This window comes from Mustela erminea, chromosome 4 (assembly GCF_009829155.1).
Source record: "Mustela erminea isolate mMusErm1 chromosome 4, mMusErm1.Pri, whole genome shotgun sequence".
NCBI classification, from domain to species: Eukaryota; Metazoa; Chordata; class Mammalia; order Carnivora; family Mustelidae; genus Mustela; species Mustela erminea.
In genome coordinates, this window is record NC_045617.1 from 150,052,008 (window position 1) to 150,177,319 (window position 125,312).

The 125,312-nt window shown below is 49.0% G+C and overlaps 1 protein-coding gene, 1 long non-coding RNA gene and 21 other non-coding genes across 23 annotated transcripts; 8 read left to right on the forward strand and 15 right to left on the reverse strand.

The window, feature by feature from the left end:
* Nucleotides 1–2,990: 2,990 nt before the first annotated feature.
* TRNAA-CGC lies at nt 2,991–3,062 on the reverse strand. The gene has a single exon. It is a non-coding gene; the product is annotated as a tRNA-Ala (tRNA).
* A 20,450-nt stretch (nt 3,063–23,512) lies between these two features.
* On the reverse strand, nt 23,513–23,585 carry TRNAK-UUU. Its single transcript has one exon. It is a non-coding gene; the product is annotated as a tRNA-Lys (tRNA).
* Nucleotides 23,586–28,046: 4,461 nt separating this feature from the next.
* On the reverse strand, nt 28,047–28,118 carry TRNAA-CGC. Its single transcript has one exon. It is a non-coding gene; the product is annotated as a tRNA-Ala (tRNA).
* A 6,510-nt stretch (nt 28,119–34,628) lies between these two features.
* On the forward strand, nt 34,629–34,700 carry TRNAA-AGC. Its single transcript has one exon. It is a non-coding gene; the product is annotated as a tRNA-Ala (tRNA).
* A 441-nt stretch (nt 34,701–35,141) lies between these two features.
* On the reverse strand, nt 35,142–35,213 carry TRNAA-AGC. Its single transcript has one exon. It is a non-coding gene; the product is annotated as a tRNA-Ala (tRNA).
* Nucleotides 35,214–36,361: 1,148 nt separating this feature from the next.
* On the forward strand, nt 36,362–36,433 carry TRNAA-AGC. Its single transcript has one exon. It is a non-coding gene; the product is annotated as a tRNA-Ala (tRNA).
* Nucleotides 36,434–46,906: 10,473 nt separating this feature from the next.
* Nucleotides 46,907–46,979, forward strand: TRNAF-GAA. Its single transcript has one exon. It is a non-coding gene; the product is annotated as a tRNA-Phe (tRNA).
* A 549-nt stretch (nt 46,980–47,528) lies between these two features.
* TRNAF-GAA lies at nt 47,529–47,601 on the reverse strand. Its single transcript has one exon. It is a non-coding gene; the product is annotated as a tRNA-Phe (tRNA).
* Nucleotides 47,602–48,798: 1,197 nt separating this feature from the next.
* Nucleotides 48,799–48,872, forward strand: TRNAT-AGU. Its single transcript has one exon. It is a non-coding gene; the product is annotated as a tRNA-Thr (tRNA).
* Nucleotides 48,873–50,140: 1,268 nt separating this feature from the next.
* On the reverse strand, nt 50,141–50,213 carry TRNAF-GAA. Its single transcript has one exon. It is a non-coding gene; the product is annotated as a tRNA-Phe (tRNA).
* A 2,245-nt stretch (nt 50,214–52,458) lies between these two features.
* On the forward strand, nt 52,459–52,530 carry TRNAA-UGC. Its single transcript has one exon. It is a non-coding gene; the product is annotated as a tRNA-Ala (tRNA).
* Nucleotides 52,531–55,080: 2,550 nt separating this feature from the next.
* On the forward strand, nt 55,081–55,152 carry TRNAA-CGC. Its single transcript has one exon. It is a non-coding gene; the product is annotated as a tRNA-Ala (tRNA).
* A 3,113-nt stretch (nt 55,153–58,265) lies between these two features.
* TRNAA-AGC lies at nt 58,266–58,337 on the reverse strand. Its single transcript has one exon. It is a non-coding gene; the product is annotated as a tRNA-Ala (tRNA).
* A 14,315-nt stretch (nt 58,338–72,652) lies between these two features.
* On the reverse strand, nt 72,653–72,725 carry TRNAR-CCG. The gene has a single exon. It is a non-coding gene; the product is annotated as a tRNA-Arg (tRNA).
* A 2,609-nt stretch (nt 72,726–75,334) lies between these two features.
* Nucleotides 75,335–75,407, forward strand: TRNAK-UUU. The gene has a single exon. It is a non-coding gene; the product is annotated as a tRNA-Lys (tRNA).
* A 6,775-nt stretch (nt 75,408–82,182) lies between these two features.
* Nucleotides 82,183–82,254, reverse strand: TRNAA-UGC. The gene has a single exon. It is a non-coding gene; the product is annotated as a tRNA-Ala (tRNA).
* A 6,767-nt stretch (nt 82,255–89,021) lies between these two features.
* TRNAA-AGC lies at nt 89,022–89,093 on the reverse strand. Its single transcript has one exon. It is a non-coding gene; the product is annotated as a tRNA-Ala (tRNA).
* A 1,176-nt stretch (nt 89,094–90,269) lies between these two features.
* Nucleotides 90,270–90,341, reverse strand: TRNAA-AGC. Its single transcript has one exon. It is a non-coding gene; the product is annotated as a tRNA-Ala (tRNA).
* Nucleotides 90,342–95,291: 4,950 nt separating this feature from the next.
* TRNAA-AGC lies at nt 95,292–95,363 on the reverse strand. The gene has a single exon. It is a non-coding gene; the product is annotated as a tRNA-Ala (tRNA).
* A 4,050-nt stretch (nt 95,364–99,413) lies between these two features.
* Nucleotides 99,414–110,706, reverse strand: LOC116589461. The gene is made up of 4 exons (XM_032341396.1): nt 110,686–110,706; nt 102,679–102,875; nt 100,733–101,048; nt 99,414–100,175 (listed from the first exon to the last, which is right to left on the reverse strand). Exons 1-4 carry the CDS (start codon nt 110,704–110,706, stop codon nt 99,930–99,932), a joined length of 780 nt encoding a protein of 259 aa, XP_032197287.1. The 3' UTR covers nt 99,414–99,929.
* Nucleotides 101,162–101,233, reverse strand: TRNAA-AGC. Its single transcript has one exon. It is a non-coding gene; the product is annotated as a tRNA-Ala (tRNA).
* A 565-nt stretch (nt 110,707–111,271) lies between the features above and the next one.
* Nucleotides 111,272–111,344, forward strand: TRNAR-CCG. Its single transcript has one exon. It is a non-coding gene; the product is annotated as a tRNA-Arg (tRNA).
* On the reverse strand, nt 111,274–120,202 carry LOC116587688. The gene is made up of 3 exons (XR_004284570.1): nt 120,192–120,202; nt 115,066–115,069; nt 111,274–111,344 (listed from the first exon to the last, which is right to left on the reverse strand). It is a non-coding gene; the product is annotated as an uncharacterized LOC116587688 (long non-coding RNA).
* Between the last annotated feature and the right edge of the window lie 5,110 nt (nt 120,203–125,312).

Sequence of the window (125,312 nt, forward strand, 5' to 3'; positions counted from 1 at the left end):
GGGCGCTTGGGTGGCTCAGTGGGTTAAAGCCTCTGCCTTTGGCTCAGGTCATGATCCCAGGGTCCTGGGATCGAGCCCCACATCGGGCTCTCTGCTCAGCGGGGAGCCTGCTTCCTCCTCTCTTTCTCTGCCTGCCTCTCTGCCTACTTGTGATCTCTGTCAAATAAATAAATAAAATCTTAAAAAAAAATTTTAATTGCTGTATATCGCATGGACTTAATATTTCAGCATAAGACAGATTCATGCTAATATGGAGAAGATGGCCATGGATGTGAGCAGCTAAACCAGCATGGAAGTTAGGGTTTTGGGGGAAACAGAGATTGGAGCAGCCAGAGGCTGAGGTCCTCAGTGACCTGTCTACACGGGTGCTGATGCCACCAAACTGGGTGCAAGAAGAGAGACACCAGTCTCCATTCATCTAGGACGAAGCCTCTTTCTTTCCTTTCTTTTCTTTCTTTCTTTCTTTTTAAGATTGATTTTATTTATTTATTTATTTATTTATTTATTTTTGACGAGGGGAGATCACAAGTAGGCAGAGCAGCAAGCAGAGGGAAAGGGAGAAGTGGGCTCCGTCCTAAGCAGAGAGCCCGATGCTGGACCTCATCCCAGGACTCAGAGATCATGACCTGAGCCAAAGGCAGTTGCTAAACCAGCTGAGCCACCCAGGCGCCCCTCATATATATTTTTTTAATGCAGATACAAATTAATGGTTTGGAAATTGGAATGTGGTCTCACGAAGGTGCCTCCTGACTCCAAGACTGAAGACTGAAACAGGCATGTCATTGGGAAGAGGCAGTTGAAGTTAAACCAAGAGAGTTCATCTAGGAGGCCTGTCCAACAAGGAACCGTGAATTACAGAGAGCAGAGCTGAAGCACCCAGGTGAGATGGAATGCACCTCTAAGGTCTCAAAATGGAAGGATGGAGGGCGTGTACATTGTGCAAGGTACCAGACAGGGTAGAGCACTGGAGGGCTCACGTCTGCAGTGGTGAACTGGGATAGTAAGAAAGAAACAGAGGGCTTAGCTGGTCAAACGGTTTCCAAGTAAATTAACCATCCTCTGTAGCCCAAAAGATCTCAATGGAAGTGGAAAAATGGGTGAGAAGGAGTGATTAAGAAATTAAGACTGAAATGCTCTAAAAATTTAGCTATATTCCAGAGATGGATCCTCTGTTGGACCTTAATCTCTTCCAGAAAAAAAAAAAAAAAGAAAAGAAAAAAAGAGCTCTGCCTACTGTCCAGGTCCTTAGGAGCATTCAAGCCTCTGACTCCCTTACTCTGGGGTTCATAAGGAATGGTCTTAGCACAGGTCTTGATGTCCTGACGCTCACTCCTCAGAGGAGGTCCCCAACACAGCTCTTGGGACTCCTGCAGTAATGACCGAATACATCTTGTTTTCATCTTCTTTTACCACCATTCCTAATCCATTTCTCACACTGTTTACAGAATAATCTGACTATAGCAATGTCTTGTCTATAATGTTTCAGTGTCTCCTCACTGCTGACTGGGTCCTCTGGGAAAGCAGCCACAGGGATATTGTCATGGGAAATGTGTGTGTGTGTGTGTGTGTGTGTTTCTTTATTACGTTTAGGGAATCTGACAGTTTCAGAGTCAGACACTTACTGTCAAGGCTACTAGCATTGATCTAAACCTGGCCAAGTAGATATTCTTTCCCACTTAAGTTAACCATACTCAGTGTTTGCTTTTTGCAACCAAGAACACTGATAAAGCCCAAAATCCTTGATAAGTCATACAGTCCTCCATCTCCTACATTTCCCTATAGCATCCTGTGATTCAGGCATGTGTAACTATCTAAATTTTCCAATGTTCTGTGTCATGTCTTCATGCCATGTCCATGATTATTATGGCCAGAATCACACCATGATCCTCATTTCCAGCTGCAAACCTCCCACTTACTCACTGGTATCTTAGTTGGTGAGGATTTTCCTGAGCTGCCTCCTCAAGAACTGATCCTACCCTCTGCTCTGTCCCAGCGTATCTCCTACAAACCTCCAAAATGCTAATTATAACAGAGATGCAAATATGGTTTATAAATTGCCTCTCCTCCTTTCAATTGTTAACTCCTGATTTAGCAGCTACACAGGAATACTGAAAAACCACCCAACAAAGGTTTATTAATTACTGGATTTCCTTTAAATAAAGGCAGACAAATACATGGTGCCATTTTACTGTATTTTTAAATGTGAATAGAAACAGTAAATTATTGTTATTACATTATCACTATTTCAAAGCGCTCATTTGGATCAAGGCATGAATGTATGTGCCATTAGAAACCATCTGATGAGAGATGGCCAGAATGCTGCCTCATTAGGATCTCCAGTGTTGTCCCACAGTCACCTGCGGGTTTCTAACCGACTCCACTTTACGCTATTTCTAACCTTTTCCCAGACCTTCTGCGCTGGACAGGACCAGCTCTCCTGCACAGAATCCTAAGTAAAGCCAAAGCGGCAGTGAGAAATGAAATGGTAACCAGGTTAGTAACTATGGTCTAGGAAGAAATTCCCCTAATCGTCTTTGGGTGGACTCCTGAATATTGATATGCAACTACTACCTCAATACCCAAAACCCTATCCTACCAGCCCCTAAAAAATTACTAAAATGTATTTTACCGTCACTGATTATTTTCCAGCAGAACGTGAGAACGGATGGAACCTCATGTAACTGAGCTAAATCATTCTGTGCTACCAGCTGTTCTGCCCCTTCCTGGATGCTTTCACGGGAGGAATTTCTTCCCGACTGTCCCTCTGGCTTTGTACCTCTCACTGCATGATAAAACACCCCAGGGAGATTTCCAGAGAGCAGGGAATATGCGGTGATTAATGAAATGCCAGAGAGGGAAACATACCGACGGGAAATAGCTCTATTTAACGGGGACGAGAACGGTTAAAGGTGAGAAAGGGCTAAAACGTTTCATCTAGAACTTCTAGAGCAGAGGCCGAGCCGTCGGCAAAGGGAATAAAAGAGCCGGCGTGGAGATGCCGGGGATCGAACCCGGGGCCTCATACATGCGAAGCATGCGCTCTACCACTGAGCTACATCCCCTGGCGAGGGGCGCCGGCTGGGCAGCCTTCCTGTCCTGTTAAATGCGCGCGACGCTTCGGCGCTGGTTGGTCTCCGACCTGAGCGTGGCGGTGCGGGAGGGACAACCCCGCAGCCTCGCCCGTCGCGTCCGCGCCGCCCCCGGCCCGAGCCGGCCACGGCCCCCGGCGCCCGCGGACGCGCAGGGCAGAGCCGCCACGGCCGTCCCGCAGCCCCGGGCCCGAGCCGGCGCCCGCAGGAAGCGCGCAGGGGAGTTCCAGGATGCTCGGACGCACGTCCTGCCGCCAGAGGCTCCCGGAAAACGCCCGCCCAGGCCGGCCGCCGAGTCGGCTGAGAGCCGCGCGGATGTCGCGGGCGCCCGGCGCGACCCCGCTCGGGAACAACCTGCGCGGACCCGCGGACCCGCGCAAATCCTGCCGGCTCGTGCGTCCCCGAGGCACCGGCTCGGACGCACTGACCTCCGCGCGCGGACCCTGCAGCGCCCACCCGGGAACCCGGGCTCCGGGAGGGATCAAGAAGCCCGAGACCAAGAAGCCCGCTTTCCTCCAGCCACGCGCCGGCTTCTCTTCGCTCGCGACCGCCCGAGCCCCCGCGAGGCCGCCCCCCGGGGAGCCCGCACCGCCCACCCGAGCCCCCCCGACAGCCGCCATCCACTAAAAGACCCCTGGGACCCCTCCCCGTTCCTCGTTTTCTCTCACTTACGAAGTCATACAGGAGAGAAAAGCGGCTGTTCAAAAGTAAAAATGACATTTTTAAAAAGTCGTTGGTAAGTGGGACTTCATTAAAATTAAAAAACTTCTGCTCTGAGAAACACACTCTCAAGACAAGAAGACGACAAGCCATAGACTGGGAGAAATACTTGAAAGACACAGACTTGGTACCAGAATGGTATCCAAAGTATAAAAAGAACTCTTAAAACTCAACAATAAGGAAACAACTGATTTTGAAAACAGACAGAATACCTTACCAGATTCTCACCAAAGATACACAGATGCCAAACAGGCATACGGAAAGATGGACCGCACCAAAAGTCATCAGGGAAATGCAAATTAAAACAATAATGAGGTACCAGGACACACCTATTGGGACGGCCAAACCACACCAAGAGCACCAAGTAGTGGGGAGAGTGTGGAAAGATGGAAAATCTGGTTTGTTGCTGGCGATAAGCCACAAGCTGTGATACTGTTACTGGTGGACCCATGCCTTGATACATTTGTCGGAACCCACAAAACGTGCAACACTGAAGCGAACGTGAGGTAGCCCATGACCTCTGCGTGATAATGTGCTATCCATGCAGGTGTTCATTCTTCCTGTGTACCCTGGATCTCTCTCTTGTCTTATTACATCAGCTAGTACTTCCAATGATGTGGAGAAAGTAATGCGAGGGGACAGCCTTGCTTTACTCCTGGTCTTCGCTAGAAGCTTTCCATTTCTCACCACTAGCTGTCAGCTACAGGATTTTTGTAGATACGTATTCTTTATCAAGCTGAGGACATTCCCTTTTATTCTGAGTTTGCTGAGAGTTTTCATCAAAAACGAGAGTTGGATTTTGTCAAATGCTTTTCTGCATCTACTGATATGGTCATATGATTTCTCGTTAGCCTGTTGATATGATGGATCACATCAACTGAGTTTCAAATGTTGAACTAGCCTCGCATACCTGCAGTAAATCCTACTTGGGCATGATGTAGAATTTTTTTTATATACATTGTTGGATTTGATTTGCTATTTTTTGAGAATTTTTTGCATTTATGTTCATGAGAGATACTGGTCTCTAGTTTCCTTTATTGGGAATGACTTTGATTTTGGTGTTAGGCTAAAGCTGGCCTCATACAATGATTAAGTAAGTATTCCTGATGTTTCTTTCTACTGGAAAAGACTGTTGAGAATTGGTATAATTTCTTCCTTAAATGTTCGGTAGATTCCCCAGTGAATGCATCTGGTCTTGGAGCTTTCTGTTTCAGAAGGTTATTGCTTATTGATTCAATTTCTTTAACATGTGTAGATTTATTCAGATTTTTATTTCTTTTTGTGTGAATTAGTCAGTGTAATTTTCCCTTTTCTTTTTTATTACAGAACATCTTAACATACATGAGAACAAAAAAGAATATTGTAATGAATTTCCACATATCTATTCTTAGTTTTAGTATCAACTCATAACCAATTTGCCTCATAATCAGAAAAGCTTTGATGTTCAATTCTGTTCCTATGAATGAGTTCCAGCATCTTTTCATATATTTCATATATTCAAGACCCATTTTTTAAGGACCCATTTCTATTTTCCTTCTGTGAACAATCTTTTCATATTCTTTGCCAAAATTTTCTGGTAAATATTCGATATTTTTCTGATTGATTTGTTAGCTCCTTTTATATGTAGAGGAGCACAGTAACTGGTATTTTCCCAAATATATACATGTTCTGAACATGCTTTTCTGCTCCCTTGAAGTTAGGTGTGACCATTTTTTTCCACCCCAAAGGCATGTGGCTTCTCACTTAAACTTTAAAAGGCGAATGAGAAACAGATGCAAAAATGAAGCTTTCCCAAAACTTCCTCTAAGTAAAAGCAGAAACTTCTGAGAAATGAGGGCTGTCACAGATTCCCTCTCCTGGGAGCTTTTATGGCCATGAAAAAGTGGAAAGTTGGTGCTGAGATGGATTCCCCCAGGTAAGACTTATTCCATTGGTTTCCCCCCTAGATTTGCCTTCCCACAGTTTGCTGCCCTTGAAAGTCCAAAGCCCTTGTCCTTTATTTTGTGACTTCTCTACAAATGTATTGTTCTTTGCTAAGATGCTCTATAAGCCCAAGTTTGAGCTACCCCTCTTAGTTACTCAGCATGAAGAACTCCCATGTGACACAGGCTGCATGTATCAGGAAACCTGTGTTCAGTTTCTGCCTGTTAATCTGGTTTTTGTCAGTTTAATTTGCAGGGCCCCAGGCAATGAATTTAAACTGGGTAGAAGAACTAGATTTTTTTCCTCCCCTACACTACTTTATCATCATAAATCCCAGATTGAGCACACTGGGGAGGAAAGTCATCAACCAACCAAAGAGGGAAAAAAAATATCATATGCTAAGAATAAGCTTTTATTATTAAGTCGCTGAGATCTTGTGGCTAGTTTCCTCTTACTCTCCAATCAAGCCTATGCTGAGTGACAAGGGGAATCCTTTTGGTGATAGGAATAGCAATTCTCTTTTCCTAGCCCAAGATTTCTCTTTGAATTTGCTTGTGGAATTTTACTCTGTCATACAGGATGTTTTGTTTTGTTTTACTCCATGATTATTCTAATAATACATATTTATTGCACAAAATTTGGAAAGTAGGGGAAGGGTAAATATACTAAGGAAAAATTCACTATACTCTTACCACTCTTTCAGAAGCTCTCTTGAAATAAAATTTGTCAGTATTTTCCTTCAAATAATCATCAGTTTTAAAAAAGATTTTATTTATTAGAGAGAGAGAGAATGAATGCGCAAGCAGGGGGAGGACCAGTGTGAGAGGGAAAATCCCAAGTAGAGTTTGGAGTCCTATCATGGGGCTCGATCCCAAGACCCTGAGATCATTATCTGAACTAAAATCAAGAGTCAGATTCTTGCTGGAGAGAGCTACCCCAGCACCCCTAGTCTTGAATTTTTTAATCACAGTTGGAAACACCATCTGGCATTCATCTTGCTTTATATTGTGGAATATGGAATCATTTTTTTCTTCCTAGATAACTACCCAGATTTTGCTACTTCAATTATTAAACAGCCTATCTTTACCCAGAATGGAAGACTGTAACTCACTAGGCTTGTAGTTATAAATCTAGCAGACAGAAATAAAGTATGGATATAGAAGAGCTGAGCCTAGATAACTAGTTAACGACAATTAGCTTGTTTGACTGAACAGATATATACAGAACTCCTGAGAAAAGAAGTTCTCTCATGATCAAAATAACATTATACCAACTGCAGAGTCTAAAACCCAACTAAAAATTATTTGTTTTACTTCCTTACCTCATTTTCTTCCCCTGAAAGATACTGTGACTTGCTATCTTTTCAAATGTATACCTGGAGTTTCCTTTCAGATGTGAATTTTAGCTTGTTTATGATAATTTCCTTTGTTGCAAATATGTATATCTGAATCTCTTTTCAAATATGTATCTTAGCTTTTTACTGTTACACATTCTGTTTTTAAAGAATATACATACTGGAATAGCTTTACAAGTATATTATCAACATTTTAAAGATGATTTTTGTGTGTGTGAGCACAAGAATTTCTCTCCCCAGTGGATCACAAAGTAATTTCTGGAACATTAAGGGATTCAGAGCGCTTTGGAAAAAGTACCACAGACTTGGAAAATTTAAATATGGCTTTCTGCCTGCAGGAAGTGATGGAGGGAATATCCACCGACAGAGAGTCAGATGGCTCTTTTGTTTCAGATCCATTCATTTTCTGAATCCATTTTGTGAATGGATGATCTGGTTAAAAGATAAGTCTTCTGTCACTCACAGAAAAAATACCTTAGTTTTTAGGTACTAGAAAGAAAGAAGATGGTAAAAGAATATGAAATATGAAGCACTTTATCAGGAAGAATTCAGATAACTCTTCCCCCCCTCCAAGATTTTGTCCACATATGTCCAAAATCTTTTCCAAGATTTTGTTCCAGATAACTCTCAACAATGGCAATTTACCAGTGCGTCGGGACTGCCTCACAAAACGAATGAGAGTCTGCATACAAACACACAAATGGGGTTTGCATACAGATCTTGAATGTGAGCTACGGGCTGCCTTCATGCGTGAGCACTCTCACTTTTATCGATTTTCTTCTGCCTGTTCCAATGCGTTCGTTCTCAGAACTGTGCTGTCCACTATGATAGCCCGGCACGGGGAACTTCTGCCCCTTGAGTTGTGACCAGGCTGCCTCCAGATGTGTTGTCAGCAGAAAATATACACCAGTTTCAGAGTCTGTATGAAAAAAGGAATGTAAAACCAACACCGAGACAATGTGTTTATATGGATTACTCATTGAAAAGATATTTTGTATACCCTGAACTAAATAAAATGTTATTCATTTCAGCTGTTTTTTATCTTTTCAGTGTGACGACTAGAAAATTTTAAATTCTAGGGGAAGGGGTCCAGATGGCGGAGGCGCAGCGCCAGAGATGAGCTCAGGGCGCAGGCGTCCAGCGAGAAGTCATCAAACCATCCGAACCCCTGCGAACCCCGCAGGAGATGGAGGAGGAGAGCGGCAGTTCTAGAGCAGGAAAGCGACCGCTCTCGGGAAGGCGGGATGCGGGGAGGCGAGAACCCGAAGCCACGGGAGACGGAGGCTGGGGGGAGGGGCCGGCCCCGCCAGCAGCGGAGCCGCCGAGCGCGCAAGGGGAACTTGTCCAGTCGGCTCCACGGAGGACGTCGCTCCAGAAGCTCAGTGGGGGCGGCCCTCGCGGGGGCACTGTGGTCTCAGGTCCCCGCGGTCGCAGAAGGATCTGGGTGCCTGAGTGTCGCAGCGCTCGCAGGTACTAGAGCGGGAAGCCGGCTACAGAGGCGGAGCTGAGGCGTGAGCTCTCAGCTTGGGGTTACCTTCAACAGAGGTCCACGGCACAGTGAGGCACAGTGAGGCCACTGCTCCCGGAGCGCGGACCCCACAAGTGGCAGGTCTGGGGACAGCCCCCTGGAAGAGCGGCAGGGATCTGCTGGGTTTGGAGACTCCAAACAGGGCGTGTGTCCCCCATGGAAACGCTCCTCACAGGCGGCGCGAGCCCAGAGCGCAGCGGGAGACCAGGGGACAGGAGGGATTCCGCGCTCTCACGCAAGGGCGCACTGAGCAGCGGGGCCGAGCTCTCGCTCCTCCCGGCGGGAGGAAAGCGCTCAGGGACAAATGCTCCCAACCACAGCGGCGTACTTAGCCCGGCCCCTGGCAAGGGCGGTGCAGTTCTGCCTCCGACAAGACACGTGAGAATCACGACAACAGGCCCCTCCCCCAGAAGGTCAGCAAGAACATCCAACCAAGACCGAGCTCATTGATCATGGAGAGCAGCAGAATTCCAGAGGAGAAACCAAAGCAGGGAATTCATGGCTTTCTCCCCATGATTCTTTAGTCTTGCAAAGTTAATTAATTTTTTTTATTTTCTTTTTTTTATTATTCTAATTTTTTTTAACTTTTGCTTTCTTCCTTTAATGTTTTTTAATTAGTTTATCTTAACAATACCTTTCATAAAAAAAATCTTTTTGAACCTTCATTATTATAGTCATATTTTCCCTTTCATTGTATCTAACTTTATTTCTTGTATACACATAGGGTTTTTTCCTTCTAAAAAATTTTGGGATACAACATCTTCTAATAGATCAAAATACACCCTAAATCTAGCACAGGGCTTTGTTCTAGTCTCCAGTCTGAGCAAATTCTCTCCACTTTCTTTTTCTTTCTTTTCCCCACCAATTATCAACAACGTTTTTAGAATTTTTTTTAAATTTTTCATCTTTACAGTCATATTCTATCCCTTCATTGTGTTTATCCTTACTTGTGTGTGTGTGTGTGTGTGTGTGTGTGTGTGTGTGTATATATATATATAGAGAGAGAGAGAGAGAGAGAGAGAGAAGTTTTTCTGTCTTTAAAATTTTGGGAGGTAGTTTCTTCTAAGAGACCAAAATACTCCCGAAATTAAGTAACTGGCTCTGTTCTATTCACCAGTGTGTGCGTGTGTGTGTGCGTGTGCGTGTGTATATATATATATATATATATATATATATATATATATATATATATATTCTTTTTTTCTTTAAAAAATTTTTTTAAGATTTTATTTATTAATTTGACAGACAGAGATCCCATGTAGGCAGAGAGGCAGGAGGAGAGAGAGAGGAAGGTCTCCTGCTGAGCAGAGAGCCCAATGCTGGGCTCCATCCCAGGACCCCATCCCAGGATCCTGGGATCACGACCTGAGTTGAAGGCAGAGGCTTTAACCCACTGAGCCACCCAGGTGCCCCTTAAAAAAATTTTTTTTAACTTCTTTTTACCTCTCTTCTTCCCCCCAACGATTTGGGGTCTCTTCAGATTTGGTTAATGCACATTTTTCTGGGGTCTTTGCCACCCTTTTAGTATTTTCTTTAGTATTTAGTATTTTAGTATTTTCTTCTCTCCTTCATATTCTTATCTGGATAAAATGACAAGGTGGAAAAACTCAACACAAAAAAAAAGAACAAGAGGCAGTACCGAAGGCTAGGGACCTAATCAATACAGACATTTGTAGTATGTCAGATCTAGAGTTCAGAATGATTCTCAAGGTGCTAGCTGGGCTCGAAAAAGGCATGGAAGATATTAGAGAAATGCTGTCTGGGGAACTAAAAGCCCTTTCTGGAGAAATAAAAGAACTAAAATTTAACCAAGCTGAAATTTAAAAAGCTATTAATGAGGTGCAATAAAAAATGGAGGCTTTGGGGTGCCTGGGTGGCTTAGTGGGTTAAGACTCTGCCTTCAGCGCAGGCCATGATCCCAGGGTCCTGGGATCAAGCCCCACATCCGGGCTCTCTGCTCAGTAGGGAGCCTGCTTCCCTTCCTCTCTCTCTGCCTGCCTCTCTGCCTACTTGTGATCTCTGTCAAATAAATAAATAAAATCTTTTTTTTTTAAATGGAGGCTCTTACTGCTAGGATAAATGAGGCAGAAGAGAGAATTAGTGATATAGAAGACCAAATGACAGAGAATAAAGAAGGTGAGCAAAATAGAGACAAACAACTACTGGACCACGAGGGGAGAATTCAAGAGAGAAGTGATACCATAACATGAAACATTAGAATAATTGGAATTCCAGAATAAGAAGAAAGAGAGAGGGGAGCAGAAGGTATATTGGAGCGAATTATTGTAGAGAATTTCCCTAATATGGTAAAGGGAACAAGCATCAACATCCGGGAGGCACAGAGAACCCACCTGAGTAATAAGAATAGGTCCCGACCCCGTCACCTAACAAAGTCCTAGTGACAAAGAGAAAATCCTGAAAGCAGCCTGGGACAAGAAGTCTGTAACATACAATAGTAAAAATATTAGACTGGCAGCAGACTTATCCACAGAGACCTGGCAGGCCAGAAAGAACTGGCATGCTATATTCAGAACACTAAACAAGAACATGCAGCCAAGAATACTATATCCAGCTAGGCTATCACTGAAAATAGAAAAAGAGATAAAAAGCTTCCAGGACAGGGGCACCTCAGTGGCTCAGTGGGGTAAAGCCTCTGCCTTTGGCTCAGGCCATGATCCCAGGGTCCTGGGATTGAGCCCCGCATTGGGCTCTCTGCTCAGTACAGAGTCTGCTTCCCCCTCTCTCTCTGCCTGCCTCTCTGCCTACTTGTGATCTCTCTCTGTCAAATAAATAAATAAAATCTTTGAAAAAAAAATAAAAGATTCCAGGACAAACAAAAACTAAAAGAATTTGTAAACACCAAACCAGCTCTACAGGAAATATTGAAAAGGGTCTTCTAAGCAAAGAGAGAGCCTAAAAGTAGTAGACCAGAAAGGTACAGTAACAGTCACCTTATAGGAAATACAATGGCACTAAATTCATATCTCTCAATAGTTACCCTGAATGTAAACGGAATAAATGCCCCAATCAAAAGACACAGGGTATCAGAATGGATAAAAAAACAAAACCCATCAATATGCTGTCTACAAGAAACTCATTTTAGACCCAAAGACACCTCCAGATTTAAAGTGAAGGGGTGGAAAACCATTTACCATGCTAATGGACATCAAAAGAAAGCTGGGGTGGCAATCCTTATATCAGATCACTTAGATTTTAAGCCAAAGACTATAATAAGAGATGAGGAAAGACACTGTATCAGCCTCTAAGGGTCTGTCTAACAACAAGATCTAACAGTTTTAAATATCTATGCCCTTAACATGGAGGAGCCAATTATATAAACTAATTCATAACAAAATCAAAGAAACACATCGACGATAATACAGTAATAGTAGGGGACTTTAACACCCCCCTCACTGAAATGGACAGATCATCCAAGCAAAAGATCAACAAGGAAATAAAGGCCTTAAATGACACACTGGACATCACAGATATATTCAGAACATTCCATCCCAAAGCAACAGAATACACATTCTTCTCTAGTGCATATGGAACATTCTTCAGAATAGATCACATCCTGGGTCACGTATCAGGTCTCAACTGGTACCAAAAGATTAGGATCATTCCCTACATATTTTCAGACCACAATACTCTGAAGCTAGAACCCAATCACAAGAGGAAATCTGGAAGGAACCCAAATATATGGAGGCTACAGAGCATCCTAGTAAAGAATGAATGGGTCAATGCAACTGCCCCTCAGAACAATGTATTACTTAAAATATAACCCATGGGAAATTTTACTAGTTACCAAGCACATTTAGATATAGCCTTAAGAAAAACACATACTGGCAACAGGTCTTTGGGGGAGAGGATGACATACGGCTTTGAAGCTGAGCAGCGGGGATGCCCGGCTAATTCAGGGTGGAACGCCGCCTGCTTCATTTTTCCGTTATCTTCCCCTTCTCCCCCCAAAAGCACCTGTGGCTAGTTAGATAAGTCCTTTGAATGTTCTTGTTCAACTATAAACTTTATATTGCTTGTACAGACATATTTTGCCCACCTTCTTGTTTATCTACAAGGCCTATGACTAATGTTTGGCCTTCTTTGGCTCTTCTGTTGGTTACTGTTTCTATCTAAGAAAAGCAAGACTGAGGAGTTGTTCGGGGCAACAGTCTTTTCTACTGTTGTCCCCTGCTCCCTTTCTCTTGCAGCTGACTTGTTCGTGCCTCATTCTTCTCCTGTTTGCCTACAGGAAGTGGCAGGCCAACCAGGAAATTAAAAAAGAATTGAAAAAATTCATGGAAACAAATGATAATGAAAACACAATGGTTCAAAATCTGTGGGACACAGCAAAGGCAGTCCTGAGAGGAAAATATATCATGATATAGCCTTTCTCAAGAAACACGAAAGGTCTCAAATACACAACGAACGCTACACCTAAAGGAGCTGGAGAAAGAACAACAAAGAAAGCCTACACCCAGCAGAAGAAGAGAAATAATAAAGATCAGAGCAGAAATCAATGAAACAGAAACCAAACCAAACCAAACAAAACAAAACCCAACCAAAAAAAAAAACAAAAAACAAAAAACAAAAAACAAAAAACAAAACCAGAACAAATCAATAAAACTAGGAGCTGGTTCTTTGAAAGAATTAGTAAGATTGATAAATCCCTGGCCAGACTTATCAAAAAGAAGAGAAAGGACCCAAATAAGTAAAATCATGAATGAAAGAGGAGATATCACAACCAACACCAAAGAAATACAAACAATTATAAGAACATATTATGAGCAACTATATGCCAGCAAATTTGGCAATCTGGAAGAAATTGATGCATTCCTAGAGACATATAAACCACAACTGAACTAAGAAGAAAGAGAAAACCTGAACAGACCCATAACCAGTAAGGAGATTGAAGCAGTCATCAAAAATCTCCAAACAAGAGCCCAGGGCGAGATGGCTTCCCGGAGGAATTCTACCAAACATTTAAAAAAGTATTAATTCCTATTCTTCTGAAACTGTTCCAAAAAATAGAAATGGAAGGACAATTTCCAAACTCGTTTTATGAGGGCAGCATTACCTTGATCCCCAAACCAGACAAAGATCCCATCAATAAAGAGAATTATAGACCAATATCCTTGATGAACACAAATACAAAAATTCTCACCAAAATACTAGCCAATAGTATCCAACAGTACATTAAAAGGATTATTCACTACAACCAAGTGGGATTTATTTCAGGGCTGCAAGGTTGATTCAACATCCACAAATCAATGTGATACAATACATTAATAAAAGAAAGAACAAGAAGCATATCATACTCTCAATAGATGCTGAAAAAGCATTTGACAAAGTAAAACATCCTTTCTTGATCAAAACTCTCCAAAGTGTAGGGATAGAGGGTACATACCGCAATATCACCAAAGCCATCTATGGGAAACCCACAGCAAATACCGTTCTCAATGGGGAAAAACTGAGAGCTTTTCTCCTAAGGTCAGGAACATGGCAGGGCTGTCCACTATCACGACTGCTATTCAACATAGTAGTAGAAGTCCTAGCCTCAGCAATCAGACAACAAAAAGAAATTAAATGCATCAAAATTTGCAAAGAAGAATTAAAACTATCACTCTTTGCAGATGATATGATACTATATGTGGAAAACCCAAAAGACTCCACTCCAAATCTGCTAGAACTTGTACAGGAATTCAGTAAAGTGTCAGGATATAAAATCAATGCAAAGAAATCAGTTGCATTTCTTTACACCAACAAGAAGACAGAAGAAAGAGAAATTAAGGAGTAAATCCCATTTACAATTGCACCCAAAACCGTAAGATACCTAGGAATAAACCTAACCAAAGAGGCAGAGAATCTATACTCAGAAAACTATAAAGTACTCATGAAAGAAATTGAGGAAGACACAAAGAAATGGAAAAATGTTCCATGCTCGTGGGTTGGAAATTCCATTGTGAAAATGTTTACGCTACCTAAAGCAATCTACATATTTAATGCAATCCCTATCAAAATCCCATCCAATTTTTTCAAATAAATGGAACAAATAATCCTAAAATTTGTTTGGAACCAGAAAAGACCTCGAATAGCCAAAGGAATGTTGAAAAAGAAAGCCAAAGTTGGTGGCATCACAATTCCAGACTTCAAGCTCTATTACAAAGTTGTCATCATTAAGACAGTATGGTACTGGCACAAAAACAGACACGTAGATCAATGGAACAGAACAGAGAGCCCAGAAATGGACTCTCAACTCTATGGTCAACTAATCTTTGACAAAGCAGGAAAGAATGTCCAATGGAAAAAAGACAGTCTCTTCAGCAAGTGGTGGGGGAAAATTGGCCAGCCACGTGCAGAAGAATGAAACTGGACCATTTCCTTACACCATACACAAAAATAGACTCAAAATGGATGAAAGACCTCAATGTGAGAAAGGAATCCATCAAAATTCTTGAGGAGAACACAGGCAGCAACCTCTTCGACCTCAGCCGCAGCAACTTCTTCCTAGGAACCTCTCCAAAGGCAAGGGAAGCAAGGGCGAAAATGAACTACTGGGACTTCATCAAGATCAAAAGCTTCTGCACAGCAAAGGAAACAGTCAACAAAACCAAAATACAACTGACAGAATGGGAGAAGATATTTGCAAACAAACATCAGATAAAGGGCTAGTATACAAAATCTATAAGGAACTTATCAAATTTAACACCCAAAGAACAAATAATCCAATCAAGAAATGGACAGAAGGGGCGCCTGGGTGGCTCAGTGGTTTTGGCTGCTGCCTTCGGCTCGGGTCATGATCTCAGGGTCCTGGGATCGAGCCCCACATCGGGCTCTCTGCTCCGCAGGGAGCCGCTTCCCTCTCTCTCTCTCTCTCTCTCTCTCTGCCTGCCTCTCTGCCTACTTATGATCTCTGTCTGTCAAATAAATAAATAAAATCTTTAAAAAAAAGAAAAAGAAATGGACAGAAGGCATAAACAGACATTTCTGCAAAGAAGACATCCAGATGGCCAACAGACACATAAAAAAGTGCTCCATATCACTCGGCATCACGGAAATACAAATCAAACCACAGTGAAATACCAACTCACACCAGTCAGAATGGCTAAAATTAACAAGTCAGGAAACCACAGATGTTGGCAAGGATGCAGAGACAGGGGAACCCTCCTACACTGTTGGTGGGAATGCAAGTTGGTGCAGCCACTTTGGAAAAGAGCATGGAAGTTCCTCAAAAAGTTGAAAATATAGCTACCCTATGACCCAGCAATCAAACTACTGGGTATTTACTCTAAAGATACCAATGTAGGGATCTGAAGAGGCACATGCACCTGAATGTTTATAGCAGCAATGTCCACAATAGCCAAACTATGGAAAGAACCTAGATGTCCATCAACAGATGAATGGATAAAGAAGATGTGATATATATATATATATATGTGTATATATATATATATACATTCTTTGTGCAGCCATCAAAAGAAATGAAATCTTGCCATTTGCAACGACATGGATGGAATTAGAGAGTATTATGCTTAGCAAAGTAAGTCAATCAGAGAAAGATCATTACATATGATCTCTCTGATATGAGGAAATTGAGAGGCAACGGTGGGGGGTTTGGGAGGCAGGAAAGGATTAAATGAAACAAGATAGGATCGGGAGGGAGATAAACCATAAGAGACTCTTAATCTCACAAAACAAACTGAGGGTTGCTGGGGGGAATGGGGTTGGGAGAGGGTGGTGGGGTTATGGACATTGGGGAAGGTATGTGCTATGGTGAGTGCTGTGAAGTGTGTAAGCCTGGCGATTCATAGACCTGTACCCCTGGGGCTAATAATACATCATATGTTACTTAAAAAATTAAAAATTTTTAAAAAAAAGAAAAAAAATTTAAATTCTATATATGGTTGGCATTTGTGGCCCATTGTATTGGGCAGTGCCTCCCAAGAACACTGCCATGCTTTGGCTTAATGTGTTGTCCAAGGTGACAGAGCAAGGTATGTTTTATAATCTTTAACATTCAATTTTGTAAATCAGTGATTAATCACATGAGCTCTAGGAGATACCATATTCTCCAGACTGCTCCCTCTTAGCCCTGCTCTGGGCCTGTCACACTGTGCTGTGAGACTTCGTTTCCTGTTGCTTTCCTTTCAGAAGACTAACTCCTTGTAGTGACTGGCAAGGGACCAAACAAACTTTGTGAGTTCTAGAAAGATTTGATTTCAGGATAACCTTTACAGTTTTTATTCCCCCTTATTTTAGAAGAAATACATGTTCTTTGCAAAAAAAATATGGCAAAATACAGATAAGCAAGAAGGTTGAAATAAAAATCAGGACAGATTCTACTACTTCAAATTCAAATCTGTTAACATTTTGTTTATGTGATTCCAGTATTTTCCCATTCTCTTTAGTTTTTGTAATAAGCTGGAAATATACTGTCATATATATTTTCAAATGTATCTAGGTAGGGCGCCTGGGTGGCTTAGTTGGTTAAGGGACTGCCTTTGGCTCAGATCAGGATCAAGTCCCGCATCTGGTTCCCTGCTTAGTGGGGCGTCTGCTTCTCCCTCTGACCTTCCCCTCTCTCCTGCTCTCTCTCTCTCTCAAATACATAAAATCTTTAAAAATATATATCTAGGTACAGCCCCACAAACCTGTGGGTTCCTTCATGCTGGGAACTGTATCTTATTCACCTCTGTATCTTCGATGTCTAGAATGTCATTTTCAGTAGTTGTATAATATTATATTAATGTACTAAAATTTATCTCTCCTGCAGTAAACAAATACAGTAGGAGTATAATACAGCAAAATAAAAGCAAGAGGTTTAAATGATTTAAATGACTGGGGGAAAAAACCCAAAATAGTCATTGTTTACAGACAAAAACAGCCAAGGAGAATAAACTCAAAAAAGACCCCCAGTGAACACGGAAAACAATGTGAATGATCGCTATCACTGGAAAATCTTTTTTTTTTAATTTTGTTTATTTATTTGACAGAGAGATCACAAGTAAGCAGAGAGGCAGGCAGAGAGAGAGGAGGAAGCAGGCTCCCTGCTGAGCAGAGAGCCAGATGTGGGGCTTGATCCCAGGATCCTGGCTTGATCCCAGGACCCTGGGATCACGACCCGAGCCGAAGGCAGAGGCTTTAACCCACTGAGCCACCCAGGTGCCCCTGGAAAATCTTTGAATAGGAATTTTCTTTAAGTAACACAACTGAATGGCTTCTCAACCATCCCTGCTGCCTGAGCGTTCCTGTTTCACAGTGCAAGCTGGTGCGCATATCCTTGCCACAAGGACTACACTGCCTCCCCAAAATTAAAAATTTTCATTTGAAACACTCGGCACTACAGAACTTGCACAGTGACAACTGCTCACTATCTCTTCGTACTGATCAATAAACGACTGTGATGGAAGTACTCACAGGCCGCACAGCTGCCGGGACCAACAGTGTGAGGATGGAAGACCTCACGGTCTGGTAGAGAGCTGCCCAGAGTCGGTCAGCTACGTCCAGTAAGAGAGTTTGGTGGTGGGTCTTCAAACTTTCATAGTTCCAACTCATGATGGATGTAAACCACATCTGTGATTTCTCTTGATGAAAAACCACAGATGCTACCCACACTTCTGAGGCCTGCTGCCTATACTCATCAAAGTAATAATAAATTATGGTTAGAGATTAGTAAATGTAAATTTGTAATTTTTCCCCTTCCAAGTTCTTTTTTTTTTTTTTAAAGATTTTTATTTATTTGTGGGGCGCCTGGGTGGCTCAGTGGGTTAAAGCCTCTGCCTTCGGCTCGGGTCGTGATCCCAGGGTCCTGGGATCGAGCCCCGCATCGGGCTTTCTGCTCAGCAGGGAGCCTGCTTTCTCCTCTCTCTCTGCCTGCCTCTCTGTCTGCTTGTGATCTCTGTCAAATAAATAATTAAAATCTTAAAAAAAAAAAAACAAAGAAAAGATTTTTATTCATTTGACAGAGAGAGAGAGAGAAGCAGGCTCCCCACTGAGCAAAGAGCCCGATGCAGGGATTGATCCTAGGACACTGAGATCATGACCTGAACCAAAGGCAGCAGCTTAATCCACTGAGCCACCCAGGCACCCCTCTGTTTCCAAGTTCTTAAACCCCTGAAATCTACCCATAGACTCCATGGGGATCATTGGGCTCTGGGTTTAGAATCTTTGTATTATTTTATCCTTATATTATCTTATTTAGCCTTCATAAAGATCTTATGCAGTACAGTAGATAGCTATTATTATCCTCATTTAAAATGAGAGATCAAATATTTCCTCTGAAGTCATATGACTAGTAAATGACAGAGCTGGGATTTGAACCCAAGATAATGGACTCCAGCATGTACGTCTTATTTTTTTATTTTATATTTTTAAAAATATTTTATTTATTTGAGAGAGAGCAGAGCGAGAGAGAGCGTGAGTGGGGGGGGGAGAACGAGAAGGAGAAGCAGGCTCCCCACTGAGCAGGGAGACCCTTGCTGGCACCCCTTATTTTTTATTTTAAACCTCTTAAGAGTTTATGTATATTTAGTCTCATTACTTTTAGCAATATCACTGATCTTTCTGTCTATTCCTGACTCATTTCCATTTTGGTTTAATTACTATAGATTTATAGTATGTTTTATATCTACTAAGACAAACTTCTCTTACCATTCTGAGATTTTTTTCAATATCGAAACTAATATACATCTGAATTTTAAGGAAATTTTTTTTCATTTATATGCTAATACGGGGAGAACTGATATTTGAAAATACTAAGCATTCTGAACTAGGAACAGGATATTCTCCCCATGCACTAGAATAGATATATAAGCCCCTCATTAAGATAATGTTGCTTTGGGGGGCACCTGGGTGGCTCAGTCAGTTAAGCATCTTTTCTTTTTTTTAAAAGATTATTTATTTATTTATTTGACACACACAGAGAGAGAGAGAGAGAGAGAGAGAGAGTGCCACAGAGGGAACACAAGCCAGGGGAGAGGGAGGAGGAGAAGCAGGCTTCCCACCCAGCAGGGAGGCCAATGCGGGGCTGGATCCCAGGACTGTGGGATCATGACCTGAGCTGAAGGCAGACACTTAACGACTGAGCCACCCAGGAGCCCCTAAGCTTCTGACTCTTGATTTCAGCTCAGGTTGTGATCTCAGGGTCCTGGGATGGAGCCCCACTGGTTGTGGAGCCTGCTTAAGATTCTATCTGCCCCTCCCCTCCTTCCCCCACTTAAAAAAAAAAAAAGATTTTTTTCTTTACATAATTGGTGTACTTTTAGCTTAATTTGTTATGAGTTTATATTTTATTATGATTACAAATATCTATTTGTCCTATATTTCCTTCTAATTGATTATTGCCTGTCATGGTGTTTTAAGAATGTATACAAAATAGGGGCATCTGGGTGGCTCAGTGGGTTAAGGCCTCTGCCTTCAGGTCAGGTCATGATCCCAGGGTCCTGGGATCTAGCCCTGCTTGGAGGGGGTGGGGGGGGGCTCTCTGCTTAGCAGGGAGCCTGCTTCCTCCTCTCTCTCTGCCTGCCTCTCTGCCTACTTGTGATCTCTATCTGATAACTTCTCTCTTTAAGAAGAGGAAACTAATTTCCCTTCCCTTGAATATAGACTGGACTTAATGATTCTCTTATAATTATTAGAATGAGGCAGAAGAATTGCACAATTTGAGGGACCAATCATAAAAGATGGGGTAATTTCTTATGCAACAACAGGTAACTAATACACTGGTAGATATTTATTTCCTGCTTAGCCTTTGTATAAACTTTCTCTTACATGGGTTTTTAGCTGCTTCTATCTTTTGATAGAGCAAATTGTATCATCAGAACATAAATGTAACATAAATGTAATTGTACTATCAGAACACAATGTAATGTATTTTTTTAAGATTTTATTTATTTATTTGACAGACAGAAATCACGAGTAGGAAGAGAGGCAGGCAGAGAGAGAGGAGGAAGCAGGTTCCCTGCTGAGCAGAGAGCCTGATGTGGGACTCGATCCCAGGACCCTGAGATCATGACCTGAGCCAAAGGCAGAGGCTTAACCCACTGAACCACCCAGATGCCCCACAATGTAATATTTTTTGATATGCTGCCTCTTTTTTCTTCTTACGTCATTCCTGTTGCTCCTGACTTTAGCCAGACAAATGATTCTTTGAAGTAAGAATAACTATGGCTTTTTTTTATGGCTATAGTTTTTAATGCATATACTTTACCTCACTAAACATTTTTCCTCCCTTGCTATTTTTCTATGATGGCATGTGTAACAACGGCAATGAAGCTCAATTTTAAGAAGTGAATTTTAGCTTCCAGGATAGCATTATAAAGTACTAGATCATATAGTCTGTAAAGTAAAACAATCTTATTTCAATCGTGAGTTCAGCATTTACTCCTGACCACTGTGAAAATCAGGTACTCCGGGGCGCCTGGGTGGCTCAGTGGGCTAAAGCCTCTGCCTTCGGTCAGGTCATGATCTCAGGGTCCTGAGATCCAGCCCCCACATCAGGCTCTCTGCTCAGCAGGGAGCCTGTTTCTCCCTCTCTCTCTGCCTGCCTCTCTGCCTACTTGTGATCTCTGTCTGTAATAAAAAAAAATCAGGTACTCCACGGAGAGGCAGCCTGCGAATGAACGAAGGGTGACCAGGCATGCGCATGTGTGTGCAGACCCCTCTTCCTGTAACATGTGCTGTGATATATGTCCTCTCCTCTAACTGGGAAGTAAGGAGGAGCAGATTCTTAAATATTTTCCTAAATAAGGCCATTGAGAAAGTAATCCTTGAGTTAATGCCCACGAGGAAGACAAACAAATATGACTTCTCATGAGGCATTAGTTCCTCCCTCAGGTTTCCCCACCCGCAGCCTCATCTTCACAACCACCGATTTAGGCAACAGCAACCTGAAGAACCGTATCACCTCTGTCCTCTCCCAGGTCGCTATGTATGAACTAGTTTCCAGGTTTCCCTGTATGTCCTTCTAACTATTGAAGCGTTTTATTTCAGGGCACCTGGATGGCTCAGTAGGTTGGGCCTCTTGCCTTCCGCTCAGGTCATGATCATGATCTCAGGGTCATGGGAAGGAGCGAGCCTGGAGTCTGCTTCCCCTTCTCTCTCTGCCTGCTGCTCCGTATACTTGTGATCTCTCTCTACCAAATAAATAAATAAAAATCTTTAAAGTGTTTTAGTTCTTCCTTTAATATTGAAAATGTTTTGTATCTTCCCTTTAATATTGCTGTATTATAAGGGATCCCTGAGAAACTGGGTTGGATAGGCAAGTAACAGAGTTCTTCCATTCCCCTGCTGTAAAAGGGACAGGACGACCACATGTCGTAACTGAAAAGGCCTTGTGTTCCTCTACTTCAGTCCCTCATGATTACTCTGTTCTGTTCTTTCTGGTGCATCCTTACTCCAAATTGCAGACATGAAAAAAATCACTTGATTTAACTTCTGACAACTGACCTGTGATGTCAGAGTGGGGATTTGCCAAAGATCCTAATGGAAAGTGGGAGCATCATTAAATGAACATTTGAATGCCTTCAATGGGCCTGGAGTCCTTCCAAAAAGGCACAGAAGGCTTCTGTTTTCCCTCACGGCATAGATGGGTTAGACATACACTTCATGTTTGGGGGTTTTCTTTATGAAGACTTTATTTATTTATTTTAGAGAGAGACAGCAAGAACAGGAGGGGCAGAAGGAGACGGAGACAGACGAGCTCAAGGAGACTCCATGCTGAGCACAGAGCCCAGTGTGGGGCTCAATGCCAAGACCGTAGGATCATGACCAGAGCTGAAACCAAGGCTTAGACACTTCATTGTTTCCCCACCTCAGTGGCCCACATTTGGGCATTTTCTGAAGAGAGTATGTTGATCATGGGTGTGTTCTGTCTACTGATTAAAATGAGTTCCTCAGTTTCTCAAAAAATTCTGTAACTAAAGAATTAATCCCACAGCCTTCCTTTGGAGACAGACGTTTCGGTAACATTGGCAAAGAATGACTGGCCACAAAAATTCAGGGAAAATTTTGGAGGTATAGCTGGAAGTAAATGGAAAAGAACTCCTCTATGTCAGGAATGTACAACAGCCCACGTGGGGACCAGCCTGCTCCAGCTGCGGTGCAGAGTGATGACTTAGAGGAGTGCTGGGCAGAAGCCTCGCTGCTCTCTGTGCCAGGACACAGAACCAAGTGGAAGCAGCCCGTTTCCCAAGCTCACACACCTCTCTTCCTCAGAGTCTGGCAGCGGGATGACACAACTGAGAGACAGACAAAACAAGATCCTGGGAAGTTCACAATTGATTGCAGGGGATTTCTGGGAACAGGAACAAGGGTCTCTTGCAGAAGGCAAAGAAGAGATAGCAATAACCTCGCCTCAATTTCTAAGCACTTCCTGGGGTTTCTAAGGAAGTTCCAGAAGCCTTATGCTATCTGGAATGAATGCAGAGCCCAAGATCACTCTGGCTCTCTATGTGGTTTTCCATGAATACCATCAATGCGTTCCCAATCTTCAAGTCACTATGAACCCTTCTCAATTCTCACTCTATGTATGGTCCTCCTCCTCTGTAGCTACATAATAATAATTTTTAAAGAAAATCTTAGAGATTTCTACAGAATAGCAGTTTTCAGGGATTGCTGTGGTTGTCAAATATTTTCACAAGACTGTATCTTAAATATGTAGATATCTTAAAATAATCAGGTTCAAATCCAAGTTCCTCTCCCCTTCTGGAGGAAACAGAGCGACCTTATCAATAACCAGGACAGCGCTCTTTTCATATAGCTTGATAAAGGCTCCTCCCCCTACACAAGCGAAGACCGAGTACCCACTCCCCAAGCCAGGATCCAATCCCCTCGACCAGGGACAGAAGGACCGCTAACACTTCTTCGGAGGTGAGCATACAAGGGAAAGAAAAATAACTTTCCCGCCCGAACAGGGACTTGAACCCTGGACCCTCAGATTAAAAGTCTGATGCTCTGCCAACTGAGCTATCCGGGCTCATGTGCCCAGGCTTCTTTGCCAGCCCAGTAAAGGGAAGTGTGTTGGGCGACCGGGGACTTTGGTCCACCTGCTCGGACGCGCTGACAGCAACCCTGAGTGCCCGGAGCTCACACTCTCGGAGTAGCCGGCGCCCCCGCGCCCCCGCACCCCCGCACTAAGCGCCCAGCACAGCGGGCTCCGGCCGGGAACAACCCGTCTTTCCCCCAGAAACGCAGGCAGAGGTCGTGCTCCGAAGGGCTCGAGTCTGCAGAGCTCCCGCGACGCTCTCGAGTGCCGCCGCTTGGGTCAAAGTGAGTGGGACCCTCCCGCGGGACAGAGGTCTTGGTCTCACCGCCCCGAAAACACGCGGGACTCCGGTGCTTCCCGGCCCGTAGAGGCCGCAGAGAACAGGCGCGGGCGGACGCGTCCTGCCCACCCACCCACCCACACCCTCGCCGCGTTTAAAGACCCACGTCCAGCCCTCGTCTCCCTACGTTGTTAGTCGGGTCGGAGCAGGCACTTACCGCGGCTCTCGCGGCAGGCCCGGAGGCCAGCCAGGAGGAGGCGCGGCCGGCCGTGGGGAAGGTCGGGGCCGTCCGGGCAGCGTCCGCGGGAAGCCGGATCCCACCGGGGAGGCCCAAGATGGCGGCGCCACGACCCGAAACCCCCGGGCCGGTGGGGGGACCCTGCTTCAGGCCCCGAGTAGTGACGACCCCGCCGTAAGCAAACAGCTGTCGGTCAGAGGCAGAAGCCGAACCCCCAGGGCCGCGTCTCCGCGTGTCTCCCTGCGCTCGGGGGACGAGGTGTCCTGCCCCGCTCGCGTCGCTCACCCCGGCGCGGCGCGTCTGCTCCGGAATGCCTTCTCCGAGACCCAGACTCTACCCGACATCTCCGCGTCGGGCTGGGGGAGGCCCTGGCTCTGGGCCCGGCGGCAGCCCCAGCGGGCCACCTCGCTCGCCCCATCCGCCCACGCCTCACCCCCCCTTCCCTCCCTCCGCCTCCTCCTACAGGAGGCCTTCCCAGCTACGCGGTCCAAATCACCAGGTTCTGCGTTCCCAGCTCTCGAGGTCTGGGCTTCCGGGACCTGCCCGATTTTCAACCCGGGGAGCCTCTCGGCGCTATAAATTTCCGTGCGGCCCCGCGTGAGTGCGACGCAAGGTGGCCTGAGGCGGAGCGCGTGGCCGTCGGCGCCCCGGGTCTGGCTGCCCACGCGCTCCGGACGCGCCCCCGGCGGCGGACGGGAACCGGGCGCAGGACGCATCCGAATGCGGCCGCGGTACCGGCCCGCCCGGCGTCCTCGCGCGCTCCTCACTCGGGCAGTCCCCTCCGAAAGCCGTTCCCGGTCCGACGGGAGCGCTCTCCTCCACCGCCCCCCTCCGTCCGCCCGAACAGACGCGCCGCCGGTCGGGGTCAGCGGGGGCACTCACCGTCGCGCCGTCCGTCCCGCCGGGTCCCGCGACGTCCGCCGCGCCGCCGCCTCCGCGGAAGGACCCGAGGCCGGACCCGAGGCCGGACCCGAGGCCGGACCCGAGGCCGGCCCCGCACAGGCCTGGTCCCGGTATCCTTCCGCAGGACCCCCGCGGGCCTTTCCGAGGCTCAAAGGCAGAGAAGTCCGGGGAGAGGAGGAATTCGAAGACGCAGGGAAACGTCCCGGTGCTGAGACTTGTCCCCGGTGGGATGGAAATGCTTTCCCGAGAATTAGGAGAGGACCTTGGAGCAAGCTGAGGAGCAGGAAGATCCCTGAAGCACAGAGCACGAAGCCCAGGGTCCAAAATCAGTCTCAAGGCAGCCTTTCGTTTGTTTTCCAGAAATACGAACCAAGGATTCCTAACTCTCCTTTTCCAACGGGTCTCTCTGGGCCCTCAGAAAGTCACAAGACCGTCTTCTCTTTGATGACCACGTGAAATTCCAGCTTCCGGAGGCAAGCTCTCTGCAGAGTTCCGCTCGGGGTGACCGAGCTGGCCAGACGTTGTCACCGTCCTCAGGAAGATGCTTCATTGATGTTCAGATTCATTCTGTCCGGACAGTGCCAGAACAGGGATCGGAGCGGACTCTTCCCCTTTTCCTTGAGTAGCTGAAGATTTTCTGTCTTCTCTTTCCGTCTGGCCCTAGATTTCCAGAGACAACTTTCTGAGTGTTGTCTTTTCTTTGTGCCCACTCCTCTGCATTTGCCCACAGGTCTCTGGTACCGAGGAGCAGTGGAACCTGCGGTGATGCTGTGGAAAACCCATGCCACCACGGAGACTGGCCAGACAAGGACAGATCTGCAGGTCCGAGCTCAGGGCCACTTGACCCCTGTGGCCATGTGGGGCCAAAGGTGAGGTTTTGGTGCTCTAGGTATAGTAGCTGTTTCCCTTCCCTGGAAAGGGTGCCCAGCATCTGGATTCCCCTGGAGACCACAGCAGCCAGACTCCCACTGTGCTCTCCAGACTTTCTTCCGTGGTTCTGCCCCACTGCTGTACTTGAGGCCATGGAGAGGCTTCATATTTAATCCAGTGAGAATAAGAAGAGGAAGACGAAAAGGACACTCTGGTGCTCCTGGAAGGGAAAACTATCAAGCACAACCTTTTGTTCTCTGCCTAGAGTTACCAGAAGGAAAATTCGAGAGAACAGCTAATTCACCCAAAAAGGAATTTAAAAGCAGTGTTTACTTGGCATCTGCCCTGAAATAGCCACAGATTCCTAAAAGCAGTTCTCAGCCTGGAGAGTCTAAAAGCAACACCCCGGACGCGGGTGCCTTGGGTGGTCACAGCACAGGCTGTATAAATGGCATACTGCGTGGAGCCTGGAGACTTTGTTCCATTTTCCTGCGTGAATGGCCGATCCCACCCTTTCTGGCCCAATTACCTTTGAGGAGGGAGCTCTTCTGTGTGCACACATGACTCAAGCCTTGCTCTGTCTCTTGAAACTCAGCATTTACAGTCTCTGCACCGTTGACAGACAAACGGGCATCCAAAAGGAAATGAAAATAGAACTCGTTTCGATAGATCCACCAAGCCTAGACTCATCTTTAGAAAAAAGCAGTCCTATAGTGTTCTGGCTCCTTCTGTGTAAGACAGTGTTTGTTTTAGGAAACACAAGAAACTCACACATCTGTCTACCCTTACCCTTCCTCCTACCCCCACAACCAACCATACACACACACACACACACACACACACATACACAGCCCCTTTGGGTTGCATCTCTCTCTGGGATCTCTGGTCTGGCGATAACTCATGGATTCCACTTTACGACTTTCCTTAGAATTCCAAAAACAAGTGTTAAAAATGATTGCAGAAGACAGCTGAGGTGATGCAGACTTCCTTTAACACTTCATGATGTGGACAGTCAGAGAACTGCAAAATGGGGTAGAAGGCAGGAATCTTTTATAGGAGAAAGAATTAAAAAAAAAAGAATAAAGAACAAGGAAGTGACAAACAGAAGATTTCTGATTCAGTCTTGTTCGGGGCAGGGAGGCCCCAGTTGGCCAGGCGTTTGGGGGATGGGCGGATATTTTGCAGGTCTGGCCAAGCTGGTCATCCGCAGGGACGTGGAAACCTAACTCTAGGTTTGCTGACGTGGCACCCGCCCCCACCCCCCAGAAGCTGCTCCGTCTTGGCCCTGGAAAATATTTCAAACACAAGAAACTAGAATTCAGTGCACAGAAGTCAGACGTGTGGGAAGGAAAGAACTGTGCTCCTCGCTCGCCGGTAACACCCTCGCGATCTTATTTCAGTGGCGTGTGTGCACAGATTTGGATGCTTTCTATCACGTGGCATGTGGAACTCTCCAGTGAGACCCAATTTGCCATCTACAAGAACAACTGTTCTCCCCAAATCCGGCGTCGAGCAAAATGCCTTTAATACCTTACGCCTAATTTCCCAAAACAAGCTTTTCCTGAGGTCTGAGAGCGTCCAACCTCAAAGCTTCCAATTGTCTTTTCAACGTTCGCGCTGGCAGTGTCCATGTCCCGAAGCGCCGCTGTTTGGGGTGGAACAGTCGCTGATGTGCACAGTCGCTCCGGGGAAGGCTTAGGACCCCCCTGCTCCCCGCCCCGGCACCCCAGCTGCGCGCCGGCGGTGATTGGCGGTGGTTGCGCGCACAGGGGACGCGCGCGGGGCGAGCGGAGAGGGGACCAGACCCCCAGGCCTTGGGGGAGCAGCTGTCCTCCTCCAGCCAGACACCCAGGTCGGATGAGCACAGCTGACCGCTCAGAGAGCTGACACGGAGGGAGGGCGTCGATTTCTGTTTCCCTCCAGTCTGTCCGGTTTCTGTCCCGCCCTGTCTGGTTAGACCCAATAACACCCGCTTAGAACGTGCGGGCTGGAGTGGCTTCGGAAGGAGGAACTTCCTGGGGGCTTGGTCCCTTCTTTCGAGCCTCCTCCCCTTTGTCTTCCTTGTGCAGCTGCGGAAGCCGGAGCCGTAAAGCGCAGGGGAGAAACGCGAAAACAATAAAAGTAATCCCGTAGGTTTTCTAATCCTGGAGAAAATGGACCGTGGAGGTGCCGGGGATTGAACCCGGGGCCTCGTACATGCGAAGCACGCGCTCTCCCACTGAGCTACACCCCCCCGCTTCCCTGGGTCTCTCCTGTTTGGTAAAATATTATTTGTTTTCCCATTTTTCAAACTATTAGAATTGGTCTGCAGAATGTCTACCGGGTGAAATTCCTACACTGGGTAGTAAGTACAGGCTTCGCAGGGTAACCAGATTGTAAACCGAATCTCAGCCTCCGCACTCGGGTGACCTGCTCCAGGGCCCGCTCACCGGCGGAGTGCTGAGGGACAGCTACTTGCCTCCACCAGGAAAGTTCAAGAACGTCTCCTGCACAGACCACAGCGGTAACGGTTCAGCTCCACGCGCCTCTGGACCCCAGACAGCCAGCCGGGCCTCAGGGGGACCAGTCACTAAACTTGGCACCTGCTGGCTCTGGCGTCCCCCTCTCAGCGCTGGGCCTCAGTCCGCTTCCACTCTCCCTCTCTGTCCCTCTCTGGACGATTATGTCCACAAAGGGTTTTACAAACAAGACTCTCTGGAAGTGACTCCTCCCCTTCCCCCGCCCGGCCGACAGACCGGAGGAATGAACGGGCACGGGCGAGGGGGCAGGTACAGGGCAGCGAGCAAAGCTGGGGGACCCAGCGAGGCCGGCAAACTCCCTTCGCTCTGAACCCACTGACACAGCGAGAAGCCACGATCAATGCGTGTATTTGCAAGAATGAAGTGGAAGAGCCTGGCCGCCTCCACGTGGTGTCGTCGGTGGCTGGAAAACTCGGGGAGTCCTGGACACCTCAAAACAAGCAGGAATGGCTGGTCTAGGAAAGACAGAGGAAAGGCCATTTGTTCTGGAAAGCTGGCTTTCAGCTTAGCGCGTCCATCAAACATCTCACTGACTTCAAGACCTAAGGCTCTTCATCTAAGAGTCTCCCATAATACTGACGAACGTGTTTCTGGCGGGTGTTCATTTGGAGACTAAAAAACGTTGAGCGTTTGCTAGTGAGGGCAGGGAAGACGGAAGGCGGCCAGCTCTGATTCTCCTCCCTGGGTCCTCTGGCAGATTTACTGGGGACCGTGATCGCAGAGGAGGTCTGCCATCAGCTGACACGCCGTGGGAAGAATTCCTTGTTGGCACGTGTGAACCTTCCAAACTGGGGATCTGGGGCTGGTGGACCTTTTAGTCTACAGCTTTCCTGAGTGGTTTCCACCACACCTGGGACTTCCGACACTAATCGTTTCCCCAGCATCCGGGGCGGGAAGCACTGCATTCCTGCGGGCTTGGTCTCTTTCCCTTGCTTCCTCACTCGGAAGTCGGTATTGACATCCTGCCGCAGCTGGCGATTATTCTGGCTTACTGAAGTGTCTGTCTGTCTGTCTCTCCCTCTCCGTGTGTGTGTGTGTGTGTGTGTGTGTGTGTGCATAAGGACAGTGAGGGCAGAGGAAAATCAATGGTTTTCTGCTCCTCAGCCTTCACGCAGGTTCTACTAAGGAAACAAAAAAGAACATCTAACAGACATTGCACAACGGCCCTGCTTTTCTTTCCTCTGCCCTTTCTTTTCTTCCTTTTTAAAAAAGATACTATTTTTAAGTAATGTGTCCCCCCATGGGGCTGGAACACACAACTCCAAGAGCAGGACCTGCACAGTCCACAGACAGAGCCAGCCAGCTGCCCCTCCTCTCTCCTTCCCGTTCCTGTCCCTTGGTGAACTGTGACGCCGAGGAAAGCAGCAGGAGCTGACTCATGGGGCCATAACACGCTCATTGGTCTCCTTCCCCGAGATCCTACGTGAGCACGACCTTTCGTTCTCTCACTCCTTCTTGTCTTCCTTGTGCTGATGAAACTTAGATACAGCTTGGAATGGGAGGGAGAAAGGCTGTCCTGAAGGAATCCAGGCCTAAACGGGGTCTCCCTGCACACCTGCATAGACCCTAGAATACAGGAAATCCCAACAAGAGAGGCTTGAGCTGCTTTCTGCACTGTTACAGGATCAAGCAGTCGGTAGAACAAGGATTACTGCATTTAACGTCCTGATTCCACAAAATCCTAGCCCAAAACTTTTTTTATGTCATAAGAAGGGTATCTGAATGCTAGACCAGAGAGCGTTTCTGCCACTAAGAGCCCCCCAGTCTGCTCACCAGAAGTCTACCAGAGCACGGGCTCCAGTTCTGCACCACGGAGCATCCCAGCTGGGAAGTGCACATCTGACTCCAATTTCCTTTTCGCGCAACTTCTGTGTGACTACAAGGCAAGGAAGACCCTGTTAAAATTAAGTACAAAACCCAGACCACACCGGAAAATTGCCTGAGCAGACAAAACAATCTCAGCCGCATAAGCCAAACTAAATCTAGCTTATCTCACAGACACAAAGGAAACTTAGGTTACTTTATGTAAACGCCTCTGATAAAAGAAACAAGCCATCTTCCTAAAACCGGTGTAAAACAACCACTCTTAAGCAATCCCTTGCCATCCTGAACCCCCCACTGCAAGAACCATGACCATAAGAACCAGACAGGTTCCTCCTTTTCACATTATAAGCCAATCCCATGATGTCATGCCCTGAGCTTCACATCGGCTTTAAATGTGAAAGCTCCCAGTTCATGAGCCGTTATTATATACACAATAAATGCTGACTAGCTACTCTTTTATTGATTACGTGGTTTTAATTTTGCTATTCTGATTTTCGATAACCCATAAGATCATGCAGATATATAGAAGGTTCACAGCGCGTCACCTCGGGGAACTTCAGTCCACCTGGGAGAAAAAGGAAAGAAGTGGAATAAAGTAATAATGTTGGTGAGAAAGAACACACGGTCAGGTCGGTGACACGGTGCTGGTCTCGAAATTTAGGCTAAGGGAGGGAGGATTCGACAGAAGAGGAGTGAACTGATCGCAAAGCTTGGTCATGCATGAAGAATGGGGTGTTTTACCATCACTGCTCTGGTAATCCCCGGTGTAGCCCCAGCTAGCGGATGCTTCGGCTCTGGGCTCCGAAAACCGCTTACAGAGAAGAGGGAAGAGAAAAGGAAGGAAAAGCTACAGTTCATTACAGAGCTTTGTTCGGACAGAATCCTCCCCTAAAGAAAGCAAGCTCAAAGAGGCAATACGTGAGCTGGGACACTAGGTTTTGTAAAGCCTTCGCAAAGTTCTAAGATCTTATAAAACCTCTGTAGGCCTAGAGAAGTCCTCAACTGCATCACGTAAGATGCTAAGAATAGCTCTGAGTTTGGCCAACGTTTTGTGGGACCCACAACTCCCACAGGAACCTTGTTATTGTTGTTGTTTTTAAGGTTTATTTTGAGAAGAAAGGGAGTGGCGAAGTGGGGATTGAGGGAGGGACAGAGACTGCAGGAGACTCGCTACTGAGTGCCGAGCCCAACATGGGGGGGTTGCTCAAGACAGGGCTCCCAGCGGGGGCCCCCAACCCCTGACCTTGAGATCATGACCTGAGCTGAAATCTGGAGAAGAATCAGTCAATAATTTCTATGAATTTAAAGTCTCCCAGGTGGTTCTGTTAATCAACCAGTCTGAGAGCCACTAGCCTGGAAAAACCAAGCACCCCGAGACTGCAGTGATTTATCGGCAGGATTTCACCCAAAAGGAGATATCTCTACAGGTGGTCCACTGTATCCTTCTCCCCATCATCTGAACACACACACACACACAATGGACAAGGTCCCCCTTCTTGAGAAAGAGAAGGCCCCGAAGACCTTTGTCCCACAGGAAGATCAGACGTGCCTGGTCCGCAGCTGCCCCGGCGGCTCTCTGTGCTGCTAGTGCACAAGGCGAACACGTGCGGGGGTGTCTGGGGCGCCCTGTTAACAGGCAGCTACCACACGAACGCGGGAAGCCAACTCTTCTGAAACCCTGTGTGTAGTTATGTGGGGAGCAGTGTTGCGTACTTGATTCCAGCTTGACCATCTCGGGTATAGTGGGAGCAAAGTCGGTGTGGAAACCTGGAATAAGGAGAAAGTACGAGGCAAAACTCCACTCGGTTAGATGTCCACGATGTCCTTGCCTATGGAGCGGCAGAGCCCAGTCGGTGATGGTTTCATGTCCCAGCGTGAGTTCAGAACTCCAGCTGCTGTTAAAGCCAGGCTTCCCTTTCCCCTACTATTTCTCGTTCTTAGTCAGAGGCTAATCAAGCCGGGCTTTCTCTTACAGGTGCGCCTCCTCCCGCACAGTTTCCCAGTTTGTCATCTGGCCCCTGAAACCAAGACTCTTGCGGGAGCGAGACCAGAGACACAGCGAGCGAGAGAATCCTTGGTGGAACACGGGCAGCCCAGCGAGTCTTGTATCCAGCCTCCACTGCAGGCGGGAAGGCAACTTCAGGGACCCTTGGGAGGCTGAGGGCGGTGAACACATGAAAACGGAAAAACAGATTTGAGGATACAAGAAAAATGCAAACTGAGGATTTCTTCTGAATTTTTGTTGTTTTTAGGTCAATTTACTTGAGAAAGAGAAGGCCCCGAAAATTCCTGCCACCATTATGTGGTTTTAGGCTCTGTGTTAGTATTGAGACATGAATTAACAATGAAGGTTAATACAGTAACAATAAAACATCTCATTCCCAGCCAGAAGATTAAGAGCTCACAATTGAACACCCTAAAACCTCCTTATCTTCTGATATCAATGGGCAATTTTTAAATTTTATTTATTTATTTGACAGACGGAGATCACAAGTAGGCAGAGAGGCAGGCAGAGAGAGAGGAGGAAGCAGGCTCCCTGCTGAGCAGAGAGCCCGATGCGGGACTCGATCCCAGGACCCTGAGATCATGACCTGAGCCGAAGGCAGAGGCTTAACCCTCTGAGCTACCCAAGTGCCCCTAATGGGCAATTTTGAGCCTTTCCCACTACCCATTCTCCAAGCCTGTCCTCTTCATAGCCTCATGAAAATGCAAAACTGAGGATAATGCTTCCTGACTCAGAGTCTGGAGCTTTCTGAAACCTCCCTACATTGTTTCTTAGATGTCATAGACTAAAACGAAAGGAAGCTTCATGGTTCTTGCTGGTAATGCCCACCTCGGTCACGAATAATGACGACTGGACTTGGGGTAGAGAAAAAGTCTGCAACGAAGGTCGCACAGACTAAAACAGAGACTAACAGCAAGGACAGAAAGGGACTTCAGAAGTGGGCAGCATATGTCTTTGCATGGGCTTCTTTTTTTCCTTTTCTCATTTTCATCTTCCTTTCTCTTCAATAATTGCAAAATGGTAGCTCGGGTGAAAAAGCTGATTAATCCAGTGGCTACTTGTGGCTCATTTCTCTCTTAGGCGGTCCCAGTCACCCTGGGTAGGGCAATCCACTGTTGTCAAGGAGCAGGAAATAGCACGAGGAAAGGAGGTGAAGCGAGACAATTCCGCATCTCCAGAGTCATGGGAAGACCAAGGAACCCAGCCGTCTTGCACAGCCTCCAGCACCACAATAACGTCCGTTGCTAGCACCGTCGTAATCAAGAATGCCATAGACCACTGCGCCCCTTAACTGATTAACTAGACCCCGCGGGCCAGGCAGAAACCTCGGGGTCAGCTTCTGGACCAGAGTCCGCCTTCTCCCCTGGGGCCAGCCTCCTGAATAAAGGTCATATCTCTTTCCAGTCACAACTCCTCTGTTGAGGAGACCTTTCAGAGACCGGCAGCTGCACTTGGTTTTCAGCCATGCTCTCCCGGAAACTTCCCTGTACTTTAATCTCTGTGACCCTCCCACACTGACGCTGAAGGGGGGTTTGTTTGGGTTTTGTTCTGTTTTGGTATCATTACGTTTTGATGAAGGTCAGCCCTGTTTCTTAAATAATGTTGCAGCTTATTTGACACCTCACATGCCTCTTTAAATCGTATTTAACTTGCCCTGTTACTCAAATCCCAAGACAGAGAAAGAACTGCAAGGAACACATCTCACGCTGTAGGGTAGCTGCGCTGGGTGGATGGTGCCCTCCCTCCAAATGTATGAGCTTCCTGGAACCTCAGGATGTCACTTGATTTGGAAATAGGGTCTTTGCAGATGTCATCCAGCGCAGATGAGGCCCTGAGGGCAGGTCCTAATGCCGGCTGACTGGCGTCCTTGCGGGGAGAGGGAATCTGGGCAGACACACACAGGGAGACGGCGCGCGAACACAGCAGCAGGGTTTGGAGTCGCGCAGCTGCAAACCCAGGAAGCTGGGAGAGGCGGGCGTCCCGCTCTCACAGAGCCTGAGTCTGCCCGGACCGGCCTCTCCAGCGCCCCGCCCGACCCGCGTTCCACATCCCCGTCCCACCATCAAGCCCTGCGGCCGGCGGGTTCTTACCTGGCCGGGGGAGTCAGACCTTCCCTGCCGAGAGTTTGGTTGCCGAGCGGGTCGTTATCCTTCTCATTGACTTTCATGGCAAACCCGAGACTGTGAAAGGCGTCCCCCCCACCCCCGGGAATCTCCGTGGCTTCCGCGCGTATTTCTTTGTAACCCCCTCGCGCGGGGATGCAACGTCTCTTCTCTGGGGGGTTTCCCAACAGCAGAGTTGCACCGGGCGGACCCTGACCCTTTCGCTCCGATCTCGTGCACCTGGAGACGATCCCCGCAACCAGCAGGGTGGGGCCCGCAGGCACCTCAGCGGAGGGGGTGTAGCTCAGTGGTAGAGCGCGTGCTTAGCATGCACGAGGCCCCGGGTTCAATCCCCGGCACCTCCAGTTGGGGGGCCCCTGGGGGCTTCTCTATTTTTACGGGAACTCGGTGGCTTGGACTCCTTTCGCCCTGGCAGGACCCGGCTGTCTGGGCGCAAGCGAGTCGGGAGGAGATCTGAATGCCTCGGGGACTATCGCTGCGGGGTTGGAGGAACCGAGGCCCTGGGAATTGCAATGAATGAGCGTTAAGTTTGCAGGAACAGGAAAGACAAAGAGCAATGGAAAGACAAAAAAGACTGAGAAGCCCTCGGACAAAATCCGCTGGACTTCTTCCTTTTTCTGCACGCCATTCTGTCAACAGAGAAGGAAACTTGCAGTTTCTTTCCCTAGTCTCTGCTCTGCCCTGTCCGCCCACACATGCCCGGCACGAAAAGAGAACACCGTGTTGAAGCAACCACGTCGGGAAGAGCCGAGGCCACAGAACCCACAGGGAGCCCCGGACTCGCGTGGAGGAGCCGGGGATCGAACCCGGGGCCCCGTGCATGCTAAGCACGCGCTCTACCACTGAGCTACACCCCCTCCCGCGCACGGCCTGCGGGGCCCCACCCTGCTGGCTGCCGCGAGCGTCCGCAGGTGCGGGACTCGGCGGAGGGGCCAGGGTCCGCTCGGCGCGACGCTCCTGCTTCGGCAACGCGCCCGGGAAGACACGGGCGTTCCGAGCTGCCGCCGCGGCGCTCCCTGCTCGCCGCCCGCCGCCTGCCCCCCTAGGGCGGTCTCAGGACCGAGTGTCCTCCTGGTCCTCCGCGTCCTTCTCCGATCTGCGGCGCGCTTAGAAATCTGTGAGAGGCGGCGCCGGGCGTGCAAAGACCCGCACCTGCACCGGACCAAGAGGAAAAGGGGGGGGCGCTGAAGGGGGAGGGAGGGAGGCGGACACCACCCGCGGTGCCCAGGACGTCCCGGTCCAGGTGCGGAGAGGAGGCCGCGGTGAACTACTCCACAGCACCCGTGTGAAATGGCAAGGAGGGCGTCAGCCCCTCCTCTCCGAAACCGCTGCGCCCCACGTCCTTGGAGAGGGCGTCCTCACCGTCCCGCGCGCGCTCCTCGGGTCCTGAGAGCCGGAGGCGGGGAGGGGATTAGGAAACAAGCTCCTGTGGACAGTGCACCTCTTCCAGAGGCGCCCCTGTCTTTGGTTAATGTTAATCCTCAGTGCCTCCAAGATTTGTCTAGTGGTTCGTGTGTCCTAAGCTAACCTTCACCTGTAGAGCACTTGCTTATCTTCTGGCAGGGAGAGACGGTCCAGGCTCCTCTTGTGATTTCCCTGCCCAACCCGGGGGACCGCAAGTTCTTCCTGCAGCCTTGGTTCCTTGTGGGGATCGGTATTAGGAAATTAAGGAGGGGACTAGCTGTCCCACACTGTTTCCACGCTGCTCCAGCAGACAGAGCTGGGACCAGGATCTTCTCTTAAAACTTTGTGTGGCCCCGGCTTCAGGGTGGGCTGACCGGCATGAATCGGTCTCCGGCAGGTGCCTTTCTGCCCAGCGTCATTGCCTTTCTCTTCATGCGGCTGGGAAGAGAATGCATTCTAGGGCCTTCCTGAATAAGGGAGCTGTATATAAAGAGTCTTTTTGTTAGCAGCTTCAGGTCCTCGGGACTCTGGGGGAGGTAGAGGACTGTGATTAAAACACTTCTAAAAAAAGAAAAAAACAGAAAACTAGAGACAGCGCGTTGGGGGTGTAGCTCAGTGGTAGAGCGCGTGCTTAGCATGCACGAGGCCCTGGGTTCAATCCCCAGCACCTCCATTTCCCGGTTTCCGAGGCATCTCCTGGTGCAGGCACACCTTTTGATCTTCGAGTAAAAAAAACTCCAGGTTTCTGTCTGCAGTGCTCCTGTTGTTGGGAGGGACATGCTCTCTCTGTGAACTCCCTAGATAAACGTTTTGGAATACAAAGTGGTAGTTGATGCTCATTTGCTCAAAGTCGGTGTTTTTATTTTCCATCCACCCGCAGCAACCGCTGCTGTGTTCTATAAAGTCTCACACTCCACAAAAACTGCGCTGTGGGGGAAAATGTGTGTTAGGAGAGCCAGAACCTCTCTGACCTGGAAGGGCAGCTCCTGACACAGTCGACCCACACCCACCTCACCCTCCGGGCACCCCAAACTCGCATCTGGAACCAGGTCAAGAGGGTCTCTCCTGGAGGTGAAGGAAAGTTTAAAATTAAAGGCCTAGGAAATCTGAAAAAGTCAGCCTGCTCGAGTGCTTCCTGGAAAGACGGTTTCTCCTCTGGAACGGAGAACACAGGATTGCCCAGCAAGGAGCAGTGGCACTAGCGGGCTGCATAATTTGCTGGTCCTGAGCCCTGCGAACCGCGCAGGTGACCGTCCCCTCGTGACAGGTCTCGAGACAGGTGTGACAGGTCGGGGACAGTCCATCCCGGGCAAAGAAGCAGGCCGCCCTCTGTTCCCTCGCCATCTCCGGGAAGACGGAGAGGTGCTCATGGACGTGGGTGTGAGCTGAGAAGGCAGACGCTGCTCCCTGCCACACAGCCCTGTTTGGATTCCAAAATTAAAGAAGTGACCAGAGTGCAGGGAAAGTTCCCCATCCCACTGACCCTGAGCCCAGATTCTGGTGTTGTTGTCAAAACACTGCCTCTTGGAAAGGCCAGAAAAGATGCAGAGCAGGTGTTCTAGGAACTTAGGGGAGCATCAAAGAACGAAGATGCACCTTGTCCCCGACGTGGACAATCGCTTTGTGCTTGTGGGACAATCCTACCTTCTTCCCCAGGGAGTTTTAAATCCACAGTCCCCATAAAAATGATAACTTTGATGAGTCCTCGTGAATTTGATCATGCCACCCAGTTCGTCAGGTAAAACAGTTTTGATGGCTGACCTAAACCAGAAGAAAATATTGCACAGGGAGGCCTGAGGGCAAAGCAAGAGATCTGAGCGAAGGAGAATGGCTATTGTCGCTCACAAAAGAGGTGACTTGTCTGGTTTGTGTTAATTCAGTGTTTGTGGCAAATAATGCGCCCCTTTCAGGAAACCAGACCGCCGCGTTAATCAAGAGGCTCTGTGAAGGCTTTGCTTCAGGAGTTTCGGAACCGTGCTTCTCTCCCACCCCGTAAATGTGGGCGACGTTGCAAGTCATGCCCAATCACTGGTTGTCCCAGGAATTAACTTACAAACTCTAGGGGGTGCGCTCCTCCCAAAGTAAATGTTCGTTTCCAAGCAGTTCCGTGCCTCTGGGTTTCACGCAGCGACTGGCCCAGGAAGACACACCTTCCACTCTCCCCTCTCCCCTGGTGATTCCACCAAACATGTTCCAAGAAGATCACACTCTTTCATTTTCCTCCAAATATCTTCACTCCTTAATTAAATTCTGTACGTTTTGTAAATACGTAGTTATTCATAAGAGAGAAACGTTTTTATGTCACACCTGTAAACAGTGTGGGTTTTTCGATTTGTTAGGAGTGTTAGGAGGAATCCTAAAGAAAATTCTACATCACTTAATGTCTGTACCTATTGCAGAGTCCCGAGAAGATAATTTCCTGAGGGTAGTGATTCCTCAACTTAGTAAGATAATGTTCTTGAAATCCACACTACACCTGGGTTGTAGGAAAGACGGTTTTCTCTTCTAACGGGGATGTCGGTTGGTCAGTTACCACGTGTAGGTTCTTCCAGGAGCATCGTTCCTCAGACCTTCACGTCTTCCCAGTATCCCACGCCTGGCTCTCTCCCCCATCTTGTCCTCTCTTTTGGCATTTTCTCCACCTTCATGGCAGAAGTCAGCCTCCGGCTCAGGCTTCTCCAACCCAGACGCTTGAACGTGTACTACACACGTAACCATAATCGCGGGAGTACCTCAAAACCAACTGGTCCTTCAGACTTTGTAATCTATCCCCCTTTCGGATAAAGAGCTCGGTACCCAAACTGCACCATCCAAACGGGGCTATCACACATCCATCAACTGCGCTAGCTGATCTGTTTGTGAGTCCATTTAAAAATGTTTTTAAAAGATTTTATTTATTTAACAGAGAGAGATGACAAGTAGGCACAGAGAGAGAAAGAGAGAGGAGAGAGAGAGAGAGAGAGAGAGGAGGAAGCAGGCTCCCTGCCGAGCAAGGAGCCCAATGTGGGACTCCATCCCAGGACGCTGGGATCATGACCTGAGCCGAAGGCAGCTGCTCAACCCACTGAGCCACCCAGGCGTCCCCAGTGTTTAACATTCTTAAATGAGGGCGCCTGGGTGGCTCAGTGGGTTGGGCCTCTGCCTTCGGCTCAGGTCATGATCTCAGAGTTCTGGGATCGAGTCCCGCATCAGGCTCTCTGCTTGGCAGGGAGCCTGCTTCCTCCTCTCTCTCTCTCTCTCTCTCTCCTCTCTCTTTCTCTCTCTGTGCCTACTTGTCATCTCTCTCTGTTAAATAAATAAAATCTTAAAAAAAAATTCTTAAATGAAGGGTAAGTCCACTACCGAGATTAGAATACTAAAAACTGAAAGCAGACAAAAACTAAGGTCATAAAAATTCAGCTATGAAAACCCAGCTTCATCAATAACTTCTTTCTTGGTATCCTTTGGTATGGATACTAAATCACTTTGTTTTATTTTATTTTGCCATATGTTCATTCACCACTTCTAGGACATCTTTGATGCAACCTTTGGCTAATGTCTTGGCAATCACAGTTTTTAATAAAGTACGATTTTTTAACAGCCTGCATCACTAAATGTTATTATGTAAAATATTGTAAAACAATGTTATTATGTAAAATTATTATGTAAAATGTAAAAACTATGTAAAATTTTAAAAGTTATGTAAAATAAAATATTATGGGGGTGCCTGGGTGGCTCATTGGGTTAAGCCTCTGCCTTCAGCTCAGGTCATGATTTCAGGGTCCTGGGATCAAGCCCTGCATCAGGCTCTCTGCTCAGCAGGGAGCCTGCTTCCCCCCCACCCCCCACTTGAGATCTCTGTCAAATAAATAAAGAAAATCTTTTTAAAAGTAATAATAAATAAAATATTATGTAAATAGTAAATATCTGATCTTAGATTCAATCTTCCTTTCAAAATATTCCATTAGTTTTGAATATATTTCATGTTTTGGTGTTAACGTAACTTATTTTAATGACTTTGTTGCTTGATTAGCCAACGCTTTTCTGCAAATACCCCCGAGTGCACTTCAATGAATGCACATCAATGAAGACTGGAAAGCCCAATTTAACCTATGAAAGACCACATTTCCACCTAAAACCAGCAGGCCCAATTTTGGTCTTCATTTTTTGCAATCATTTCTATTCTCATCATATTGAGATACTACTGCTTTTTGACCAAAAAAAAAAAAAAAAAAAGTCAAAAAGAATTTAGTTTAGCCTTCAATAAACTAGGTTGAAAAATAAATTACATAGGGGTGCCTGGATGTCTCAGTCAGTTAAGCATCTAATTTCCACTCAGGTCATGATGCTGGGGTCCTGAGATCCAGCCCTGAGTTCGGCTCCCTGCTGAGTGGGGAGCTGCTTCTCCCTCTCTCTCTGGGGTCCCCCTGCTTGTGCTCTCTTCCTCCCTCTCTCTCTCAAGCAAAATAAATAAAATCCTTAATAAATACATTCTTTAATAAATAAATGATGTAAGTTTTTGAATTTTCTTTTTTAAAATCTAAATTCAGGGCGTCTGGGTGGCTCAGCAGGTTAAAGCCTCTGTCTTCAGCTCCGGTCACGATCCCAGGATCCTGGGATCAAGCCCCACATTGGGCTCTCTGCTCAGCAGGGAGCCTGCTCCCTCCCCCATCCCTGCCTGCTTGTCTGTCTGGCAAATAAATAAAATCTTTTTAAAAAATAAAATCTAAATTCAATTAACATATAATGTATGATCAGTCTCAGAGGTAGAGTTCTGTGATTCATCAGTTGCATGTAACACCCGGTGCTCATTACATAAAGTGCCCTCCCTAATGTCCATCACCCGGTTACCCCGTCCCAACAACCACCTCCCCTCCGGCAACCCTCAGTTTGTTTCCTGAGATTAAAAGTCTCTTACTGTTTGTCTCCCTCTGTGGTTTTGTCTTGTTTTATTTTTTCCTCTCTTCCCCTATGATCCTCTGTTTTGTTTCTTAAATTCCACGTATGAGTGAAACCGTACAATAATTGTCTTTCTCTGATGGACTTATTTCGCTCAGCATAATGCCCTCTAGTTCCATCCACATCGTTGCAGTTGGCAAGATTTCATTTTCTGATGGCTGCCTAGTATTCCATTGTAAATACACACCACATCTTCTTTATCCATTCATCTGTTGATCTAGGTTCTTTCCATAGTTTGGCTATTGTGGACATTGCTGCTATAAACATTCGGGTGCACGTGCCCCTTTGGATCCCTACATTTGTATCTTTAGGGTAAATACCCAGTAGTGAGATTGCTGGGTCATAGGGCAGCTCTATTTTCAACTTCTTGAAGAACCTCCATGCTGTTTTCCAGAGTGGCTGCACCAGCTTGCATTCCCACCAACAGTGTAGGAGGGTTCCCCTTTCTCCGCATCCTCGCCAGCATCTGTCGTTTCCTGACTTATTTTAGCCATTCTGACTGGGGTGAGGTGGGATCTCATTGTGGTTTTGATTTGTATTTCCCTGATGCCGAGTGATGTGGAGCACTTTTTCATGTGTCTGTTGGCCATCTGGATGTCTTCTTTGCAGAAATGTCTGTTTGTGTCCTCTGCCCATTTCCTGATTGGATTATTTGTTCATTGGGTGTTGAATTTGGTAAGTTCTATACCCAAAATGGGTACTAGGGCTTTATCTGATATGTCATTCGCAATTATCGTCTCCCAATCTGTAGGTTCTCTTTTGGTTTTGTTGACTGTTTCCTTTGCTGTGCAAAAGCTTTTTATCTTGATGAAGTCCCAAAAGTTCATTTTTGCTTTTGTTTCCCTTGCTTTTAGAGACATGTCTTGCAAGAAGTTGCTACAGCTGATGTGGAAGAGGTTGTTGCCTGTGTTCTCTAGGATTTGGATGGATTCCTGTCTCACATTGAGGTCTTTCATCCAGTTTGAGTTTATCCTTGTGTATGGACTCAGTGAATGGTCCAGTTTCATTTTTCTGCATGTGGCTGTACAATGTTCCCAGCACCATTTATTGAAGAGACGGTCTTTTTTCCATTGGTTAGTCTTTCCTGCTTTGATAAATGACATAATTCTAAAATTCTAATTTAGCTACCAATGTTAAACTGTAAATTTGTAAAATGGACTTAATTAAAAGCATTTAAGTATAACAAGACACAAAAAGACATGGGACACTGGGTGGCTCAGTCATTAAGCGACTGCCATTGGCTCAGGTCGTGATCCCAGAACCCCACATCGGGCTCCCTGCTGTGCTCCCTCTCTCGCTGTGTCTCTCTGTGTCAAATAAACAAATAAAGTCTTTTTTAAAAAAAGATACAAAAAGCACACTTGTAACTTCTTAGGTCTTCATATGCTTTTGGGTTAGTTGACAAATTAACCCTAAAATACCACCTGCCATAAAATGGTCCCATTAGATAAGACAAGGGAAGGGAAGGAAACCAAAATTTGCCACCCAAAATATCGCATTCTGACATAAAAATTACTTTGAACAGAAAGCAGTTAAGAAGTAGCAAACACAAGAAAAGGTCTGTCTATCTCCCATTTCTGACTCAAGTCAGGACATAAATTCTCCTCTTACAGGAGACTGAGACTCATCAGCCCAGAGAGGCCCCAGAGGAATCTGCAAACAAACCTTCCTCCATTACTTTCCTCCGGTGGATCTACCTTCCCAGTTCTCTACCCTTAGAGCCTCAAACGGCTTCCCTCTGGCCTGTCATTTCTCTGCAAATGTACTGTTCTTTGTAGGAGATGCTGAGACGACCAAGCCGCCGCTTTCAGTCAGTGTTCCCCTAGGTCAATCCTGGGGGATACTCACCGCACACAGTCTGCCCTTCTGTTAGAGTCCCGGCTGCAAACCGAGCTGCGCCTCCCTCCGCCGGCCTGCGGCTCTGCATGCGCTCTCCTCCTCTCCTCGCTGCGCCGGCGGCCCGACAGCCACACACGGCGGGACGCTCCCGCTCCCCGGGTCGTGCACTTGGGGCTCAAAGCTAGTAAGAGAGTCTGCATTTGTCAAGCCCTTTTCTCCACTTTTATACTCATTCCACGGAGACCAGCAGCAAATACGGAAGTCAGCTGGGACAGTATTTTTCTGAACTCTCGGATCATCAGAGAGCACAGCTCGGTGGTCGGTGGTCGGGAGCAGGACGGGAAGAGCCCCCGCCTGGCCCCGCCATCCCTGCCCTTCCCTTCAGTCTCTCAAACCAGCTCAGACAAACCTTTCTCACTTCCCCCTCTCCCTATCAGTTTACTCACTTTCCCCTGCTCCTATCAAAGCTAGATCCATGCCCTCCGTGGACTGCCTCTGCCCCGGACCCATTTCAACGCCACGGGCCCCATCATTACCGGCGAGGCCCGTCCTCCGAGGAACATCTGAGTGAAGGAAACGGAACAGGGAGCTCTGGTTCGTGCAGGGTCTCCTGAACCCGAGGCCACAGGCACGGCAGCGTTAGATCACGCCTGAGGACACTCGTCCACTGGCGATATACGGAGGCCACGAAAGGAAAAGAGCAGGGGGAGGAAGAAACAGGAAGAGTCTCAGTCCGTCGTCTCTGAAACCGGTTTGCTTTTGCAACTGCACCGGCTCAGTGCCACAGCTGCAGACCGAGAAGCAAACCCGCCTGGTGTCGGTCCCCACCCTACCCCCCACCCCACCCCCACCCCCGTCCAGTCACCAGACAGAGTGAGACATGCACGGGCTCTTCCTGAGCAAGGTGACCGGGTGCCCCACAGGAAAGAACTAATCACTCCTTCTATCGACTCGGTGCTTCCCAGGTTGAGAAACGGGCAGTGAACCCACAACAGGTCCCCCAGCCTCACCCGATGCGGGAAAGGTACTCAGCATTCCTCATAAAGAACTGCCATCCCTCCATGACAGGCCACATCCTCCCCACCAGCTCCTGCACGGCGTAAGGAATGCAGGGATTTCATGGCTTCAAGTCGGCCCTGGCACCCCGTCGGACGCAGGCTCCCCGGCTGCATGAAACTGTGCTGTCACAGCAGCTCTGATCACAGAGAGCACTGGAGGACACACGTAAAGGCTTTGGAGTCCAGCGAAGGTTAGCAGGGCCACCGACCAAGAGCATGATGTTCCCGAGGCCATCAGTTCCACAGCAGGACTGAGGCCCATTTCCTCCCTCTGATTCCTGCACCCCTGAGTCCTGATGACAGAGTTACAGCGCCATAAACCGGTCCCTGGTTCAGAGCAGTTCCCACCTCTCCGATGTCTTACCCTCGCTCGCGGGGAGGCTGTCTGTGCACTGGTACCACACCCTGTGTTTGAAAGGTTGTTCCCGCGTCCCGTCCGGCCAGTTGCTCGCTTATGAGTGATGGCAACATGGCAAGACCAGCAAACTCCGGAATATTAGTGCACTGCCACACTTCCTTTGCTGTAAAATGGTTTTATTATCTCAGAAGCAATGCCGTGGGATGCCGTGGAACAGAAGACATTCTGTAAACTCGTGGGTGGTGGTTTTGAGGGAGCATCGCAAGGGGTAGAGGCAAATCGATACCAGGGCAAGTATCTATTTGGGTGAAAATACACACGGTCTGACCCTCTGAAATGGTCGTGGCCAAACGTCGTGAACCTGACGCGGGGGTGTCGCCGGCTCCCTGTGGAATGATGGCATATGCAGACTCGGGGTTTGTGACAGTTGCACGGAATGCTGGACAGAATGTTGTCGTGGGCTCCAGAAATCTGCCATCTCGCATCTCACAAGCTTTTAGAGAATGTGTACACGTGTTCAGAATGTGTTTCCCCCACAGCTCTGGTGCTTTCCGACTTGGGACTTGGTCTTCCCGGCCTGAGAATCCGGCGAGGTGGCCAGTTCCAATTCTGGACCATCCTCGAGGATGGCCGTGTTGCGTTGTTGACTGGAGACCTTCCACAGAGACAGCTGCTCAGATTTCCGATTTCTGCCCCGTGACGAGTGCTGCTCAGCATGGCCCGCGTTACGGCTCGGATTAGGCAAGACCGAGCCACGCCTGGAAGCCCGACGCTAATTGTAACTTGGCGACTTGTGCTCTCCCACAGCCAGCAACAAGCTAGAAACTAGTTTTTAAAGAGCATAATAATTTGCAGAGGACGCCATAGTTCGCCCCCGAATCCCAAGGGTCTGTCTTGTGATTCACTTACAGAAGAATGCTAGAACTCCAAATACTTCCTGGCCCTGCTGACCAAAGACAAGCCCTGTGTGATGCCTGTGTGGCTCTGCTACCACGACTGCCGGAGCAAAACACCAGACATTCCACGGCTTAACCAACAGAAGTCATTTTCTCACAGTTCTACAGGCTCCAAGTCCAAGATCAGGATGTCAGCAGGTCTGGTTTCTCCAGGCCTCTCTCCTTGAGGCAACCTTGCTGTGCCGTCAAGTCTCTCCTCGGTGGGCACGTTGTCTGTGCCCTTGCCTCCCTTCCTACAGGGATGAAGCCCTTGCAGGAGTCACCCTGGATTCGGGCCCACCCATATGACCTCATTTTTACCTTAATCATCTCTTTAAAGGTCCCATCTCTAAATACAGTCCCAGGCTGAGATCCTGTGGGTTGGGACCTCAATATACAATTTTGGAGAGACAGAATTCAGCCCCAAACAGTGCCCAGTTTCTAGCTGTATAAAGAGCGAACTATGTTTTACAGCAAAAGCTGTGCCTGAAGCAGCAGCGACCCACCGATTTGTCCCAGTGATGGAACTGTCGCTGGGACGGCAGCCGGAACCAAAATCCCTGCTTCCTTAAATTCACAATGACTCTCTGCCACGCTCCGTGACGCTCTGTCTTCTGCACAGACCGGCAGGCAAGCTGAGTGGACATGTGGTAAGAACCACGTCCCTGTCCAGCTTTCATGTCTTTGCTGATGGCACTTGTCTTGAGAATTCTTCCAGAACCGCAATGTCCTTTGTATCTATTATTTTGGCACCTAGAGGACTCATGGCTTCCAGCTGGCCTTTCCCCACTTCATACCTCGCGTGCAGGAATCCAGTCCAGGCCTCCTTGAATGAAGAGGAGCCTGGCTCCATGTGAGAAGGGAACTTGGTACACAATGAAAAACGTATACGGCGAACACTTCTGCTCCAGCCTTCCCCAAAGAAAGTCCACTCACCAAGGCAACTGCTGGAGACAGAATGTGTGGAGAATACTGAACACGACTCTGAGCTGACATTAATCCTGGAACACAGGATGCCACTGTGGTCTCCCGGTCGGAGAGGTGGTTTATACACGTTGTGTGACGGATAGAATCAGGCTTACCTTACTGCACATCTATTTGAATCCCTGAATCTGCCCCATAGGTACTTCCCAGGACCCAGGACCCCCGGTTGGAATAGATACACCCAGCCCCTCCCACATCCCATCACCACAAGGGGATTCAGGGAGTCATTTTTACCATAGCACCTACATCGGCCACTCCTGCACAGCAGAGCATGGCCACTGCAGGGACTTTTTGGGAAGAGGCTGTTCTCTCCTCACCAACACAAGGACTCCAAGAAGATAGTCCACTGGAGCAGGAGTTTCAGCGAACTTTTTCAGTAAATGGCCAAAAAGTAAATATTTTAGAATTTGCAGGTCACATGGCAAAATCAAGGATATAGGTACTTCTATGAAACAGAGAAAAAATTTCCACTTTTAAAAATGAAATTAAAGTATAAATAGTTGAGTCCAATTATTATTACGACTAATAATTAGAAGAATGGAAATATCTTTGGGGATAACATTTGCTCAGTTGGGGTTCAAAGTTACTGTTCCCCCTCATCAAAATTTCTCGGCATTTTTGGAGATAATGGGACAAAGGAACAAAAAGACGAGAAAAATGACGAACCTCAAGAAGTCTTTCCTTTGGTTTCCTTCGTTCTCCGAGCGGTGCGTGGGTCCGCTCACAGGATGCGGAGGAGAGAAAGGCTGCGGGGCTGGACCTCACCGCCGCGCCCCCCGCCCCCCTCCTCCGCCTGCGCGCGGCCCAGACGCTGGCACCGCCGCCCTCCCTCGCCCCCTGCTCCACCTGCCACCCCCCGGCGCCGGGAACTGGACCGACCTGCGCCCACGGGGCCTCCGAGCCTGTCCGGGTCGGCACACATACCGCCCAGCCGGACGGTCACACTTAGGGCATCCAGAACTCCGCGCGAAGGCTGAACCCGGTCCGCGGAGTGCAGGGGTGGGGGAGAGGCAGGGAGAGGGCGTGCGGGGGCGGCCGGAATAGCTCAGTTGGGAGAGCGTCAGACTGAAGATCTGAAGGTCCCTGGTTCGATCCCGGGTGCCGGCAGGCGGGCGTTTTGGCCCCGGGTGATTGCGGCTCCCGGGAGCCCGGGGCCGGTAACAAGGTCCATGGACGCAGCCATCCTACAGCGCTGACTGCACGGCCCCTGACCGAGGGACTGGCGGTGGCTGCCCTCTTTTGTTCCTCCCCCGTGTCGTGTAAGCCCCGGGGGGAAGGAAAGCAGCAGACGCTCCGGGCGGACACGCACCGGACCCTGATGACGTTGGGGACCCGTCGCTGTCGCCGCAGCAAGTGGCGCGCGCGAGGCGGTGCGGAGGGAGCGCCACAGGCCGTGTCCGAGCAGCGCGGGGCTGCAGCCCGCAAACAGCGGGGCAAAGTGCGCCGGGTGTGAGTGCGGCCCAAGCTGGCGACAGTGACTACTCCAAAACTGTAAAAACCGTGTAAAATTGTGTAAAAACAGAGCCTATTGTGAGAGGCGGAATTTATGAAATTCGGACTTCACTGTGCAACTATTAAGTCTTGTTGGCCCGCGGGCATGTCCCTTCGTTTACAGTCCTGGGCGCAACCACCCGGGCAGCGGCCAAAACGCCCGCCTGCCGGCACCCGGGATTGAACCAGGGACCTTCAGATCTTCAGTCTGACGCTCTCCCAACTGAGCTATTCCGGCCGCCCCCGCACGCCCTCTCCCTGCCTCTCCCCCACCCCTGCACTCCGCGGACCGGGTTCAGCCTTCGCGCGGGGTTCTGGATGCCCTAAGTGTGACCGTCCGGCTGGGCGGTATGTGTGCCGACCCGGACAGGCTCGGAGGCCCCGTGGGCGCAGGTCGGTCCAGTTCCCGGCGCCGGGGGGGGGTGCAGGTGGAGCAGGGGGCGAGGGAGGGCGGCGGTGCCAGCGTCTGGGCCGCGCGCAGGCGGAGGAGGGGGGCGGGGGGCGCGGCGGTGAGGTCCAGCCCCGCAGCCTTTCTCTCCTCCGCATCCTGTGAGCGGACCCACGCACCGCTCGGAGAACGAAGGAAACCAAAGGAAAGACTTCTTGAGGTTCGTCCTTTTCCTCTTCTTTTCGTCTCATTATCTCCCAAAATGCCGAGAAACGGAATCCAAGGACGGCGCACATTCGCCGCAGGAAAACAATCTACATGAACACGGCCAGGCGAGTCACTCGTCACCCAACCCGCCGGAGAGCAGCTGCCCCCGGAGTGAGAACAGACAAGGCGGCAGCGCCCGTCGCAGGCGAACTTCACGGGAGAGGAGGCGGCAGGAGCAGGACACGCGCCCGCCACTTCCCTCCTGCGGTCTTCATCTGGTAGACGACCCCGCGCAACAGCCGAGGATGACGGGGAGGGTCTCCTCTGGGTTTTTCAACACCAGGGGGTAGACGCCCCGCTGCCGGGCTCCAACCACCCTGCGGGGCCGAAAGAAGACCGTGGTACTGCCCCCCCGCCCGTCTCCGTTTAGCTCCCGGTGGTCTGGGGTCCTGGGTCCGGGGCAACTCGCGTCCTTGCAGCCCCGCCGAGCGCTGGTGGCGGCGGCTCGGACCCCGGGAGCAGAGGAGGAGCCCCGCGCCACGACGCAGGACGCCGGGAGGCGCAGGACCTGGTCCGCAGGGACGCCGCGGGGCCTGGGGACTCGCCCCCACCTCGGGCCTCCCTCTGCGCGCGCGTCCTGGAGGCCGCTTCGAGAATCCGAGCCAACTGCCACGAGGTTGTGCAGCGCAAGGCGAGAAGACCACTGGGCGGGTGTGCGGGCCACGGTTGCTCCCGTCCGGGTTGCTCTGGGCAGAACCAAGAAGGGGTGGGTCTGCTCAGAAACACAGCTGCGCGGCAAAATCCACCTCGGATGCGGGAATCCCAGCATCCTTCCGACGTGGCTCCGTGGCTTAGCTGGTTAAAGCGCCTGTCTAGTAAACAGGAGATCCTGGGTTCGAATCCCAGTGGGGCCTGGGCAGCTACGGGTACGTGCTTCTTGCTAATCAAAGAGGCGTTTTGCCGGTTTTCTTAAACTTGGACTTGTTGGTTCCATTTCGACCTCAACCGTCACCCCTCCAGCCCCGACTTTGGACGTAACAGGTAGTATCCCAACATCTTGCAAGCAAAATGGCACTGATTCTGGTATAGACGCACAAAGCAAGACTGCCGCGGGAAAGCGGGGAGCAGTAAGGGGACACTAGCATGCTACTCTGTTTTCTTGATGCGTCTTTTTGTAAATACAAACCACGAGTTCCCTTGGGATTTTCAGGGCAATGTTATCTCGGATATTCCAACCCCGAGTTCAGAGGGTAACTGCGAACATGACTTTAACACAATACTTGCCAGTGCTCAGGAGATCATAACTCAGCTGCGGGTGTGTGCGGACCCTGGGGTGGCCATGGGGTAGATGTACTGAATCCAAGAGATGTGTATGTTGATGGCTGGTGATCTGCACGGGTTACATCGGGCTCGCAGTGCCAAATGAAAATGGAAGGTCCCTCATTCTAAACAGCACAGAAGTCTGTGGCCCACCGTCCGCTTGGCCCTGCGCGGGTCTTGGCCACCCGCTGCACCCCGCATCAGACTTGGCCCTCCCTCCGCGGGTGTAAAATCGGGGCTGACCCCGGCAGAGCACTAACGGAAATCCAGAATCTGCTGCGATGGGCCAAGGCCTCACTTCGATTCTTGTGCAGTAAGAATCTGAGGTATAATGCGGTGGCTCTTGGGGGCACATGTAAACAGGTTTGTGGCTTTCACCATGACATCGACTCTCCTCTTGGCTGTCCCTGTGACCCAGCAAACGAACGAATGAATGAATGTATGAATTTATTTTTAAAGGAGAGGGAAAGTGCCCTTAAAAGTGGTAATAAAATATAAAGTTTTTCCCCTTCCTTGGTCTCTCTCGAACTGTTAATTTATTTTTCACTTGCTGGTTTAATGTCATTCTCATTAAGTGGACTCCACTTGTAAATTATCAGCAGGAATGTTACTGTTCACCTTCATTTCACACCTCAAGATTCACGGGGCCAGGCGATCGCTGTCTGGAGAAGGAAAAGCAACGAAAGCCGGACGCGCATACTGCCGTCCTTTCCTTTGTCCAGATGCCTGTTCGGCTGTCCCCTTGAACATCGATTACAAAACACAGATTCAAGGTGTAATTATTGTCGAGTTTCAAGATGGCAAAAATAGGTCTCGGGGTGGCAGGCTGGCTGTCTCTGAGGTGGACAAAAGCTACTCAGCCTGCCGAAACCCGGGATCGAACCAGGGACCTTTAGATCTTCAGTCTAACGCTCTCCCAACTGAGCTATTTCGGCTGCTTGGAAGTGTACCTTTCCGATATTTGTTTTTCAATACTTGGGATTGTTTTCATCTTCTATTTTAGGGGATTCCAGATTCTTTAAATGCTGCTGTTGAAACAACCAGTACATTATCCACTCAGAAACTGGGGGGCATCTATTATCTTATCTTCCACCCGTAGCGCTTGGACCCAGTTCCTGGCTGCGGGGGATGGTAGGTGGAGGAGTAAGACACAAGAGAGGTAACAGGGTTCCAAAACATAAAGCCTTTCCTCTCTTCCTCATCCTGCCAGTTAACCCAGATACATCTCAGAAAACTAAGGAAACCAAAGAAAAAATTTCACAGGGTCCCATGCACAGGAGAAAATCTTTGTGATCTTGGGTCAGACAAATACTTTGTAGATATGACAATGAAAGCATAAAATTATATAAATTTAACCTCATCAAAAAAAGTTAAATCCTGCCTGCTCTATGCAAAGCATGTTTAAAAGAACAGAAAGGCAAGTCATAGACTGGGAGACAACCTTTGCAAACCATATATCTGATAGAGGATTTACAGCTATTATATATAAAGGGCTCTTAATTGTCAACAATAAGAAAACCTGATTTAAGATACCCAAATAGGGATGCCTGAGTGGCTCAGTCAGTTAGGCTGCTGCCTTTGGCCCAGTTCATGATCCCAGAGTCCTGGGGTTGAGTCCCACATTGGGATTCCTGCTCTTTCTCTGCTTCTTTCTCTGCCCCTGCCTGCTTGTGCACTCTCTCGCTCTCTCTCTCTCTCTCTGACAAATAAATGAATAAAATTTTGTATAATAAAATAAAATATCAGAATATTTAAGCAGAGGATGTCAATGAAGATATAAGGATGGCAAAGAAACAAAAGACGCACAACATCAGTCATTAAGGAAATACAAATTAAGCCCATAATGATAGATCATTGCAGTTATAAGAGTTGTTAAAATTTTAAAAATGCCAGCCATACCAAATGTTGGTAAGAATGCAGAGGAAATGAAACTCATACACCATCAGCAGAAATGAAGAGGAGGACTTTGAAACAGTTTGACAGTTTCTTAAAAAGTTGTAGGTGTACCAACCCCATGATCCAGCCGTGCAAATTCTAAGTATGTATCCAATGGAAAAGAACTAAAACTGTTATGCGCATACAAATTCTTGTATACAAATATTCACATCAGTTTTATTTGTAATCACCAATAACTGGAACAACCCAAAGGCTTACCATAAATGGGTGAACGGATAAACCAGTTGTGGTCTGTCCATGCCACGGAGTACTACTCAGCACAAAATGGAATGAACCACTGATCCATTAAACATGGGTGATCTCAAGACAATTATGATGAGTGAAAGAAGTAAAACCAAAAAAGTAAATATGATATGGTTCCATTTGTATAAAACGTCAGAAAATGCAAACTAAACTACAGTGACAGGGAATTAGGTCAGTGGTTGCTTGGGAATGGAGAGGCAGGGAGAGGGAAGGAAATTGAACTTAAACATTTTCTTCCTCTCTACTTCTCTCCCTCCCTCTTCCTTTTTCTTTTCTAGATTTGCCAGCCATCTGCAGGGTGAAGACTATTTCTCAAGATACGGAATGAGGGACACAACACAGTTGGAAATAAGCAATAATCATTTTCATTCTGCACATAGGCTGTCAAGTGCTTCCTTGGTTTTCTGGAGAAGATATCCTGGTGTTGAAGAGGGCTGGTGAGCAAGGCAAGGTTCAGTGTAGAAAGTGAACGAAGAGAGTAATCACAGACCAATGACACTTGAAGAGGTCAGTACAGACAAGACGGTCAATGCAGATTAGGTAGAGTGATCTGTGGAGGAGAAGGACACCATAGAGAAAAAGAATGAACACAAGTGAAACTCCCAACCTGAGACTCTCCGAAGAATAGTAGTCAAAAACAAAACAAGACAAAATACAGGCATTAGGATAGTAAGAAGCTCTTAGAGAAGACTGACCCCAGCTGGGAAGAACCTGGGAGCTGGAATGGTATCAATTTGGATTTAGAATTTACTATATACTTGAGTCTAGCAAAAAAAAAAAAAAAAAAAAAAAAAAAAAAAAAAAAAAATCCATTTAGAAATTGTAGAACTAGTACCATTAAGAGAATAAATTTTCTCTCTCTCTCTCTCTCTCTCTCACACACACACACACACACACACACACACACACACACAGCCTTGCCAAAGAATACAGAAGAGAGTTATATTTCTTAATATATCACAGAAGAAGCAGCCTTTGCCTGGGGGTGTAGCTCAGTGGTAGAGCGCGTGCTTTGCATGCATGAGGCCCTGGGTTCGATGCCCAGCACCTCCAAAGGTGCTTTCTTTTTCCTAGCACCAATGTGCTCCACATCTGTACAGTCCTTCTGGAATGCCAAATCTTTTCCGTTTTTGTTTTTTGCTAATTCTTTGTTTAAAAGTGATTGGTGTGACATCGGAAGGAAGAAAGGAGAACGAAAGGCTTATTTGACATCTGCAAATGCAACCAGTCGTGTCACCCGGACCACCAGTTTACAATAGGACTTAAGGAAGAGCCACAGTAAGAGGGAGAGAGAGGGAGCGAGGAGGGATGGGTAGTGGAGAGAAGGGGAGGGAAGAGGGGGAAGAGGGGAGAGAGAGAGGGAGACCAGAGCGATTTCTTTAAGCTAATCCTAAAGACAAGGGCATGAGAAAAATCAGGTGATGTGAGAGTCCACTTGTGTCTGGAAAACACTTTGGACTGCAAGCTGAATGCCTCGGACAAATGACTCTCCGGGTCCTTTATTACATACCAGAAACAGAACACATGAATTCAAACACGGACTTTTGTTTTTCCTGTAAGAACCTGAAAAATGACAAAGTAAGGAAAATCCCATCATCGGTCTGCTTTAATTTTGGAGACAAATTAATGTTCGTCCCCTACAGTAGAGAACGCTTCGCTTGCAGATAAATCCACATAACAGACAGGTCTTGGCTTCTAAAAGTCAGCCAGCTCCTGTTCCCTTCCATTCACTATCCCTGAAAATGTTGAGAACAGCTGTTCTGCACTCCGAGTGTGCTGGAGGCAGGAGACCCTCCCTATGGACAGTATTTCTGCTCAAAGGCGGTCCTCTGGGGACGAGAGGAACCGATGTGGTTTCCTCGAACAGATGCTGTAAGTGCAGTTTCTGCTTTGGTTTCTCTTGAAATAGCCCCTCTCCGAAGGCGCTCTGTGGGGAGTCTGACTGCAATGAGATCCCCCAGGCTAGGAGAAAGCCCGAGCTAGAACCGGGGTCAGCAAAGGGACCGGGAAGCCACACAGGGTAGCTCTGATACCCTGCAGCGGAGGTTCTTATGACCTTCTGACCTTCGAGTCCAGTCCCGCTACCAGCTCCGCCAAGGGCAATGAGCAGCCCCAACTCCAAAGGGCAGGGGAGGCCCGGCCAAACTTTCTGCACCTGGGAATTATGAGCAAATGTAATTGATGGTTATTTAAAGTCACTTGGTTTTGAGAAGTTTGATACGTAGCATTCTATAACTAAATAGTCATAGATTGGCAACGAGGGGCAAAGCAGAGATGATCACCTCATCTGGAAGCTGATGGTATGAAACGGGACTTTGACTGGTGTTCCAAGGGAAATTTAAGACCACAACAAGGAATATAAATCTTTTTTTAAAATGAGATCAGTCTAGAAGCACTCTCATTTTTATTAATTTTTTGAAGATTTTATTTATTTGTCACAAAGAGAGAGAGCACAGGCAGGCAGAGGTAGAAGCAGGCTCCCTGCAGAGCAAGGAGCCCCATGTGGGACTCGATCCCACCATGCTGGGACCATGACCTGAGCCGAAGACCCCCCACTTAACCAACTGAGCCCCCAAGGCGCTCTCTCTCTCTCTCTCTCTTTTTTTTTTTTTAATAAAGAACCATTTATTTAAGGCACTCTCATTTAAAAAAAACAAAAGTAATAAGTTCCTTATCTACCAGTTTTGATGGAGAACTTTAAGCCCTTGCTCCAGGCACTTCTAACATGCCCTCTCCTCCCAGGCACCTGCATGTCGGAAATTCAGGTTCAGAAGTATCTGCAGGGTTCCAGACTCCGACTGTAATGGCCTCCGCAGACGTCCTCAGGGAGCTATGGTGCAGACACATAAGTTATGTCCTGTCCAAACCCAAACTATACATTTCCCCCTTATTGCTTCACCTACGCTCCCAAAGCAAAAACAAATCAACCAACCAGTAACGACGTCAGCCGAGCAGAACTCTGACCCTTCCTCCCTATCTACTATTCTTTGCAAAAGTCATCACCGTCCGTGCAATCCAACCTGCGGGTCTTCCTAAGTACTAAGTGTCAGACTCCAAGGAGAGCCCAAACCCCGTGTCAGTCTACCTTGTTCCTCAAATTTCTCCCGTGCCCTTTCACTGTTAAATTCAGCGTCTTAGGGATCTAGTAGATCCCTGAAAGAGCCTCCGAAGTCGGCTGCTTAGACTAGGACAGAGCGAGACAATCAGGGCACTGTGCACAGGTAAGGCTCTCTCCTGCGGCAGCCCGGGCTCGCCTCCCCCAGTCCTGCTTCCCAGGGGCCAGCGGAGCCCGCAGCAGGCGGCGAGGTGTGCGGGAGCACACACTAACGCGCTCTGGGGAGAGCTCCCGGCGGCTTCCATGTAGGCGCTGGAAATACGGGACAGGAAAAAGGAAACCATGAGTCAACAGGCCTTGAACTGATGAAACTCAAACCTCACATGAAGAGGCTCAGACTCCACGACCGACCTGTCCCACCTGACTACGGAAGGGCTTCCCGAAACCTAGTCGCGCTGGACACGTTTGGTTTCTCCAACAGAAACAGGACGCGAGCCACACACACGACTTCAAATTTATGGAGGATCCCCAGAGCCCCCTGAGCAGGCGGGGGTGTAGCTCAGTGGTAGAGCGCGTGCTTCGCATGTACGAGGCCCCGGGTTCGACCCCCGGCTCCTCCATCCGAGCTTTTTGCGGGCGGGTTACCGCGTTCCTTTCAATATTGTGTCATTTCTACTCCGTGGGACCTGGGGCCCCCCAAGACGCGGACATTCACGGAAGAGATGAGAAAAGCAAGACGGCGGCACTCCTCAGCCTCCCCGCCGCCCCAAACACCAAGCTGCAGCCACACTCACAGACCGCGCACTTTCCGTCTCGCTCGGCGGAATCCCCCAACAGAAAAGAGGGGAAAAAAGATCGGTGAAGTCTCCTAGGTTGTGCGGGGACTGCGCGGTCCAACGCGGGACTCCCCCGCACCTCCCCACCCCCTGCCCCCGGGAGCGCGCCGGGAGCCCGGCCTCCGCGGGGCAGGGAGCGGGGCGCGGCCCTCGCGCGTGCGGCGACCCTGACCCAGCCTCGCGCGCGTCCGGAGCATCCTCTGGGAGCGGGAGACCGCTGGCTGCCTCGGACGAGCGAGCGCGCCCCGACCGCAAAGGAAAGACCCTGGAATCTGGAGCACGGCTCCGCGGACTCCCTATTAAACTGATGTTCACAAGAAGTTTACACAAAACGTTCACGGAGCACCGCGCTGAAGCCCAGTCTCAGAAAACAGCAGACAACGGTTTTAGATTCCTTACCTTCCACGCGTCCTCGTGAACTCTTTTGTTCCCAGATCTTTAACTGAATTAACACCTTGTGCAGCACCACAGCGAATGTCCTGGAGGAAGATGTGGCCAAAGCTGTTTGGGTGGGAATAAGGACAAATGTATAAGTTGCTTGTATTTAAACAAACAAATAAACATCACTTGTTAAAGAGACGGCACAAACTCCGGAATACGGACTATCAGCGATCTCGGCACGTCGTGTGTTGGGTGAATGCGCCAGAATCGTCCATTTTCCTTTGCAAAGCCTTTACATGCTACCTTCTGTATTAGAAAGGGATGCTTTAAAATGCGAAGTCCAAATTTAAAAGATGACATCTAAATTCCCTCCTTTGGAAAAGCTAAAAGCACGTTCCTCCTAGTTCCTCTCAGATCAGGAGAGGGAACAGGGATCCATCACAAGCTCCATCTCCTTGAGGACTCAAGCCCCAGACAGCCCGTTCGCCAGCGGGCCATCTCCGGCTACCCACGTCCAGGTGTGTTGTAGTCACGCTGCTGCCTAAATTATTTCAGCGCAAAAGCTAAGGGAATGAGCTTTCCTTCTCTCTGATTCTCACTCTCTTGCCTCCTGACTGGGACACAGAGTCATCAGCAGTGGGAAACAGCTTGGACCCCCCTCTTCCATTTTGGCAAGCACCCATTCTCCAGCGTGATCTTCCCCCTGGCTCTTTGCGGCCTCGTTGTATCTCACATGGCGCCCTGAAGAATCTCTCAGAGACTCTCCCAAGCAGCTGTTAAAAGCTATGAGAGATAAGAAGTCACCATAAAGCAATGGAACTCTGGCCACAAAACGGGCGAGGGCACCCACAAGTGGGATACGTTTCTCCAGGGGAAGGGAGTCGCTGAGCCCTAGACCCTCAGAGCCTCAACCACGGTGGGCATGCATGGCCCACCGTGACACAGGGGGCTGCAGGCTGGGGCTCTGAATGTGTCACTCCTTCTAGAACTAGTGATGCGGTATCATGGGTTTCCTATATCATTCCACGGGGGTCTCTGCTCCTCCAGCCCTTCTGGCTGTCCCTTCCAGCAGGAGATGCTAGAAGAAGGGCCTGAAAAAACAGAACCAGAAAGGTTGCCTCTGGAAAGTTAGATCCAGATGGGAAAAGGAAACATCCCAAATAAAAAAACAGTAATTGTGTGTCGGCAGTGGTTGCTATAGCAGAGTCTGGAGCCCAGCAGCATGCTCCGAAACCGGGCTGTGGTTTTGCCTGGAGGACTCTACCTTCTGTCTCCAGGACCCACAAAGAAGTACAGGGCGGCCTTCTGGAGGCAGAGCAAGAAGCGGTTCCCAGAAGCACTTTCCATTCATAACAACCTCCGCACCCCAACCCTGGCTGGCAGGCGCGCCTCCAAGCTCAGCCATCACCGGGGCGCAAAGAATAGAGCTTCCCTCATGTTGGCAAAATTGGTAGTGACCAAATAGGAGTGTGTGTGTGTGTGTGGGGGGGGGGGTAACCATAAACGATTGTATTGTCTCAGTTTCCACTCGGATACTTTTCTCCCGGTGCGAAACCTGTACCCTCCCGACTACCCCAGTAAGTTCTCGATCACCTACCTCTCCGGTTCCCCAGTCCTCTCCCTCCTCTCCCTCACCGGGCGAGGCTCAGTTGGCGCCGGGAGGGAGAGGAGGGGAGTGGAGGGGGCGACACAGGGCGTGGTGAAGGGAGCAGAAGAGGAGGAGCCGGCGGGAGCCGCGAGGAAGGCGCGCGGGGCCCCCGCGGATCCTCACCCGCGCGGAAACCTCCCGCAATTCGGGCCGGCGTTTCTCTGTCTCCGGTTCCACCGGGGGGTTAGGAGACCAGAAGGTTCTCCTCCTACGGAAAGGGGGCTTCAAAGCGTTCGTCCCACGGGAAGGCGCAGCGCCCCCGCGCTCCTGGGGACTGCTGAAACCTGCGGGGCTGGGCTCTGAGGGCCTCCCGCTGCTCCGGCTCCTCTGGAAATCTGAGTTTGGACAAGGGGCCTTGGAAGCCTCCGAGTGGCACGGCGAGCGCTTGGGCCGGACACTGAACACCTCTTCCCAGGAAGAAGCCGGGACCGCAGCGCTGCGGCCGGGTGACTGCGCGGGCCTGCCGCGGCGCGACCGCGGGGACGGAGACGGGGTGCAGGGGCGAGTGCGGGCGGGACGAGGTCTCCGGAGCAGCAGGCAGGGCACCGACCCGGGCGCAGCCGAGGGACAGGGGTGGGGGATCTAAAGGAATTTTCCCGAGGGCCTCCTCCCGCCGCCCCCTTCGCCTGGTCCTTCCCCACTTCTCGGTAGAAGGCGCCGCGAAGCAGAACCGGCGGTCCCCGGACGGTGCGTCAGGGGAGCGAGCTCTTTCTGGCTTCGCTGTGCGGGGCAGCCGGTGGGGAGATCCGAGGCGCGGCAGGGCCACGGTGTTAAGTGGTTCAGAGCCAGACCGCCAGCAACTTAAAGGAAAAGCGGAAGGCCGGACCGCACCCTCTTCACCCGCACCGGGGGCGAGGACGCGTGGCGGTGGAGGTGCCGGGGATCGAATCCGGGGCCTCGTGCATGCTAAGCACGCGCTCTCCCACTGAGCTACACCCCCGCGGACAGGGGCGCCCGGGGCGTGCCTCCCGGAATTTATCCAGAGCCGCGTCCGGGGCCGTCGTGCTAGCCCCAACCCCGAAGTCTGCGCCCACCGGATCTCCCAGGGGCTCCCGGAGACGCGGGAGTGCGCCCCGCGCTCGGCTCTTCCCATCCCGGGCTGCCTTCCGCCCAGCTCCCGCCGCCAGGAGCGGGGAACCCGGTGTCGGTCCTCGGGTCCTCGCTTCTCAGAAACGCCCCGCTCCGCCCACGCAGCTGCTCTCACCGCCCTAGGTAGTGCGGGGCGCGGGGGGCGCCAAGACGCGCCCGCTGAGCGCCGCGGAGCCGCGCGACAGGACGTACTTAACTCGCGGTCCGGGGCCCGAAATGAGCCGCACGCGCGTGTCCCGGAGGCCGCTCTGGCGCCCGGGTTGGGGGACGCGACCGCGGCCAGTTCGGGCGGCCGCTCGGCTTCGGAAGACAGTAGCCGCGAGGCGGACGACGGCGGCAAACGCGGACGCCCCGGTGGCTACAGCGCCTGTAGCCGAGCTGCTCGCGCACCGGGGGAAGCACAGCGCCGCTGGGAGCAGTGTCCCCGGCACCGGCCCGCAGAGGTCATCAGGTCCCGAGGCGCAAAGTCGCCACTTCCCACCTCCAGGCAAGACTGGGTGCAGCTGTGAACCTACATAGGAATTTTGGAGAAAATTCTAAGCCTTCCCGCAGGAGAGGAACCGGAGAGGAGAGGGCGGGGGGCCTGCGTCGGGAAAGGCAAGTCCCTGGAAAACGAGGGAGCGACGAGGGGCCAGTGGGGAGGGCTGGAGAAGGGACGGGCCGGGCGCCCGCGGGACACACGTGAAGCTGACGGACGAGAGAAGAGACAGCGAGGGGCAAGGACAGGAGAGGAGGGATTTGGGGTCGGATCTCAGAGCCCAGGTAGGATGGGGACAGGACTGAAGGTAGAAAGTGGCCGTGCCCGCGTTCCTGCCGCACGGTCTCCAGGCCCTCGGAAGACAGGGTAAGGGCTTTGAAGGGTGCTTCCCACAGATGCCTCTGGTTCGGCGAAGATGGTGTGACTCTGAATGACTCCTGTCCCAGCCCGAGGCGGCTGAGCGCTTTCGGCTGGGCAGCTGCGGTCCAGCATCTGGAGCAGCCGCCGCCGCGTTGGCACTTTGGGAAGGGCGGGGTGGTGTGTACCCCGGGTGGGAGCGTCGCCCGGTTCAGAAACACTGTAACCCTCGTTTTCTGCTTGGGCATTTCACTGACGGGACTGTTAGCTGTTAGGGTTCAAAATGCAAGGGAAAGAATGAGGGGGAGAGGTCATGACAAAGGTCTTTGGTGTGAAGTCCCACCGAAACCCTGGTGCTCCGAGGTGGCTCTGCAGACCTGCGGCGGGCGGGGGTCTGAGGACTCACCCCCCCCCCCCCCCCACACACACACACACCCCGCTGGTGGTAGTTCTTTCCTCTTCCCCTGAAGCAGCTGGCCCGCGGAACAATGTATCACTTAAACTAGAACCCCTGGAAGATTTTACTAGTTACCAAGCACATTGAGATACAGCTTTAAGAAAACCACAGACTGGCAGCAGGCCTTTGGGGGAGGGGACATTGCACGACCTTGAAGCTGAGCCGCTGGAAACGCCCGCGCTCAGGGCGACCCCGGGCGGCGCCTGCTTCACTTTTCCGTTATCGCTCCTTTCTCCTCCCAAAAGCGCGGGTTAAGTTAGATGAGTCCTTTGACTGTGCTTGGTTAACTATAAACTTTACCCCCCTCCTTGTTTGTCCACAAGACCTGTGACTAACTTCGTCCGCTCTTCTCTGGGCTATTGTTTCTACCTAATAAAAGCAAGACTGAGGAGTCGCAGCACCTTTTCAGACTGTCTCTCCTGCTCCCTTTCTTTTGCAGCTGGCTTGTTTGTGCCTCATTCTTCTCCCACTGGAAGCGGCAAGTGGTGCCCCATCAGGAACTTGAAACAGGAGAAGCCGCCCCAACGTGAGTTTTTGCCCGGCTGTGCCTTCTTCCCCGCTGGTGAGTTGTGGGTACTTACCGCAGGGTGTGGGTAGTTTAGAGAGCACAAACGATTATCGCCCTTATATTTGCTTACTGAGAAGGCTCCTAAAGGCGGGGGGAGCAAAAGTCAGCGAGGGCCAACTCATGGAGCTTTTAAAGGTAATTAAAGAACATTGCTCTTGGTTCCCTATATTAGGGACTTTAGATGTGCAAACATGGGAAAAAGTAGGTTATGAGTTAAAACTTTTGCATACCAGGGGTGCCTGGGTGGCTCAGTTGGTTAAGCAACTGCCTTTGGCTCAGGTCATGATCCCAGCATCCTAGGATCGAGTCCCACATGGGGCTCCTTGCTCACCAGGGAGTCTGCTTCTCTTTCTACCTCTGTCTGCCATTCTGTCTGCCTGTGCTTGCTCGCTCTCCCTCTCTCTCTGACAAATAAATAAAATCTAAGACAAATCCTGAATACTTTAAAACTTTTGCATACCAAAGGAAAACCAATTCTAATTACTATATGCCCTACTTGGACCCTCATTCGCTTCTTACAAACCCTGATTCAGAGAGCAATAATGAATGTTCAGGAGAAACAAAAAAAAGAGGAACCTGAACATGCCATTCAGTATGAGAAAGAAATTACTAAGGCCGTCAGAAAGGAATATATAAAGAGGAATCTCCTCCTCCTCCTCCAATGACAGAAAAAGAGGTGCCAATGGCACTGTTGCCATCGGCTCCACTGTCCTTTAAGGAGGCACCATTTAGTGAAAAAGAGGAAAAATACATGCTATCAGCTATTCAGAAAGGCCTCCTTGAAGCACAGCGAGCGGGAGACCTTGATGACTTCCATCTTAATTTCCCGGTGGTTATTACAGGACATGTCACTCCAGGACATGATCCTAACAACCCTCATGGTGTCTATGAGCCCAAACATGAGCCATTTCCCTTCAAATTATTGAAGGAACTAAAACAAGAAGTACAGAACTATGGAGTTAATTCTCCATTTACAACGGGAATCAGTTCAAGGTATCACAGAAGGCAATCGACTTATTCCGATTGATTGGTCATTGTTAGCAAGAACAGTTCTTTCTCCAAGTGAGTTCTTAACAATTTAAAACATGGTGGCAAGATCATGCAGAAATGCAGCTGTCAGGCGCCTGGGTGGCTCACTGTGTTAAGACCTCTGCCTTTGGCTCAGGTCATGATCTCAGGGTCCTGGGATGGAGCCCCACTTGGGACTCCCTGCTCAGCAGGAAGCCTGCTCGCCCCCATCCCCCCCACCCCGCCTCCCCTCTCTCTGCCTGCCTCTCTGTCAAATAAATAAATTAAATCTTCAAAAAAACCCAAAAAACAAAACAGCAGCTGCCCATAAACAGAGTACGTTGTGTTCCTGTTTCCATGGAACAGCTCATGGGTGTGGGGCCGTGGGCCCGGATGCAAGACCAGGTACTAATGAATGATCAAGCTATTGAGCAGCTCCAGCGTTGCTGTTTAGAGCCTGGGAGAGAACAGAATCCCAAGGAGAGAAGTGCTCTTCTTTTCAAAAGGTGGTACAAGGTCCAAAAGAAACCTATACTGATTTTACTGCAAGAGTACAAGAGGCTGTCAAAAGACAGATAAGTAATTTTAGGCTGCGGATACCATTCTTCAGCTGTTGGCTTACGAGAATGCTAACACTGATTGTGAGAAACTGATACCATCCTTTAAAGGCAAGGGAACATTGACAGATTATATTAAGCTATGCCAAGGAGTAGGAACAGAGACCTATAAAGCTGATTTGTTAGCTCAAGCAATGGCTGCTCTGACCACAGGAAAATTTAAAGACAGTGTTTCAAATGTGGGCAAGTGGGGCATACTAACGCTCAATGTAGGCAAAAAGGAGCATTCCCTCTGCAAAATGCAAAAAATGAAACACCTGGTCTCTGTCCCAAATGTAAAAAGGGAAATCATTGGGCAAGTCAATGTCCTTCCAAAGTTAGCAAGGATGGATTCCCCCTTCAGGGAAACTTAGTTCAGGGCAAGCTCCCAGCCCTGAAAAACAAGAGGGCCAATTCTCCCATAACACCCAGCTTTCAGACGAGTGTACCATTTTAAATTTATTACATGCCACAACTGGTAGTGCTGGATTAGATAGCCCCATTCCCAAAGATGATCTTTTAATGCCTGCCAAGCTTCCCATTAAAATTACAACTAATATTCATGGCCCTTTACCAAAGGGGACCACTGGGTTACTTTTGGGGAGATGTAACCTTCAAAGGGAGTACTAGTTCATACTGGCATTATTGATTCAGATTATGCTGGTGAAATTTCAATGACGTTAACGACCATGGTTCCATACCATTTTCAAGAGGGAGACTGCATTGCCCAGTGGTTACTTTTACCCTATCTCCAGGGTCAATCTAAAAATAAAGAAACTCCAATGGGTTTGGAAGTACTGGAAAAACTGGAGCATGTTCAGCTGAGAAAATTTATCAAGATAGACCAATTTGTCATCTTAAAATACAAGGAAAGGAATTTTCAGGTCTAACTGATACTGGAGCTGATGTCTCTATCATAAGCTCATTACATTGACCTAAAAAATGGCCATATAATTCCTCTTCTGTTACTATTACAGGATTAGGCCAGGCTGGCAATGTGCATCAAAGCACCAATATTCTTTTCTGTGAAGGACCTGAGGGTCAAAAGGGTTACTTATAGCCATATATTGTAGACTTACCCATTAACCTTTGGGGGTGAGATTTACTAAGCCAGTGGGAAGCCTGTCTGGTTATACCTTCCCCTAAGGAAGATCCCCAGATTTTTCACTGAGGGCCGCTGCTCCTGAACTCACTAAGTTAAATTGGAAGAAGGACAAACACATTTGGGTGCAGCAGTGTCCCTTAACACAAGAGAAATTACTACTTTGCAAACCTTAGTGGAGGAACAGATAAAAAAGGGACATATTTAAGAATCTCACAGTCCTTGGAATTCGCCAGGGTTTTTTTTTTTTTTTTTTTTTAGATTTTATTTATTTATTTGACAGAGATCACAAGCAGGCAGAGAGGCAGGCAGAGAGAGAGGAGGAAGCAGGCTCCCCGCGGAGCAGAGAGCACGATGTGGGGCTTGATCCCAGGACCCCAAGATCATGACCTCCGCTGAAGGCAGCAGCCGAAGGCAGCGGCCCAACCCACCGAGCCACCGAGGAGCCACCGCCAGTTTTTGTTAATTAAGAAAAAATCAGGAATGGGGCGCCTGGGTGGCTCAGTGGGTTAAAGCCTCTGCCTTGGCTCAGGTCATGATCCCAGGGTCCTGGGATAGAGCCCCTCATCGAGCCCCACATCGGGCTCTCTGCTCTGCGGGGAGCCTGCTTCCTCCTCTCTCTCTCTCTGCCTGCCTCTCTGCCTATTTGAGATCTTTGTCTGTCAAATAAATAAAAGCTTCAGGGAAAAAAAAAAAAAAGAACCAGCCAAACGGTATCAGTGGAAGGTTCTTCCACAGGGCATGTTAAATAGCCCCACTATCTGTCAGGAGTATGTGGCAAAAATGACACAGCCAGTTAGAAATCAGTTTCCACAAGTTTATCTTACCCGTTATATGGATGGTATATTATGGGCAGCCTCTGACACCATGCAGTTACAGGATGCATTTAGAATGCTTCCATTGCAATTTGAGAAATACAAACTAATTACAGCTCTGAAAAAAAAAAAATACAAGTCACCACACCTTTCTCATATTTGGGGGTCATTATGGACAGGACCTCAGTTAAACCACAAAAAGTCCAAATCCATAGAGATAAAATTACAACCTTGAATTATTGGCAAAAATTATTGGGAGACATTAATTGGATAAAACCTAAAACTGGAATGCCCACTATGCTTTACAGCATCTTTTTGCTTCTTTAAAGGGAGATCCTAGTTTAAACAGCCCTAGTACCCTATCAGAAGAGGCTTTAAAGTTACGGTTTGTTGAAAGCCAGATTCATTCAATGCAAACGGATAGAGTCCGACCTGGGATACTGTCAGACCTCATTTTCCATACCCACATACACCCACTGGATTAATTATCCAGGAAAAACCATAGAATGGATTTTTCTCCCGAATAATACTGTTAAAACGCTACCTATATAGACCATATTGGCTGTATTATTCCAATTAGGAAGAAAAAGAACTCACCAAATACAGGGGTATGCATGCTCTGCAGGTTATTGCTCTGCCTTTAAATAAGACACAAATTGAAATGGCGTTCTAAAATAATTTAAATTGGCAGATTGCCCTTAGTGGCTTTACTTTATCCCTCTTTACCTGTTGTTTCCTTTTTAAAACATACTGGTTTTGTCCTCCCTAAAATTACTTCTAAAAATCCAGTAACAGATGCCCCTACTTTCCTCATAGCTCTGTCAAAGGTAAAGCTTGTTATTATGGCCCTCCTTCAAAGGTCATATCAAAAATCAGAATTAACACTGGTTATTGCGTTGTTTCAAGACGTTTCTTATGCATTTAATCTGATATCTGATTCTTTGTATACAGTGTAAGTTTTGCAGCATATTGAAACTGCTACTATTTCCACTACCGATGTCTCCCTCCACTCATTATCTCATCATTGACAATCCCTGATTCATCAGTGTTCTGCTCCTTTCTCTGCTACTCATATCAGAAGTCACACCGGCCTTCCTGGGCTATGAACTGAAGGTAATGAAATAGCTGATTCTCTTGTTTTCTCAGCTTTTCAGGAAGTCTCCAATTTTCACTCTGTTACACATGTTAACCAAAAAGAACTTGGCACAAATCCCTATGACTAAGGAAACAAGCAAATTCTGTTGTCCACTCCTGCCCTTCTTTTTTTTATTATTATTATTTATCTGACAGAAATCACAAGTAGATGGAGAGGCACGCAGAGAGAGAGAGGGAAGCAGGCTGAGCTGAGAGCCCGATGCGGGACTTGATCCCAGGACCCTGAGATCATGACCTGAGCTGAAGGCAGCGGCCCAACCCACTGAGCCACCCAGGTGCCCCCATCCCTGCCCTTCTTATGCTGCTATCAATCTGCTTACACAGCCAGCAGGTATCAACCCACGAGGCATTGCAGCCAATGAGATATGGCAGATGGAAGTTATTCACACCCCTTCATTTGGGGAACAATCTTTTGTTCATGTCACTATAGACACACATTCTCACTTCACTTGGGCTACAGCGCAAACAGTTGGAGAAACTGCTGTGCGTGTTATCAGACATACCCACGCTGCCTTTGCAGTCATGGGAATGCTTAAAGCTATAAAAACTGATAATGCACCTGCTAATGTTTCCAATAAGTTACAGTCCTTTGTTAATCTATGGAATACAAAACATCCTACTGGCATCCCGTATAATCCTCAATGTCAAGGAATTGGAGAATGGACTAATCAAGTATTAAAATTACAGCTTCATAAAAAGAGTTACAAAGTCTTATAACTCTCAAGAGGTATTAGCACAACTTTTATTTACTCTTAATTTTTGAATCGTGACGATAAAAACACTTCAGCGATAGAAAGACATTTTAGTAAACAAAAACAAGACAAAATTTATCCTCCCAATCTGGTGGAAAATTAGTACTTCTGATCAATGGCTCCCTGGTAACTTAGTTACCTGGGGAAAGGGATATGCATGTGTACTACCCAATGAGGCCATTAAGCCCATATGGTGCCCTCCTGTTTCATAAAGGTTCGTCATGAGCGAGAGGAAAAGATTTGGATTCGAACCGGACCCACCACTGATGATCAGCTTCGAGGGTCTCACCTTAAAAAGCACTCGAGTCATGCCGCCTGAGACAGACAGAGCAAAGATTCCAACTTGGGACCAGATAAAGGAGCTGACCAAGAAAGCAGAGGAAGTTCTGGAGAGTGAGCACCGCCCTCTGACCCCTAACAACCTGGCGGTAACTATGATGGCGCTCATCACTGTAGCCGTAAGTCCTCCTGGATGTTATGCACAGATACATAACTTGACTTACTGGGCTTATATACCCAATCCTCCCCTGCTCCGTCCAGTAGAGTGGGGAGAAGATAGAATACCAATTTATTTAAATGCCTCAAAATGGGTACCTGAAATTTTGGATCCTCGATTGCCACTCTTAACCCTTCGAGGAGGGCACAAATACTAACCTTACCTTAGGATATCAAAATCGACCAAGATGTATCGGCAGTCATTCCAGTTGTCTTATCCCTGATGATCGAAGATGGTTGGTGGACTTTCCTGCTGATAATTATCTCACTACAGATCAGTTACCTTTACTCTCCACTCAGGGATTTCTAGCCCATGAATATCGGGGTCCTGGCTATAACACAGCAGTACCCCCTATTCCCGAATGCAAACTAACACAAACGTGGTCGGATGAGGGAATTCGCCCTTGATGGGAGGATTGTCAAGGTTCTCACCCCAGTATTGTTATTAATGATTCCTATGGAATTATATGGGACTGGACCCCTAAGGGGATGGCAGTCACCAGTGCTCTGGGAGAGCCTGCCTCTCATCGAAAGTTAAAATGGCAAGTTTTTGATGATCCCATTTTACCACAAACCTTAACCTCAGGAGATGCACCTCTGGTGTGGCTTGGACAAGGACTTTCTATGCCATCTCCTTTTGTTAATTATCATAAAAGACAAAAGAATTTATGGAAGGTCACCACAGCTTTAAATCACGTAAGAGTTTGGAATGCTCTTAAATTCATCAGTCTAATGACTGTGCGTTTTCTTTTTTCCTAATGGATAAAGAATGGGTAAAAGCTTGTGTTAGAGATCCCTGTGTTTTTGTTACTGGAAAAATGACTTTGGATCATAGCAATAGAGAAATAAGCTGTCTCAAATGTAAAGTGTTTATCTGTGTAAATGAGAATGTTTTATACAGACAAACCTGTTATTCTTTTTTTTAATATTTTACTTATTTATTTGATAGAGATCACAAGTAGGCAGAGAGGCAGGCAGAGAGAGGGAAGAAGCAGGCTCCCCGCCGAGCAGAGAGCTGGATGCGGGCCGATCCTAGGACCCCGATATCATGACCCGAGCTGAGGGCAGAGGCTTTAACCCACTGAGCCACCCAGGCGCCCCCAAACCTGTCATTCTAATAGAAGAAGAATAGGCATTTGATTACTGGTGAAACACCACCGTATTTGGGAAAGCTCTCCAGATGTACACAATACTTTTACAGTTTTGAAGGACTGGGTCCATAGCACAAAAAGATTTGTTGGGTTGCTTATAACAGCTATTCTAGGAATTACAGCCATTACTGCTACAGCTACCACTGCAGGAATAGTCTTGAGCATCAAACTGTACAAACCACACAATTTGTACAAAAGTGGCACGAGAATGCTAGCAAGGCCTGGAATCAACAAACGATCGTAGATCAAAAATTAGATGAAAGTATCTCTGATTTAGAAGCAGCCATGATATACATAGGAGATGATATACAAAATATAAAGCTTAGACTTCACATTTTATGTGACTGGAATGTTTCTTCTTTATTACTCCCCGTGCCTATAAATGAAGCAGAAATATCTTGGAGCAAAATTCGCGGGCATATTACTAACCACTATGGTGATAATCTAACCTTAGATATTAAACAACTTCAAGATAGGATTCTAAGTATTACTCACTGGTCATTACAATCAGTTCCAGGAGTGAGTTTTACTCAGAATTAATGATACTCTATGTAACTTAAACCCTTTTACTTGGATCAGACAAACGGGTCTCGGCGTTATAGGTGGAGTGCTGATGAGTCTTACTGCTGTAATCTTTTTATGCTTAGTCCTCAGATGCAGGCGAAAATCCCTCCGAGGACTGAAGAATCAAGAAGCTGCAAAATCAACTTTTCTGCTTCTTCACAAACAAAAAGGGGGAAATGCAACTGCCCCTCAGAACAATGTGTGACTTAAACTATAACCCCTGGAAGATTTTACTAGTTTACCAAGCACATTTAGATACAGCTTTAAGAAAAACACAGACTGGCCGCAGGCCTGTAGGGGAGAGGGCGGCGACACACGACCTTGGAGCCCAGCAGCTGGGAGCGCCCCCTGCTTCCCTTTTCCGTTATCGCTCCTTTCTCCTCCCACAAGCACCCGCTGTTTGTTAGAGGAGTCCTTTGAATGTGCTTCGTTAACTGTAAACTTGACCCTCCTCCTAGTTTGTCCACAAGACGCGGGACTAACCTTTGCCCTTCAGCGGCTCTTCCGTGGGCTATTGTTTCTACCTAATAAAAGTGGGACTGGGGAGTTGCCCGCGGCAGCCGTCTCTTTGACAGTAGCCTGTCCCTTTGACAGTCGTCCCCTGCTCCCTTTCTCTTGCAGCTGACTTGTTTGTGCCTAGTTTTTCTCCTTTTGCCGACTGGAAGCGGCACCCTGACCTCTTTTAAACTCATACGCAAAGGGTTGAATGGAGCTCCCTTTGGGAACATCTGCAGTGTACTTTACTGTTCACGTGGTTACGATTTTGTTTTATCTCGTGTTGAATGTGACAAGGACGCCTCCATAGACACCGGTGGCAGAGGTCCTCGAATTCCCCCTCATGTCCAGTGTGAGCGCTGATGGGTCCAGGAGCTGTGTAAGAAATGCGCTGACTCAGTCGCAGCATCTTGGCTCTGAAATACTTCTCTTGTCTAAAAGATCATTTTTGTTTTATAAATACAGCTTAACTTGGGAACAGTAACAAATTTGCAGGGAAAATGAGAGAATATTATGGAGATTCTTAATACCCTGCCTGCAGTTTCTCCTGTTAGTATCTAATGTTGAGATACCTTTAGGGACATCTGGGCGGCTCAGTCGGTCATGACCCCAGGGTCCTGGGGTTCAGACCCCCTGCTCAGTGGGGAGTCTGCTGCTCCCTCTGCCCGACCCCCTTCATGCTTGCTTTCAAAATTTTTAAAAGATGATAGTTAAACTAATAAACCAAAATTTATACATTTTTATTTTTTTAAAGATTCTATTTTTCAGAAAATCTTCTATACCCAGCGTGGGGCACAAACAATCCTGGAGAACATGAGTCACATGCCCCACCAACTGAGCCCACCAGGAGCCCCACACATTTTTATCAACTATAGTCCATGGTCTGTTCAGATTTCCTGGGTTTTTAGCCTGGCACCCTTTGCCTGTTTCCCAATGCATGGTAGTTTAGTTGTCACGTGGCTTTAGGCTTCTTGTTGCGGCAACAACAACAACAACAACAACAAAAACAGAAGAAACTGACAGTTTCTTAGATTTTTCTTGTCTTGATGACTGTATTAGTCAAAGGTTCTCCAGAAAGACAAAACCAATAGGGTATAAAGAGATTGTCAAAAACCCTTAAGATTTTATTTGACAGAGCTCACAAGCAGAGACGCAGAGCCAAGAGAGAGGAGGAAGTAGGCTCCCTGCTGAGCAGAGAGCCCGATGCTGGGCTCAATCCCAGGACACTGGGATCATGACAGGAGCGGAAGGCAGAGGCTTGAACCCACTGAGCCACCCAGGTGCCCCAACAAATAAAATCTTAAAAAAAAAATCCAAAAGTAGTAAAAATTAAAGCCACTTCAGTGAAATAGTATCGACGAAGGGTTTACTGTGCAAAAAAGGACAGTTTCTGAACCGAGAGTCATCAGTTACAAAACTGGTATGAAGCGTGGGAGCATGACGTCACAAGACCGCTTGTAAAGTGAAAAAGAGGAAACTGTTTAACCGTTAACAGTGATTGGTTATTACAGTGGAGGTTTCAAGACAGCAGGGATGGTTGAGAGTGATTATCTTAACACCACTTTAGAAAGATGACTTAAGTTTCTTTTATGATTATTAAAGACATTTGCAAGCAGTAACTTTAGTTTCACCTGTATTCATAAAAGCTAGATTTGCTTATGTGGTTAAGTCTGGTTGGGGGATTTTCAAGCAAATTCTCCATTTTATTTTTTTGTAACAAGTTACGTTGAAGAATCAAACGCTAACTTCTTCACTCTCACAGACACACCCAGAAATAATGTTTTACCAGTTATCTGGGCACCCCTTAGACACAAAATTAGCAATCACAAGGACTACGATAGTTGAGAGGAATTCTGGTTGGTATGTTGTAGGATGCCCCTCTACTGGAACTCAACGGTTCTTTTCGTCATGATTAGGCTAGGGCTATGAGTTTTTGGGAAGAAGACCGGAGATACATAGATATATTTTATATACTTACATTATATATATATATACAAATCTATGTACAGATCATATATATTTTTTCATCACATATTAAGGGTACATATGATCTGCATGACTTACCATTGTTGATTTTAACTTTTGAAAAAATTGTCTTTGGAGGTCTTCCAAGTAACTGTTGGACTACACCAAATATTTTCCCAGCTCTTTGTAGAAAAAGAGACCAAAAGTAATGAGCTGAATTTGCTGTGTTCCACATCTTTAATGAGCTCAAAAAAAAACTGTAACGGGGGCACTTGGGTGGCTCAGCAGTTAAAGCCTTTGCCTTCGGCTCAGGTCATGATCTCAGGGTCCTGGGATGGAGCCCTGCATCGGGCTCTCTGCTCAGCAGGGAGCCTGCTTCCCCCCTCTCTCTGCCTGCCTCTCTGCCTATTTGTGATCTCTTTCTGTCAAATAAATAAAATAAATCTTTTCTAAAAATTGTGATGCTTTCTGTTAGAATTGTCACAGTTCAGAAAAAGAGAAAACTTACCTACTTTGGTTAATTACACAAATAGTTACATATATGACTAATTATTGCATGTAATGGGTAAACAGGTTAAATTCACAGACTTCCTTTTTAAGCAGGCTCTACACCCAGTGTGGGGCTTGAACTCACAATCCCTGAGATTCAGAGCTGCAGGCTCTGCCCCTTCAGCCAGGCACCCCTTAGTGCATTAAGTTTAAATATGCTTCAGCTACTGTGTACCAATTTCAGATCGAAGTGGGACGTTTCTTGAATCAGAAATGCCAAGAGAGGCTCTAGCTCAATGATTTCAAAATTAGTGGACTTTCCCTTTCAACTGTTAGGTTTTCTTTAAAACCATCCAATCCAAAAATGACCCTGGTATTTTATGAAGAATGTGTAGCAGAAGCTGACTTTTCTGTCCTTCGGGACTGATGTGCAAGGTCTTGAGTACAAGCCCCTGTATCTCTGCATGTGTAACCAAACCGCTCCTGTACTTTTCAATCATTCTCTCTTGCCTTCCCTGCCTACATGACAAGAAATGCAATGATCCAGTGCATTGTCTTTGCTGCTGCCGGGTCCTACCCCACGGTCTTCAGTGCCACGCAGGATGGCTGCTTTGGCAAAAGGAAGACAAGAAAGTGCAGGAGAACCCAGTTTACCCTAAATTTTCTTCAAGAAACATGCTAACCACAGTAGTTAAAAGTTCACCTTGAGTTCTACTTTTCAGTAACCTCGAAGAGCAGAACAGGAAAAAAAAAATGGAAGAGGAGGAAAAATAAAGAACCTGACAGACGTCTTTGTTGAGTCTTTTCACTCTGAGTTGGGAAACAGGAAACAGAAGCAGAGTCGTTTCCACGGACCCCCCACCCTCTTCTTCTGGCTTCCACCGCACCCCATCCATGGAGCACCCCGAAAACTGGATCCCAAATCTTGACTGGTGAGTCTAAGTGGGTGGGTGGACGGTGGAAAATGGTGATGCTTAAGGAACATGACATCTTCCAAGAGTGAAAGTTAAAAACAACTGAAGAAGCAGTTGAAATATTAATCCGTCCGAGTGGTCTGGAATAGTTCAGATGGGAGAGCCTGGAGCCGACTTGATCCCTGCTTCAGAACCAAGTTTGGGTAAGATGATCGGATGTTTGGGCCAACATTCAGTCATCCTTCGGAGGCTTTTCCGTAAATCATGGGATGGACAATGCCAACGCCCTGTGCTCACAGTGAAGCCAAACAGTGGAAAGATGAGAGAATAACGGACTTACTAGCTTTTAGTACACTCTCTGGAGAAGTTGGATCCCTGAGCCGGGATAGTTCAATCTGATAAGCAACAGACACTATGGGGGGGGGGGGTTCAGATTTCGTGTCTGTTCTGGGCTCAGTATTCCCCACCCACTCCAAACTCCTATTTCTAACTTTTAAACAGAAGCCCTTAGAACCCTGCTTTCCAGAGAAACGACTGTAGTTGGCTTTTCTACCCTTCTCCTCCTCCTCTTGGCCACAATCTTCAGTGGGTCTTGTAGCCAGAAATCCAGGCTTGACACACTGCTGACAACCACTCGGCACCGCTTTTCCAGTCTTGCTTAGTGACTAGAGGCCAAGGACAAAAGGTAAGTTATTAGTAGCTCAGCAGCACCCAGGCTTTCAACTCATTTCAGGCTTCCAAAGACCACTTCCAGAGTCCGCAGGTGGACGTCAAATGAAAAGTTTCTTGTTTGGCAAGAAAGGAGCGACCACGAAGGGACTCGAACCCTCAATCTTCTGATCCGGAATCAGACGCCTTATCCATTAGGCCACGCGGCCAGCTGCTGAAGCAATTTTTCCAAACCGGGAAGCTGAGATGAAATAGGTTTCTGCTTTCAAAGTTTTAAATTTGCAGCTGGAAGAGGATTTAATTATCAGTATTAAAAAAAGGAGGGGGTGTAGACTAGAACTCCATCCGGCGTCCCTAACAATCACTTAGAACTAGTGCACGGTGAGATCGTGAAAGTATTTTACTGTAATTCCTTCATGCGGGAGGCTGTAACAACTTGACTCTCCACCAGGCAATGAGAAGAATCACCCCACGCGGGGCGGGGCAGTGGGTCCGCCACCTCCCGCGGAGAATGGAGCACTCTGTCCCCACGTCTGAGGTGCTTGTGGTGACTTCCAAACTAGGCCCAGCTGGGGAGGAGGGGAGGGCGACGGTGGCTTGGGGGAGCGGCTGCCTCACCCGCTCCTTAAGGCCCCAAGCAGTTTGCCTAAAGGTGCTCTGCTCCCTGCGGCCCTTGGATTCATCCCCGACAACCCAGGGCCGCGTGTGCCCGAGTCCAGCGGACCCTCAGACTCGCTCACGTGCTGAAACTGTCCTCAGTTGTGGTGGATTTTGTGCTGGAGGAATAACAGACTAAAACCTCAAAATGCCACAAATTTTTTTTAAACTGGTATTTTTTTGTTCAGTCTGAGAGAGGAAAAAATTCACGGGCAGGCCTAACGCTGCAGAGTAAGGTTGGTAGACTGGGCACAAGCAGCGGCATTTCTTCCTTCCAGAGACGGCTGTGGTATGACGGCAAAGACTGGCACCGAGATTTAAAAACTGATACTACACAACTAACAAACAGCTTTTGAAAACCGCATAAACCTTTCCTTACACAGATGACACCATTCCCTCCGGAGCCATCCACGGCTTCTCTCTCTGAGATTTTTATCGGACGCGCTCCAGGGAGCATTTCTTTAAAATTTTAAATGTTTTGAACAAAATATTTTGTGAGGAAGCCAAGGAAGGTTGGAAAGCGCAGAACTCCTGCTCTTGCCGCCTCTGTCTGAGATATTTTCCTTGAGGAATTGGGTGGTGGAGGGTGTCCATAGTCAGAAGAGACTCGAGTCGTGGAGTTTTGAAAAAGAGCCCCCCACCCCATTTCCTTAGACAACTTGCCAAACCATGGATCCAATCTCACATTCACACCTTTAGTGCAAGAATCTCCCAAGGGGTTATGTCAGCCAGTTCATCTAGGACCCTAGGAATTACCTTAATTCTTGAATGTGGGACGTGCGGCACGTCCAGTGTCCTATGTGTCTCACTGACGCAGACGCAGAGGACAGGGAGAGGAAGTGGTCTGTGGTCAGCTTTTCTGATGTCTTTTCTTTCTGTTCAAGATTTCTCGCTCTTTAATGACGCGGGGATTGGAACCGGAGTGGGATGCCGGCTCGTGTGCAATGACCGCCTCCCGCGGGACGTCCGAGGAAGCGATGCCTCCGTTGTTTCCTGAACGCAGGGACTCCCCAAGCAGGCTCGGTCGCAGCCCCGTGGTGCCACGGCCCGCGGAAACCCTGTCACTTGCGACCTGAAGAAGGAAGAGGAGGTGAATCTGGCGGGGAAGTGGGGGGTGGGAATGAGAAGGAACGTTGAAGGGAGGGAGCGCCGCGGACAGTTTCAGCTTGAAGCAAAGTGTGGAGACTGACCCTAGGCCGGCCTGCTGACACTCCCTCTTCCCCTCCGTGCACTGCCGTGGACACTTGGCTGTTAAAAAGTCCCTGATTCATTACTCCCATTTTCTGTATTTGGAGAAGGAACAGTTGGCAGAATAAGGCTGTGTTTAGCACTGCTATTTCTCTTTCTTTCTTTCTTTCTTTCTTTTTTTTTTTAAGATTTGTTTATTTATTTGACAGAGAGCCCGGGCGCACACACGCAAGCAGGGGGAGTGGGAGAGGGAGAAGCAGACTCCTGCTGAGCAGGGAGCCGGATGCGGGTGGATCCCAGGACCCTGCGATTGATCGTGGCCTGAGCCAAAGGCAGACGTTTAACCAACTGAGCCCACCAGGCGCCCCCAGCACGACTATTTCTAAAATCTTTGGGGCAAGATCACCCCAGGGAAGAGCCTGCATGCCAGGCTGACCCTGCCCCATGCACCGCCCTGCGTGGCTGTCCCTGTTCTGGCTCAGCCCCTGGGTCTGCTGGCTTGGGGGGGGGGTGCGCTGGCAAGGCAGTCCCTCCCGCCAACCGAGAGGGGCCCCTTGTGGAACATTGTCCTACATCTTTAGGTTCTTCCTCCTTCACTGGCTTCCCCCCTGACTACAAACGCTGCAAGACAACGCAGAAGGATAGAACAGAACAGAAGTGGGGAGCAGCCTGAGTGCTAACTTGGGAGACTTAGGGGCAGGTGCTCAACAAGAAGTGGGATCCTCTGTGTCTCCAGTGTGGCCTGAAACCTGACGGCTTTAGCTGGGAGACGTTGCATTGGGGGGCGGGGGGAGACAAGGAAGAGAGAAAGAAGAGACGGGCTCCCCAGAGACTGCAACATCGCTCTCAAAGAGCACTTCTTCACTGTGAATAGAATTCAAGGTCTATCATTTAAGAACTAGGACATGAAGCTTAGGACTGGCCAAATAATCAAGCCTAGATTGGATACCCATGGAAAGAGTATGTTGTGAGAGCCTGGGTAGCTCAGTCGGCAGAGCATCAGACTTTTAATCTGAGGGTCCAGGGTTCAAGTCCCTGTTCAGGCGCACCTTCTCCCATTTTACTCTAATTTCCAATAAGTACACCAGGGGTCTGTCAGTGAATGGGTCCACGTGTACCTTGACTGGAACCGTGTTTACACAGACACGATCTCTGTAAAGATTGCTGACCTGGAGATTTGTATTCTCGTGTGGTTTTTAGAGAAGAGTCATCAGTTGGCCAGTAAATGGAGAGCAATCAAAATTTCTGAACTTTAAAAACAAGAAAAAAAAATTGAAACCAGAAAAACAATTTTAGGGGCGCCTGGGTGGCTCAGTGGGTTAAGGCCTCTGCCTTCAGCTCAGGATATGGTTCCAGGGTCCTGGGGCTCTCTGCTCAGAGGGGATCCTGCTTCCTCCTCTCTCTCTCTGCCTGCCTCTCTGCCTACTTGTGATCTCTGTATGTCAGATAAATAAATAAAATCTTTTAAAAAATTTTTAATCAGGAACCACAGAGGTCAGAAAGAGTGGCACATTTTCAAGCACTGATCAAAAAGAACTGTCGACCCAGAATACCGTATCCAGAGAAAATATCCCTTAGGAATGAAGGGGAAACAATGTTTCAGACCCAGTAAAACTAAGATAATTGGTATCAGCAGAACTACCCTAAAACAACAGCTCCAGTATGTTCTCCACCAGAAAGAAAATGATAAAAGAAGGAATGCTGGACGTCAGGAAGAACAAAAAAAAATTTTTTTTAAAGCAAGAAACATACTAAATACAGTAAATTTTCCTTATCTAGAGCTTTCTCAGTTATGTTTAACCCTTCGCAGCAAAAGGCATAGCACTGATGTGGTTCCAATGATTGTGAGAGAAACTGCCAAGACAGTTAAATGTTGCAAACGAGGAAGGCAGAGTGGCAAGGGAGGAAGGGTCAGCACAGCACATGAACCGGCAAAATGCTCGTGAGAACCCTGTGTAGGCAAATCCGTATGATGGAATCCTGGAGCAGCCACTAGAAACCTCTGCAAAGAGAGACAGTCCAAAAGACTGCAGATAAGTGAATATGGGATAATAAAAGATGGACAAGTGGTCCATAAAAAGGCAAAACAACAACAACAACAACAACAAAAAGCGAAAACCACAGAAACAGCCAGAAAGGAAAAAACATAAAGTGCCAGACTGAAGCCCTCAGGTACCAATAATTACGTCAAACATAATCTCAGCACCCATGAAAGGGTGGATATTAATAGGGTGGATTAGAAAATATGCCCCACCTTTACGCTGCTACAAGAAACTCACTTCAGACAGAACAACAGGGGCCCCTGGGTGGCTCGGGGTCATGGGATCAGCCTTGCACTGGGCTCCATGTCCAGCTTGGAGTTTGCCAGAGATTCTCTTTCCCTCTGCCCCTCCCCCTCTAAAAAATAAATCTTTAAAAAGGATAACTGAACAGGGAGGTTGAAACAATGATATGTTTCAACAAAGATATGTTATGCAAACAACTGAAAGGCAGCTGGAGTTACTATACTAACATCAGTAAAGTAAACTCAGAACAAAGATCATTAACAGAGACAGAAGGACCATTATAAAATGGTAAGAAGTGTCCCTCCAACAAGATGGCAGAGCAACTGTGACACTTGTGCACCACACTACAGAGCTTCCAGTCTTCCAGAATGTGTAACAACATAGAACACATCCTGCGTAGGGGTGCCTGGGTGGCTCAGTGGGTTGAAGCCTCTGCCTTTGGCTCAGGTCATGATCCTAGGGTCATGGGATGGAGCTCCGCATCAGGCTCCCTGCTGAAATGGGGAGCCTGCTTCCCTCTGCCTACTTGTGATCTCTGTCTGTCAAATAAATAAATAAGATCTTAAAAAAAAAAAAAACACATTCTGCACCATAAATCAAACCTCCACACACACAAAAATTACTTTCTTCTACAGTTCTACTGAGATGTAACTGACAGCACTGTGTAAGTTTAACACATACCAGCATAATAACTTGACTTTACATATATCGCAAAATGGTTATCGCAATGAGTTAACATCCATCATCTCATACAGATCCGAAACAGAAAGAAAGAAAAAAATGCTTTTCTCCTTGTGATGAGAACTCAGGATTTACACTCAACAACTTTCTGAGTTAACTGCAGACAAGATGTTGAACATTACATCCCCAGTGCTTATCTGTCTGGAACTGGTAGTTTCTCCCTTTTGACCACATTCATCAAATTCCTTCACCCCCTGCCTCTGGAACCATAGTCTGATCCTTTTTCCCAGCTAGTGTCTTGGGTGCTTTTTTAGGCTTTTTTTTTTTTTTTGTAAGATTTTATTTATTTATTTGACAGACAGAGATCACAAGCAGGCAGAGAGGCAGGCAGAGAGAGAGGAGGAAACAGGCTCCCCGCTGAGCAGAGAGCCTGATTCGGGCTCGATCCCAGGACCCTGAGACCTGACCTGAGCTGAAGGCAGAGGCTTTAACCCACTGAGCCACTCAGGCGCCCCTTGTTTTGTTTTTTTAAGCAGGAGGCACTTTTTTGTAAGTGTTCAGCTTATTTTTTTATTTATAGGATACAGATAACTCCTGATTTGCCTGATTCACAAGGTTATTGTCAAAGTCAAATGAGATTTTTTAAATGCACTAAATTCATGCTGCATGCATGCAAAAGTTGCTTTTGTTATTTTATCTTATGCATGTGTCAGACTTTAGGATGAGTCATTTGCTGAACTATTAACTGTAGTTTTTTAAAATGGATCTTTTTATCCCCATTTAGCCACATCTTTCTTTAAATAATTCAATTACTGAACAGGTAAAGTATTCTTGGTTTCAGAGGTAGAGGTCAGTGATTCATCAGTTGAATATAACAGCTAGAGCTCATCACCCGGTTACCCCAGGCCCCCACCCAGCAACCCTCAATTTGTTTCCTAGAGTTAAGAGTCTTTATGGTTTTTCTCCCTCTCTGGTTTCATCTTGTTTTATTTTTCCCTCCCTTCCTTTATGATCCTCTGTTTCGTTTCTTAAATTCCACAAATCAGTGGAATGTGTTACGTCATATGATAACTGTCTTTCTCTAATTGACTTATTTCATTCAGTATAAAACCCTCCAGTTCCCACCATGTCCTTGCAAATGACAATGTTTCATTTTTTGACGGCTAAGTAGTGTATACACACACACACACACACACACACACACACACAGGATGGGGTGATATTCTTTTTATTCCCCATATAATTAATGTCATAAGTATTTGTCTTTCTCTGCCTGACTTATTTAACACAGTGTCTTTAAGGTCCATCCATGTGGTCAAAAATGGCAGGATGTCCTTATTTGTTACGGCTGAATGGTGTTCCTGTGTGTGTGTGTGTGTGTGTGTGTGTGTGTACCACACCTTCTTTATCCACGCTTCCGGGGGAAACACCTGGGCTGTTGCCAGGTCTTGGATACGTCCACAGCGCTGCAGTGAACCGAGGGCCACAGATACCTCTTCGACAACATGCTTTCGGCTCCTTCAGATACATTCCCAGAAGTGAGGTTGCTGGATCATGTGGTAGTTTTATTTCCAGTGTTTTGAGGCGCCCCCATACCGGTGTCCACAGTGGCGGCAGCAGCTTGCATTCCTGCCAACAGCGGAAACCAGGGTCCCTTTCCTGCACACTCTCCCCAGCACTTGTTATTTCTTGTCTCTTGATACCAGCCACTCCCACCGGCGTGAGACAAGCCCTCACCGCGGGTTTGACTTGCATGTTCCCGGTGGTTAGTGATACTGAGCATCTTTTCACGCGCCTCTTAGCCATTCCTGTGTCTCCTTTGGGAGAATGTCCACTCGAGTTCTTTGCTTGTGTTTCATCGGATTATCTGAGGCTTTCTGCCATCCGTTTTGTGAGCTGCTTATGTACTTTGGATGTTAACCCTTATCAGATATATCGTATGCAAAAACATTACCCGCGAGGAAGCGGGAAAGAACCGAAGCCACAGCCCCTAGCGCTCCTTGAAGACCCGTGGGGCGGGGGGGCAGTCACCGGCGGTCCCCACCGTGGCCGTCGCGGGGTCCAGCGCGGCGGGGGCGGATGCGGCCGCGGGTTCGGCTCGGAGACGCGCGGAGGCAGAGGCGGGGAACGCGCCGCTGGCCGTGCGCTCTTGGAGCCCGTGGTCCCCAGCAGACGCTTCCGGCCCTCGGAAGGGGCTCTACCCGCCGCGACCCCAGCTCCGGACCCGGGACTCCCGCCCGCCGCTCCCGCGCCCCGGGATCCCCACCGCCCCGCCTCCGCGCCGTCGGACCTCACCAGACCGCGCACCCGCGCGCGCCCGCCCTCTGGCACCTGCTCGCCCCCAGAGCCTCCGCTCTGCTCCCCGCCGCACGCGCCGCGCTCCCGGTGCCCGCTTCCCCGGGAGCCCGCCCGGGGCCCACGTCCTCCGCCGCTCGACCCACCTAGCGCGAGGTCGCTAGGCCTCCCGCGGCCAAACCCGCCGGTTTCCAGAACCCCGCGCGCGGCTCTTGAACGCGGGCGCCTCCTGGTTCACCCAGTCCCTGAAGATTTCGGATTTCCTCGCACACTCCGCAGGACCGGGTTCAGGGGAAAGTAGGCGGCGGCCTGGGCTGAGGGGAGGGCAGAGGGGAGGGGAGGAGGGTGCGCAGGAGCAGGATGGAGGAGTGGGAGGAGCGGCCTGGGAGCCACCAAGTCTCCGTCCCCGGCACAAGCCTGACTTGACCCAAGACGTTTTCATCACGATTCACTCGATTCTAGTTTTTAGCGCTTTGATCCTAGACAAGAAAACCGGCCAAAGGACTAGGGCTGGACAGATAGCCGGCCACTTGCACTTCTGCGGGGGAGGGGTTGGAGTCGTCCAAGTTTGGGTTTCTAATTGAGAGACCCAAATAGCTTTTTTTAAAAAAATATTTTATTCATTTATTTTATAGAGAGAGAGAGAGAGAGCAGGAACACAAGCAAGGGGAGTGGGAGATGGAGAAGCAGCTTCCCGTGGGGGCAGGGAGTCTGATGGGGGGTCGATCCCAAGACCCTGGGATCATGACCTGAGCCTGGGATCACGACTGAGCCACCCAGGCCCCCAAGAGAGACCCAAATAGCTTGATCTGACCCCAGGCATTTTGGTAAAGTCTTCTGGCGCCCATTTGAATTCATCCAGAGAAAACTCTGGGGGTCTTTGGTGTGACCACAAAGTCACCTCAACTATCGCTCTGGGGTTGGACCTGGATTTTGGAAGTTGACAGCACTCTAATTCCACACGATCGCCCACTTTAATGTCCTTTCTAACACCTCACACACTATTTACTTAAACGCCTACAGAAAACACACATAATAGAAAATACGTGAAATTACTACATTATCTCCCTCCAAAAGATGTAACCTAGAACAAATAGTCAGCCACAGGGCACAGGGCCAGTCCGCAGCCAAGCCGATTTCTGAAGGCGGTCGCCTTTTCACCGGAGGACACGGGATCTGGAATTGAGAACACCCCAGCCGGGTGGAGGGCGACAGTCACCAACTGGAAACAAATTTCATTTCCTCCTGAAGACACTTTGAGCCAACAGGAAACAAGTCCCCAGATAGCAGCAGTTTTGAGACCACAGACTTTGGAATTTCTGAAAAGGTGCTGTTATAGCCATGCCCGGTGGCTCAGTGGGTTAAGTGTCCCACTCTTGATTTCGACTCAGGACATGACTCAGGTCATGATCTCAGGGTCATGAAATCGAGCCCCTCATCAAGCTCCACTCCTCCCCCTGCTCGCTCTCTCTCTCTCAAAAAAAAAAAAAAAGTGCTATTAGGAACTGAATTATATTTGGACAAACTATATTTGTCCCCCCCACAAATACATATGTCACTGTCCCAGCCCCTATTGCGACAGTATTTGAAGTCAGGCCTTTAGGGCGGTAGTAAAGGTTAAATGAGACCCTACAGGTGGGGCCCTCCTCATAAGAAGAGACACCGGAGCGTGCACAGTGTGCACACAAAGGAAAGGCCGTGTGAGGCTACAGCACGCCGCGAGAAGGCAGCAGCCTGCAAGCCAGGTAGAAAGGCTTCATCAGAAACTCACCCTGCCCGCATCTTTTCCACTGTGACAGAAAAAACTTGTCCTACCTCTTCATATGAGCGCCTTCATTTGACATTAACTGAGGTCTGCAGGCCATGTTTGATTTAAAGATTTAAAACAATGGTGCAAACGCCTTGAGTGAAGAAATACAGGAAAATTAGTATTAGTATTAGTATTAGTATTATGGAATATCGGTTGAGAATGCATTGATCCGTATTTATTTCTTTCGCGTCCGGAAGGCTCCTGATTAGGTCCCTGACAATCCTGTGGCTCCTTCACCTGCAAGGACTCGGCCCCCCCACCCATTGTGGGACTGAGCTGTTGGTGGCGCACGCTCTCCACGCAGGTCCTGGGGGTCCTGATGGAGCCGTCGGTGGGGTCATGCTACCTTCCTTTTGTCTTCGCAGAAAACAAATAGAACAAAAGAAAACGGAGGTGGGGCAAGGCTGTTCTTCACTGTCTCTCCCTCTCTTTCATAGCAGTCTGGCACGGGAACCAAGGTGAGTCGCTCATTCACGGGCAGGGCTTTGCTCCAGCGTAAGAGATGCTGTTCTAGGACTGGTTCTCCTCCTCCCTCTTCCTTTTGTCTTCTGTCCCCGTCGCCATAGGTGATATGGAGGTTCACAGCAAGAGATGAAGGAGAGTTCAAGGCCTTCTGTTAGGTTATGTCTTTTCATTCCGTATGTGCAGGAATGGAGCAAGAAAAAAGTGAGGAGCGCTAAATCAGTGTGTTTTGAAGAATGGCTTTGAATGATGTTAGGAAAAAGTAAGGGGGAAAAAAGCAATTAAAGCTGGAGGTGCCGGGGATCGAACCCGGGGCCTCATACATGCAAAGCATGCGCTCTACCACTGAGCTACACCCCCCTCTGAAACAGCCTTTTGCTAAGGTTTATCTGGAGATAAGGTGATTTTCTGAGGCCCCCACTCTCCCTGAGCATCATGGTCTCAGAGCTAAGGGACATCAGCAGCTGCCCTGGGCAAGAGATCTTCAGGAACTAGAGAAAGGGACTGATTCTTCAGAGTGTAGAGCTTGAAGTGGAAGGTTGGAAACATGTCAGATAATAACCCCAAAGTTTCCACGGTGGCTTTAAAATGTGGTTACAGTTTCCTTCCTTCTCCCATTCCTAGCAAGGAATCAATCAAGTCCCAATTTTCAGCTCTTTTGATCACCTGAGACACAAGACCATTGAAATTCAGCTTCTTCTATACTATGTGTCATTGTAGCTGTTGTCTGCTCCATCAGAACGTTAGAGACCGGATTTGATGGAAAGACGCTATGACCCTGGAAGGAAACCCTAGAGCAGTGCATTCAGCATTTTGCTTAAAGGGTCGTTTCTCTCTGCATCTTGGCACGCAGGCAATGTAGGAGACCCTGACAACAGACCCAAAGAATTACCTGTTCTTCCTAACAAATAATTTTTTAATTTTTCTAAGATTTTATTTATTTAGTTAGTTAGTTCACCGAGAGAGACAGAGAGACTGCAAGAGAGGGAACAGAAGCAGGGGGGAGTGGGACCGGGATAAGCAGGCTTCCCACCGAGCAGGGAGCCGGGTGGGGGGCAGGTAACCCCAGAACCCTGGGATCGACTGAGCCATCCAGGCACCCCCTAACAAATAATTTCAAAAATGAAGTTGAGGAAAAATATGGGGTATTTGTCCCTGAGTTTTCATGATTTTACTGTCCGTTCACTTTGATTTTTCTGGGTTCTAAGCTCCCTTGTAATATTGAACAGAATAATTCTTACTGCAATGCTTATTTTCATTCTTTCCTGAATACCAAAGCAGAAACAACTTAACATGTGCAAATTCTAGATGGGGGTGCGAAGCTGAAAGGAGTGTCCCGTCAACAAGAAAACCCAGAATGTTTTCAGAACCTTTTCAAAGCTCAATGATGCTCAAGAGTGTACCTGATTCCAGCAGTTTCCTAACAGTGGACTCAAGATATAAGCCCAGCTCTTCTGACTGCAGAATTGTCCTCGCATATACAACAGCCACATGCATCCCCACACCGCATTCCTCCGACGACGCACAGTGCCGGGGCTCCTTCTCTGGTTTTCAGCAGCCCCCTTGTTGTGATTAAAAACCACACACACACACACACACACACACACACACACACACACACTCACTCCATCAAAACAGAAATGAATCGTAGGTGGAACCGCATGTACCATATTGGAATTTCTTAGGTTTTAAAACTTTAAATGAAGTTACTCACTGAGTCAGTTAACATCTCACGGAAAAGCTCGGTGAACAGAGACCCAGTGAAAGGGACGACACGGCCGGATGGGCCTTGCAGCGAGCGGTGGAAGCTGGCGGTACAGACCCGCGGTTGGAACTGGGGCGCAACTATGAAGGAGAGACCCCGACGCCAAAGCAACACCAGTGCCGAGACCCGGGACCGAACCCGGCGCCCGCGGACCTTCCGTCCAGCGCGCTCCCCGCCGCGCTCCCTCGGCTGCGGCCGGCCCGTCCTCCCGTCGCTCCTCGGCGCGGTCTGCTCCGCACCTGCAGGCCCCGGCCCCCGCCCCGCCGCCCGACCCTGTTCGGTCCCCGCCCGCCGCCGCCTCGGCCGAAGCCACGCGCGGGAAGACCGCGGAGGAGCAGCGCAGGTGGCGGGTCGGGGGACGCGGCCGGTCTGGAAGGTGCTTTCCGCGGGGCGCCCTGGGCCGCCGCACCCCCCAGCCCGCTCCGGCGCGGACTCGGCGCGGAACGACCCGCGGGTCTCCCGTGGCTCTGCGGGATGGCGCCGCCGGGAGCGGAGGACGTGCGGACCCCAGGGCGCGGCGACGCGCTCCTTGCCCGGGGCTGAGGACGTCGGACGGGCCGCCCGCCTCCACCCCTGCGCTCCCGGGTCTGGCCCGCGCGGGGCCCCGGGCGTAGGGGCGCGGGCGTCGGGGACACCCCCCGGACGGCGTGGTGCAGAGCGTGCGTGGACGCGGGGGGCTTGCAGGGACTCGGGGTGCGGGGACCCCCCCGAGGAGAGGACGCACCGGCGCAAGCCGCACGGTCCCCACAGAGGGGCCCCCGGAGGCGCGAGCCAGGTCTCTCCCACGGCGGGCGGGCACGGTCCTCGGCCTCCGCCCCGCTCCCTCCCGCCGCAGCCTCACCCCGCGGAGCCGCGCCGGCAGCGCCGGAGGACGGTCCGCCCGGGGACACGGGCGCAGCCCCAGACACCGCTCCGCGTCTTTCTCCTGCAGAAGCACCAGGAAGGGCGCCTGGTGGCTCGGTCGGTGGGTAAGCGCCTGCCTTGGGCTCAGGTCGTGACTGCAGGGTCCTCGGTGGGAGCCCCGCGCGGGCGCCCTCTCCGCGGGGTTTGTGCTCCCCGCGCGCACGCTGCCCCCTCCCACACCTGCTTTAAAACGAGTCCATGCGTCTCGGTAACGACTCACCGGAAGGTCACCGCATGGGACTGTCCCCTGCGTCTCCAGCATCGCTCTCCTTGTCTGCTTCCCGCTCTTGGGAAGTTTGTCAAGCCTGCTCCTCCTTCAGAAAGTGAGATGAAAATAAGGAAGTCAACAAATCTTTATTTTTAAAAAGATTTTATTTATTTATTTATGTATTTGACAGAGAGATCGCAAGTAGGCAGAGAGAGAGGGGGAAGCAGGTTCCCCGCCGAGCAGAGAGCCTGATGCCGGGCTGGATCCCAGGACTCTGGGATCATGACCTGAGCCCAAGGCAGACGCTTAGCCCACTGAGCCACCCAGGCGCCCCAATAAATAAATCTTTAAAAGCGGGGTGGGGGCACCTGGGTGGCTCAGTGGGTTAAGCCTCTGCCTTGGGCTCAGGTCATGATCCCAGGGTCCTGGTTCTGAGCCCGGCATCGAGCTCCCTGCTCAGTGGAGAGCCTGCTTGTCTCTCTCTCCTCCCTACTTGTGCTCCCTCTTGCTGTCTCTCTCTCAAATAAATAAATCTTTAAAAGAAAGGCCAATGAGCCACACTCTGAGAAGATATGTCAACACTCTAAATTACAGCAGACTCTTGTTTGGGATATGTGAAGAACTACAAAACTCCAAGAAAAGATTAAAATCTCAAACAGAGCAAATGAACACACAAATCGGGAAAGGGCACAGCCCAGATAACCACTAATTGGTGTAAAAGGTGCTCAACATCCTTTTGCTAAGAGGGAAATTCGGGTTTAAAATTACTGCTTTGAAAAAAATAAATAAAATAAAATCACTGCTTTGTACTTCTCACCAGCAACACCGGCAACTGAGGACAGACAGGGTGACGTCCTGCTGGCGGTGCAGCCACCGGGACTCTTGCTCACTGCTGACAGACTGCGAACGCACCGCGATGGGAGACCATTTGGAAATGTTTAAGACTTTATTTCCAAGTGATCTCTCACCCAACGTGGGGCTCAAACTCACAACCGCAAGACCGAGAGCTGCAGGCTCCATCGTGTGTGCCTGACAGCCGCCCTGCAAATATTGACCGGAACTAAACAGACCTATAACCTCCGGCCCTGAGCCTCCACACTTACACCTAAGAGAAATGCAGGAGTGTTTCCCTTGTGAAGGGGAGTAGGGCGCACCACCCCCAAAGTGATGAGGAGAGAGAAGGCTGGCTGAGGACAAAGCAAAAGCTGGCACCTTACACCCTCCCCCCCCCACCCTTGGTGACATGTGTGACATTCCACCAGGAAACTCCCAACTATCTTCATGTTTAGAGGGAAAAACAGCCTTGACTTGACAATAACCAGGCCTCCACCATCCTGACAGTGTTCTTGACCGTGACAGCCCTTCTGAACACCCCAAGTCCTGTGAATATATCAGCCACTCCTCAGGGTATCAGGGCAGCAGCTCTCCCTGCCCACAGGTCCTGTCCCCGTGCTTTAATAAACCAGCATTTTGCACCAAAGATGTCTCAAGAATTCTTTCTTGGTCATCGGCTCCAGACCTCACCCCACCGAACCTCACCTAGGTTCTAGAACTTCATCAAAAGTACGCCACTTTGGGGTACTGATCATTTTGTATTAAAGGTATCTGAGCAACAGCTAGTGCAAGGACACTCTGATTCTCTTTGGTGTAAGTCTCGGACATGAAGGGCACCCTTCATGGTGGGTGGCACCCTCAGCACAGAGCCTAGGGACAGGATAGAGAAAGGCGTAGAAATAAGCCTTGTTACTTTTTCCCCATTTACTGCCCCTAGCCCAACCCCCTTTGTCTTGTAAATTCTTCACAAATGTATGGTTTCATTGTCCAAAACTCAAGTGAGTTCGTGTTATCTGAGTCTCTATTATTTCAAAGCACAAGAAGAACTACTGTATGATGGTAGACGTCAGACAGTGATACAGGTTGTGACGAGGTCCAAGGAAGCTCCTGGAGCTGGATCCTGGATCTTCGCCTGGGGGTGTTGGTTACCTGGTGCAGGAATCTGTCCCAACCACCCAGCTTGTTAGTTAAGGCTTAAGCATTTTACTTTAAGCCTCAGTTTAAATAACAAGAAAAGAAGCCCAGAAAGAAGGAAGTTCTTGAAAACCTCCCCGCCCCCCCAGAGCACTGCCTCTGCATTACTGCATTTCAAACCGTGGTCTCCACACTGGTGCCGGAAAACCGGTTTCGTCCATCTGTGAGCCTGGGAAACTCTTACGATCCGACAGCGCAGGGACTCTGGACTCCTCTGGTTACATAAGGTAGAAACAGTTTCAGAGGTTTTCAGAGTTTCAGGAACGGTTTTCTCTGGAGGCAGGAAATGGCAACCAGCAGTGACCCCTTCGGGTGAATTTTAAGGAAACCCTGAGTTTCTCTGGACAGGTTCTCAAATCCCTGTGTCTAGTCAAGGAGGGTAAATTTGGATGTGAGGTTCTGGATGATCTTCTCCAAAACTATTTTCACTCTTTCCCAGATTCTTCCTCCCCAGGGCAGGAAACAACCCAGCCAGGCCAAGCCTCCGCCTGTGCAGGGCAGAGCTGAACTGGGAGCCTAGGGAAGGAGGGAAACTAGAAGTCGATGTGGAAAATGTCGGTACAGAGACTGAAGTGTGCGATGAGTCCTAGGGGTCCTAGGGGGCGCTGGGCTGCAGAGAGGTCTTTGGGGCACACAGCGGGGCGCCTGGTGCAGGGAGGAAGGAAGGGGAGGAGGGCAAAGAAAAGCATCCTCAGAAGGCACAGAATCTGCGGGCAGAGGCGCGCCCATCTCTCCCTGCTTCCTGCAGGGGTGCGGCCAGAGAGGCGCTCCTCTTCCCTCCAGGGAGGCAGACTGGTCCCACCCGGGGGTCTGGCCCATTTTGCCCTGGGCTGTGGTGGCTTCAGAGCCTCACGATTCTCAGCCACCAGAGGGTGGGGTCGGGTGGGGCGCTCCGGGCATGTGTGGTATGTGAGCTCCCAGGGCAGAGCGGGGGTGCAGTGTGGACAATCCCCACTTTCCTTGGCTTCTCTGCGTGGAGAGGAGGCTGCTTTTCTGCTGTCTGGATGCTTAGTACCTTGACTGCTTCTTTGGTGACTGAAATAAGACTCGACTGGTGAAAGCAAGGCGGTGTTAAAGTGCTTGCCCTGTACCCCGTGGACTTCTGTTGACGCGTGGTGACACCAGCCCCCGAAACTCTGCCAGGAACTCTGATCGGGAGGTAGGAGGGAAGGTGTGCCTGGAGAATCAGTGCGTTGAGGTTGAAAAGACCTTTAGGGTGCGGGGGAGGGGAAGAGCTCCTTCTTTACAGGGAAACAGAGAGATGGGCCGCCCCCCAGACTAATCGTGGACACCTGCGGTCGCTGTCCACCAGTGTCCCTGAAATGGTGGTCACCACTTCAGCCCAGAAGCACCTGTACAACACTGAGAAAGGACATTTCTCTCCACCAGATTTCAGCGGAGGTGACGGCTGTCTTATCTTCACTTGTCATATCCGGCAGTGTGGCCCAGAGCTGAGGGTCTCTGATGGAAAAGGCCGGCAGGTCATCCACCAGCGGCAGTGAGATCTGGTGACGTAGTTCATGAGAGCGTACCTGGATGCAGAACCCGACGGCCTGTCCATGAGGCCGCACAGGCCCACCACATTCCCAGATGCTTTCGGATTCGGCACGACAGGAAACTGTGCGGAAACTGAACTGCTTGCTACTGCTGGAGGCAGTGAGGCTCTCGTGGGAGGCCCGGAGCCCAGCAAGGAGGAGGCCATGGCAGCTGTGGGGAAGGTCAGAGGCCCGTCCTGGCAGCGTCCGAGAGGAGGAGGACCCCACCAGGCAGGCCCAAGATGGCGGCGCCACGACCCGAATCCCCTGAGCTGGTGAGGAGGAAGACCCCCCCAAACCCTGCTTGCAAGAAATGTCCACCCCACGTAATGCATTTCTCCCACCCCACCGCAAACAGCTGTCAATGAAAGGCAGAACCCGAGCCCCAGGGCACCCAGCCTTGTCTCCCGCTAGCCTCTGCTCTCTCGTCGTGAGACGGTCCTTGCACTCCCGACTTCCTGCTCGCGCTCGTGACCGTGCTGTGTCTGTCCTTGAATTCTCCACGTGCTTGTGGCCGAGAGCGCTCACAGACTGGGCGAAGAGCAGAATGAACAACGAACTTCAGGGAACGAGCAAAACTACCTCTTGTGCCCCAGAGAGGCCAGAAAAGAACAGCCGCAGCCAGGACAAGTCAAGCTGGATGAGAGCTATTTGGGGCAGCAGCAGAGGTGAGAAGGGGAAGCAAAACTGGAGGTGCTGGGGATCGAACCCAGGGCCTCATGCATGCTAAGCATGCGCTCTACCACTGAGCTACACCCCCCGCCTCTGCTGGGCCCTGGAGGACCTTGGACCACCCTCTCCTGACCACAGCTGTCTTGGTCTCAGGACTAAGTCATCAAAGCAGAACCACTAGACATTCGGTTCCGTTATTTCTAAACTCCCAACACTTCATCCTTTCTGTGGCTCGGCTACTGCAGGAGAAAGGACCTCAGTGGCAGAAAGAGGCGACTTCCTTGTTTGCGGTCAGCTCAGGGCCAGCCCGCCTCGGGTTGGCTTCTTGACCCATGCCCCACGCACCGCCCAGAGGGCAGGTCAGCCCACGGCCGCGTGCATCTCGGGACAACATCCTCTTGCAGCTTTTCTGAGTATTACCTTTAGCATTCTTTTAACTCTTGGATACATGAATGTTTTACATGATAAAAAAAAATTACACCGACCCAAGTGTGTGTGTGTGTACAAATACTCGAAAACTGAACACAAACAGAAACAAACCGAACAGAACATAACCACATTGAAAGAAAGAACAGATCCAAGTAAACGTTTCACACAGTGTTTGTCTTCATGGTGAAGACGGGGAAAGGCAAACACCTTGACCCTACGGAGTGGGGTTTTATTTTGTTTTGATTTGTTTGTAGTGTTTAAGGGTGTGACAATTCTGATATTTTGTGTGACTGTTTTCATTTGTGTGTATCTGAATTTATTTTTGTGTGATTGGAAAAATGAATACCTATTTGGTGTTGGAAATCGAGACCCTCTCTGTTAGAGAAGGAAGGAAGGAAGGAATAGGCTGGTTGGCTCAGGGTGGGAATTAGAGGCGTCAGTGTGGAATCATACACATATAAAGCTGCCACCTTCCCCTAGATTTGTCTGCTAACAGGACCTAGAAGAAATTATACCAATGCTACCCAGTATCTTGACTTGTAAATACCATGCCCCACTAAAAGGAACCAGAGATACTTTTAGAAATCACTGACTCTAGAACTGGAGCTGACATCGCTGCTGTGTCTGTGGCCTGCTGACGGGGGCCCACACGCTCGTGACCAAGAGCGCTCACACAGACTGGGCAAAGAGCAGAATGAACAACGAACTTCAGGGAACGAGCAAAACTACCTCTTGTGCCCGAGAGAGGCCAGGAAAGAACAGCCGCAGCCAGGACAAGTCAAGCCGGACGAGAGCTATTTGGGGCAGCAGCAGAGGTGAAAAGGGAAAGCAAAACTGGAGGTGCTGGGGATCGAACCCAGGGCCTCATGCATGCTAAGCATGCGCTCTACCACTGAGCTACACCCCCCCGCCTCTGCTGGGCCCTGGAGGACCTTGGACCACCCTCTCCTGACCACAGCTGTCTGGAGTTTCCCTGGGGATGAACAAGATGGACCTAAAGCATCTTTCTGTGCTAGAATGTCGGTGCTTAAAAATGATGCGGACAGTTCGGAAGGACCCAGAAGCCAACCTGAAGGGCCTCTTCTCACTGGTCAAACTGGACATGCTTTGAGCATGAATAATGACATGTGATTATAACCCCTGGATACTTAAATAAATATGGAGGAAGGGAAAACTTCCTTGTGGCGGCATGTGTAATAGTAGAAGTAAAAATAAGTTCGAAAATCACCCCTTGGCGACCATCAGAACAATGATAGATTCAAGCAAAATTGATAAATCAGACCTAAAAACACAGGTAAAATTTTGACGAGGATCAGGATTTTATACAGTCTCAGAGTATTTCCTTATAAGTTACTTATTAATTACACGGAGGAATGATAATTATAAGGGAAGAAACCTGGTGAACACAACCTTAACCAAGTGATCAAAGCAAACATTACTAATAACGGGGAAAACTGACATCCCATGCCTTCTGGTGTAATGGAGGGAAACACCATTTCTGTGATATTCCTCCCAAATATTCACACCCTCAGTCTAATCACAACATAAATTGAACATTCTACAAAATCACAAACACGCGCTGTTCAGAAACATGTCGATCTTATGAGAAGCCTGAGGAGCGCCTGGGTGGCTCAGCGGGTTGAGCCTCTGCCCTCAGCTCAGGTCATGATCTCCAAGTCTGGGGTCCTGGGATCAAGCTCCTCATCAGGCTCTCTGCTCAGTGGGGAGCCTGCTTCCTCCTCTCTCTGCCTGCCTCTCTGCCTACTTGTGATCTTTCTCTGTCAAATAAATAAATAAAATCTAAAACAAACAAACAAACTAGAAGCTTGAGAAACCATTCTAGATTAAAAAAGACTAAAGAGTAACTAAATTCATACGTGGTGCTGGAATAGACCCTAGTTTGGGACCGAAATTTCTATAAAGGATTTTGTTAGTAAAATTCACGTTACTGTAGACTATATACTAGATAATATTATTTTACCAGTGTTAAATTTTCTGAATTTGAAATCTGTGCCATGGGAAGGAAATGTCCTTGCTCTTAAGAAATATGCTGCCATGTATAATAAAAAGATAATGGTGGAAATTTGCAATAAAAAGATTGTGGACAAAAAGATATAATGTCCGGAAATGGTTCTCAAATAGTATAGAAAAATAATGATGTCTCTAGGTAGGTAGGTATGTAGGTAGATGATACATTGATTTGTTGGTTGAGGGAGAGGGATGACCTGTGTCCTGACCTTGGGACAGTATGTGCTTCTCAGGTGGTTCCCTCCCTATTTAAAATATTGTTAAGCAGAGACAAAGATGCAGTCTTGCCTATTTATAATAGTAGCATTTAGCAGGTGTGTTGCTCTGTTTCCTTTTCACACGAAGGACGTCGGAAAGAGACTGAATTTCTTTCTCAGAGCTGGGAAGCAGAGAGGGGCCCCCGTGGTTGGGGAAGAGCGAGCCATGATGGGGCCATGCACTCTTCCTCTCTATGCTCCGTCACGATGAGGGGGCAGGTAGCTTTGGGCTGAAACCCTAACAGCCCTTGAGTGAGGTCTTCAGTGCACTAGGAATTTGGAGGAACGCCTGGAAAATGCAGAGCAGAAGTACGGACAAGGAGCAACAGAGGGAGTTTCGGTTCTTTCCCCGCAGCGGGATGTCTTAGACTTCAGTGAACTCTTCGGCTTCTTGTCTGGACAGCTCATAACTGCCATTGTGACACATACCAAAAGTTTTTTTTTTTTTCCTTTTTTGCCATTTCTTCACAGTAGCATGTTTGATGTTAACGGACATTTCTGGGTATACTTTTCAGAAAAGGTATGATAAAAGAAGGGAGCGATGAACGGAAAGGAAGCTGTAGAGCACGAACTAGCCGCTCGCACATGCAGACTATCTGGGCGACTTAAGGCCGTTGTTTGTGTTTGTTTTAACGTTTGGCAGAGTCAGGCCTCAACAGCTGTCATTTTGTGGCAGCAGCGCCCCCCCCCCCCATCGCCTAGTGTCCTCTGCTGTTGTTGGCCCAACATTTTGGTGATGGAGAAGGAGATGAGTAGAAAAGTCAGACAGAAGACTTGATTCCGCCTCCCAAAAACTTCACAAGAAAGGAAACTACAGACCTCTTCTTTTTCTTCTTCCCGTCTCCGTTTTTCCTTCTCTCAATTTTAGTGGAAAATAGAGGCCGACATGACAGGTTTTTGGTGTGGTGCCCACTTGCTGTTTCGAGTTTAGGGGATCCTAGGCTGAACAAAGGCTCCCAAGATAGCAGGTGTCAGGCCCTGGCCCCTGTGTCCCTTACACGGAAGGAATGTCCTTGCAGGTGTGCTAACAGCTGGGGCCTGGAAGTGGGGCCCTCGCTTTGGATAGTGCGGTGGGTCCACTGTTAGTACAGGCGTCCTCACAAGAGAGATGCAGAGGGAGGTCTCCCACGCGCAGGGGAGGGGACAGTGTGACCCTGAGGCTGAGGCAGGTGGGGGCACCCGGCCGCGGGGGGTCAATGGGCTGCACCTGGGCAGGAAAGCAAGAGACCGCGTGAACTCTAGTCTGCCGACGCCCTGAGTGGCTCTGACGCTCCTGGGGTCTAACAGGGTAGAGTCAAGCAGGTGCTTTTCCGGTGAGCAGGCAACGAGTGAGTGAGGGAAGCAAGAAAGAAGGTGGTGCCCTCGGCATCCTTTAAGGACCAGGCAGCAGCGGCTGCAGGTGCCTGGGTTGAGCCCAGGCCCCATAGCTGCGAAGCACATGCTCTCCCGCTGAGCTACACCAGCTCTCTGCTGGCAGGGATGGCCTCCCTGCATTCGGGCGCCCCCCGCCCCGTCCCCGTCCCCAGGGCTTGTGCTCATCTCTGCAGCAGGTGGATAGAGTGACTCCTTCCGGACCAAGAGCCCCGGGGCTGTGGGGGGAGACTGATCCTTCAGCAAACGGAGCCTGAAAGGGGGCACACAATATTGAAAACCTTCGTGGGAAAACGGGCCGGCCTTTCCAGGGGACAGCTCTTGTCTGTTGGCTCCACAGGAATGATAAGGGCAAGATTCTGATGGGAAGCCCCAGGGAAGCAGTAGGGTCAGCGACTCCGGACCGGAGGCTCCTCTGAGCTCTCACAGCCCGGAGCAGCTGAGGAGGGTGTGGGGATCTTCCAGGACGATCGCGCCTGCGGCGAGAACCAACGGCAGATTCAGGGATGGAAGGAAGCATGCAATTCTGAAAGGAAGTTAGTGGGTAGCTAGACACGGGACGGGGAGAGCTGCCTCCCCACCGGTCTCCAGAGCCAGAAAGAGAGGGAGACTGGAGAAAGAGATCTGCGGTTCTCCCAAGCAGAAAAGCAGAAAAGAGAAGCTTGTTCTCATCACCGTTGCGGGGGAAGGAGAGGGGACAGAGAGGAGGAGATGGGGGTGGTTTGGGGCAGGTCGCATTCAACATAGCCATCTATAGGGTCGGCCCCGATGCAGCACAGTGAGCCCCACCCAACGCCCAGACCAGAGTGCTTGGGCGTGGGCGTAAGGGCGAGGCAGGGTCCTAGAGAGTGAGAACTCAGTTATTGATGGCTGTGGAAACCGAAGCCAAAGAACTCTTCTTCCCAGGCCAGTCTCCACCCCTAGGACTCACACTGGTTAGCACCATGGCCTAGAAACTTCCGTGGAATACCCAAAAGACTCATTTCCAGGTACCAGTCTCCTAGTGGTGTTCTGTCTTCTTCATTCATCTTATGTCTTTTCTATATTAGTAAGTACATCACTGAGTCTCTTAAAATTCATAGGACCTTATGCACTTGGCAGAGTTTCTCTCTTGGTCGGCTCAAGGGCTGGTGGCATAGATAGGAGGAGACAGACGTGCCAGTTCTCTCTGGAATTCAGTGCGAGAGCTATGGTGTCCACAGAGCTCTGCGAGCTCTTGCCTGTGGTTGTGTGTGTGAGTGTGTGAGTGTAAGTGTTGGGAAGATGGGGGAATATTATCTCGGCTGTTGGATGTGTGAAAACACAACTCTGAAAGTTGCCCATCGAGTAATTAACCCCTAAATTGCTCCTGCAGAAACCTAGATACCAGTTAGATTACTAGAAGCTCCTCACAAAAAGGTTCATATCGGAAGTTAGTACAGTCTTGATTTCAAAACTTGCACGTTTGTATTAAAAATAAAAAGGAACTTCACATCAAATTCAATTATGTGTGTTGATTCGGAAAATAGTAATAAATACTATATGACCATGGGAGAGAACGAGGTCAATTACTGGGACACAGAAATGGCCCAACCATAGAAGGACATTTTTGCAATTACTTTTCCTACATTTCCAATTGGAAATGGGGAAAAGTGAAAATACAGACGCATCAGATACAGCGTCCGGAGCCGTCCCAGCACCAGCACCAGCACCAGCACCAGCACCAGCACCCGAACCAGTGCTTCTCACAGGCTCAGGGCGAAGGGACGGCTCAGGCCGCAGGTTCTGGAGCCGAGGGTCGGGGCGGGGCTGGCGCGCGCTCTGCCCCCGGCTCCCAGGGCCGCCCACCCGCGTCCACCCGCCCCGGCGAGAGCGCGCCTCTGCGCGGGGAACACTAGCTCCGCGCCCCCTACGCCCGCAGCGAGGCGCGTTCTGGGGCGGGAGCGGGACGAGCCGGCCGGACGCGCTCCCGGAGCCGGAGCGGAACGACCGCGGCCGGAGAGCCCGGGCCTAGCAACAGGATCCGGGAGCGCGTCGTTCGGGGCTCCCGCCGCCCGCCCTCGCCTTCCCTCGCGGCCCCAGTAACGACCGTGCGAAACGCGGCCGACGCGACAGCCCCCGCGCGTTCCCCGGGCCACCTGTCCCCGCGCGCCCGCGCAGCCCCTCGGCGAGGCCCAGCCCGAGGCTCGCGGACGCCGAGAGGAGGGAGCGCGGAGCAAAAGTGGAGGTGCCGGGGATTGAACCCGGGGCCTCGTGCATGCTAAGCACGCGCTCTACCACTGAGCTACACCCCCGCGAGGGAGCCGCTGCGCCCAGAGTCTAGTAAAGGGGCGCGCGGGCGCTTCGGCGGGTCCCACCGGGGCTGCCCCCGGCCCCCCACTTCCTCCCGCGCTGTCTGAAGTCTCCGGTGCAGCGCGCGTCCCCGTCGCCGACAGAAGAGAGACCACGTCCCGGAGCGGAGGCCCGGGGGTCTCCGGATCTGTCCGCTCCGGGGGCGCCTCTCCGCTCACCCCCGCCCCCCAACTTCCCCCCAAGCCGGGCACCAGGTTTCTCTCGGGCCTCCCTGCTCTCATTTTGCCCTTCCCGGGCTGCGGGAAGGCCACAGGGCACCGGGCGGGACACGGACAGAATGCGCGCTCCGCCGAGCCCCGGAGCAGAGGCGCGCGAGGACCGGCGCGGACCCCGCCCCCGGGCCAGGTTCCCACACCTGTCACCCACACCTGTCACCACACCTGTCAGCACACCTGTCACCACAGCTGTCACCCACACCTGTCACCACACCTGTCACCACACCTGTCACCCACACCTGTCACCACACCTGTCACTACAGCTGTCACCCACACCTGTCAGCACACCTGTCACCACACCTGTCACCACACCTGTCACCCACACCTGTCACCACACCTGTCACCCACACCTGTCACCACACCTGTCAGCACACCTGTCACCACAGCTGTCACCCACAGCTGTCACCACACCTGTCACCACACCTGTCACCCACACCTGTCACCCACACCTGCGTGGGACTGCGGGGCACTCGCGCGCCGCGCCCTCCCCGCCACCCCCGCCCGCTGCAGCAGGCACGGGACAAGCCGCCCACTTAGGCCAAAGACAGAATACCTAATGTGGTTCCCCAGGGCTTGGCCAGTGAGAGCCCGTGAGGAATACATGAACCAAATACCCGGCTAAAACCTTAGAAAGTGAACAACAAAATTAACCAGAGGAACCAAAATAAACTAAAGAATGAAAGGCCACTAGAGACAAACGCAGAGAAGAATGAGTTTTAAGAAGTGGAACTAGTAAAAAAAAAACCAAAAAACAAAAAACTAGGCATCTGAAAAGGCAACAAAATAGACAAACCTCTAGCTAACCTAATTAGGGGGGGAAATAGTGCAAATACATAAAATTGAACTGACTGGAGAATGTAACTATCAAAACAAAAGAGCTTTTTAAAAAATCCTAAGAAACATCATAGCTCTACTAAAATGATTTGAAAACTTAGAGGAAGTGGATTTTGTAAATACAGTTTATCCAAATTAATCCTTGTAGAGACAGAAATAATGGACCATTGCTTTAGAAAAAGAGAAAATAGTTGAATAGGCACGCCCCCTGACAATGGTACCAGAAAAAAATACTTTCACAAGCTAATTCTACCACACTAAAATATCAGAAAATCATGATGCTACTTAGATTATTCAAGGCAGAGAAAAAGAAGAAAAACTTCCTATTCACCACATAAAGTGAGTGAAACACTGATCACAACCTTTTTCAGTTTGCACCAAGAATTAAAACTACAGGCCTATTTCACATAATCCGGGACGTCCAACTGGGGTTTATTCCAGAAATGCAGAGATTGCTTGTTATTAAGAGAGACATCACCAAAGATTCTCTTCTCCACCAAGCTACTCAGGGTCCCCTACTCTCCTTTCCAAGAGGCCCCTGACTTCTGGACTTCCATTTCATCTCTGCATGGTTCAGTTTTAGCAAAAATCCTTAACTGCGTTGGATTAGTTGGGTTCGACTCCCCCATTCTCCATATCTGATCACCCTGAATATCTACCTGGGCTCCTCGTCCTCTGCCCCCACCCCCAGATGATGTAGGATCACCTTGGCCGGCTTCCAGCAAGACTCCTCTGACGTCCACATAGCCAGAACCCACCCTTCTACCTGGTGCTCCTTCTTAATAATTATCTCCCCACCAACGGACCCTCACCCCACTCTCGGCTATAAGTTCCCACTTTTCAAATACTATATGTGCAATTGGTCCCAGTTATATATTGAAGTTCCTTTCCCCTATTACAGTATTCCTGAATGAAATCTGTTTTTCCTGCTTTAGCTCCTATCCAGCTCTGGCTTATCTTTAACAACATGAATATAGACCATCAACCAACATGTTGATAGAGAAAAGGAGAAAAAACATACATGACCATCTCTACAGATTCTAAAAACCGTTTAACAAAAAACAACATATATTTGCTACTGTAATGGGTTGAATAGTGTCCTCCAAAAATTCACATCCACTTGGCTTCATTTATGTAACCTTATTTAGAGGTCTGTATTTAGAAATATATGACCTTATTTAGAAATAGGGTCTTTGTAACCTTGTTTAGAGAGTGTCCTTATCTGCTTCTCCCTCTCCCACTCTCATGCTTCTGTTCCCTCTCTTGCTCTGTCTCTCTCTGTCAAAAAATAAATAAAATCTTAAAAACAATAAAAATAAAAGCATGGGCTTTGCATTCAGAAAAAAAAGAAAAATTAGAGGGGTACCTGGGGGGTTCCGTTGTTGAGAGTCTGACTCTTAGCTCAGCTCAAGTCCTGATTCAGGGTCATGAGTTCAAGCTTTGTGTTGGGCTCCATGCTGGGTGTGGAGCCTACTTTAAAAAATTGGAAAATGTTAATGATTTATTAGAGGGGAAATCAATATCTGAAAAAAGGTCCATAGGGATATTGAAGCCTATCCTAAAATTAGACCTTTTGAAGCTGAAGAAAATATCCTAGACACCTGTTCTCGGTGTCAGAAAAACCGTGCCTCCATGTGACTTTGAGAATCCAGAAGGACATAATCACAAACAACAGTCTACTAGGACAGTTACTGGCCCCCTCAAAACGGTCATGCACAGCAAATGACTTTGGTGTTCCCAACATGGCCATTTGGTGGCGCCCACAACATTCTCCAGACCCGGCCCGCTCCTAAGGGCAAGGACAAGTTCTTCCAGACTTTTCAGTTCTGAGGAAAAGTTTACCCAGGAAGTTGTTTGGTGGCTGAGTCTTTTCTATCTCAGTTTAACATAATCCCTCCCCACCGAAACAAAACTAAAACTCTGATAAAATTCTTAAGATTCTCCCACTGAAACATACAACTGAGAAACATACAAAAACTGAGAAAGCAGCCAAATTAAATTTATGGTTTTTTAAACCAACATTTTCAACTTTTCAGAAGAGCTTTTTTTATCCTAAAACTCTACCTTTAGACCTAGTGAAAGAGAAACTGAAGCATGTTAAGAGTTTATTTGAGCAAAAAGTGATTCAGATCAGCTAGTGTCAAGCTGCCCCCCACCCCCAAGGCTGGGGGACAGGCTGGACGCAAAACCCGCAGAAGCAAAGAAGGGTAGTTATTGGAGTGTCTAGAATGCCTCATTGGCTGTGACTGGTTTCTGTTTCCCAACCTCAAACATTTACAGGCTTCCTTTATAATCTGCTTATACTGGCATTAGAGCCCCCTAGGTCTACCGGCCTCTGTGTTTAACTGATTTATGAGTCCTAACATAATACGAGCTATGCCCCCAAATCCTCACAAACCCTTGCCATGGAACATCGTTAGAGGACTCTATGAATTTCAGACTGATTTCCTCCTCTGACAGATTCTACCCTGTTACTGAGGGAGTTCAGGACATGCTACTCCGAAAGATGGCACTTAGGCATATTAAATATTTCAAGCTGAAGGAATCTGAGGAAACAGCAAAAGCAGAAAGGTCACTCTGACCTCCCCTACTGCCCTACTGCCCTGAAATAGGTAGTAAAAGGTGACCTGTGAGAGATGCCCTTCCTGTAATGGAAAGGAGCATCCTTGCTTTCAAAGACAAAGGAATGTCAAGAAGATTCTTAACAAACAAACCTTGCTGAGTTCCCCCAATTTACTATAATCGCTTCATACTCGCTAACCAATTTATTTTTTGCAGTTACCTCATACTGCTTAATTTCTCATATTCCTCAATTTATCATTTTTTACAGTTTATTTGTATTTATAATAATTTATTTTATAACTTATTTTATTTTTATAATTTATTTCAATTTATTTCAATTTATTTATTTACAATTTATTGCAATTGACCTCATGCCCCTTAACCTATCACAGCCCCCATGACTGCCCACACTGCATCCAACCAGGCATAAAACACCCAAGTCTGTTTCTCTGGGGCTCCATTTCCTGGGGAAGGCTCTCATGTCATGGTGTCATGTAGAACTTCTATTAAATAAATGTCTATTGTTTTGTCCTGTTAATCTGTCTCTGTCATTTTAATGTTAGACCCAGCCAGGGACCCTGGGAGGGTGGAGGGAATCTTTTTCCTCCCCTACAAAACCTTCTGATTTTGCGAGTATTGTCACCATCTAATGGCAAGTATACAGTCCTGTGTCCAGCAAGTACAAGATCTCGTTCCAAAAGAGACACTACCAGACACACACATACATAAGTCAGGAAACTGGGTATATTAGGAAAGACAGCCGGTGCAGTTAACCTTAGAACTATGTTGGAAAGTTCTGGTTAAACACAAATATCCCCTTAAACTCTGGAGTGTCCACTCGGTGTCGTGCTTACCTGCCCATGCTTCCGGCCTGGGGCCTCCCCGCCATGTCTCCTCCTACAGATATGGAGTCCACACTCGATTTTCCCAGGCCTCCAGAATGCTCCACGGAAACAGCCCCATCATCTCTCCTTCCAGGGCGTGCACAGGCCTCTTTCCGAAGCCATCCTTGTGAGGGCAGCCTGTGCCATTCGCATGCATGCTCCCAAACTGGGCAGCCGGCCCTGGACTTGCTCTTCGCCAAGGGTGTGTTTGAAGCTTGGGAGTGTGTCTTGGGATGTTCACACAGGCTGGTGGGATGCCCTACAAAGTGTGGGATGGAGTCAGGAGTGGTAAGGAAAGGGAACGGGGCTCTCTGTCTTTATTTTCTGATTCCTCTCCCTAATTTATGTTTCAAAATGAGCCAAGCAGGTGCTTCTTCAAGTCGGGTAAGAAGGATCTAATTTATTTAACACAATAAAGAACTTTCATCTCCACCCGGAGCTTACTGCATGCTTTAGAAGTTCCTGTAATTACAGTCAGGAACAGCGGGTCAAAGAACCGCCCCAGACGCCCAACAGCAGACGGGGGTGGGGTGGGGAAGGACGCGGAGAGGGGACGGGGCGCAGTCCCGGGAGTGGGGAGGCGGGAGGGAGGGCTCGGGGCAGAAGGCCAGGCCCGCTGAGGAGAATGTCCCGTACCCGGCTCCCCTGCTTCTGCTTTTCCCTTTTCCCTTTCTGAGCGCCTTGTTCTTCCGTAGCTGCGAGACGGAGCCTCGGGGACGCGCTGCTTAACTGGGTGCGGCGCGTGTTCTCGGGGCTGGGGCTCCGGAGGGAGCAGGTGCCCGCAGACCTGACTCGGGCGAGCAGGTGCCCGCAGACCTGGCTCGGGGCGAGCAGGTGCCCGCAGACCTGGCACGGGGCGAGCAGGTGCCCGCAGACCTGGCTCGGGGCGAGCAGGTGCCCGCAGACCTGGCTCGGGGCGAGCAGGTGCCCGCAGACCTGGCACGGGGCGAGCAGGTGCCCGCAGACCTGGCACGGGGCGAGCAGGTGCCCGCAGACCTGGCTCGGGGCGAGCAGGTGCCCGCAGACCTGGCTCGGGGCGAGCAGGTGCCCGCAGACCTGGCAGCCGGGGGGCTGCCCGGGCCTGGAACAGAGCCGCGTGCCCTCTCCTCGTTTTCCGTGCGCCTTCGAAGAACTGCAAGGGAACGAAAGGAGAGAATAAGCGAGCAGCAGACACAACTTAACAAATGGTGAGGCGACCGGGGTGGCGGGGGACAAAAACTGCAGCAAAAACAGTGATCTCAAAAGTGGAGGTGCCGGGGATTGAACCCGGGGCCTCGTGCATGCTAAGCACGCGCTCTACCACTGAGCTACACCCCCTCGCGCTCGGGAAGGGCTCGGGAGCGCCGCTATGGCTCCGCTCGGCCGATGGCGGCCGCGGCAGACGGCGGGTCTCCGCGCTGGGGTCCGTCCTGGGCCTCCCGTCCCAGACCCCGGCGTGCGGCCGGCCGATGTCCACCACGGTCCCGTCCGGTCCGCAGACCTCACTCCGGTCGCCACCTGCCGGGGACGTGAGGCCCGGGAGGCGGCCTCGGTGCGGGAAAGGGCGGCCGGAGGGCGGAGCAGCCGAAGTGCGGCGGGGCCGGGGCGGCCGCGCGTGGAGCAACCGCGGGGGACGCACCTGCCGCGGCGAGTCGCGGACGGCGGGAACCCGGTGCCCCGGGCGCGGAGAGCCCCAGGCAAGGCGGCCCGCGCAGCGCCCTCTCGCGGCCGGAGCCCGCACCGACTGCCGAGAGCGCGGAAGGGGGCGCCTCCCGCGGAGTCTGGGTCTGCAGAACCCGCCGGCCCGAGCCGCCCGCAGACCCCAGGGGCGGCACCCCCCGCAGGGCGCCGCGGGGCAGCTGCACGAGTCCCCGGGGACAGCAAGGCAGCCGGGACAGGCTCGAAAAGGCTCTTGACCTCCCGCGTAGCTCACTGCTCCGGAGCGCGGAGGAGGAGTCTACACGGCCAGGAGCTGGCCACGACCACGCTCCGTTCCGAGCGGCTCAGACGCACCAGAGGCTGCTCTGCACACCAGCGCACACTCTGCTTATCGAGCACGCACTCTTGCACTCTTGCACGCACGCTGCACACCAGCGCACACTTGATCAAGCACGCACTCTTGCACTCTTGCACGCACGCTGCACACCAGCGCACACGTGATCAAGCACGCACTCTTGCACTCTTGCACGCACGCTGCACACCAGCGCACACGTGATCAAGCACGCACTCTTGCACTCTTGCACGCACGCTGCACACCAGCGCACACGTGATCAAGCACGCACTCTTGCCATCTGCTTGCGAATGCCCTCCCTCCCTTCGCAGTCCCTAGGCCTCCGCCTCGGAAGACCTGCTCCCTTCCCGCCCCTGCGCCGGAAGCCTGTCGCCACTCGAAGCTGTCCTGAGCAGGGAAGCCAGCCTGCGGCCGTGGGGCAGGGGTGCCGGGTGTGCAAGGGGGCTCCGGACGGCCGGGCCTGCACGGCCGGGACAGCGCGCACAAACACCGGCAGGGCGCTCGCTTGCCCTCTGGGTGCTTAGTTGGGAATCTTGGGCAGAGACAGAAAGACAGTGTAGACAAATGCGTATGCTTTACAAGATTCTCAAAAACAAAACAAAAACGAAGCTTCTAAATGGAGACATCTACGCGTGTTTTACTTACAGGATCCAAGGTTCAGGTTCTATCCATGGGAGTGCCAACTGTCTTTCTCCTCCGAGGGTAAAGCTGTCACCGCCGGCGGGCCCTGCAGGGTCTCCTCGAGTTTGCCGGGGCCTCTTCTGCTACTCACACGCAGCCGGGGCTGAAAACGATCTGAAGGGCAGGGTCGGGGGAGACGGGGAGAGCAGAACTGACGGCCGTACGGTGATTGCCCAACCTTTTGTTAATCAAGGCCCGGGGTCTGTCCCGCTGCCGGGAAGGCCACTGAGCGGGTGGGACCTGCGGGTGCTCCCATGCGACCAGGCTCCGGGCGGAAACCAGCAGAGGCTGCAGAGATGGAAGGGTGGGACCTTTGGGACGGGACAGGGAACGTGAGTAAACAGGATTTAGAGCCCGCTTGACTCGGTGGGTGTCCTTGTCTTTCACCAAGCTAGAGGGCGGGGAGCGGTCCAGCTGCTGCTTAATAATTTGTGGTCAGTGGGATGGGACCCAGAAGAGGAGCATAGTTTGGTTTTGGACAAGAATTTGTAGACACGTCTGGGACAGCTTCTGGAAATGTCTGATAGCCATGGCTCTGGAAGTCCGCAGAGACCTTGGATGTAGGGATTTTGATTTTTGTCTGCGTGCGGAACAGAGCGCCCACGAAAATAGCTGCGACTTGTTGCTCTTGCAGGGCTGAATCATACAGACTTTTCTTTTCAAGATTCTGCTTATTTGAGAGGGAGCGAGAGCAAGCATGAGAGGAGGGAGAAGCAGAGTGGGAGGGAGAAGCAGACTCCTCACTGAGTAGAGGCCGAGGACCCTGGATCATGAGCTGAGCCTCGGTCAAGAGTTGGTGGCTTAACCAGCTGAGGCAGCCAGGGGCCCCATCCGAACATTTCTTAACCAGTCCTCCGAGCTCTTTCTCCTCTCCTCTCCTAACGAGCAGGCTAACTTGGGAACCGTGTGTTGAAGACGGTGAGCCACACACTGAAAGGAGTTGGGTCCTCCACCTGCTGACTGAAGGAACACCCCCCCCCCATTGATCAGAACCCCCATTCTCTACTGTGTGTGTACAAGAAATACATTTCCTTTCTGCTTAGGGGGTTGTTTGGTTTCATGCTGTTAGAAGAATCTAACTAATTCACCTTTAATCTGTAAATCATAGCCCTTGATTCTAGGACCATATTTTAAAATATTGGATAATTTTTTGCTGTTGTTGTTGTTCTTTCTTTTTCTTGTCTTCTGTCTTCTCATTCTCTTCCTTCTCTTGTTTAGAATTCCTGTTGGTTGTTAAACTACCTGGAATCATCTCTGAATTTCTTCACTTCCCATTTCTGTGTCTTTCTGTCGTACTGTACAAGAAATTTCCTCAGCTTCAGAGAGCCAACCCCATGTGGAACTTGCTCATGGAAAGCTTCTTGCAAAGGCCCAAGGAGGAACACAGGAGCTCATGATTCCACCCTCCCTGTCCTTCCTCCGCTCCACGGGGGGGGGGGGGGGGGACGGAAGGACAGGGGAATCCTTAGAAATCCCCTCCAGACAGGTAGATATTCTTATTTCTGACTTGATTTATTTTGACTCTTTCTGCATTTGTGAAAGTATTTAGCAAGTGAAAGGTACTGAGGGAATTTGAATCATTCTGGAATTCTTCCAAATAACTTCTCTATTGTTTCCTTCTTCTTACATAAACACTTGTTTAAATCACTTTCCAAACCCAGGTTGGAGCCACTCCTGCCAGGAGGTGCCACATCTGCAGACCTAGGGGAGTTCCACGTCCCTGTGGATGACCTGCTTGGCCAGACCTGCAGAATGTCTAGTCATTCCCCAAACGCCCGGCCAGCTCCGGGCCTTCTCACTCCAAACACGGTTGATGTGGCCCAGCGGATCGGCAATTTTTTTTCTCTTCCTTGTTCTTTGTTCTTTATACTATAAAGCTTCCTGCCTTTAACCCCCATTTTACAGTTCTCTGAAAGGAGAATGTCAGTTTCATGAAGTGTAAAAGGTTGTTTGGATCACCTAAATGGTTTTCTTTTGCCATTCTTTAAACACCGGAAGAGCAAGGATCAGCCGCCATCCTGGATTCTGCAAGAGGACTTGGAGCTCCCGCCTGCAGGCTCCCATGATCTTCCCATCACACTTCCTTCCCCAGCCATGGTTCTTTTTCACTCCCTCTTCCCGGGACGCTGTGGAAGCGTGGAAATGCAGTCCCTACTAGAAAAAGCTTCAGAGATGCCTGGGTGGCTCTGTGGGGGTAAGCATCTAACACTTGGTTTCATCTCAGGTCATGATCTCAGGGCCGTGAGACTGAGCCCCACGAGCCCCAGGTCCAGGGCTCCCCACTCAGGGCAGTTTCTTTGGGATTCTCTCTCCCTCTCCCCTGAGCTCTCTCAAAAAAATAAATCTTAAAAACAAAACAAAACAACCTTCAAGTATTTCCCAAATGTAACAACAGTTTGAAAAATATGATTGGCATTACAATCAGTTGTGAAGCCAAAAAAACCCCCAAAACAAAAAACAAAAACAAAAACAAAAAACACCTGTTCTAAACTATATTAAAAAATAATTTAGGCCGCCTGGGTGGCTCAGTGGGTTGAACCGCTGCCTTCAGCTCAGGTCATGATCTCAGGGTTCTGGAACCGAGTCCCGCATTGGGCTCTCTGCTCAGCGGGGAGCCTGCTTCCTCCTCTCTCTCTGCCTACCTCTCTGTCTACTTGTGATCGCTCTCTGTCAAATAAATAAGTAAAATCTTTAAAAAAATCTTTAAAAAATAATTTAACCATGTTAGAAGAATGAATTATCTATTTTCTCTATAGAAAATAATGCTACAAAACTGTTATTATATGAAAGGTAATAGAAAATAATGCAGCTAAATAATGGAGAAGAAATATAGAGGTATATTAATAAGTTAACTTTTTCTAATGATCGTAGAATTCATGAACTTTTTAAAAATTTATAATTTGTGGGACGCCTGGGTGGGTCAGTGGGTTAAAGCCTCGGCCTTCGGCTCGGGTCATGATCCCAGGGTCCTGGGATCGAGCCCCACGTCGGGCTCTCTGCTCAGCCGGGAGCCTGCTTCCTCCTCTCTCTCTCTCTCTCTGCCTGCCTCTCTGCCTACTTGTGATCTCTGTCTGTCAAATAAATAAATAATCTTTTAAAAAAATAAATAAATAAAAATAAAAAAATAAAAATTTATAATTTGTTTCCATTTGTTTTTGTATTCTAAATAAATATTTACTCTCATAGCTAATTTTGTATTCACAGTTTTGTATTTTTTTCTTAAAGATAGTACCCCAATACTATATAAGTTTTGGGTTCCATAAGACATGGATCTCCCCTGCCACTGGATTTTTAAAATCACCCAGGTTTACCCCAGTCATTGTGATGTTGCAGCAAAACATTATGATTGATATCGACATACAAAGAAGGGCGAGGTCCGGGGCTGGGACAGCCAAGTGCTGAGGTGTTGGGCTTGAACTCTACTGGGGCGCCCCCTGCAAGCTGGAGTCTTGCTCACAACAGCTTTGCTTTCTAGTCCAGCTGCTGCTAAGAGTTATTTGTGGCCAGGATACCTCTAATTGTGTTGTTGGAAAAGACAATATTAGGACCATCAGTAGCATGCGCCTTCCTTGTGCCCAGTACTGCTGTGCAAGATACGGACATGCGGCCAATTTGAATCACAGCGTTCTGACCTGTCTTGACTTTCTTTTCTTGCTAGAGAAGAACATTCTCAAAGTTGAGGCACTCCAGCTTGAAATAACTTCTTATTGGACAATTCTGTAATCAAAAAGAAAGAAAAAGAAAGAAAGAAAGAAAGAAAGAAAGAAAGAAAGAAAGAAAGAAAAGGAAAGAGCTCTGAAATTATTGGTTTTCAGGGAACTTGAGCTGCTCCTAATTATCCCCAACTCATTCCATCAATAGCTCTCCAGTGCCTTATCGGAACAGCTTCAAGTTTTGCATAGAACCGAAAACATATTCAGGATATAGTAACAATTTTCAGAAATCCTCGAGCAGCTGGTTAAACAAAAGCAATGTGGTCACCTAAAATGATGATAGGCTTTGAAATAACCTTATGTACGTTTCCAATACCGTTTAAACTGTTTTGCCGTATATTTTTAAAAATTAAGTTTTCCTCATAGGGGAAGGGAAGGAAAAATAAAAGAAGATGAAAATAGAGAGGGAGTCAAACCACAAGAGACTCTAAACTCTAGGAAACAAAGTTAGGGCTGCTGGGGGGGGTGGGAGGGATGGAGTAACTGGGCGATGGACATTAAGGAGGGCGTCTGTGATGAGCGCTGGGTGTTGTATGCAACTTGTGAACCACTAACCTCACCCCCGAAACCAATAATACACTAAACGTTAACTAAATTGAACTTAAATAAAGAATTTTTAAGATTTTATTTCTTTACTTGACAGACAGAGGGCAGAAGCAGGCAGAGAGGCAGGCAGAGGGACAGAGAGAAGCAGGCTCCCCGCTGAGCAGAGAGCCCGATGCGGGACTTGATCCCAGGACCCTGGGATCATGACCTGAGCGGAAGGCTGCCGCTTAACCCACTGAGCCACCCAGGCGCCCCACTAAAGAATTAAAAAAGTAATAATAATTTTTCCAATTCCCTTAAGCTAACTTGTATAAACTTGACTCCAAAACTTTTCCACAGCGGAATGTAAAGGAAACAGAGACATCTTATTCCTGTGTCTTGTTACAAAATTGATGAATAAAATGTTTGCATGTTAAAATGAACATCATATTGAACCAATATTTTTCCAGGAACCTGAGAATGATTTATCATCAGGAAAAAAAAATCCATTATTAAGATGAATTTATAGCCTGAAGGAGAAAAAAACGAAATGATCTCAGTAGGAGTCAAAAGGAATTTGGAAAAATTCGAACTCCAAATTGGTGCAGCTACTATGGAAAACAGTATGGGCAATCCTCAAAAAACTAAAAACAGAGCTACCACATGATCCAAATATTCCACTTCTGGGTATTTATCCAAAGAAAACAAAACCACGAATCTGTAAAGCTATCTGCACCCCTGTGTTTATGGCAGCATGACTTCCGATAGCCAGGATATGAGAAGAAAGCCGATGTGCCTCTTGACAGATGAACGGATAAAGAAAATGTGGTCCAGCCAAAAAGAGAAGGAAATCCTGCCATTTGTGAGAACAGGGATGGACCCTGAGGCCTTTATGCGAAGTGGAATAAATCAGACAGTGAAACACAAACACCATTATGCTCTCATTTATACGTAGAACCTAAAACAAAACAAAACAACCCCAAACTCTCTTCCATACAAAGAACAGATCAGTGGTTGCCAGAGTGGGGGCAAAATGGGTGAAGGGAATAAAAAGGTACAAACTTCCTGTTATCAGGCAAATGAGTCCCAGGGATGTCATGTACAGCATGGGGTCTAAAAGGGAAAAGAATTCAAAAATCAGAAACTTTCCCAGGCAGACTGGGGAAGCTTGTTTCTATGCTGCCACCATATCCTAAAACTAAAAGGCCAGTGTTTTCTTAAGAGAATCAGATCGTCCATATGAATCCAAAGCCAGCACCGTATTTAAGGAATAGTGTGGTCCGTCTAGTACCACGTACAAGAACAATGAAGGGAAGAAAGAAAAAGTACAAAATTCGGTTAGGGGACATGTAATGATGTCAAGATAGAAACCCAAGAGAATCCACTACAGAGTTTAGACTCCGGAAGTTCAACGTGGTAGGACAAGCACTGGGTGATACACTCAACTAATGAATTACTGAGCACTATATCAAAAACTGATGATGTACTAAACCTTGGCTAATTGAGTGTAAATTAAAAAATATTTTTTTTTAAGTTCAATGCTATCTCCTCTGGACTGTGGCCACCTGCTTCTAAAGAGTGCTACTTAATTGTCACGCAAAACTTACTCCCAGCTTGGATCTGCAACCCACCTTCACATTTCTAAATTTGTTTGCTAGGGGGCATTAAGATTCTTTCCGTCTGTATTTTCACTCTTTGACCAAAAGATTATTAATAAAATCACGAACTCTAGCATGTTCTTTGTCTTAGAAGTATGAGTCAGATGGTTTTGTTTCTGCCTTTTGGGCCATCACAGAACTGGCAGGTCTAGAGTTTGCTGAGCTGTATGTCAGTCCCTCTCCCTGCCCCCTAGCCTCTCTATGCCCCCCATCACCCCTTCAGAGAAAAGCCCCCAGATTTGGAACCACAGGTTTCTGTTTCAGTGGAAAACAGAATTCCCCTGCATCCCTAAGGACAGAGGGGCATGTCATGGTCAACAAAAATCCAGAAACTGGGACCGCACATGAGAAGGAAGACAGCTATAGGTGTAAATGTTAGGATGTCAGAACGTTTTCCCCTCCCCCACTTTACATCTCCTTGTTCCCTCTCTGAAGGAAATCTCTAAGATTTCAGCCCTAAAGTTACTTTTAAGACAGTGCAAATATGGGGCGCCTGGGTGGCTCAGTGGGTTAAGCCTCTGCCTTCAGCTGGGGTCATGGTCTCAGGGTCATGGTCCCGGGGTCCTGGGATTGAGCCCCACATCAGGCTTTCTGCTTAGCGGGGAGCCTGCTTCTCCCTCTCTCTCTGCCTGTCTCTCTGCTGACTTGTGATCTCTGTCTGTCAAATAAATAATTAAAATCCTTAAAAAAAAAAAAAAAGACAGTGCAAATATGTTAATTTCTCATTGTGAGTGGAGGAAGGGAAATTTGTTAATCAGGCCAAGGAGGGGAAGGGGAGAGAGACAGAAGTTAGTTCGGGTCCAAGAGATTTCCAGAGACCGTGTGAAGCTTTTTCTCAGTGAGGTTTGTGGCAAGTGGACCCAACCATCACTTGGGTAGCTGAAAACGGAGTGGGGATTCATCTTCTCTGTCCGCCCAGCCCTCCCCAGGACTCGGGCACCTTTCCCTCATCAATGCTAGAAAGATCACCTCATGCAAAGAATCCACATAATGTTCCGGAGGACTGAAATAGTTCGGCCGCCCAGCATTAGAACCGAGATTTGAAGTTCGGCCACTAGAGCTTACATTTCACTGAAATCATTTTCTCCCGGCCCTATTCCAAACGCAACTGACTGAGGAACCCCACTCCTTGAAGAAATAAATGTTTTCGCGGGACCATGCTTGTGAACAGGAATAATAACTCTTTCACCTTTTACCCAACGGATACCCTGCGTACCCTGCGGTTCAGGGCGCTGCCCCCCAAATAGCAGAATTGGGAGGGTCACTCTGACGCTCCTCCCACCTCTGAATTCGGTCATAAAACCATCAGGCGAGAGGCCCCTTCTCTTTACGGAGAGGAAAGGAGCGTCCTTGCCTGCAGAAAACAAAGGGAAATCAGGAAGAACCCTACAAACAGGCCTTGCTAAGCACAGTCCGTCCCCTACACCTACCTCGTGCTTTTTGACCTCTGCGATGTGTCTCCTCACTCTTCATCGAACCCAGCATAGAAATACTCAGACTGAACCGTTTCCCAGGGTCTTCATTTCCTCTGAAGCCTCCCACCTCACCCAAAACTTACACTAACAAAGCTGGATGCTTTCTTCCTGATAATCTCTTCTGGACGCAGCCAGAGATCCAAAGAGGATCACTTTCCTCCCCGACACGACCTTCCTAAGATGAACTGGGTATTTTTGTCCCCGTCCCTGCTGGGCAGCGGCTTCTATAACCCACGCGTCACCACGCCAGGCCCTGCGCTCCTCGGGGACACCCTCCGCGCCGCCGCGCGTCTCTCCCTGACCCCGGGCCTCCACAGCCGGCATCCAAAGACGCTGGCTTTGCCTTAACCCCCAGGGAACACACTGCTGGGGAAAACTGGGAGACGCGGGAGACGTCGGCGGGAGAGACCCTCTCCGTGGGAGAGTCGGAGGGGGAGGGGAGAACTTTGCTTTGACTTGGGTTTGCTTCAAAAACTCATTTCCAAGGGACCCAAACCATCGAGTCCACGGCCAGGCGGGAGCTACTGCTTGACTCCCAGGGTTGGGCGATTCCCAGCCGCGACCGCCCCCCTCCCGCGCTCCAAACCCCTGCTGCTCTGTGCACTAACCCGAGACTAGGCAGGGCTCTCCGCCGCGTCGACGGCAGGGACGCTCCTGGTCCCCAGAGCTCACAGCGCCCTCCAGGCCTCCAGGCCCCGGGACACGTGGCAACGTTAGCCCCGCGTACCTGCGCCACTTCTCCAAGCATCACTCAACGCCTCGGGGGTGCTCCCCTCTGGCAGCCGGCCTCCCCTTCCTGACGCGGAACTGTGCGTCCTCGCGGGCTCCGCGGGGTCTGTGGCTCCGCTGTGCGTCCTCGCGGGCTCCGAGGCTCCGCTGTGCGTCCTGTGGGCTCCGCGGGCTCCGAGGCTCAGTTGTGCGTCCTCGAGGGCTCCGGGCTAGACTGTGCGTCTCTCGGGCTCCGGGATCCACTGTGCGTCCTCGCGGGCGCCGAGGCTCAGTTGTGCGTCCTCGCGGGCTCCGGGTTCCACTGTGCATCCTCGCGGGCTCCAGACTCGACTGTGCGTCCTCGCGAGCTACGCCGGCTCCGCGGGGTCTGTGGCTCCGCGGTGCGTCCTCGCGGGCTCCGGGCTCGACTGTGCGTCCTGGAGGGCTCCGCGGGCTCCGCGGGCTCCGCGGCTCGGCTGTCGGTGGAGCTAACCTCGGACGAGGAGCCCTGGAGGAGCAGCATGCCCGCGCCGGCCGCGGAAGGACGCCTTCCCACCGCGCCACATACTCTTGGTGCCCAGCGGAGAAGAGCCGACCCGCCGGCTGGCCGCGTGGCCTAATGGATAAGGCGTCTGATTCCGGATCAGAAGATTGAGGGTTCGAGTCCCTTCGTGGTCGCTGTTTTCCTCCGCGCGAGTAAGGCGGGCACAACACCTCCAGGCCTCTGGGCAACCTTTTCCTTCGCATTTAACAGGCGCGCTCGGGCTGTTCACTGTGCGACACTTGCTTCACCAACGCACAGGGCACGAGTAGCAGGTGTGTCCTCAAGACTCTTACTTTCTAGTAGACCCGACAGAGGACATCAAGGAAACCAACACAACGACTAAAACGCGTCGCAAGTCCCAGGAAGGAGCTAAGCCATGGGGGAGATCAAGAAGAGGGAGGGGTCTTAGGGCAGCGCACTCCTGGCAGAAGGAAAAACTCGTGGACAACCTGGAGACACCTGCTCTTCCCAAAGCTCATATCACTGAACTTTTCTGAGGCGGGAGGAAGGGGGAAGGGTTCACTTAAAAAAAAAAAAATCAGTGAAAAGAGGGTAAGGATGGATTGAATTTCTAGGAACAAGATCCCTCACTAGGTCCCCGTGGCTGTGCCTTTGCACATGGTTTGAAATCGGTGTTCTCCAGACTTTCATTGGGTACCATAAACACAACACTAACTCCCAAGCAGTGATCTCAGAGAGAAGCCTAAATAGAGAAGCCACCAAAGGCTCTTACCCTACCCTTAACTGTCCTCCCCAGCAACTACTATTAGTTTACTCATCATGGGTTCAGTCTTACCAAGAGTGCAAATGCCATAAATGGATCTGAACAACAGGGAGGTTCCTCAAAAAATGAAAAATAGTACCATTTTTTAAATGACCCAGTAATTCCACTTCTGGGTATATACCCAGAAGAAATGAAAGCAGTGTCTCAAAGATATATTTGCACACCCATGTTCATAGCAACAGTATTCACAACAGTCAAGAGGGGAAAGAAACCCAGATGTCGTTGGAAGGATAAATGAATAAACCAAATGTGGTACACACAGACAATGGAATATTACTTTGTCTTAAAAAGGAAGGAAATCCTGTCACATGCTACACACGGATAAACCCTGAGCTTGCTATGTGAAGTGAAATAAGCCAGTCACAGAAACACAAGTACTGTATGATTCCTCTTACACAAAGTTTCTAAACTAGTCCAATTTGAAACAAAATAGAATGGTGGTTACCATTCTGTGGGGAAATGGAGAATGGGGACTCTTTTAATGGGTATCTGGTGTCAATTTTGCAAGATAAAGAGTTCTGGTGATCTATTCCACAATATGAATATACGAAACACTACTTACCACACTTAAAAATGATTAAGATGGAAAATTTTATGGATTTTTAAATCACAACTACAAACACATATACATTTTTTTAAAAAATCATTTGGTCACAAACATGCAGATTTGTTTCTGAACTCTCAGGGTTTTTTTTTTTTTTTTAAAGATTTTATTTATTTATTTGACAGAGAGAGAAATCACAAGTAGGCGGAGAGTCAGGCAGAGAGAGAGAGAGAAGCAGGCTCCCGCCGAGCAAAGAGCCCGATGCGGGGCTCGATCCCAGGACACTGAGATCATGACCTGAGCCGAAGGCATAGGCTCAACCCACTGAGCCACCCAGGTGCCCCTGAACTCTCAGTTTTTTAATGAAGTTTTTAAATTTTAATTCCAGCACAGTTAACATGCAGTGTTGTAGGAGTTTCCGGCGTACAGTGTAAAGATCCAACAATTCCATGCATTACTCATTGCTCACCGTGATAAGGGTACTCTTAATCCTCATTACCTATTTCCCCATCCCTCCCCTCTGGTACCACTAGTTTGTTCTCTATAGGTAAGAGTCTGTTTCTTGGTTTCTCTTTATCTCCCCTTTGTTCATTTGTTTTGTTTCTTAAATTCCATGTAAGTGAAATCATAATTCTCTTCCTCTGATTGACATATTTTACTTAGAATTATACTCTCTAGAGTCAGTCTTGTTGTTGCAAATGGCAAGATTTCGTTGTTTCTGATGACTGAGTGATATTCCATTGTATATATGTACCATGTCTTCTCCATTCATTCATTCGTCAATGGACATCTGGGCTCTTTCCATAATTTGGTTGTTGTAGATAATGCTGCAACAAACACCGGATGCATATATACCTTTAAATTAGTTTTTGTATTTGGGGGCAAATACCCAGTAGTGCGATTGCTGGGTCGTAGGGTAGCTCTATTATTAACGTCTTGAGGAACCTCCATACTGTTTTCCAGAGTGGCTGCATCAGCTTGCGTGCCCACCAACAGTGCCTGAGGGTTCCTTTCCCTGCACATCCTCGCCAACACTTGTGCTTTCTTGAGCTGTTGATTTAAGCCGTACTAACAGGTATGAGGTGACATCTCATTGCAGTTTTGATTTTCATTTCCCTGATGATGAGTGATGCGCTCTAAGCCATCTACATGTCTTCTCTGGAGAATGTTCAGGTCTTCTGCCCTTTTAAAATTGGATTATTTGTTCTCTGGTGGATTCCTAGTTCTTTTTTTTTTTTAAGATTTTATTTATTTTTTTGACAGAGATCACAAGCAGGCAGAGAGGCAGGCAGAAACAGAGTGAGAGAGGAGGAAGCAGGCTCCGCACTGATCAGAGAGCCCGATCCCCAAGGCCCTGGGATCATGACCTGAGCGGAAGGCAGAGGCTTTAACCCACTGAGCCACCCAGGCTCCCCATGGACTCCCAGTTCTATCCCAATGGTCTGTCCGTCCTTCTGTCAGTCCCACCCAGCTTTGGTTGCAGTAGCTCTCACCAAGCTCTGAAATCAGCAAGTGTGACTCTCCGCCTTTGTTCTTCTCTTTCAAGATTGCTTCAGCAATTCATATTGGAATTTAATATGAACTGGACGAATGGCTTTTTCTTCTCTGCAAAAAAATAAAAAATAAAAAATAAAAAATAAAAAAAATAAAAGGCTGTTGGACTCTTGATGGGGATTGTATTGATCTGCAGACCACTTTGGGTAGAACTAACACCTTAACAATATCTGTCTTCCTATTTAGGAACATGGGATGTCCTTTCTGGGTCCTCTTTAATTTCTTTCAGGCATGTTTGATAGATTCCAGTGAACAAGTCCTTTGCCTCCTTGGCTGAATTCATTCCCAGGTATTTTATGCTATTGTAATTGGGATTGCTTTCTTGATTTTCTTTATGGATTGCTGTTCATTGCTGCTAGATAGAAATGGAACTGATTTATGTGACTGTCTTGTGCAATCACGTGCTACTTTGCTGGGTTCATTGTTAGCATTATACAAAGAACCTGTGGGTTCTTTGGGATCATATACCTCTGTGAATAGAGACAGTATTATTATTTCCTTTCCGACTCAGGTGTCTTGGATTGATTTTTCTTGTCTCCTTCTCTGGTTGGAACATTCAGTACATTGTCAATAGCATAGTGGCGAGAAAGGCATCCTGTCTCATTCCCGATCTTAGGGAGAAAGCTTTTCTATTCCCTCAACATTAAGAACGATGTTCACTGTAGATTTTTTGTAATTGCCCTTTATCATGCTGAGGAAGGCCATGCTGTTTTAAGTGGTGAATCACAGTCTCTTTTTATCTCATGTTCCATGAAAGGGGAATATCCATAATAAAATGGAATGAAATGGAGTTAAAGTCAGAATACTGTGTCATTTCAACAAATTCTATACCAAATTTATTTTAAAAACTGAAGGATCCCAGAGGTCTTGCTGAATTCTCTACTGAAGAGTCCTGGCCTAATGATTCAGAGAGAAACAAGTTTAGGTACTTGTCCTGGGACTGTCCCAGGAGCCTTCTGCTGCTGGAGCACACTTACCTCACGTATGCTCTCTTGTCGGTGGAGGTATCAGGTACGTGGGTCGCCTGACCTCTGCACCTACTTTCTATGCTGAATGTTCTGCCCCTTTTAAAAAATGTATCTTCATTTTTTGTGAAGCGGGAGCTAGCCACAATTCAGCTGAATTTTAACTTGACTTTTTTTTTTTTTAAGATTTTATTTATTTATTTGACAGACAGAGATCAGAAGTAGGCAGAGAGAGAGGAGGAAGCAGGCGCTCCCGGAGCGGACAGCCCGATGTGGGGCTCGATCCCAGGACCCTGGGATCATGACCTGAGCTGAAGGCAGAGGCTTTAACCCACTGAGCCACCCAGGCGCCCTAACTTGACTTTTAAAATCCTAGACATGCTTTACCCTGGGGAATATTGGCTTCATCATGATATGAACTCAATTGTTAGGATGACATTTACCATTCCAAGGAGAGCTTAGTCAAACCCGCATTACCTGCTTGATTTAATTTTTAGTTTTTTAAAAATATGGAATGCTTCATATTTTGGTTGGGACTTTGCATGACATCCTTTCTGCGGGGCCCAAGCTAACCTCTGTTCACTTTAACATCCTTTTTGCAGGGCCCAAGCTAACCACTGTTCACTTTAACTCTGGTGTATGTGTGCCCAAGCCAGCACTGTTCTGTATTATCTGACTCACATGTTAAAAGCCAAAGGAGTCAGGTGCTGACCTTGTATTACCCTCCAAACTGCTTCATTCGTGCACAACCATGTAGCCTTGCCTGCGCCCATCGGATTCACTTACAAGCAAGCTGCTCTGTGTAAGACCCAAGGGAAGCAGAACCGATCTGGGAGTTAAACACTGGGGACAGGGAAGTGATGACCCCCAGAGAGACCTGCTACTGTTTCTGTCACAATCCATGGGTTGTCCTTAAGTGCTGTCCACCTAAATTCTTATTCTGCTAAGAAGTCTGTGCTTCTAAAGGATGCAGAAGAGAGGCACCTGGCTGGTCAGTTGGAAGAGCGTCTTGATCTCGGGGTCGTGGGTTCAAGCCTCACGTTGGGTGTGGAAATTACTAAAAAAAGAAAGAAAGAAAGAAAGAAAGAAACTTTAAAAAAGGGAGTGAGGAAGTGAGATTGAGGGAAGACTGAGAGGCTATTGGCAGGGGACACTGGTTCTTAACTGCAAACACCAAAAACACATGATAATGTATTCACAAACCTGTAGGGAAAGGAGAAAAAGGCGGACTGTGCAATGGATTCTCACAAAATTACATTTACTTCGTTTAAGGATTTTTATTCTTTGGACACGTGCTTTTCAGTTTTGATGTTTAAAATGCTTTTCCTGGGTGGCTCAGTGGGTTAAGCCTCTGTCTTCGGCTTAGGTCATCATCACAGGGTCCTCGGATCAAGCCCTGCATCGGGCTCTCTGCTTGGCAGGAAGCCTGCTTCTGCCTCTCTGCCTACTTGTGATATGCTTCCCCCTCTCTCTCTGCCTGCCTCTCTGCCTACTTGTGATCTCTGTCGAATAAGTAAAATTAAAAAATAAGTAAATAAAATGTTTTCCCTTTGGTTTTGATACTTTAGCAATTAATGATTAATAATAATAATAATAATAATAAAAGTTAATAAAAATAATAAAAGAATTTCTAGTTTCAGACCAGATGACTTTATATTTATCTAAACGTATCAAATCCAAATTTGAAATAACTGGTTGCAAAAGAGTCTCAGAGTATGAAGAACAAAAGGCATTCAAAACAAAGGCCATTTGGGAGAGAAAGGGAGGGCCCAGCCTTCTGCCGTTTTGGAGATTCTCACCATATAAGCTGATTTCACAGACTGCCCAATATTTGGCTTTCCAATAGCCACACACAGTAAATAATATAAAATATTACATGTAACCGCATTTCACTACTTACACAGCCCTGAGTCTGCAAGTAGGCTGAGATTTCCTGTGGGAAGGTAAATTTTATTTGTAGTTTGTACCGAATGAAATTGTAATGAAGCTCGAAGCATCAGATTTCAAATAAGCAGGTTAGAATAAACGTCCAGGGACCAGAGTAAGTGTCTAAGGGGACAACATCCTCCCAGGGTGCTGGCTTGGTGCAGACAAGCAGAGGGCAAGGAGGGCAGGAGCTGAGAGGAATCCCCACTGACCATCAGAGCTGAACAGGGCTGTTCTGACTTCCGTGCAATTCCAGAAGGCACAAGCTGCAAGGGTAGAAAAGGAGACAGAATATGAGATAGCGAGCGAGAAATAAACCTCAGGACCCCAGAGTCAGATCTGTTCATTTGAAGGTGAATGAAAGACACAATTTCTTCCTGCAGGAGATGAACCTAGACAGGAAGTGAGCCAAAGAGACAAGTAAATTTAGACAGTAACATCCACAGGGTGGTTTGGGGGCCACACACAGGAGGTTGTGGAAGAGGCTTGAGGACCAGGGGAGTGTGTGCTTGTGAGACAGACAGAGACTTAAAGCCTCCTTGGCTCTTTACAACATTGAATATAATTCCATAATCTTGAAGCACCAATAGGCTTAGCCTTTGGCCTAAGTAGGTTAGCCCCCCACAGCATCACTCTTTAATTCCCTTATCACACTACATGGCATTCACATAAAGGAAATGCAATACTTTGGATAAAGATGAGAGCACAGTTCAGTCTTACTTGCAGCTTGAACCTAACTGAATTAACAAACCTTTGTCTCATACCCTGGGTTGAAAATACTCCCTACGCTTTACTTCAATGTTTTCCAAAAGGAATATTACTAGCAGGTTGGATGGAAAAATTCTTTCTTTATACTCCACTGCAATATACTCTCCTCTATACAACTGTCTGTACGACATATGAGAATATGTGCTACTTAATAGGCCATGTTTAGAATTTCTGGACCCCACTCACAAAATATAAGTAACACATCCCATTCACTGCAACAACCAAAAAATATCCCCAAATATGTTTCCAAATGTAGATCACAAGGTAGGGACACTCTGGCTGGAGGACCCGGGAATATTCGCACAGATAGTTTCTTTACTGCTCGAATACACCAAGTATTTTGTTGTGATTTGCTCTATAGTTTCCTTTTAATTCAAAGTTGATTCTTTCTTGGAAGGGAGAATCATATTCTTTGGCTGGTTTTTTTTGGTTTTTTGTTTGTTTGTTTTTAAGATTGTATGTATTTATTTGACAGAGAGACAGAGAGGGAACACAAGCAGGGCGAGTGGGAGAGGGAGAAGCAGGCTTCCTGCCTCACAGGGAGCCCGATGCGGGCCTTTGATCCGTCCTGACCTGAGCGGAAGGCAGAGGCTTAACAACTGAGTCGCCCAGACGCCCCTCCTTAGGTTCTTGTGTCTGTGTTTCCACAGTAGCAAGTAAAGAAAGGCCGTTTCCCAAGCCAGTGGAGAGCACACAGACTGCATCTCCTAGACAGGGGAAACCTTGAGAAGCAGAACACCGCTTCATAGTTTTAGACAGAATGGGACGCTTGTACCAACAAGTGCACTGTGCTTAATAAATGTGTTACTTTTTTGTTTGTGTTTAAGAGCGTACCTTAGAAAACGGTCCCCGCGGTCGGGGTTTCGGTCCCCCCAGCCCAGTCCCGCATGTTCTTCTAGACGGAGTCCCACAGTACTCAGGTAAATGAGTCCGGGAAGGCGTCCCACAGTCAAGCCAGCCTTTCTGGGGACTCGAGGACACACCGGAGAGAGGAGGACAGAGCCCCGCGGAGCGGAACGTCAGGCTTCCCTGGGACGCACGTGCAGAGGCACTGGGCGCGGGACGAGCGACGTCCCCACGGCCGCTCCCTCCGGCTTTCCCGCTTCCCGGCGAACTCGCGGCCCCTCCGCTGCGACGCGCCCGCGGCTCGCCGCTCGCCTCGGGCCGGTCGGGTGCCCACCCGGTGAGGCACTTACTCACGCCTCCACGCCTCCCTCCACCCCAGCTCCCGTCCACACGGCCCGTTTCCACGGATTCGGCCTCAGGGTTTCCGAAGCGCCGCGACGCCCAGCAGGGCCCGGGCTGGCCGCCCTGGAAACGCGCGCGAGGCCTGCGGGGCGATTCAGAAAAGCCTGCCCCGGGGCTCCTGCCCCCGCACAACCCCGGGGGCTCCCCGGGGCAGGTCAGGGGGCGCCTTCTCCAGAGCTTAGGTGGGACGGGGCTCGGGTGGCAGCAGGGGCGGCGGGCGACAGCACCCGCGCAGCGCAGGGTCGTGCTGCTTCCGGGGCCACACGTCCCCCACCGCGCTCCACCCCCGCCCGGGGCGACCGTCCCTGCAAGCCGAGCGGGAGCCCGTGGGAGTTCAGGCCGGTCCGCCCGGTGCAGACTGGTTCGGTCCGGCGCGCGCCAGACGGGGCTCCCGCCCTCCACCCCTCCCCACCCCCCTTCACCCCCGCATCCCTGCGCCGCGCGGCTCCAGGGGCGCAGCCTTCTGCTTGGTTCCGGCGGGGACAACCACCGAGCGCGGGGTTCCGTGGTCGGGGTGGGGGCCCCGAGGCGGTCCCCGCTCTCCCGCCCACGTCCTGAGGTCACAACCAATCAGGGTGCGCGCGCAAACCAGCCCTGCTCGGTCATTCCCGGTGACTCCAGGCTCAGACCACGGAGACATTGAGGTCTCCTGTGAACGTCCCCGAGCCCGCACCGCGCGCGAACCCGCGGGAGCTCCGGCGGTCAGCTTGGAGGAGGGGGCGTGCGCCGGGCCGCGGGGAGGCAGCGTTCCGAGACTAGGGGCACGCCGAGGGGCCCAACCAGGCCCACTCCGGCTGCCCCCCCCCCCGCAGGCTCTCAGCGCCCCCGCAAGCTCCCCGACCCCGCCGGCGGCAGCCGGAGGACTGAGCAGGGATCCAAACGGTCTGATAGTCAAAGAACTTTCAACTGGGAGGTGGCCATTTGCCACAGATCTTCACAACTTTACTCAGCAGCAGTGCTTCCCCCCCACGCCTATGATAGCAGAATTCTGCAGTTTGACACCTTTGAAAAGCCATCACTTGATTGTCTAACTCATGTTCCACAACCTCTCTAGACTCACCTGGGCTCTAAAACATGAGCAAACATTAATTGCTAGTTCTCACATAGCTGAAAAGCACAGTAAGGAAGCAGGATCTCTCAGGATTCTTGACAATGACCCTAATCCCATTTAGGAGGGTTCTACCTTCCTCACATTTTAATCCTTATTATCTTCCTAATACCATGACCTTAGGGGCAGGGTTTCAACATACGAATGAATTTTGGAGGGACCCATTCATTCCATAACAGTGATTTTCACTGATTTTGAGCTATCTCAGAACTCTGAGATGTTTCATTGCACATCTCGCCTGAGCAGTTAAGTAGCGCAGGGAGTTAGCCTATTTGGTAGTAGTGAAACCACTTGGTTCCAGCCGTCTCAATTAAGAACTGGGCCCTTCAGATGGGGCAGTTGGATCTTATCCATGACGAATGTCTCCCAAGAATTCTGTTGTTGAATAGAACGGCTGACTCTTCACCCGCGCCCTCTCTCCCATTTTGACGATTCCTGTAAAATCCATAATGAGAGTAGGGTCCTGAGTGGTCATGATGCTACGCTTATGGAACCGCAGGTGAAGTTGGGGGGGGGGTGACGTCAGTTGTGCGGTGGCTGCTTACTTACGATGGGCTGGGGAAGGTGAGGAAAAGGGTTTGGAAAGCACTGTCAGGCGCTAAGGAGGGCTCACAGGATACCCAGGCCCTGCTAACTCTCAAGTTAAGGTGGTTTTCCCCTGTAGTCCCGCAGTCACTGTAAGAGAGTTGGGAGCAGGAATGTTCCATTTCTCCTGTCCCACGTCCTTATCAAGGGGCTGCAGTTCTAAAACAAATTCAGTTTTGTTTATATTTCTTTCTGCCTCGCCCCCCCTCAGTTTTAGGGAGGGGAAGATGTTAGGGCTTCAGGCACTGAGTCAGGGGTCCCTGGAAGTCAGGCTACTGGTAAGAAAGCCCCTTCCTTGTAAATCACTAGGACATCTGCAAGCTGAGGGAGACTCCGGCCTTGCAGGATCGTCTTCTCTACAAGTCAGCTGTCTGTTCTCCTTTAGGGCCGCGGAGTCCCTAGGATGTCACACTTTCCCCGGCGGGGGCTGCGGGCGCCCGCTGCTCCTGAAATGCCAACAGAGTATTACTCCCACCTTAAAAGACCACCAGAGACGTGAGTCAAAGCCAAGCAGCAAGGGTCGTTTATTGCAGGTTCGAACCTGGACCTCTGCGGCTGGTTGCCGATAACACAGAGAGGTCCAGAGCTAGGTCAGTGCAGGGTTTTTATAGACAGATACAAACAAGTTTCGGGTGGGGCTGAGCTGATTGGTTGACAGTTTGAACAGGCATACTTGGCGCCAGCGGATTGGTTCAGGGGCCGCGCGGGGGTAACAAGCAAAGCAGTCTTACAGAAGCAGAACCGGCCGGTTAGCCCGTGGGCAAAAAAGCAAGCGTTCCTACAGAAGGGAAACTAGCTGGTTAACAGGATAAAAATGCACTTCTAGCCAGGGGGGTTCTTTTGGTCTTTCATCCCCCCTTCTCTCAGGTGCCTGAGGAGCCAATCTTGGGTCCTTGGTTGTCATCAGTGAGGTCGTCGTTGTTGCTCAAGTCTAGGGGCTGATACTGCTGTCTTAGGAGCATGATTTGTACTGTCTGAAGGCATTGATTGACAGAGGCCACCAGACGATTTAAAATACATGGGCCAAAGGTCAGTAAAAGGATCAGAATACAAAGGGGTCCTAGTACGGAGGATATTAAGGTGGTCAGCGGAGGGGATGAATTAAATCATGACTGGAACCAACCTTGCCAGCTTCACGTTCCCTTTTCCGTTTTGCCAATCCTTCCCGTACCTTAGCCATCGAGTCTTTGACTACTCCTGAGTGATCTGTATAAAAGCAACATTCTTCCTTAAGGGCAGCACATAAGCCACCTTGTTGGAGGAATAGGAGGTCCAATCCCCGTCTATTTTGGAGGACAACTTCTGCTAATGAGCTGACAGACTCCTGAAGTTTAGAAATGGATAATTCTAATTCCTGTATATCTATATCAATGGCTTCTCGTAAGTATTGATAGTGATGTTGTTGTGAGATTAGGGCTGATGCCCCGGTAGCCACCCCGGCGGTACCTAACCCTAGGCCTAGCATAAGTGCCAGGGTTAGGCTTACGGGTTCTCTTTTAGTTCTACGTAATCCTCCTTCCCAATATGACATTAAATCTTCATAAGGATGATAGATTAAGCGAGGAATCAGGTGGACCATTACACAGTAGTCTGCACTTCGGTTTAATGCTCCTGGGTGGATGCATGGAGTTATCCCACTGGCGCAGGCCCACCAGGCATCTTGGGGAGGTATTACATATTGCTCTGTGTTATTTATAGTAAGGTTCTGACTACATAAGTGCATGTGTTCAGGCGGGATCTTTCCTACGCATGTCCCCCGGCCCCGTACGGCTGCTAAGGTTAGGCGGGGGCTTCGACTTGTCCACCGGCACATGGAGGGTGCGGATGATAGATTGTAACCTCCTGGAGTGGCCAGTCCCTCGTAAAAAGGGGGCGCTATGTCATAACATAGCCAACAGGACTCAGTGGCATTGGGATTAGTATAATTCAGGACTTGAAAGGCATATTGGATCAACTTAAGTAGGTGGTCACTGGGGTTTCTTGATCTAGGTTTTTCAGTACTTATCATAGGCCGTTTGGTGGGGCTTGTGGGGAGTGGGAGGATTACGGTCCGATTGTGGCCCGTCTGTGTTGCCCCGTACGTGGCAGGGCTCTGAGTGACAACTGTTAGGCGGGGCCTGGTTGGAGGTGGTGGGGCAAGTACGGGGTTGGGCCCTATGGTGGCTTTAGAGGTTTCTATAGAAAGTTTTATAGTGAACGTTAGACCGTCGTCATAACGTTCTTTATAGAATCTGAGGCCCCAGGTATATCCCCTCACCCAGTTAGTTTGTCTTTTTCCCGACTCAGTAAAGGCTATTTTGAGTGGGTGACACCACTGGTCTTTACAGGCTGGGTTCTGTGTCCATTTGGGACTGCTCCTGGCGTGAGAATAATTCGCCGTCACGGTTATGTAGTCCCAGCCTGAGGTGGGTTTCCAATAAGTGTCACCCGTGGTTTCGCAGCCCCAATTGCGACAATAAAAGTGGGCTGCCCCACTACATGAGTGGGTCCATTCCCTGGGTCTGTGAACCCCGGGGCATACATAGAAGGTAAGTGTGCTTAACATGCTCCGCTGAGTCCAGTCCCCACAGCCTCCCCAAGGGTCTAACCCGAGTCGCCCCCGGGGGGATGGTTGTGAAGGGGGCCTCTGTAGGTCAAAGTAATTTTCTACGTCCCAGTTGGCTGGGGCTCCCATGGCCAACTTACAGACGTCAGGGTATAAGTTAGGCCACCAGGTGTAGGGAGTAGCTGTGTGTGTCATGTTCCAAACTACTAAGCCCGCACTATTAGTGACTTGCCAAGTCAAAATGGCTGGGGCATGGGGACTGGAGGCCCCATACCATGGCAGGAGTGTAAACAGCAGAGCGAAGAGAGGAGGTTTCATATTAATTATTGGGGAAACGGGAGTCAGGTTTTCGGCGCAGGGTTAGTTTAAGAGGATTGTCCTTACTGCGGTCCACTGTCCAACTGACGTCCTGGTTGGGTTTTCTGAAGAGATCTGACAGTGGGTCAACTGGCTTCGCGTGGGTGTGGTGTATCCAGGTTGCTATGCTGTCCACCTTGATGGCTGTAGGGGTAGTCAGGATAACCTGGAAAGGTCCCTTCCAACGAGGTTCGAGGGTCTCGGCTCGGTGTCGCTTGACAAGAACCCAATCTCCAGGGTGGAACTGATGGGGTACAGACGGAGGTCCTGTTGCATATAAGTCTTGGCCAAATACGTTTATGGACTCGTTGTAAAGCTTGGAGGGAGAATAAAAAGGAGTTATCATGATCTGACTGGATAAGGTCAGTTCTGAGTTTAGGTATGATGGGAGGAGGCCTACCATACATGATCTCATAAGGTGTGAACCCCAGCTTATATGGGGTGTTGCGTACTCGATACAGAGCGTAGGGGAGCAGAGCCACCCAGTTAGCGCCAGTCTCCATGGTCAATTTAGCAAGGGTCTCTTTTAAGGTTCTGTTCATTCTTTCTACCTGTCCTGAACTCTGGGGTCTATATGCACAATGTAATTTCCAATTAACCCCAAGTATGGAAGCCAGACCTGGAAAGCCATACCTGGGCAGAATATCTTCGAGTAGTTTCTTTGCCACCACCTGTGCAGTCTCATGCTTGGTTGGAAAAAGCCTCAGTCCATCCTGAAAAGGTATCTATAAACACCAGTAAGTACTTATAGCCATATTTCCCAGGCTTTACCTCTGTAAAGTCTATTTCCCAATAGGCTCCCGGCAGGGTTCCCCTCTCTCGGGATCCGGTTATAGAGGAGTGTGGGCAGGCGTTTTGAAGTTGGCAAGCTGCACATCCCGTGGCAATTCTTTCTGATTTTTCAACGACGTTTCTGATAGATAGTTTGGATTGTCGCATAAGGTCCTGTAGCCATCTGGAACCTAAATGAGTTGTTTGGTGAATTCGCTCTAGAACTTCTTGTCCCATGGCCTCGGGGAGGATGATGTTATTTTTCATATCTCGCCACCAGCCATCCTTAACCGGGGCCATTGGGAGTTTACTCATCCATGCGATGTCTTTTTCGGAGTATTCCGGATGAGGTGGCAGTTCTCGGGGTCCCGGGTTGGGTAGTTGTATTGGTAGCGTTGGGACTTTGCTACAGGCTACTTGGCGAGCAGTCTGATCAGCAAAATTGTTTCCCCTAGAGACTGGATCGCTTGGTTTTTGGTGTCCAGAACAGTGGACTATGGCCAATTTCTTAGGGGCCCAGATGGCTGCTAGTAAGGCCAGAACTTCGTCCTTGTTTTTGATGTCCTTTCCCTCGGCGGTGAGTAATCCCCTCTCCCTACAGATTGCCCCATGGACGTGGGCCGTGGTGAAGGCATATCGGCTGTCTGTATATACAGTCATCCGGAGGCCCTGCCCTAATTTGAGGGCCTGTGTCAGGGCGATTAGCTCGGCTTTTTGCGCTGAGGTGCCCGGAGGCAATGCACCAGCCCAGATAATTTCCGTCTCTGATGTGACTGCGGCCCCTGCGTATCTTTGTCCTTCGCGGACGAAACTGCTGCCGTCAGTGAACCAAACGACTTCAGCGTCCGTTAGGGGATAGTCCTGCAGGTCTTCCCGTAGCCCATGGACCTGGGCTAAGATGTCAATACAGTCATGGAGGGGAGCATCCAGGTCTGGGTCAGGCAGTA

Bases quoted from the DNA above. Each gene is read 5' to 3' on its own strand.
- LOC116589461 (XM_032341396.1), bottom strand. From the start codon at position 110,706: ATGCTTGGAGAAGTGGCGCAG. The intron at 102,876-110,685 runs GTACGCGGGGCT...CCATCTCTGCAG, and splicing joins TGCTTGGAGAAGTGGCGCAG to CCTCTGCTGGTTTCCGCCCG. The intron at 100,176-100,732 runs GTCTGCGGGCAC...CACACTTTGTAG, and splicing joins ACCTGCTCGCCCCGAGCCAG to GGCATCCCACCAGCCTGTGT.